The sequence below is a fragment of the Myxine glutinosa genome, chromosome 14 (genome assembly GCF_964187855.1).
Source record: "Myxine glutinosa chromosome 14, kmMyxGlut1.1, whole genome shotgun sequence".
NCBI lineage: Eukaryota > Metazoa > Chordata > Myxini > Myxiniformes > Myxinidae > Myxine > Myxine glutinosa.
In genome coordinates, this window is record NC_136274.1 from 10,545,870 (window position 1) to 10,690,048 (window position 144,179).

Below are 144,179 nucleotides of genomic sequence, written 5' to 3' on the forward strand. Positions count from 1 at the left end.
ATATATAACCTTCAGATCTTTTGGCTGCATACATTCCTTCCACTTGTTCATCTTCTCCTTCAGTCCGTCCATACTTTCTGCAATCAACACCAGATCATCTGCATAAAACAACTCCCACGGTAAACCCTCCTTTACGTTCCGAGCCAGCACCTCCATCACAGCTACAAATAGTAGTGGACTCTGTACCGACCCCTGATGCCCTCCCACCTTCACCTCAAACTCACCACTGTTCCTGTCCTTCGTCCTTACAGCTGTGCGCGCTCTTTTGTACATTGCCATCACTACTCTGATCAACCATTCCTCCACTCCTAACTTCCTCAATGCCCATGTCACTACTTCACGTGGAACCCTATCGAATGCTTTCTCCAGATCAACAAACCCAAGAAACAACTTCTTCCTCTTCTCCATGTACCTCTACTGCAACTGCCTCACACTAAAAAGCGCATCTGTCGTTCCTAATCCTGGCATAAATCCAAACTGCATTTCGTCAATCTTCACTTTCTTCCTTATCCTCCTCTCCAACACCCTTTCCAATACCTTCATTCCATGCTCCAATAACTTTATCGCTCGATACGAGCCACAGTCCAGAGGGTCACCTTTCCCCTTGTATAGAGGGACGAGGGTACTCAGTTCCCAATCCACTGGAATGCGGCCTTCTCTCACCACCAGATTACAGATCTCTGTCATACTCTTCACACCCCAATTTCCCGCTGCCTTCAACATATCTCCCACAACTCACGTCGGCCCTCCCACTTTTCTACTCTTCATTGCTTTTATCACTTCCTCAACTTCCTTCTCGGTTATCTTCTCTGCCGGTCCTAAAACTGGGTTACTCTTTATGTTGCCATCCCATTCATTCTCTGCATTCAACAGTATTTCCATATATCTCTTCCATCTTCCTTTAATTCCATCTGGGTCCACAACGATTTGTCCCACTTCATCCTTTAAGCAACTCACCCACATCACATCACACCTCTCTTTCGCTATCTGCTTTGCAATCCTGATACCGCTCTCTGACCCTCTTCCAAATCCAAGCGTTCCCCGAACATTTTCCTCCATGCCTCCTGCACCTTTGCTGCCTTCCATATATATATATATATATGTGTGTGTATATACTGTTCATGACAAAAGACATTCTCAAGACAAATTTGACGAGTCCAGACACAGCAAGGTGTGTCTCCCTCCCGAAAGGAAAACATTTCACGACTCCCTGCAAGCCAACTTTTCAATAAGCAGAATGCCCAAATGTCTTGTCGCGTTGCCAGTGCACTGTGAGAAGCAAATATTTTGTTGGAACCTTTTCTTTTAAAAGTAATAAAAATAAGATTAAACATGTCTGTTAGAATTGTGTGCGAGTCCAAATGGCCATTATAAAACACTCGAATTTGGGTGCATGGAGTTCAATTGGGTCATGGTAAATAATTCGATCCATCCCAAGCTGCTCTACTCTCATGTTTGGCTCTCCGTGTGATGTCTGGTTCATCTTAGAACCATTTCGATTGGCATTTCAGCAATATAAAATGTTAGGTGGGACAGAATCAAATTCAGAATAAAAGACAAATGTTTTGTTGAACATGCCCAATCCCCTCTCGTTCAGTTCAACGCTTCCTTTGCTCTAAAGGAGACGTTTCAGGAGCATCACATCACTATGAATGAGCACGTGATAAAATCATCGACTTTGTGAGACAATCGGCAATGTCCACCACCGCCCCATCACTTGTCTGCCTTTAAATCGACTGCGCCCAGCTTTGTGCCAAGGTGGTACCGTCACACCCCATATTGTTTTCAATGTTTATTTTGCAAGCAGTGTACAAGCAGATCTGATCAAAGGTTTCCATTTTGCAATGTCAAATCATTTATGCTATATGACCAATCTGAGTGTGCTTTGTGCATATAAGTGGTACTTTAAAATTTTTTAATAACTGGTTACTCTGAGTTATATATAGTTTGTTATATTGCGTTGTATAGTTTGAAGTCAGCTGTGAGCATCTCGTTCCTAAAGCATGTTGAACCGAAGGTGGACGGAAGTTATGTTTTCATGCCCATCTGTTTGTCTGCGAGCCAGATATCTCAAAATGGTGTGGACGGATTCGGACGAAACTTGGCGGACAGGTTGGGTGTGTGACAAGGAATAATTGATTACATTTTGGTGAAGATCCGGATCCGAGAACATTTTTAATATCCAAGTGATTCTTCACCATTGAGAGATGGTGCCAAACAGGATGCGTAGCACGATGTCTCAAAAGGTTAAGGACGAGTTATGACAAAACGAGGTGGATGAGTTGGTTCGGTGACGAGAACAAGCCGATTAGATTTGGGTTCAGGTCTGAATCCAGATGCGGCCTATCATTGGGATACAAAACAAACTGTTCAGCTTGGCCGGGGAGGAGGGGAGGGGGGCGTGCTCTACCGAGTGTCGTTCTAGTTCTTGAATGTGTTGCACCAAAGTTTTTTTGACAATTTTTTAATTGACCATTCAATAAACACGAAAAAGACTAATTTATGAGGAATGATCATCGTGCCAGTTTTCTAATTGAAAAGTTCACGGTAACACAACTTGCTACTTTGGAAACGCAACTTTCTACTTTGGAAGCAACTTGCTACTTTGGAAGCAACTTGCTACTTTGGAAACACAACTTGCTGCTTTCAAAACACAACTTGCTACTTTGGAAACACAACTTGCTGCTTTCAAAACACAACTTTCTACTTCGGAAACACAACTTGCTGCTTTCAAAATACAACTTGCTACTTTGGAAACACAACTTGCTACTTTGGAAGCAACTTGCTACTTTCAAAACACAACTTGCTGCTTTCAAAACACAACTTGCTACTTTGGAAACACAACTTGCTGCTTTCAAAACACAACTTTCTACTTCGGAAACACAACTTGCTGCTTTGGAAGCAACTTGCTACTTTCAAAACACAACTTGCTACTTTGGAAACACAACTTGCTGCTTTCAAAACACAACTTTCTCCTTTGGAAACACAACTTGCTGCTTTCAAAACACAACTTGCTACTTTGGAAACACAACTTGCTACTTTGGAAGCAACTTGCTGCTTTCAAAACACAACTTGCTACTTTGGAAACACAACTTGCTGCTTTCAAAACACAACTTTCTACTTCGGAAACACAACTTGCTGCTTTCAAAACACAACTTGCTGCTTTCAAAACACAACTTGCTACTTTCAAAACACAACTTGCTACTTTGGAAACACAACTTGCTACTTTCACAGGGGACACGCTTCCTCTGTTTCCAAAACAATCCGAGTGATCCTCAGTGGAACAATGAAGTCGGTGTTTGGATGGTGAAACACGATGATGTTATTGAAGCATAACTCTTTATCACAATGCTTCTATTTTTCTTTCTCAGCGCACAATGGCAGCAGGACTTTGGTCACAATGTCAAAGTGACATGATGCTCATGAAATGGCCTCCTAAAAGCCCCCTCCATCACCCAAAAATTGGTAAACTGTAATATATTGGGAGAGGAAATAAGAAAATGAATTTTGTGAAAATAATCTCTTGAGGGTTATGAAAATGTAGTAATTATGTGTGGGTATCAAGGAAAATTCTGCACAAATTCAACCAAACAGCTTCACAAAACATGGATGACAGTATGGCTTATCGTTTTGCTCCTTAAAGGTCCCCTTGTTCAGCTGCTTGGTGCAGAAGGCACAGGTGAAATGCTCAGGGTGGAACTTGTGACCCATCGCTGAGATGCAGCGGCCGGTGATCGGCTTTTGGCAGCCGGCACAGAGCGAGCCGCGGCGGGCGTGGTAATGCAGCTCGCAGTAGGGCTGCGCATCCAGCTCGAAGAAGCAACCGTTTATGAAAGGTGTGTAGCATTCCTGCAGATACAACACGTGATGTTAAACTCAATTACACCTTGAGCTTTAGTCTGAACACTGAAAAGCCTGCATTAGATGAATATTTGAGCTCAGCAAGCATTTGGTCAGGATTTCTGAGGAAAAACACAAAAAGGAAGGTTGGAGGGTGTATGTTGGTAGAGCAGTGGGATTTGATGATGGCATCAAATTGGAAGTAGTTGGAAAATAATCTGTGATTATTTAAAGGATCAATAATATCACTGAAAGAAGGGCACCTGCTAATTATCCACTAACAGAGGTACAAATCTACTGACATGAACAAAATGGATATGATGGACGACAGCGGAGTTTCAGGACAACAAATATGGCACAACGTATCACAATTATAATGGCCAGTCACTTCGTAACAACTAATTAACGATTTTGGTACAAAAGCAAAATAATAAAAAAACAAGTACAGATACATTCAAAGTACACCGCCTCCATGCCAGATAATTAAATATCCTCCAGCGCGGCATTGTCGGGGCACCTCTGCAGCTCATAGAGACTGTATTTGGAAGGAGAGGTGCACAATATTTGATTGATTAATAGCGTAATTAAAATCAATAATAGATCGTCATAAAATATTTTCTTAATCAATTGGCTAATAGCATATTTAAACCACTAGTGCTTCATCCGAAGATGTAACTTTTAGAAATTTAATTAAATAATGCATTAATGAAAAGATTAAATAATTAATTTATTAATCAATAAATAATTAATCGATTAATTGATTCATCAATGAATCAAAATACCCTTTATAGACAAATCACTTGGTCATTGTCATGTCCAAATATCAGCTTGCTAGTTCAAAAGGTGCCTGAGATATTGGCCAGACGAGAAAGAAAATAAATAAATGATTAATAATGAAAAGAAATAAATATTAATCTTAAAAAATTAAATAATTAATCAATTGGCTAGTAGAACACTTAAACCACCACCATTTCATCCGAATCTGTAACTAAAAAAAATAAAAAATTTTTTTAGTCATTAATCGAATAATTAAATAATTAATTGACTAATTGATTAATCAATAAATCAAAAATAGCCTTTACAGCCAAATCACTTGGTCATTGGCATGTCCAAATATCAGCTTCCTAACTCAAAAGGTGCCTGAGTTAATGCCCAGAAGGGAAAGGAAATGCATAAGTACTTAATTAATCGCTAATAATTAAATAACTAATCAATTAATTGATTAATCAAAAAACAAAAAATAGCGTTTTTGACAAAGTAATTGGTCACTATTGTGCCGAAATTTCAGCTTCCTAGCTCAAAGGATGGCTGAATATCGCCTGGACAAACAAACAAGAAAACAAACAAACAAACAAACAAACAACCAGAGTGAAAACTGAGTACTCCCTTTCAGCGTGCGACATTTCCGAGCCCCCTTCGGTGCCCGGCAATGACGATATGCAGCGCCTGGAGATGGCATAGGAAAGGAGCGGTGTACAACAAACAAACAAACAAACAACCAGAGTGAAAACTGAGTACTCCCTTTCAGCGTGCGTCATTTCCGAGCCACCTTCGGTGCCCGGTAATGACATTATGCAGCGCCTGGAGATGGCATAGGAAAGGAGCGGTGTACAACTAGTCAAATCAGCGTGGAGAAGAATCAACAATCCCAGCATCACTAGGCCTACACAGGACAAATAATTCCATTCCAGCTGTGCAGAAAAAGGAAGACTTCGCAGTGGCTGTATTGTGAAGCCAGGGAAATATTTCATTCTCTGTCAATTTCATTTGAAGGAGAGGGACCTCAACACCACTGAATCAGCTTGTTTGCACAGGCCAACTGGCAAGGACTGCAGCGCAATCTGCCCTCTCACACAAGGAATGTGCTGCTGAAACTGATATTAATTCTGCCTGGGAATACTTTAACACAAGCGTGCCCCCTCTCCTGCAATGATGTATTCCATCCCATCTGTGGCTATTATATCCATCCTCTGAGCCCAGGTGCAATGAATTACGTGGCAAGGAAGTTGTGTTAAATCAGCGGACGAAAGACGTTGACGAAAGACGAGTTGTGTTAAAGATGAACCCAAACGAGGACAACTTTCAGTCACTCCATAAGGCTCGCAACAGGCGTGTCTGTCTATCCTTAGACCAGCCGGAAAGCATAATCCTGCAAATCTAATTCAATCCTTGCTCTTCCACGAGCTAAATAAGTCACAGTCTTTCATGAGCCTCCTCTAGAGAGAGGAAAAAAAAAATCAAGGCAAAAAACTTCAACTAACCTCCCTTCCTCATTGTCCTGCTCGCACCTTGTCAAGTCCATATCTGGTATATGCTTCCCCTGCACCTCCTCCCTTACCTCAAACAGCAACACCCAGACTCCGCTCAATATAAGTTACAATGTCTCAATTCAGTGTTTGCATCAAAATATCATGTGTTAAAGTCATCCTCGTCTGTGCCCATCTTGCATTCTCGTACCTGCTGTCAATTGGGCTTCGTGTCTTTCTCACCCAAACAGGAAGAGAAAGTTTGGTCCAGCGCCAATTCTGCATTGACAATGGGTTCGGTGCTTTTGTTCTCAAATCCTGCTCCATTGTTCTTGCTTCTCTTCTCCTCTGTCTGCTCTGTTCAGCCTGTTTTTCTCCTTTGGCCACATCCCATTTACCAGGAAGTCAGCTAAATTAACTCCTATTCACTTGAAGAGAACAAAAGCAGATCCTATCAACAACAGGCCAGTATGATTACTTCATATTACTGTATTAGCAAAGTCATGGAATCCATCATTGTTGCAGACATCGCCTTTCCTCTTTTTAAACAACCTGATGAATGACCAACAGTATGGATTCTGTCCGAGTCAATAAACGATGGACATGCTGCTTATCTCTTAGCAATCAACGCAGGCCCTAAATCTCACGCAAGAGGTCAGGACATCATTGGGCATTCAACAATCAGACATCTACGAGACAAGATTGCTGCCTGTGGGCATACAAGGCAGTCTTCATACTCAGCATTTTAACTTCCTGTACTCACATCAAAAACATGTTGCTTTCAATGAAAATCTTTTCTCTCCTCTCACAGTGGAAGCTGGAATGCCCTAAGGTATAGCATCTTGACTCGGTCTCCTTACTCATATATGTAAATGACTTCTGGAAAATCCTGTCTTCATTTTTGCAGATCATTCACATTGTGCCATGCATTATCCCATCCTATGCATATCCTGTGCCATGCATTTGAGTACCAGTTCACTGGTAATTCCCTGTTTGTCGTTAAAGGCGGCAAAAAGGGTTGGCGTCAGGAAGGGCATCCGGCCGTAAAACATTGCTTCAAAAAGGGGACCAAAAAACAACAACAACCACGGTTCCCGAAAAAGGCCAACCCCCGCTTTGCGGGGAAAAATGGCCTCTAAAGGTGGTATTATTATTATCCCATCCTACAATCAGCATATCAGCAGGAATGGTAAGTTGCTGAGGTATGGATGGGAGATTGCATACTCATGTGTGTGTCATGATTGTGATGCTCATCAGAAGGTCTCATCATAAGGTGAATGTGCTTTCAGTGTTCATTCATCACCTTGCAGGGAACGTCTTGACCCTCCCCAAAACAAACAAAAAAAACTCATACACACACACACACACACACACACACAAACACACACACACACACACACACACACACACACACACACTCACACACACACACACACACAGGATTTGACTTCAGCAAAACACAGCTCTTGACCTCGGGGTAAGTGGCACAACTTCCCAGGGCACTCTGGGTACTGGCGACACCATGTTTGTGACGTTGCTTTTCTTTATACAGTCAGCGCGACAACTAAGGGGAAATTTCCCCACGTGATTTGATTTATCAGGTGAAAAGTGGAGGTATGTTCATGGATGCAGTATCCTTACCACTCTGAAGTCATCAATGTATTACATACTTTTTGGACAGGGTGGAGTGGAAAATCCAGTTATAACAGATTTTTGACGAAACGACCTGTCCATGTAAAGTATCTATTTCTCAAAAGCCTCAACACCATGTGAAAAAAATCAAACAGTATCATAATTAATGCATTTCAATATGATTAATTTATACCCTGGTGTTGGGCTAGCGGCTAGGGTGCTGGCTTAGGATCCTAGGATCCTGGGTTCGAATCCCGGTCGATCGCTGAATTAACGCCAGGGGGGTTGACTCAGCCTGTCATCCTTCCGAGGTCGGCTAATTGAGTACCAGTTCACTGGTAATTCCCTGTTTGTCGTAAAAAGGCGACAAAAAGGGTTGGCGGCAGGAAGGGCATCCGGCCGTAAAACATTGCTTCAAAAAGGGGACCAAAAAAACAACAACAACCACGGTTCCCGAAAAAGGCCAACCCCCGCTTTGCGGGGAAAAATGGCCTCTAAATGTGGTTATTTTTTATATATAACATGGTGCAGAGCATCTTCTCACGCTCATATTGATTTAAGACAAAAAATTGGGGTTTGGGTCATAATTTAATACCAAAGTAGAGCCAAGTCGATGGTGCCACATCCTAAATCCCCACGCTTCCCACCGAAAGCAAAGCTGAAAGATGGCAAAAAGTTCCACGAGGAATGACCCAATATCAAATTTTGAGTTTTTTTTCTTTCCATTTTGACCCCTGTGATCCCAAGTCCCCATACCTGAGGGTGATCATAACTACCAAGTTAGGTGAATTTCTGCCCAACCATTTAAGAGGAGATAACATGATGGACAGACATACAGACGGAGTAGATTTTTTTCAAAAAGCAACGGGATAATTAATTATGTACAAGTATTCCATTTCCAGCCTCCTAATTGCCATCAGCCATATTAATTAACATGTACAAGAGTGGTAGAAATTGTACAATACTTAATCATAGCATATATTATGCGACAGAGACCGGACACTAGAACGACAATGAAACCAACTTTAGAGGCCATTTTCCCCCGCAGAGCAGGGGTTGGCCTTTTTCGGGGACCTTGGTCCCCTTTTTGAAGCATTGTTTTATGGCCGGATGCCCTTCCTGCCGCCAACCCTGTTAGTCGCCTCTTGCGACACACAGGAAATTACCAGTGAACTGGTACTCAATTTGCCGACCTCGGAAGGATGACAGGCTGAGTCAACCCCCCTGGCGTTAATTCAGCGATCGACCAGGATTCAAACCCAGGATCCTCGGATCCCAAGCCAGCACCCTAACCGCTAAGCCAACACCAGGCTTACTAGAACGACAATGAGGTCATATATTGTTTTTGTCATGTACACTAGATCCATTGCATCATCCAGTATGTCCCGTAATACCCCGACACCTACAGTGCACCCTGTGGTGCTTATTGCGTATCAGTGTATTGGCATCATGTGTAACTTACGCGGCACACGAAGCACCCAGGATGCCAAACAGTGTTCAAAGCGGACAAGTAATTTTCCATGATGGGCTGACTGCATCCACTGCACTTTGGAGCGAACATCTCAAAAAAATCCTTTTCGCAGAAAGGTTTGCCATCTTTCTCATGGAAACCTGCAATGAAGTAAAAACGATTGTGCCACACAATTAGAGCTAAGGATGACGCAGAATCATTGTCTATAGTCAGGTTCACTATGTTAACAAATATAATTTCGTTCAAAATTTTGGTAGATTAGAAAAACGATACATTTTTGGAATATTCAGAGCATGAGGAATCCAAAAATTAATGTTTAAATTTGCGTAGACACCTTTGCGAAAATGACACTCAGGACAGTGATGAAGATAGTCAGGTTCACTATGTTAACAAATAAAATTTCTTTCAAAATTTTGGGATTAGGAAACCTGTACATTTTTGGAATCTTCAGAGCATGGAGAATCTGAAAATCAATGTTGGCATTTGCACAGACATCTGCATGGCAGCCATTTTGGATTTTGAAAATGGCCGCCATAAAATACATATTTTGCGCGATCTCGGCTTCTAGTCAACCTAGAGACTTAATTAAATATGCTAATCCTATGTTTTCTGGGTCAAGGAATCCAATAAAGGCCTCAAAATAGTGCTCAGGATTATAGAAAAGCAACAAACAAAGGTAATTGAAAACCATTGTCTTTATATTTGTGATATAACTGTATTACATAATACATGACATTGCAAGTCCTTTGAAGTTATAGGTTGTTATAGGAAGTTATAGGTAGTATCAGATTGAACTATAAGTCCTATACACAGGATCTACGAGGTCTATACCGTTCAGGAATATATGCTTTTACAGATCTTCATCACTGTCCTGAGTGTCATTTTCGCAAAGGTGTCTACGCAAATGTAAACATTTATTTTTGGATTCCTCATGCTCTGAATATTCCAAAAATGTATAGTTTTGCTAATCTACCAAAATTTTGAACGAAAAAACATAGTGAACCTGACTACTAGTTGGGAATACAAATCTTGAGATGCAAAATACAAAACTCCAATGGCTTTATCAACTGAGCTAGAGATCAGATAAAAAAGATCATTCAAGATACCACCGGATACCAACTTATCCATCTTCATCTGGAATTGTTTGAAATACAGTCAGACCCCGACATTTGCGGGTTCCTCATATTCGCGGTTGATAAAATGCGACGTGCTTCGACATTCGCGGCCCTGTGTCCCGTGTATTCACGGTTTTTCGAGGGCTCAAAAACATTCCCGCATGCCCACGAGCTTTCTTGGTACTTTGTTGATTATCCCTTTTCACTTATGGTTATTTCACTCAGATTAATATTGTTAGTATTTTCTGTTCAAGGAAAAAGCCTAGTTCACAGAGACGATCCCAAATTGAGAGGGTGGAACAAGATTATAGATGGGATACGTAGGGAGTGGGGTTGCTTGGTTTCATAAATAATTATTTTATAATTTATTTTTAACTTGGAACTGCGAGTGAATATTTAATTCAGTTTCGTTTTAAGTCGCATGATTCTTTTAGTCCACACGTGATTAATGTGTTAATCTCTCTCTTGTAATATGGTGTAAATCTTGTGTGGATCAGCGAGGCTGGTTCATGGAACGTAAGTAAAAATAAACTTTTATTTTGAATCTAAAATAAAATGAAATTCTAACACAGGGCTGTGATACCAGTACGTTTAAAATTATGCAATTTCAACTCAACATCTATCTTCGTAATATAACATCGATCTGGATCAAGACGCGCTTTGGTGACCACACGAGATGGAAGCATAAATGGTTAGTTTTCGATAAAATAACATGACACTCCCAGCAAAAGAGTGAGCTAACCTTTTGGAATTGTGTTTGTCAGCATTTCGTGAAAACTTCAATCAAATTTTAACATTTTCCCTTATGAAACAACATCTCCCACCATCCGTGAACATCACTTCTACAAGCATCTTCCATGTGTCACTACACATAAACCATTTCCCACCAGATGGGCACATAACAGTTCGATCAGCATCTTCCACACGTCACGCATAAAACAGCTGATGTGCGTGTAAACCATCCCCCACCATGCCATTCGACATTTGCCATTTTTCGCGGGCGTATTCGTGGTTCGCTTCGACAATCGCGGCACAGTGCTTCGTGTATTTGCAGTTTTTCACATGATATTTGATTTTCCCTTATGAATCACGAACTGCTGGGAACCTATCGCCCCTTTTTCCATTGAAACAACGCCACCACATTCGCGCATTAAACATTCACGGCATTCTCCGGGAACATCTCCCCCTGCAAATTTCGGGGTCGGACTGTATATTACTGCGATATATTATTTTGTGAAAAGGAGGTCCATATATATATGTATACACACACACACACACACACACACACACACACACACACACACACACACACACACACACACACACACACACACACACACACACACACTATACTAGCAAAGGTACCCGGAGTTGCTGGGCAATGCAGAGTCTTATAACGGAATGCTTTAGTTAAAAACGCACAAATTGTTCCGATCACCCAAGATCATAACAACTTAATTAAATGAGATATTCGATATCTGTTTTGTTGTCAGACAACCAGAACACACTCTCTAAACAACTATGTAGGTATACGGATCAAAATCACTTGTTTTAAATTTTTCGCAGGGTGTATATTTGGAGAAGTTAGCAAAGGTGGTAACCTTTTTTCTACAAAATCTTGTTTCACCCTTGAGAGTTTTGTCATTAGAGGAGCATTAAAATGTCCTTTAAATCAATGCATAGGTTGTGTTTGTACAATTTTCGATTTTTGAACAATTAGCGATTAACGCATTTCATCCGGCCGTAAAACATTGCTTCAAAAAGGGGACCAAAAAAACAACAACCACGGTCCTCGAAAAAGGCCAACCCCCGCTTTATGGGGAAACATGGACTCTAAAGGTGTTTTTTTTTTTTTTTAGCAATTAGCGCATTTGAGAGGTCACGTTTTTTTTTTGTATACTGAATCGAGGCTCGTGAAAGAGTTTTTTTTTTTTTTTGTATACTGAATCGAGGCTCGTGAAAGAGCTAACATTTACTTCACAAACAAATCAACCAGACAAACAAAATATATAACTAGAACGGGCACTCGGTAGAGCGCATACCTTCGCCGCAGCTACTGTTCTGTACTTGGCATGGGAGTGTAGGGAACAGAACAACAAAAATACGATTTTGACCTTTTCGTGACCTTGACCTTTGACCCGATTGCTCCCAAAATCTAATCAAATGTGTCCCGTATAATAACCAATCATCCCACCAAATTTCATGCAATTCGGTTGAATACTTTTTGAGTTATGCGAATAACATACACACACACACACAGACATACAAATAAATACACAGCGATCAAAACATAACCTTCCGCTTTTGCGAAGGTAAAAAGAGGGAGTGGAAAACAAGATGGGGAGAGAAGGGGAAGCACACAAACACAACATTTGAGAGCAGGGAGATGTGTGGAAGGGAGAGGGCTTGGGGGGAGGAAGCGTGGGAAGGGGGGGGGGGGGGAGGGGAAGTATAAAACACAAGGACACCAAGGACTTCCAGGACAGAAGTTGGTATTTCAAAAAAGTGGAATTGGGGTGAAATTAGCAGGGGTAGAAAAGATCAAGGTTTTGGATGGGGGAAGATAAGAGATGGTGGTGAACAGCTGTTTTAAAGACCTGGAGGGTGGAGTGGGATTGAAGAGAGTGAGGGAGTTTGTTCCAGAGGCGGGAGAAAAGAGGAATGAAGGAGTGAAGGTGAGCAGAGAGTCTTGATTTTGGCAGTTTGACCATAAGAGGGTTGCAGGCAGATCTTGTGCGACCTGTAGGAATATTTGCGGGACAGAGCCCAGAGAGAGCTGGGGGGGGCAAGGCCAGAGAGGAGTCGGTAGAAGACGGAAAGACCACCAACCTGCCTGCGGTGAGTGAGTGAGAGGCCCTTGGAGTTAGCTTCATCGCGGGAGATTCCAATGATTCTGAATGCTTTGGTTTCAACAGCGTGAAGACGAGCTAGGTGTGAGGCAGGAGCACCAGCCCAGAGGGGAGAGCAGTATTCCATTGAGCTGCGGATGAAAGCCTTGTATGTGGTGAGGAGCTCCTTTGCTGATCTTACCGATCATTGTAAAGTCCTAATTAACAGTTATTCTTCACATCTAATACCATATTTTACCATCGGACCTCACCATCTCACCAATTACATAAGTGTGCAGGGGGAAATCCCCAAAAAATTTGGGCTTTTTATAAAGCATTGTATATGTGGATCTACCCTTGCGAAGATGGCCACAGGTGGTGGGTGATGGCTTGTGTGTGTATAAGTTATGAATTGTGAGAAATTGACTGGTTGACTATGATGACTATGATGATTAAATGACTGCTCACTCGCCTTTGAGCCATCTCAGCCTGGGTATGAATCCCGACGCAGCTAAAAACTGTCCTCCCGGTGTTTCACAGGCAGGGTGATTCATCATGGTGTGTGCCGTCTGTTGGATGGGCATTACACTAGGCGTCCCATCTGATAACATTATTTGGTGAACGTTAAAGGTCCAATGGTGTCCTTGGCTAAGAGTAGCCAAGCTATCGCCGGCACTCTGGCTAAATTAAAAATTCCTGCCCTGACTACTGCAGGGGGAGGGATGGAAGACCACTCAGCATAACCCTTGCCAGGTAACTATTTTGCCAGAACCAACATTCTGTAACACGGAGTATGGTACATCAGATCAGAACATAATACAAATGTAAATAAACAGGTTTACCTTCCTCTCCAAAAGCGCGGCCACATTGTGCACAAAAGAAATGCTCAGGATGCCATGTCCGGTTCAGAGCGGTTACCACTTTCTGCAACACAGGATTCCACAGCAAGTTGAATTTGCAGCAGGATGATGCGATAGCGATTCATATTGAAGAGAAAGCATCATGCACTGTAAAGTTTGTCCATTTTTGCTACCCTGTTGTGCTCCAGCTCATGCGATCATCTAAATTCCAAATTCCTGATATAAACCTACAAGGGGCATTCATTGTATTAGCTCTACACGTTTCATGGCCGTATCACTAGAAATAAATAATTTATGACCCAACAGGAAAATTATAGGGCAGCCCTCGTATTTTCCTGGCATTTAATATCAACTTAATTACATTAGAAGGCCAAAGCTACTGCCCCTGAATTACAGGATCATGACCATAATAGATCTGCTATGAAAGGTGAGCTTTAAATAAGCTCAACTTCCAGAGCCCACTTGGCACCACAGTAAGCACGATGTCCTTTACAGTATGCACAACATACATCAATGACCGGGCCATTGCAGTAGGCACAACGTGGAGCAAATAGGTTGTGGTAGTCAGTCTGGCAGTATGGTTCTCCATCCTTCTCAAAGAAACTGCGGGAGCCAATTTCCTCCTGGCAGTGTGTGCAGACAAAATGCTCTGGGTGCCATGTTTTCCCCATGGCTGTAACCACCTGCAAAAGACATTTAACATCTCACATACAAATACCATACGGCAACATGTTGACAGCGCTGGTATATCTGACAGATACGTAGTGTGTTCAAAAAGTATCTGACCTTTATTTTTCGTGTGTAAAAAAAAAGAAGCTAGGGAGGCGTTGATTGGTGCACGTATGTAGGCGATCCTAATGCGCACGCGTGAATTTTTTCCCACCTGCAGAAGCTGTCATTCGACGGCAGACCGCCGAGTGAGGACATGTAAGTGAGCGCCGTCGGATTTTCGTTTTTGACAAAATGACGGAAAAACTTGACCAACGCTACTGCATCAAATTTTGTGTTTCATCAAACTTGCATCAAAACTGCAACTTGGTTTCTGGGTCGTACCCATAAACCCAGGACTCATCGCCAGTGATCACTGTGTTGAGGAAGCTGGGATCGCTGTTCAGTCTCCAGCATGTCCTGTGCGATCTCCAAACGTAGTTGCTTCTGCTTAATCGTTAGCAGCTTTGGTACGAACTTCGCTGAGATTCTCCTGAAGCCCAAATCCTCCTTCATAATGGAATGAACGGTGTTGAATCTTGCGGATCGTTTCCACTTGGGAATCGCCAAGCTTTACACAAAATTTGATGCAGTAGCGTTGTTCAAGTTTTTCCGTCATTTTGTCAAAAACGAAAATCCGACGGCGCTCACTTACATGTCCTCACTCATCGGCGGTCTGCCGTCGAATGACAGCTTCTGCAGGTGGGAAAAATTCACGCGTGCGCATTAGGATCGCCTACATACGTGCACCAATCAACGCCTCCCTAGCTTCTTTTTTTTTACGCACGAAAAATAAAGGTCGGATACTTTTTGAACACAGTAGTACTTCTTTACAATATGATGAATATGCATTTTTGTTAAAATCTATGCACTGAATCCTAACAACACAGGGTGATAACGATGACATCATTGATGAAGTGGTATTCCAGCTATAACTGGTTGAGTTGAAATCCTTATCTGAAAAATCGGAAACTTCATATATCAATGACCTGATGTGAATGAAGAATTAAATTTATGACATCGTTAGTCACATATTGCAGCCATATTGGATTAAAGGAAAATATTTGGACATTATTTTCTCTGAAACCGCTCAAAGAAGAAAATTGAAACTTGTTATATATCAACTTCCCACGGGGTATGTAGGGTGATAACAATGACATCATCTATGAAGTGGTATTCCAGCCATAATTAGTTGAATTGAAATCCTTTTCTGAAAAATCTGAACCTTCATATGTCTGATCTATGACCCGATGTGAGTGAAGAATTAAATTTATGACGTTCATAATCCATGCAACGAAACTATGCGACATAATAGCGTGTATGGATTATATTGTTACGGTTGATAAATAAAACAAACCCCCTCTAGTTAATTACACAACAACATGTAGCCTGCATGAGTCAGTTATTTCTTATTAAATGTAAAGATTAGCTCCCTTTCCATTGTGTAGTAATTAAAGGTGCATATATGCGTTGAGTTAGGCAGGAGTCCAACCCTTTGTGTTGTTGAAGAAGACGTTGGTTCATGGGTGGGCAAGAACGATCCACGTGGAACCTTCCAGAGGGAGGCATGGTTGAATGATAGCACGTGACCGGCAGCGGCCAGTGGTAGGCCGTGGAACCTTCCAGAGGGAGGCGTGGTTGAATGATAGCACGTGACCGACAGCAGCCGGTAGGGGTCTGTGGAACCTTCCAGAAGGGCATTCCCACCAGATAAAAGGCAGAGCTGGTCTTCCTTCATGCTGGTCTTCCTTTGTGCTGGTCTTCCTTCACTGGTGATCCTTCGTGCTGGTCTTCCTTTGTGCCGGTCTTCCTTCGTGCTGGTCTTCCTTCGTGCTGTCTACCGGATCGACCCAAACGCTATGCGCAGGAACTGCCTTCACCCGAATCAGCGTCCGCCAGTCCTCCCGGTACGAGTCCAACCGGTGTGATTTATCCCCCGTGTGCGAGTGTGCCAGGCGTCTTTGTCGGGAATAGTTAGGTAAGGATTTATGATAAGCCTGCTTCTCGTCCTTTTTCTGTGCTTTTTGTGAATAAAGACGTGTACATTTTATTTCCTCTCGCCCTGCTCGTGTGCGTCTTTTCCCCATTGACCCAGCATCTTTCGAACCGAATTCGGCTGCTCGATTAGGTCCATAGATAACATAGTGTAAAAACGCGTCACACACCACGTGATTCGCTTGGCGCGCCCGATTGAACTAGTTGTGGGATCGTGGGGGGTTCAATCCCCAGTCTACCCGGTCACGAAGGTATTCGGATCACGGTCGATAACCCTTCGGCCCGTGTTTTGGGGATTGGCGGTTGTAGTTGCTTCGCAACCTGCCGGGCACGAGCTTCGTCGTGGTCGACGGCCCGTGGACCCGGTGTCTGTGGGGAAACGGGGTCTTAACCCCCCACCCCCTTAGCACGTCGACAGACACGGGATCCACAGCAATATAATAGCAGTGGGTTAACATTCAGTTAACGACAGTATTTTTGTTCAGAATGAATGCGCGAGGCAAGACGCTCTACGAGTGTCGTTTTAGTTGAAACTATTGTGATTGAAACTTTTGCATGAAAACGCTACCTTTTCCTTGAGACAGGTTGAATGAGAGGTTTAAAAATAGGGGTGGGGGGGTGGGGGGTGGGTGGGATGGGAGGGCGGGGAGGTTATTGTTTCAAATGGGAATATTCAGCCGTTGGTGGAGCACTTCCAAGCACATTAAAGCATTTAAAAAAATCAAAACAAGGCAACAGTGGCCACCTACCAAGTGTTACCAAGGACCAAGGGAACATTGGTCTTGTGAGAGATTCTGCCATCGAAAGTCCTAAGAAATTGAGAACTGCAATCTCAGCCTCATTTGCGTGGATCATTCTCACTTCGGAACTCAAGCTCTACCCTACATCATATCTGTGAGGCATGAACTAACTCTGAATGGCATGGCAAGACAATTAACAATGTGTGATTGGTTCAGTGACCGAGTGGAAAGGTACCCAAATTCGATCAACTCCTTGTGGTTCAGTCAGTGATGGAGCACACTTCCATTTGAATGGGGCTATTAACAATCACAACATCTTTTGGGGGTGCTGAGCCTCCTGAGGAGGTTTCTGAGACGTGTCTCAAGGGCCCCGAGTCCACTTGCTTCTGTGCATTGAATGCTAGATGGAGTATGCTGGGACCGCATTGGTTCGACGACGCCAATGGTAAGATGATGGTGACAGTCAACTGTGACACACCACACACTGCAGGTGAAACCATCGACTTGCTCCACTATCTGTTTGGAAATCATGTCATCAGCCTGGGCACAGCGCATGAGTGGGTGCCCCACAGCCCGGATTTGAATCCATTGGATTTTTTTCTTTGGGGTGCTGCCAGAGGTCAAGTTTATGCCAACAAACATCGAACCCTGCTGTCCTGAAGCAGGAGGTGGAGGACTATGGTCAGGTTACCACTCCAGCCACTTGCAGACGAGTTGTGGAGAATTTTGGAGTCAGGTTCAAAGCCTTTTTGAACAGAGGTGGAGCACACATTGAAAATGTTAATTACAAGCAATATAATGAGTGATTTGAAAATGGCAGGTTCTACGTTGATTGTAATGAGGAAAATCACTTGATCGGGCCATATTTTTTTGATACAATTGTCAATCACACTGCTTATTTGAACATGCTTCAGACGTGGTTTGTTGCACAACTGCGTGAGAGAGGTTTTGAGGCAACAGCTATCCTGCAACAAGATGGTGCACCAGCACATTATGCTCTCGCAGTTAGAGAATATCTCGACGACAAATTCAGTGGACGATGGATTGGATGTGGATCTGAGACAGTAGTGTGGCCTCCTCAAAGTCCGGACTTAACAACATGTGACTACTCGCTTTGGGCCATTGTGAAAGAGGAAATTTCTAATCTCTGCCTAACAACAGTTTAAGACCTCAAAGCAGTTGTCAGGGTCTGCGTTTATGACCTCTAACCCTCAACATGGAAGAAGATGTCCAGAAGAACATGGAGAAAAATTCAAATTTGTGCAGAGAATGGAGGGGAGCATATAGATAAATTCTAACTAAATTGTAACTGCATGCATAGGGACTTTGTGGCCACTCTGTATTACGTGGGTTGTCAAGCCCCTCCCCTTTTCTCATTGACGCACTACCGATTGAACATCTGTTTTGTCGTGTATCGGTAGGGTTTGCTTGCCAGTAAGCTTGGTTTTATACCATCCCTTTCTTGTCTTTATTTGTGTGTTGTACTGGGTTAGGAGAAAACAATCGTTTCACCAGTAGTTACTAGTTTCACTTGTAGTCACTAGTGAAATGATTGATCTCCAAACCCAATAGCTAAGTGAACCGTAGGGGGGCGGAGGAGGAGGGGTAGGAAACAAAAGAGGAACAAGCTCATTGGTAGGTGTTGTTGGGTCACGTTGGTTGAGTTGGTTGAGGCTGGATCACGTTGGTCGAGTTGCATAGGTTTGCGGCTGTGCGTTGGCCGAGTCGGTTGGTGCGACTTTGCGGTGGCTTTCTGCAATAGTAGCATTCAAGGTTTGCTTCTCCTCTCTCGTTGCTGGGTTTAAAGAGCTTTGAATTTCTCTTTCTTTCTTTTTCTCTCTTTCTTTCTTTTTCTTTCTTTCTTTCTTTCTTTCTCTCTCTCTCTCTCTCTCACACACACACACACACACACACACACACACACACACACACACACACACACACACACACACACACACACACACACACACACACACACACACTCTCTCTCTCTCTCTCTCTCTCTCTCTCTCTCTCTCTCTCTCTCTCTCTCTCTCTCTCTCTCTCTCTCTCTCTCTCTCTCTCTCTCTCTCTCTCTCTCACATATGCCGCCTCTCCTCTTCTGATCTGTGCCATACTCTCCGCCACCTGGTCAGCAATCAGCCAGTTCCACATGCAGCAGGGGGTTTAGTAAGTGCTTGAGCTTTTCACAACAAATGTTCAACAAACCCTTATTATGAAAAGATCGAGAAGATTAATTCATAATTGGGATCAAATGCCAAGTGGCAAAATCAGAGTGAAATAGGCTTGAGTCCGTTTGCCGTGTGTCAAGCATAAGATGGCTGGGTTTTTTTTATTTTTGCTTCCCCGTTACTTTATTTATTTACCATTTGAGCTTTTGTCATCAAATTTTCAAGAAACCTTTATTATGAGAATATAGAGAATACTAGTAAATAAAATGTACCAATCTGTTTTTGTTAGCTGTTGTTTTCGCCAAGTTTAGTTTGAGTACAAAGCAGACATGGACCGACTTTGCATTTTGAGATGCTTTATAGTTACAATTGCTTTTGGACATTAACAGTGACCTGTTAGCAACGAAGTAAGAAAGCAATTCACGGACGATGGGCAGGAATGCTGTATCAGGGTGTTACTTTACTGGGCAATGATAATCATCATCACAGGACAAATATGACCACTATGACTCTGGCAGAGACAGTTTGGGAAATTCTAAATCATCCCCCATATTGTCAAGACTTGTAATTCTCATCTCATTGGACCATTCAAAGAACATCTGGGTGACTAAGTTTACGAGAAAATGTCAAGAGACGTGTTCCGAAATGGTTGTGTGTACTCATTGCAAATATGTCTATGGAGATGTCACACACTACTAAATGGAGTGTTTACTTCACCTGACCAGCGATGGGCTTGCGACAGGCCGAGCAAGTGCCTTTGGCAACGATTGCGACTCCTTGCCGGTTCAAGTCCGACTGCAGGCTGCCCAGCATGCTATCCAATTGACTGCTGCTCATTGGCGGAGCTTGTCTGGAGCCAGAGACATCCCCTGGTGGTGATGCGGGTTTCTGGGCCAAACCGGAAGGCTGCAAGAAGAAGTCTTTTGGTAAGAATGAATTGGTTGATGAAAAGTTTGAAAGTTATGCAAATGACTAATAACTTGGAACAATGTTATGAATGAGAGCACAAGTGGTAAAATAAAGCCCAGCACAAATAGCTAACAAAGCAAACAAGCTATCTTAAACGTTTGAGTTTAAAAAGTATTTCTTTCTCTCCAGGATTACATGAAATCTTGTATATACAGGTATATGCAGGAATTTCATTTTGCCCACCAATCACCTTTTAACATCCCTCTCCTCCCACCTTTTCAGGCTTTCACGTCACCAACCTCTGCCCATCCCAACCTCACCCTTTTCAGGCCTCCCACTCTACTTGCTCAGCTGATGCTCATGCTATCCTTCAGCCGTAAGATCTTGCTCGCATGCAGCATGAAGCCTTGCTTTGAGGTGCAAGCATGCATTGCAGTGCTTGGCCTCGCACCATATCACACCTCACCTCTCCCTCCCTCCCCCACACCAACTCAACCATATCCCCACTCAGTCCCCACTTTGCTTCCTTCCAACTCCTTCTTTACCATTCCCTCCCCCTCATACTCAGCTGCCTCCATTTCCTCTTCATCCTGCTCCCTTGCCGAACACTCCTCGATCTTATTGTACTCTGACCATGTCTATCTGGCACTTTAACATCCACGGTCATATAACCTATCACAATGTCCTCTCATACCAGGTTATTTCATCATCACCTGACATTGTGAGCCTTTGCAAAAGCTGTCAAGTGCTGCACCAGACTCCATAATTTCTCATCATGTATACTCTCTCCACCACCTTGTCTGGCCTGTTCCACCTGAGAGATGTTGCTGCTGTTTATAATACTCTTCCTTATAGTCATTGTATGTCACTTACACCTCGTTATATCCTGGAGTATATGTGGCTGCGTATTTTCCTCTGCAACAGCCTCTTGATACTGTGCACTTCACCGTCCCTCATGTAATGATGACACCATCTCCAAAATCCTCTCTGCCGACATGGACCCCTAGCTCTTCACAATGCATACTCAGTCCTCAGTGGCATTGTCCAATCTCAAGTCAGTTTATTGGGACTTAACCTGTTAAAGTTTTACCTTTATTACCTCTTGGCCTCTTTGGAAAACCCTCCATACCACTTTGTAGGTGACTCCTCTCTGCAGGAAAGTCTTTCACACAAATGATAGGCAGCCTGGAAACACATCCTTAACCGCTTATTTGGATAAAATATAAAGATGTTCAATATAATTCAATCAAGTGCCACAAACGTCTCTACCTAAAGGCCATATGGCTAAGTTTACTTCTGCATATCAAACTCTCACAGAGGTGCAGTTTTTGGAGCTCGTTGGACAAACAATTTGCCATACCCTTTCATTGACAGATCACATATCCAAGCCCTCCAGAGAGGCACCTTGCAGTCCTTGGATGAGCTACATCATTCCTTGGCTGCTCTCAGGTACTAACAGTGGACAAAGCCTTTATCTACAACCTTTGTCTTGCCACGGAGCATGAAGATCCTCTGTGGGCTACTGCTGCCAGATTTCACCTTGCATCCATGGAAATGGTGGAATCCAAGGCCCTGCGGCTGATTGAAGTGACACAACAAGAGGAAAGGCGTTCTCTTCTCCAAAGGCAAACAGGTTGGTGACCTCACATTTTTCTTAAGGCCTCACTTCTCATCTCATCCCACATGCCGTCTCAACGATTTGTCCCTCAGGAGCCCGACAAGACCTCACTCGCTCAGCTTATAACCCTTACCTACTTACCCTCCCCAAATGAAAGCTAACGTATTTACGAACACTTTTGTCCTGCCCTTCTCTTGACTCTAGAATCACCTCCCCGATTTTGGATCATCATGTTAATGTCTCCACTCTTCAAACATACCGGGTTTGTCAGATTTTCCTGTCTAGTAACATGTTCCTTATATACTTACCAACTCGGTTCTCTCGTCCAGTCCGTACGCACCAACTTGATTCACTGCCTGTGTTTGTTCCTTCCCTATTTCTCAATCCTCCCTTGTATACAAACTCCCTCTGCACAATCGCTGTATTAGCGTCACCACTCAGTGACGTTGAGTTCTTCCACGAGCTTCAATCTCCATGAAAAAAAAAAAATTATGAGGAGCATGCGGTGAAAATCCAGACTCCATACGAAAATCGATTTTGACAAATTGTCATCAGTGTTTCCCCAAAAAGGTCCCACTGAATATACAGCACTGGCTCGTTCTTCGGGCGGAATTGCCATCTAATGGTTTTGTTACCTGGCATACACCAATAACTTTCGGGCGGATGTCGAACGAGTGCAGCAACCAAAAAAGTGGGACAAAGCTTCACACCAGCCAAAGCCATTAGAGCGGCCGGCACACAATTCAATCCACATGGTGTAGACTTTTGGGTTTGTCAGGCTTGAATGGACTTTACAATATAATTCTGCTTGCAATTTGTCATTCTTTAAATGCTTGACGCAATGCTCCGATCCAAAGACAACAATCATTCTGAATTTCACAAGATTCCGTTAATCGCATTGCAGGTTTCTTTGTTGCAGGTGCTGTTTACTCCACTAAAATAGGTATTATTTCCCCCTTTACACACCAGGTACTGTAAAAAATGGTTATGTTACTCTATACATGGGATGCAGTAGTTTATGGGATGGATTACTTTACCTGCTCTGAACGACTAACATCAGATAAACTCCCACATCATGAACTCGTTGATTCCATCCTGTCTCGTTGGCTACACTTGCAGATGTAAAACCGCTTCCCAAATGTAAAGTAAGATCCATCCGACTCCAATCGTGTTCAAACCCCCAGCTCTCTCTGGGCTCTGTCCCCCAAATATTCCTACAGGTCGCACAAGATCTGCCAGCAACCCTCTCATGGTTAAACTGTCAAAATGAAGACTCTCTGCTCACCTTCACTCCTCCATTCCTCTTTTCTCCCTCCACTGGAACAAACTCTGTCACTCTCTTCAATCCCACTCATCCCTCCAAAACAGCTGTTCACCACCATCTATCTTCCCCCATCCAAAACCTTGATGTTTTCTACCCCGTTAATTCACCCCAGATCCACTTTTTTGAAATTCCAACTTCTTTCCTGGAAGTTCTAGCAGTGTCCATGTGTTTTTTTTTTTTTACCTCTCCCACCCGCCTCCCCCATTCCATGCCTCCTCTCCCCAAGCCTTCTCCCTCCCACAGATCTCCTGATGTCCCTGCTCTCCATCTTGTTCTCCCGCTCCCTTTATCATATGTTTTATGTTTTTCATGTCAGTTTGTCTTTTTGTGATCAATGTTAGCTCTTACACGAGCCTCGATCTTGTATACAAAAACAAACAAACCAAAAAAAACAACAACATATTTTGCAATATATGTAGCAGTGCCACTTCAGGGTCTTGTCTGATCTACTTTCCCAGCTTTTAGCTTATGCACAACATGAGGCAAAATCTCATTGTACACCTGGTTATGTTCGCTATGCTATTCTCAAACTCAAGTACAAGACAATCACCGATTTGGCAAGGATAATCCCTCAAAGAGAAACATTTTCTTAGCATCAGTACCATTTTGGATGTGGCTGGACATAATTCAGTATAACCATTCATCATGTTCCAATTGATCCATAAACAACTGTAAGGCCAGAGATGATGCTGCAAAAGCATGGTAGGGATTCTTCTTCATTGGTATGCAGCACACCCTGATGCCATGCCCTCTGCTGGCTAGGCTGGAAATTTGGAAATTGTTCATGGTGCCGGCAATAGCTCGCCTCCTCTTCATGAAGGACACCTTCATGAAGGACCTCAACGTCCACCGTGCATACCTACAGGCCATCCTGTCAACCCATGGTAGATATGATATGATAAAAGTGACCAATGAATGATTAATGGACAGCTCCTTCAGCACATCTGTACATGAAAGAAAAACATGATCATTAGTTGATTTCCCTGAAAAACCTGGATGTATACACAAGTTATATGCTGCGTTTCAGCAAAGTGTTGAAACATTACTTCTACCAACCATGGGGTGTTTTTGGGCCTATTCCAGTATTCCATACAGACAAACAATTTCATTCATATTGTGGGCCATGTATGTGTACATTACACTGAAAATGAAACAAGTTTCCCAAAAGGAACTTTCTAGCACCAAGACCTCTGGTCAGTGCTGACCTTTGACACCGCAGGGCCTCAGGGTAAATGGCCATTTATCACGTGATGGACTAGCAGAACATAAAATGGAGCACACTTTGACGGGAACAGAATTTTAGCAGAATTCCCATTGCGGAAGAATCAACTTGTTGGTTTTATGGACACACAGCTTGGAATGTAGTTTCCGGCTTTCTCGAACCCAGCGATCGCAGTGCTCAAGGTGAGTTTTCAGCTTGATAAATGGAATTTCTTTTCCTTTGAGTAAGAATTATGATACCTGCCATCAGCAGTGCAGGTCTCCAAGGTGCACTGCTTTTTCCAATGCTTACCGGTTTGATGCCCTAACTCTCTGGTTTGATTCCCGAACTCTCCTAAGTTCGTGGAACATCCTCGTCGCCAGGATGCCGTGTGCCAAATCCGGCATGACCGATTTGCCAAAGGCAATGTGCAAAGTTCACCCTCAGCACCTATCAATTATTAGTTCACCTGGAGGAACCTGTCGATCACCAGCGATCGTTACCACAGCTGTCTTTATCGCTGTGCCAATTTTCTCCACTGACCTTTGGATGTAGTAACTCTTTCTCCCAGTATATTTCTTCTTCTTCCAATAAAGTGCAGAGACCTCCAACAAATATTACCGCACTGAGGGTTTGCATGGATGCAAGCAGGACAGAAAAATCTGTCCTCTTGCTGGTAGCGTCCATTCCACATCGTGAGCAACAGACCACCAGGGACAGATGATCTCCTCAAGGTGTTGGTTCTTGTTGGTGGGATGGAAAGCGTTGATTGTCGCCTATCATTGCTGTGTGGGGTATAGGAACTAGGCGATCCGATGGGTTGCACACCAGGTTTTTGTGGATGCGATGCAGCATTGCGACTTTCGAGTCTCCCCTCTGTTGTTGATAAACCATGGCAGACACACTCCCATGCGAACAGCAATCTGGCTGCTCATCTTTACAACGACTCCATCTTGTCGATGTTCCGATGTGCTTGTGGACCCAAAGCACAGCTGGCACACTCCACAATGGGTCTTATAAATGCTTTGTAGCACAGATCATTTATGTGACGTCATTGGTGGTCCAAATGTTAAAGTTCTAACATTCAGGAGGGAGAGCGGACGGCAACGCTTCCCTAAAAATCAAGTCCATTACCCTGAGTAGTCACCTGACATTCATACCAGAAAATGCTTATTTTGCGGAATTATAAATAAAGAAAATGTGCAAATGTATATTTTATGGACAAATATTTCCTCCAAATTAATAAATGTAACACTAGGTTAAACTAAAAGGTAAAAAGTAACAAAATTTACCCCCCCCCAAGCCCTCTCCCTCCCACACATCTCCCGATGTCCCTGCTCTCAAATGTTATGTTTGAGTGCTTCCCCTTCTCTCCCCATCTTGTCTTCTGCTCCCTCTTTTTATATATTTTGTTTGTCTGGTTGATTTGTTTGTGAAATAAATGTTAGCTCTTTCACGAGCCTCGATTCAGTATACAACAAAAAAAAAAAAAAAAAAGGAATTCCAAAGACATGCTTGAAAAAAAAAAATACCAAGAATCTCATGTTTCAAGATACTTGCCTGGAAATACTCAAGGCATGAAATATAGGACAAGAAGAAGAAGAAGAAGAGGAAGGAGAAGAAGAGGAAGAAGAGGGTAATGAAAGCACAAATATTAAGCCTTTTCTTTTGCACACTGTAGGCCTGTGCTCTGAGCTCTGTTGGTGAGGGCACCCTACTACTGCAGGCCAACTGGGTTTACAAACATAGCACGATATACATTTATGCACACACGTCGAGGAATAGAGGTTATCAACCAAAATGTTTTCACCAATCAGTAAAGGTAAATGTTAGAGATAGATGGGCCTAACAAAGCCACAAGTGCAATGCAAGGGCTATGAGATTAGGTTAGCCCTATCAACAAAATAATCGACTTGGCAAGTCCTAATAATTGCACAGAAATCATACAAGACCCATACAAGCTAAGTTGATAGAATTCCAACAAAACATCAAGAATCCTCCACTAGCCTTGGCTTGCCTTTTGAACAGTCGAATACTGTGCAAGGGGTGACGGCTCGTGAGTCACTGTGACTTCCTGGGCTGGAGGCCTGACCTGCAAGGCATTCGAACATCTAATTATAATGCATAAAAGAAGGAAGCTAACAACAACAATTTTTTTTTTTTCAGAATAAGGATTTATTTCTTTTCCAAACCAAGCATTGGTGTTACTTCATGCAACGCACAGGAGTGTTCGTGCGCACATTGACGCATGAAAACCCCTTCGGAAGGAAACGCAAGTGTCACATTCAACCCCCTGCCAAGTGCAGCAAATAAAGGAATCATTCCGCAGTCGGCATTGATATGAGGTGTGGGAAAATGGCGGGGGATAAGTATGATAGAGCTAACTAGAAAGGATTCTTCAACTAAATATCCAAATTTCTCCAATTAAATATCAAACAAAAATATGCACTTTGTAGCACAACGAAACATCTCATTTCGAGAATCAGAGTAAACTGCAAAAAAACCCGAAAACATCTATATTATAAAAGGAGACGTGTCTGTCTGTCTGTCTGTCTGTCTGTTTGTCTGTTTGTTGTGTTATAACTTGAGAACGGATTTCAATAAATCCAACTCCGGTGGATTTGGGTAACTCCCGGGAATGTCCAATTTATTTTCATTTTGATCTTCCTCTTCGTGTGTTGTTGTATATTAGTCGCAATTCAGCATCTAAAAAGGCCGTGACGAATATTCCTTTAACACTCTCCCTATACACGTCCTCATTATATTTTCCCCAATTTCTTTCATTTAATGTGAGCCTTGTGTTGGCTTAGCGGTTAGGGTGCCGGCTTGGGATCCTAGGATCCTGGGTTCGAATCCCGGTCGATCGCTGAATTAACACCAGGGGGGTTGACTCAGCCTGTCATCCTTCCGAGGTCGGAAAATTGAGTACCAGCTTGCTGGGATGAATGATCACGGTGTGTACCCCGCATCCCCGCGCATCGTAAGAGGCGACCAAGGGTTGGCGTCAGAAAGGGCATCCGGCCATAAAAACATTGCCTCAAACAGGGCCCCATGAGGTCATGGGGCCTGCAAGGCTAACCCTCACTCTAGCGGGGAAAATGGCCTTAAAACGATCATTCATATATATATTTATAATCTCAAAGGCGATTGTGCGTACCTCCGAGGGATCCAGCCAGCTCGGACAGGCCAAAGGAAATCTGGATACTTTATTTTAACCTCAGTGGTGTCAAATACAATTTGCACAAAGTTTGTTGAATAAGCATTACAAATATTTTAGAGGCAAAATGCCATTTGTCTGCATATCTAGATTTGTAAGAAAAACATTTCTGAAAATACAAAAATATAATATCATTCACAAACGTGCAAGGCCTTGAACAGCATTTTACTGACAAAGTCATTTTGAAGCATCTGTAGTCTCTCAATGATGAATCCATAATAAGTGATGTGATTCATACGTTGTGCAATCTTTCCAAAAAAGGCTTCTTTAAAAAAAATTAACTCAGCATTTTAGAAGAATTGCAAAACAAACAAACAAAAAATTGCCTTGCATAATACATGGTCCCTTTTCGTCCCTTTTTTGTCACGAGATAAATGTGCATCAATTGCTAAAAGTGAGACATCTAGAAAACAATGATGGGGTAAAATGCTCACACCACCAGGATGGGGTAAAATGCCGACACCACCAGGATGGGGTAAAATGCTCACACGACCAGGAGATGGGGTAAAATGCTCACACCACCAGGATGGGGTAAAATTCTCACACCACCAGGATGGGGTAAAATGCTCACACCACCAGGATGGGGTAAAATGCCGACACCACCAGGATGGGGTAAAATGCTCACACCACCAGGATGGGGTAAAATTCTCACACCACCAGGGTGGGGTAAAATGCTCACACCACCAGGATGGGGTAAAATGCCGACACCACCAGGATGGGGTAAAATGCTCACACGACCAGGAGATGGGGTAAAATGCTCACACCACCAGCATGGGGTCAAATGCTCACACCACCAGGATGGGGTAAAATGCTCACACCACCAGGATGGGGTAAAATGCTCACACCACCAGCATGGGGTCAAATGCTCACACCACCAGCATGGGGTAAAATGCTCACACCACCAGCATGGGGTCAAATGTTCACACCACCAGCATGGGGTCAAATGCTCACACCACCAGGATGGGGTCAAATGCTCACACCACCAGCATGGGGTCAAATGCTCACACCACCAGGATGGGGTAAAATGCTCACACCACCAGGATGGGGTAAAATGCCGACACCACCAGGATGGGGTAAAATTCTCACACCACCAGGATGGGGTAAAATTCTCACACCACCAGGATGGGGTAAAATGCTCACACCACCAGGATGGGGTAAAATGCCGACACCACCAGGATGGGGTAAAATTCTCACACCACCAGGGTGGGGTAAAATGCTCACACCACCAGGATGGGGTAAAATGCTCACACCACCAGGATGGGGTAAAATGCCGACACCACCAGGATGGGGTAAAATGCTCACACCACCAGGATGGGGTAAAATTCTCACACCACCAGGATGGGGTAAAATGCTCACACCACCAGGATGGGGTAAAATGCCGACACCACCAGGATGGGGTAAAATGCTCACACCACCAGGATGGGGTAAAATTCTCACACCACCAGGGTGGGGTAAAATGCTCACACCACCAGGATGGGGTAAAATGCCGACACCACCAGGATGGGGTAAAATGCTCACACGACCAGGAGATGGGGTAAAATGCTCACACCACCAGCATGGGGTCAAATGCTCACACCACCAGGATGGGGTAAAATGCTCACACCACCAGGATGGGGTAAAATGCTCACACCACCAGCATGGGGTCAAATGCTCACACCACCAGCATGGGGTAAAATGCTCACACCACCAGCATGGGGTCAAATGTTCACACCACCAGCATGGGGTCAAATGCTCACACCACCAGGATGGGGTCAAATGCTCACACCACCAGCATGGGGTCAAATGCTCACACCACCAGCATGGGGTCAAATGCTCACACCACCAGCATGGGGTCAAATGCTCACACCACCAGGATGGGGTAAAATGCTCACACCACCAGGATGGGGTCAAATGCTCACACCACCAGCATGGGGTCAAATGCTCACACCACCAGCATGGGGTCAAATGCTCACACCACCAGCATGGGGTCAAATGCTCACACCACCAGCATGGGGTCAAATGCTCACACCACCAGGAGTTAAAAACACACTCGGAGGATGAACGGCCGAAGTCATGCACGTGAAGCTTTCAGCCATATAACCAAACATGCACAGAAATGAAGAGCTACGAGTATTTGGAGAAAGAAACCGAGCTTGTAATTAAGAGTGATGAATGGGAAGGTTTTACGTTTCTTAATCTTCAAACATTATATAGCATATAAAACAAAACAGTCAGTCTATTAAAAGTAACCCAATTCCCACAGCATTCAAAGACTCACATGGTTTGGGCAAGGGAAGGCAGAAGATGGAAAGGATTGACCAAGCCAGTACAGGTTCATAGTAAATGGATTGACCAAGCCAGTACAGGTTCATAGTAAATACACAACAAAAGTACACTTATTGCAAGCACGATAGCTCAAGATGGAGATTCATCACCAAGCAAGTGAGCCAACCGTAAAAAGCCTCCTCTCAGTAAGAGATACCAAGGAATTTGAAAGAGTCCAAAACAAATAAATAAGAAATCCATCACCATGAAAAGATGACATAAAGTCATTTAAGTTTCACAGCTTCACCACTCCTTTACTCGCTGTGTATTGAGTATCGGAAGTATTAATCACGTGAAGAACAGAAGAGGCGTAACCCATGCCAACTGAAGAGGAATCAACCCTTGCCAGTGAGCAAGGAAAGTTCTGATAATCCTTAAACTAAACCTAAATCACTGCCTATCTGGCCATGTTCCCTTTTTATGAACCAACTTATACAACAAAAACTGCACTCAAGATACCTTGGATTCAGCAAGAGAAGATTCTGAAACTTTTGTATATATATGCAAAAAAAAAAAAAAAAAAAAAAAAAAAAAAATTGTTGCGGTTTTAGAACCCACACTCTTGTAAATATCCCATTATTAAAAGGTTAATGGTTGCACCCCCTAGTTAGGCCACAAGCAACACGTAGGCCACCATAGGACTTCAGTTATCTCATTAGTATGTGTTTTAGATAAGGCCGTGTTTCCAATAGTTGAATCTGCGTTGTGTTGATCAAATAAGAGTAGGTCCCCAATTCTGTCCATTTTTGCCAACCTCCCTCTCCAAGCGACGCCATTACGCGCCCCTACAGTCGGTGCCTCATGGCTCTCCCAATTTGTTACGCCCCTTTGTTAGCAGCGTTCGCTGCCTTAGTGCTCGCCCCAGCCGCCATAAGCCACGAGGTTAGGCCCGAGGAAGGAGGCGGAGCGCCAAGAAGAAGGTGTGGCCACGTCATCCAGTCGTCAAAGGCGTGGCCGGTAAGCCCTCACCAGCCAACCAGGGCTGAGGTAACATCACCGACAGGCGTGGCTTTTTGGCTCGCGGAGTGATCGCGCGGAGAGATATAAAAAGCGAGCGCAAAGCCCTTTCACGGACTTTGAGGGGAGAGCGCTTGTTGTACGAGACTTGTTGGAGGCGCGCGCGCATTGTAAGAGGACTCTTTGGGAAATGCACAGGACTGAGAAGAAGACGGGCGCGCTTGATTAAGAGAACATTGGAGAGAGGGCGTTTGGCACAAGTGTGCATCTATTACGTACGCCATACGACACCAGCTTCCCCCCGCTATATAACTGTCCGGTCGCGTTCAACTATACGTGGAGCTGCCTGCCGGGTTTCGCCCGCTGGACCGGAGCCTGGACCCCATCGCCAGACCTTCCATATACCTTTTTCATCTACAATCAGCTACAATCCCCGTGTGAGTGTGTATGTTTGTCTGGGATATTAAGCATAAGACTGTTCTAAGACTGCCCTGTGTTCTGCTTCTTCTTCTTCCTATCTTGTACATCCCTTTCGTTTCCTCTTCTTCTTGTAAATTGTAATAAACCCATCTTTGTTCTTCCTATACTCTGGTTTCCTCTTGTCCGATCGCATCCGTCCTTTCTTCCATTGGGTAAACGTGGCACGATTGGAACCGCTTATAATCGGGTTTAGTCACTTTGTTAATAGCTTGGATCGCGGATTGCTATCCGCTCGGCATTTTCCATCATATCCGTGGTTCGAGCGGGAGTTATTCCCTCGTTTCCGGCCGGCGTTAGTACCTAGGTAGTAGTGAACCCCTAGGCCTAACAAACCCTACCTAACGCTGCGCCGGGAAGGATGTTATAACCCCCAGGACTCGGGTCGGCCAGATAACAAGACAAGGGGATTACCCCCAACCCCCTCCCTTGATAAGGGGAGCGCCGACGTCCGAGATCCGTAACAATATATATATATATCTATATATATATATATATATATATATATATATATATATATATATATATATATATATATATATATATACATACATATATACACATATATACACACTAAACTAGATGACCCAGAAGACCCAAAATACCCCAAAGACCCTTAAATAATAATTAATAATAATAATATATACCTTAAAGCCATATGTACAAGATCCGGAGGACCCAAAGATCCTTATAGACCCTGCACACCCAACATAACCGACGACCCAAAAGACACTTAAAGATCCCAAAGAACCAAAAGATAATTAAAGACCCTGAAGACCCAAAAACACTCTGACAAACCAAAACACTCTGAAGAACCAAAACACTGTAGACCCAAAACATCCTGTAGACCTTTATAGACCCCCAAGACCCACAAAACCCCAAAGGCCCTTAATGACCCTAAAGATCCAAAATACCCCAAAGACACAAAAGACCTTGAAGACCCTTAAATAACCCGAAGACCCAAAAGACCCCAAAAACCCAGAATACCCAAAAGACTCAACCACCCCCCCTCCTCGAAGACCCAAAATACACTTAAAGACCCTGACGATAATTAAAGACCACGAAGACCCAAAATATACAAAAGACCCCTAAGATCATGAGACCCTTACAACCCCAAATACCCTTAAGACAGTTTAGACCCATTACACCATAGCGTGGTGTTGGCTTAGCGGTTAGGGTGCAGGCTTGGGATCCTAGGATCCTGGGTTCGAACCCTGGTCATCGCTGAATGAATGCCAGAGGGGTTGACTCAGCCTGTCATCCTTCCGAGGTCGGAAAATTGAGTACCAGTTCACTGGTAATTCCCTGTGTGTCGCAAGGGGCGACGAACAGGGTTGGCAGCAGGAAGGACATCTGGCCTTAAAACATTGCTTCAAAAAGGGGACCACGGTGCCTGACAAAGGCCAACACCTGCTCTGCGGGGATTAATTAAATGTGGTCCATTTTTAGGGAAAATAGTGAGTTATTTGAAAAAAGTGCAAGGGTGCCAATATTTTTGGCCACGACTGTATATACATACATATATATATATATATATATATATATATATATATATATATATATATATATATATATATATATATATATATATATATATATATATATACATACATGTATATATATATATATATATATATATATATATATATATATATATATATATATACACATACATGTATATATATATATATATATATATATATATATATATATATATATATATATATATATATATATATATATATATATATATATATACATACATGTATATATATATATATATATATATAAATATATATATATATATATATATATATATATATATATATATATATATATATATATATATACATTATATATATATACTTGGTGCCATTATATACTTGGTGCCAACACCAAGACATTATCGCACTATCAACTTCCGTAAGCTAAACGCTCTTTCACCTACCTCATTCTCATCCACCCTCTCTGAAAAAATGTCCACTTCTCCCTTCATTGACCTCCACACCCCTTCCGACCTCACTGACTACTACAACCACACTCTCTCCTCCTGCCTTGACCAGCTTGCGCCTGTAAAAACCAAAACAGTTTCTTTCACCCATTCTGCTCCCTGGTTTACCCCTGAACTCCGCCTGATGAAAACTCGTGCTCGCCAACTTGAAAGACTCCGCAATAAAACAGGTCTCACAGTTCACTCCCAAGCCTACAAGGACCACCTACAACACTACAAAGATGCCCTCTCCCACGCCTGCTCCGCCTACTACTCTCAAATTATCCACTCTGGCTCCGGAAACCCAAAAGCACTCTTCTCGACAATAAACAAACTCCTCCGCCCCCTGGACACCACCACCCAGTCATTCACAGTAGACAACTGCATCTCCTTCCTTTCTTTCTTCCAACGCAAAATTGACAACATCTACAACAGCTTGACCACCGCCGCACCCGCTCCCACTCCAACCACCTGCCCCCCCTTATCCTGCCTTCCCCTGTCTCAATTCTCCCCGGTCTCCCCTACTGACCTCTCTGAACTCCTCATAGGAATGAAAACTGCCACCTGCACTCTTGACCCCATCCCCTCCAGCTTTGTCAAGGCCTCCCTCCCTGCTCTCTCTCCACTTATCATTGCAACAATAAACTCCTCCCTGTCTACAGGCATCGTCCCACCATCCCTCAAAATTGCTGCTGTTACCCCCATTCTAAAAAAACCTGGTCTAAACCCTGACACCCTAAACAACTTCAGACCCATCTCCAACCTACCCTTTCTGTCGAAAGTTTTGGAACGCGCTGTAGCCACTCAACTCAAACATCACCTCTCTGCCAATAACCTGTATGAAACATTCCAATCCGGATTCCGCTCCAACCACAGTACTGAAACTGCTCTCCTCAAAATCACCAACGACCTTCTCCTCTCCTATGACGCTGGCAACCTCAACATTCTCGTCCTCCTCGACCTCAGCGCTGCCTTTGACACCATCGATCACACCATCCTCCTCACCCGACTTGAATCCACCTTTAACGTTACCGGCACTGCCCTCTCTTGGATTAAATCATACCTCTCTGACAGACGCCAGTTCATCTCCATCAATAACTGCAAATCCCCCACTGCTCCCCTCCCCCAAGGTGTCCCCCAAGGTTCAGTTCTTGGCCCCCTCCTCTTCATCCTTTACCTGTCCCCCCTCGGTCACTTAATCCGCCGTCATGGTCTCCAATTCCACTGCTTCGCCGATGACATCCAGCTTTTCATCTCCACCAAGTCCGTCTCCACCGACACCCACTCTATCCTGACAAACTGCATCTCTGAAATAAAATCCTGGCTTCAAATAAACTTCCTCAAACTTAACTGTGATAAATCTGAAATAATCATCATTGGCCCAAAAACGCTCACAAAATCCACCCATAACTTTGCCCTCAACATCGACGGTATCCCAGTATCCACCTCCCCCCTCATCCGGAATCTTGGCGTCATCTTTGACCAAACCCTCTCCTTCGACAAATACACTAAACAGATCACAAAGACAGCCTTCTTTCACCTGAAAAACATCGCCCGTCTCCGCTCATCCCTCTCCTCCACGGCTGCAGAAACCCTCATCCACGCCTTCATCACCTCCCGTCTGGACTACTGCAATAGCCTCCTCTATGGTTCACCCTCAACAATCACCAATAAACTCCAATACATTCAGAACTCCGCTGCCCGTCTACTCACCCATTCCCGGACCCGTGACCACATCACCCCCGTCCTTTACAAGCTTCACTGGCTCCCCATCTCCCAGAGAATCCAGTACAAAATCCTCCTCTTGACCTACAAAGCCCTCCATAACCTGGCCCCATCCTACCTGGCTGACCTCCTCTCCAGACACACTCCCACCCGCAACCTCCGCTCTGCTGGTACCAACCTCCTGACCCCCCCCCCATCCAGACCAAATTCAGATCCTGGGGGGACAGGGCCTTCTCCATCGCTGCTCCCACCCTCTGGAACTCACTACCTCACACCATCAGAGACTCCTCCTCACTCACCACATTCAAAACATCACTCAAGACCCACCTGTTCAGCACTGCATTCAACATTCAACCCACAGCATTTAACCCCTGACTATTACTTCTCCTTCTCCCTCCTTTTGCTTTAAATATTTCCCTATTGATTCTTGTCTTTTTGCAATTGTTGTTTTCATGTTTTGTTATGCATTATGTTTTGCACTCTGTCAAAGCGCCTTTGGGCTTCATGAAAAGCGCTATACAAAATAAATGAATTATTATTATTATTATATACATATATATATATGTATATATATTACATATATATATATATATATATATATATATATATATATATATATATATATATTATATATGGCAGAGATAGCTGCGTGTTTGTCCGTTCGCGGATACGCTGATTGGCTAGGTGAGGCTAGGTGCACTGTGATTGGCTCCTGGCAAGCTTTTTGTGTAGACTTATTAAAAGCTGATATTTTAAAATATGATTCAATATTTTTTACGATCAGAACACATGGCCCACACATCTAGAGTGAAATTGGAGGAAAAAATGATTTTTCAACGTGAGGATGTGAGGTAAAATTGCTCCTTACAGAAGCGTTAATATTCACAATCACCATGAGTTCCCTATAAGTTTTCTCTTCAGTGTGAAAAAGACCAACAGCAACTATTAAAAGCATCAAATATCGAAAGGTTGCAGCACATTAGTGTCACAGGTGTTCTGAGGCATACAGTTTGTGTAGGCCCCAATCTTCAAGCCTTCCGGCCTATAGGATAATTCCTTTGTGGCCAAGTGGAAATGGAATAAATCCAAGATATATAAACAAGTTGTATTATATATGTACATAAGCAATAGCAATGGTTTGGCTTCATTACAAAACCCGAGTTGTTTACTCGAGGCATCGAGCAATCAAGCCAGCGTTCTGTGCCTGCTCACATAAAAAATAGAAAAAAATCGGAAGTGAATGAGGCGGTGCTTACTAACACTTCCCCCACGTGACTTTATAAATTATTTTTCACCAAAATTTGACAAACACGTCCTTGTCACATACCCAACCTCTACACCAAATTTCGTCCAAATCCGTCCAGAAATCTTTCAGATATCATGTTCACAAACAGACAGACAGACAGACAGAGAAACATAATGAAAACATAACCTACATCCACCTTTTGTGGTGGAGGTAACAAACAGAAATCAAAGAAATAAATATATGAAGTTAAAAGTTTTGTAAAGTAAAGAGAAAACAGATGGTGTGATTCAAAAGGCAATCACAGGCAAGCAGCCAGTTAGGGAGTAAAAAAAGCAAGGTAAGTGGGATAGCTGCCAGGTAGCAGGAGCAACAGCACGATGGAGGAAGCATGCAAGCTGCATGCCTGCAATGATGAAAGGAGAGGAACATCTGTCTGACAGCCTATGGAAGCTTTGCCAAGAGCCACAGGCCTCGTGAGCTGGCAGTGCGGTGGCTGGCATTTTGGCTCTTCGACTGGTGCGGCCACTTCAAGGCAACGAGTAGTTGCTTGCGTCGTGGAGGTGCGAAGCTTTTGCGTTCTCCGCACAGCCGAGGCCGATGTAGCTGGCGGGCGTTGACGTGGAACGGATGATTTTTGCAGATGCAGCGGTGAAAGGAGGGAGGGTGGAACGGAAGCTTTTTTCAGCAGCAGTGGAGAGAGCAGCAGTTTAGGTGGAGGGGGTGGTGGGGGTGGTAGTGGAAATGATTGAGGAGGAGGAACATAAAAATCTGTCGAAAGAGAAGAGTGAATGTGTGGCAATTCCTTTTCCGAAACAGGTGTAACAGTAGAGCGCAGTTCTTTTGTCTAAAAAGGAGGAAGGAAGAGAAAAAAAAATAAATAAAGAATGAATCTTAGAAGCATAGATAAAAGAAAAAAAAAAAAGTGTAAAAAGAAAAGGGAAGGGAAATAGATCTTTAACGGTCTTGAAGACCTTGCCTGTGTCTTGCGTACTGGTTCAGAGATCAAGACTACACCCTCAGTGAGCCAGTCATCTTGTACTTTGCAGATTGGCTTTTCCTTCGCAGGCCGGCTGATACCAAGGCGATTCTGCAGTTCTTTTATTACTTGGTCCTGTTTGGCAGTTTTGTTCATAATCACGGGGCCGAAGCGACGCCTCGCAGGGAACTCCCGGTACATGGGGTGAACATTGGGTGTCTCACTGGTTTTCTTGATAACAAATTTCATCTGTGCATGTTCAGCAAAATAAACAACCTTTTGGACATCAAGAGCAAGGAAAACAGCCAGGAGGTCTTTCTGGCATTTTGGAATTTTTTTTTTAACAAACTGTCTTACGTTGATGAAACGGAACAATTTCAATGACTTTAGCAAGCACGAAACAGTTTATATTAAAAAAAAAAATTGAATTGGAGCTCCATATCAAAGCATGAGCGCACATATATTGTGAATCTAATTTACTAAAAAATAGCTTTTAAAATTAACATTGATTCAAAGACTTTTTTTTTCTTTTTTCCGAGACTAAAAGGCAATAAATCCACACAATGTTGGTCAGTATTGATTGGCTAAAACATTCCACGTGTGTGCAATGTGGAGCCTGCCTGGCGCACTGCAGAACACTTGTCGATGCTCTCGGGCGTGAGAGCCGATGGAAAAGCAGAAACGTCCACCGGCGAATGCTCAGACGTGGAAGGACTGGCAGGGGGACTTGGCGGCGGAATTTTCAAAGTGTGGAGAACACGAGATGGCTTTGGAATGTCTGTGGTGGGTATCCGGTTTTTGTCCGAGTGTGATTCAACCTCGGCAGACATTACTCTCGGTCCAAGCATGCCTTTAGTCTTCATATGAGCAATTGGCATACCTTTCCAATCTTGCACTTTCGACTCGGAAGTTTCATTCCCCTCCGAATCTCGCACCAATGTCCTGTGGACTGGGCCGTTCGTTTCGGGTTTTCCTGAATGGGATACCTCTTGTGACTGTTTTGCATTCCTTGCCAGCTCGGTTTGATTCTGGAAACTTGAGGGAGAGTACTTAACCCCAGGGAAAACATCTGGTAAAATTCCTGATGCAAAATTGTCTGGAGTCACCGCACTCTTATTGTACTCCAAGATCAGTCCATTGGTTTCATGTGGGAAATTGGAGGCCAACGTATCGGCCAAATCCTGAGCAGCACATGTTGGAGATTCCATCATTTTACGCTTTTGAGGAACGACTAAAGCGTCTTCATGGAACTCTGCGTTCAATGTGTTTACTTCTGGAGGTCGTGGTTCATTGCGAGATAAGTTTACAGGTAGATTTTGAAAAAAATCTTCTCCAGGTTGTCGTAAGTCTTTCAAAGCTTCATTCTCAGCAATGAACAATTTTCCATTTTTGGCCGAATTCCCATCTTCCCTCATCAGACCAAGCATCTCACAACCGCCTGTTCTTGCAATATCTCCCGACCGATCGTAACCGTTCGTACGCAGTTCAATAATCAAATCACTCAAGCGCGAAGTAATTCCTGGAGAATCAATATCGGTTTTTTGCCCATAAAACGATGGACGCTCTTCTTCAATGTGCAGAGCTGGCTCAGGTGAAAAAGAATACGGGAAGGAAGAAACAGAGTCACGGCCGTTAGTTACTGGGTGTGGCATAAAAGAGTCTCCGTTTGCGAACACGGCTTGAGGGTCTCGGTGGAGTGCAATGTTAGATGAAGAGGGAAGACAAATGGGAGGAAATCCTGCCAAAGGTGTTGTGGTCAAGGTGAGAGCAGGAAAATTATCAGCATGAGGATATTCCAGCTGCAGTTTTAAGGGTTGGTCACTGATGGACTCAAAAGAAAGATCAGGAAAATGCTGAAGGATAAGAAAGAAGAAGAGTGAAAATACAAGTCAAGAACAACAAATCACCAATTCACAAGTAGATGTACCTACAATGTACTCTACCTTGTAACAAGTAATACAATATCCCTATAATGCACTCAATAACAAAATCCATTGAATGATGACTAGCAAAGACAAGGAATAAAGTAAAATACAAAAAGAAAAAAGAAAAGAAAAAAAAGTAAGTAGAACTTGCATTTGCATGAATCTTGAAATCTGAAAGAGAGGCCATCAGCTCATCCAGCTCACGTGTTGCTGAAGAGGCGGACACACGGATTGGCTGAGGACACTGCGGCCTGTAAGAATTCAGCGGGCAAGGACTCATTTCACAGCGAAAGATCATAAAGTAAGTAGCTTGTTTAAAAAAAAAAAGACAACCCGTCACGCAATGCCAAGTTTGGCATTCTTTATTTAATGGATCACGGATGAAGTAATTAAATCGTATTGAAAATGACTGGTATTGCAATGTGAAGATTACGCAAACACGGCATTCAAACCCACAATGACAAATAAAATGGGAGATTGACGCTTGTTGAAGCGTAAATTGCAGGGTAGAGGTTCTACAAATAAGCAGTGGGGTGTGGAGTGACACACGGTGGGTACACACGGCCAGGACAAACTTCAAGGATTTCTCTCTTACTCTCTCCCCCCATGTGTCATGCTCCCTCCCTCACACTATGTGTGGGTGTGAGTGTGTCATGCCTTCATCATCACATGGCCACCCTCTCCTTCCTGCCCTCTCCCTCACATCGTGTGTGTGTCATGCCTTCACCATCACGTGCTCACTTTCTCCCTTCTGCCCTCTCCCTCCATGTGTCATGCCCACTCCCTCACACTGTGTGTGTCATGCCTTCATCATCACGCCCACTCTCTTCCTCCTGCCCTTACCCTCACATCGTGCGTGTGTGTGTGTCATGCCCTCACCATCATGCGCCTCTCCCTCCATGTGTCATGCCCCCTCCCTCACACTACGTGTGTGTGTGTGTGTGTGTGTGTGTGTGTGTGTGTGTGTGTGTGTGTGTCATGCCTTCATAATCACATGCCCACCCTCTCCTTCCTGCCCTTACCCTCACATCATGTGTATGTGTGTGTGTGTGTGTGTGTGTGTATGTGTGTGTGTGTGTGTGTGTGTGTGTGTGTGTGTCATGCCTTCATCATCATGCCCACACTCTCCATCCCACCCTCTCTCACATCCTGTGTGTGTTATGCCCTCACCATCATGTGCCCACTCTCGCCCTCCTGTCCTCTCCCTCCATGTGTCATGCCCCCAACCTCACAGTATGGGTGTGTGTGTGGATGTCATGCCTTCATCATCACACGCACCTTCTCCATCATGCCCTTTCCCTCACATCGTGTATGTGCGTGTGTGTGTGTGTGTGCGGATGTCATGCCTTCATCATCACACCCACCCTCTCCATCATGCCCTTTCCCTCACATCATGTGTGTGTGTGTATGTATGTGTGTGTGTGTGTGTGTGTGTGTGTGTGTGTGTGTGTGTGTGTGTGTGTCATGCCCCTCTCCATCACCCCACAGTATGCTCTCAGAAAAATACAAAACTTACATTAATCAAAATCACAATACTAAAAAGCTGAATGATCTATATCACTTGAGTTGTTCAGGAAAATATAATAAATTAATAACACTTGTAACATTCCAGTGGACAAATCGATTTTGCCTTTGAAATAACTTTTGGCTGCAACTCAAAAATAATGCCCGATCTGCAGAAAGATGTGATGAAGTGAATTAGATATGGAAAGAACTACTTATAGTTTTAGCGACGACCAACAATACAAATCACCTTTGGGTGAAGGTCAGGTGTCAAAGATTGCTATAGTTTGACATGCATGTTTTATCCTCGAATTGGGGTTGAAATAGTCATAATTAAATAAAACCATGAAGTTAAAAAAAAAATTAAACAATAAAAACACACCCTGGTATGGCTGTGGGGTTGAGCTGCACATCACAAGAGCTATCTGGTTTAAACTGGTCATTTGTCGCACTGCTTCCAGATATGTGAGAACCAAGCATCTCCAGCTCCGTCACTCCACTCTGTGCCTGACTGGGGACTGACAACGAGAAGAGAATCAGTAATGGGTGCAGTGTGGTTAGGCCAATAATACAAACACAATGTTATTTAGTACAGTACATTTAGAAAGTATTCAGCCCCCTTCACTTTTTTCACATTTTGTTATGTTGCAGCCTTATGCTGAAATCGTTTAAATTCATTTTTCCCTCATCAATCTACACTCAATACCCCATAATGACAAAGAGAAAACAGGATTTTAGAAAGTTTTGCAAATTTATCAAAAAGAAAAAAACGGAAATATCACATTGACATAAGTATTCATACCCTTTGCTATGACATTTGAAATTTAGCTCAGGTGCCTCCCATTTCTCTTGATCATCTTTGAGATGTTTCTACACCTTGATTGGAGTCCACCTGTGGTAAATTCAATTGATTGGACATGATTTGGAAAGGCACACACCTGTCTATATAAGGTCTCACAGTGGACAATGCATATCAGAGCAAAAACCAAGCTATGAGGTCGAAGGAACTGCCTGCAGAGCTCAGAGACAGGATTGTGTCGAGGCACAGATCTGGGGAAGCCTACAAAAACATTTCTGCTGCATTGAAGGTTCCCAAGAGCACAGTGGCCTCCATAATTCTTAAATGGAAGTTTGGAACAACCAGGACTCTTCGTAGAGCTGGCCGCCCAGCCAAACTGAGCAATCGGGGGAGAAGGGCCTCAGTAAGAGAGGTGACCAATAACCCAATGGTCACTCCGGCTGAGCTCCAGAGATCCTGTGTGGAGATGGGAGAAACTTCCAGAAGGACAACCATCACTGCAACACTCCACCGATCTGGGCTTTATGGCAGAGTGGCCAGACGGAAGCCAAACAGTTCAATCTTGGTTTATTTAATCAGACCACATAATCTTGTTTCTCACGATCTGAGAGTCCTTTAGGTGCTTTTTTGCAAACTCCAAGTGGGCTTTCATGTGTCTTTCACTGAGGAGAGGCTTCGATCTGGCCACTCTGCCATGAAGCCCAGATCGGTGGAGTGTTGCAGTGATGGTTGTCCTTCTGGAAGTTTCTCCCATCTCCACACAGGATCTCTGGAGCTCAGCCAGAGTGACCATCGGGTTATTGGTCACCTCTCTTACCAAGGCCCTTCTCCCCCGATTGCTCAGTTTGTCCGGGCGGCCAGCTCTAGGAAGAGTCCTGGTTGTTCCAAACTTCCTCCATTTAAGAATTATGGAGGCCACTGTGCTCTTGGGAACCTTCAATGCAGCAGAGATTTTTTTTTGTGGGCTTCCCCAGATCTGTGCCTCGACACAATCCTGTCTCTGAGCTCTGCAGGCAGTTCCTTCGACCTCATGGCTTGGTTTTTGCTCTGATATGCATTGTCCGCTGTGAGACCTTATATAGACAGGTGTGTGCCTTTCCAAATCATGTCCAATCAATTGAATTTACCACAGGTGGACTCCAATCAAGGTGTAGAAACATCTCAAAGATGATCAAGAGAAATGGGAGGCACCTGAGCTAAATTTCAAGTGTCATAGCAAAGGGTCTGAATACTTATGTAAATGTGATATTTCAGTTTTTTCTTTTTAATAAATTTGCAAAACTTTCTAAAATCCTGTTTTCTCTTTGTCATTATGGGGTATTGAGTGTAGATTGATGAGGGAAAAAATGAATATAAACGATTTTAGCATAAGGCTGCAACATAACAAAATGTGAAAAAGTGAAGGGGTCTGAATACTTTCTGAATGCACTGTAACTTTGAGCTCAGAGAAAGAAATATAGAATGAAATTAGTACAGGACTATATTTAATCACCGCTGGGATGCCTCAGGTTAGGTTGGAGCCATCTGGAGCAGAAGTCGTAAGCCATGTAATATTTAACATCCACCAACTATTGCTTGCAGACGGGACACCTGGCTTAATGTCCATCCGAGGAACAGCGCACGCAACGCCCTTCTTGGGAAGCACCGACATGACAGTTTGTAGTCAGGTCCGGAATCAAATCCAGGCTAAATAAAATCAAACGTAAGGGCGCTACCTCTGCAATATCTTGTTGGATGCAACTTGGATGGATTGTTGTATTCAAGCCAAATTGGAATTATAAATCCTCCTTTTCATAATTCATGTCTCATCAAAAGTACATTAAACAAAAGTTCCATCCATCGAACATTATTCATCACAAGACTCTCCTGTACAACTCGTCTCGTTTTCCATCCACTGTGCCGTCCCTTTAAACATCACCAGTCCATTTCAGTCTTCCACCTTCTACGCTTGGAAAAATTCCCCAGCATGAGTTATTATCTATTTATGGTGATTTAAATTCTGAAAAAACCCGAGAGTAAAATAAAGTAAAAATAATTTAGCCTGCGCTTCATTTCTGCTTCCTTCCAAAAACATGACTGCTATCAATGACTCAGATGAACATGCAATTTACCACCTTACTGACCCGAAAATGTGAATGCTATTATTATCAATCTTAGTCTTGTCAACATTATTCTTATTCTTCATAGTTTACAATCGCCTTTTCCAAATGTTCTTCAACAATTCCTCTTTTAAGGTCTTCATTCACACCAGCACCATTTTCCCCTCTACACTGAGAGTGCACATCACAAATAGCTTGATGGTTACCTCCACCACTGAAGGTGTCCACCCCTGTTTGTCTGTCTGTGAGCAGGATATCTCAAAAAGTTATGGAGATTCGGACGAAACTTGGTGGATGAGTTGCTTCGGTGGCAAATACGAGCCGATTAGATTTTGGTTCAGGTCCGAGTCCAGATCCGGCCCATCAGTGGGATAAACCACCTTTAGAGGCCATTTTTCCCCGCAAAGCAGGGGTTGGCCTTTTTCGGGAACCGTGGTTGTTGTTGTTTTTTGGTCCCCTTTTTGAAGCAATGTTTTATGGCCGGATGCCCTTCCTGACGCCAACCCTTTTTGCCGCCTTTAACGACAAACAGGGAATTACCAGTGAACTGGTACTCAATTAGCCGACCTCGGAAGGATGACAGGCTGAGTCAACCCCCCTGGCGTTAATTCAGCGATCGACTGGGATTCGAACCCAGGATCCTAGGATCCTAAGCCGGCACCCTAGCCGCTAGCCCAACACCAGGCTCAGTTCATTTCCCATCAGTGGGATACAAAACATAAACTGTTCAGCCTGGCGAAGGTATGCTCTCCACCGAGTGCCATTCTCGTTTCACTTGATTTCTCTCGCCTGTTTTTGTCAAACAAACTCGAAAAGATTTTACTCCCTCATATCGATTACACTCATGGCAGCAAAATTAATGCTACACTTCGCCAAGCTACGCTTTGTCGAATGGGCTCTTTTGCTCTGACGAAGGGTTACCACCCGAAATGGCAGCTTCTCCTTGCCTCCCTCGGCGGTTACAGCACTCTTCAATCAAGGTTCTGCTGCTTCCATCTTCTGAATCACTCATTGGGTTACAAGTCAAAATACAAATGATGGTATCTCGATTTAGCAAAGCTAATTAAGACCTAAACCTAATGAGGTTCAGCCATGGTGTAATCCAAATGTCCTTTAAGGGATGTTTGAAGTGAAAGAAAACTTTTGCAACACATGCAATGATTGACAATTACATTATTTCACAAATCCCCATTCAAATACCCTTCCTTGCGGTCTCCAAGAAAAAAAAAAGAATCTTAAAATGAAGCAATTAATGAAAACTCCAAACACACTGTTTTAGCTCCCAGTATGGAATGGAAGGTAGAAGGGTGAGGGGTGGTGAGCACGTTTTGCAACTCAGGTGACATTGTGCTCTTTTTTCGCATTTCCTTTTTTATTGTTTAAACATCGATGTAATTATCGTGATGGAGATCGCACATAAATAACATGCAAGACAACAGACATCAGTAGACACCAGTGAACCTGCAGATGAATGAGCCATTGGTTCGGATGGGAATGCTATGCAGACATTTTTTGCATTCCGGAGAGAAAACGAGATGGAGGGAATGGCTAAAGGGAAGGCAACCGAAGGAGAATCTGCCAGCAAAATAATTTAAAAAGAGCATGCAAGAACGTGGAAAGAGGCAACAAGTTCACTTGCAATGTGTGGAATTCAGTTATCATCGAATATCAAAAGGCGTTCCAATGCCATCAGAACAGAAAGCCATGTCCGATAGGAAAGCTGCTGTTTACACACCCAAGTAGGCCAGGCTCGCTGCCCTTTTAGGGAAATGTGTGCTATGGGCAGCGCCGCTTGCATTCGTGTGGTGTCCTGACTCATTAAAAGGCGGTTCTGACTCCTTTTCACCATTTTAAACACAATTTGTAATGCACCTTAGACAGTTTGTGGATAGATTATAGTTTGTAGACAGAGAGGCCAACATTTCTGGCTTATCGTCCCAAAAACGTTCAGCTGTGCCAATGTCAAATTTGATAATTTAAGATTTTCAATACAACATTGAAGCCGATAAAAGACCAGGATGACAGAGGGTAAAAAGGCAACAAACTGACAGAGGGATCGAGAGACCACATTTGAACAAAACAAGTAAGGGGATATTTAACAAGAACAGACGAGAGAGATGATGAGGAGGAAAAACAGTGGCCCACGGATAAGAGGGTTGGGGTTTGATGCGGTTATTGGGAGTAGAGCATATTGTCAGTGAGGATGGGTGATGAAAATTAGATGGTAGTTCACCACCTGCTTGAAGCCCTGGAAGAAATAGTGTGATCGAATAACCTCAGAAAAGGTGGTTTCAGAAATGGGAGGAAAGAGGAACAAAAGAGTGGAGGTGTGCAGTAAGCCTGCATTATAGGAGTTTAACCCGGAAGTGCTTTCTGGAAAAATTATGGGTTCTCGAGGAGCTGGGAAGGATCATAGGGCAAAGAGAGTAGAGGGAACTATATCTGAGGAGAGGCGGTAAACAACAGAGAGGCCACCCATCTGTCTGTTTTGGCAAATAACGTTGAGAGCATTAAATTCCAGTTTCCAAGAGAGGCATGTGATCTTTGGGCACCAGCACATAGAGAAGACCAGGAATCCATTAAGCTATCGATAAAGGCCTTGTATGCGATGCGTAGTTCGGATTTAACAAGCAATGACTTGGAATGACGCAGGATGCCCAATCTGTCTGACTTTGGAGACCAGCTTTGGTATGTGGTTAATCCAGGAGAGGTTATGGCTGAGGATGAGGAGGAGGCGATAAGTTTAAGAGATGGAATCTCTTCAAATGGATGTCCATGTAAATTGATCTGTACCAAATACAGTCACGTGAAAAAGTAAGTACACCCCATGTAAAGTTTTGACTTTTTCAACATATTTCAACATACAGATATTTGATCTTCATTTCAACAATATTGATAGATAAAGGTGATATAATATAACAAATATCATGAAACATTTACATTTTGTAGTCCATTGTATAATTGAAATAAATATAAATGCAAATTTCGCATGTGGAAAAAGTAAGTACACCCCTACATTTATCACTACTTCAGAAAACCTAGAATTACAATCAGGTGCACCAGCTCAAGTGCAAATGATTAGCACATTGTCAGAGAGAATCTTGGAGGAACCTGTCTTATTTAAACCTCAGACATTTAGTTTGGTTTGCTCTTTGTTGTTGATGTGTGCGGCGTCACCATGCCTAGATCAAAAGAGCACTCTGAGGCCTTCAGAAGGAAGGTTATAGATGCCTACGAGTCTGAGAAGGGATTTAAAAAGATCTCCAAAAAATTTGAAATCAATCATTCGACTGTCCGGAAGATCATCTACAAGTGGAGAAGATTCCAAACAACTGCCAACTTGTTCAGGCCAGGCCGCACCAGCAAGTTCAGCCCGAGAGCAGACCGCAAGATGCTGAAAGAAGTCTCTAAGAACCCCAGAAAGTCATCACGGGACCTACAGGTAGCTCTTGCCACTGTTGATGTCGAAGTGCACGGGGCTACCATAAGAAAGAGGCTACACAAATTTGATCTACATGGGAGGTGTGCCATGAGGAAACCTTTGCTGTCCAAAAAGAACATCAGGGCAAGACTAAAGTTTGCCAATGCACACCGAGGCAAAGACCAGCACTTCTGGAACAATGTGCTCTGGACAGATGAGTCAAAGGTAGAGCTATTTGGCCACAGTACCAGAAGACATGTTTGGTGAAAACCAAAGACAGCATTTGACAACAAGAACCTGATACCAACTGTAAAGCATGATGGTGGAAATATTATGGTTTGGGGCAGCTTTTCTGTATCAGGACCTGGGCAGCTCACCAATATAGAATCCATTATGAATTCTTCATTGTACCAGAGGGTGCTTGAGGATAATGTGAGGCCATCTGTCGGGAAGTTGAAGCTCAACCGAAGGTGGACCTTGCAACATGACAATGACCCTAAACATACCAGTAAATCCACCAAGGAATGGCTGAAAAGAAAGAAATGGAGGGTTCTGGAATGGCCAAGTCAAAGCCTGGATCTAAATCCCATCGAGATGTTGTGGGGGGATTTGAAACGAGCTGTGCATGCAAGAAACCCCTCAAACATCGCACAGCTGAAAGAATTCTGCATGGAGGACTGGGCAAAAATTTCTTCCAGTCGATGTCAGAGACTGGTAGATAGTTATAAGAAACGCCTACTTGAGGTTGTTTCTGCCAAAGGGGGCAATACCACATATTAGAGCCAAGGGTGTACTTACTTTTTCCACATGCGAAGTTTGCATTTATGTTTATTTAAATTATACAATGGGCTACAAAATGTAAATGTTTCATGATATTTGTTATATTATATCACCTTTATCTATCAATATTGTTGAAATGAAGATCAAATAGCTGTATGTTGAAATATGTTGAAAAAGTCAAAACTTTACATGGGGTGTATTTACTTTTTCACATGACTGTATGTTTGTCGATCCTTCCAGGAGTGCAGCATTAGACCAAGATTTTCCAGGATTTCAATAAATGTTCCATTTGTCAGACCAACATTAAATCAATTCCAGACTATAGCCAAGTCGATGGCACGCCATTGCAAATCCACATGACTCCCACCAAAGCAAAGTTGAAAGATGCCAAAATGTTTTCCAGGAATGACCCAACATCAAATATTGAGTTCAAAAAAAATTCCCCTGTTTTGACCCCTGGGATCCCAAGTTCCCACTTCCTGAGCTATGAACCATTTTAAGGCCATTTTCAGTGCTAGAGCAGGGGTTAGCCTTGCGTGCCCCATGACAATCTTCTCCATTTTGCCCTATTTTCTACATCTCCCCTTGTTAACCCCCTTGCCCACATTTCTTCTTCTACCATCTTTAGGCAAGTCTTTCTCGGTCTTCCCCGTCCTCTACTTCCTTCTACATTCATTTCCATCACTCTTCTCACCCAGTCACTTTCATCCTTCCTCAACACATGACCAAACCATCTCAACCTGTTTCTCTTCACAGCATCCATCACAGGCTCTATTCCCATCATCTTTCGCAATTCATCATTTGTCTTCCTCTCTCTCAACGATATTCCACACATCCACCGAACCATTCGCATTTCCACCCTTTCTAGACTTCGTTGCTGCTCTACGTTCATTACCCATGTCTCGCTCCCATAAATCATAACACTTCTCACACATGCAGCATAACATACACCTTTCCCTTCAGCTTCAATGACACTCCCCTTCTCGTCAGCACGCCACTCAGTTCCCGAAAGTTCTTCCCAATATCAAAATCTCCCTCTAGCAACCATTGCTGAGTGTGATCCACCTTCTCCATTCAGCATGCCTCAGCATAGCTAACAAAATGTTTTCACACCTTCCAGCTTCACGCCATCTCCAAGATCCAACTCAAAATTTCCGCCATCTGCAGCTCCCTCTGTGCACACCTTACACTTGAATGTAGCTGCCACACTGGTTAATGACCCTCTCAGAACACTACATTTTTGATGAACTCACTCAGCGCAAATTGTACATTGAATGGAGTTCACTCCGATACCCTTCCTGCACACAGTATACGGCCACTTTCCAGTTCTTTCCACCTCACCACATGCTTTACCATTTGCCATCACCTTCGTCTTTCCGATATTCACCTTCAGACCTTTTGCCTCCATACATTCCTTCCACTTGTTCATCTTCTCCTTCAGTCCATCCATACTCTCCCCAATCAACACCAGATCATCTGCATACAACTCCCCCTTTATGTTCTGAGCCAGCACCTCCATCACAGCTACAAATAGTAGTGGACTTAGTACCGACCCCTGATGCACTCCCACCTTCACCTCAAACTCACCACTGTTCCGGTTCCCGTCCTTTGGCCTTACAGCTGTGCGTGCTCTCTCGTATATTGCCATCACTACTCTGATCAACCATTCCTCTACTCCTAACTTCCTCAATGGCCATGTCACTACTTTGCGTGAAACCCTATCGAATGCTTTCTCCAGATCAACAAACCCAAGAAACAACTGCTTCCTCTTCTCCATGTACTTCTCCTGCAACTGCCTTACAATAAAAAACGCGTCTGTCATTCCTCTTCCTGGCATAAACCAAACTGCATTTCGTCGATCTTCACTTTCTTTCTCATCCTCTTCTCCAACACCCTTTCCAATACCTTCATTCCATGCTCTCATAACTTTATCGCTCGATACGAGCAACAGTCCATAGGGCCACCTTTCCCCTTGTATAGAGGGACGAGGGTACTCAGTTCCCAATCCACTGGAATGTGGCCTGCTTTCACCACCAGATTGCAGATCTCTGTCATTCTCTTCACACCCAAACTTCCCGCTGCCTTCAACAAATCTCCCACAACTCCCGTCGGCCCTCCCGCTTTTCTACTCTTCATTGTTTTTATCACTTCCTCAACTTCCTTCTCGGTTATCTTCTCTGCCGGTCCTAAAACTGGGTTACTCTCTATGTTGCCATCCCATTCATTATCTGTATTCAACAGCATTTCCATATATTTCTTCCATCTTCCTTTAATTCCATCTGGGTCCACAACGATTTGTCCCACTTCATCCTTCAAGCAACTCACCCCCATCACATCACACCTCTCTTTCGCTATCTGCTTTGCAATCCTGAATACCGCTCTCTGACCCTCTTCTGAATCCAAGCGTTCTCCGAACATTTTCCTATATGCCTCCTGTGCCTTTGCTACCTCTTTCTTTGCAGCCTTCTTGGCTGCCATATAAGTTTCATGCCTCTGCCTTATAACCGTTTGGGATACCAAACGTAAACTGTGCAGCCTGTGGCTGCTGGTTGCATCATTGTTAGGAGCGTGGCTGTGCAGCTGATGCAGGGAGGATATCCCCCTTTCTAGTGAGCTGGTACTCATATTGCCGACCTCGGAAGGACAACCGGCTGAGTCAACCCACCTGGTGTTATTTAATGGCACAATCGACAGTGGCTTGAACTAAAGACCCGAACATTTTCAGCCAGCCACCTTAACCGTTAAGCTGTTTTTGTGCCACTAGTGAATTATGGCAGACAAAAAAAAACACCGTAGGGTGAACCAAAATTTTAGATCAAAGAAAAAAAAGAAAAAGTAAAAAACTATGGCTTTCTGGAACAACGTTTAATCAAATAAAAGTATTTTTGAGAAGAGAAAACTGAATTTTTTCAGTGAGGTTTTAATAAATACTTTTGAGAAGAAGCATCATGTTGGATTAAACGTTTGCTCTATCACGTTTAGTTGAGAACAGAAAGTGTGCTTGTTAAGTGACACTTTCATGTTACAATTGTGGTGTACTCTAAGGCATTTCCATGAACAGATTTTCCATGATTTTATATCAGTGCATTTCGTACATCCTGTAGTAAAGGTGGACTGACTGTACCTGCAGAGTTTCCGAGTGGGGGATTGAACTGTGCTGCATTCAGCTCCTGCAGAAGCCTGTCCAACTCAGTCAGGTTGTTATCCAGCTTCGAACTCATCCTGCACAGTGAGCTACACCTGCAAATACAGAAAATAAATGCCCATCAGCAAAAACGTTATTACACAAAAATAGTAGGTTCAGACTATCGCACATTACTTGATACATGATGTGAAATGACACATGATAACAAAAACAATTGGGATCCATTCATCAGGCCCAAACCAGACACCACACACGTGTGAGTGTGATATGTACTTCTTGTATGAAACACCGCTGGTTTCATGGGGGGGGGGGGGAGGAGTCTGTTTCAGTGTTACAATTTTTAGTCTGTTTGATTACAATTCGCCAAAGGTTACAACAGGATGTTGCCGAGGTTCATTATGGACAAGACTGTGCCTCCTTGAGACTGGACAATAATTGTGTGCAATCACACGAGAATGGTTGGAATGCTGAGTGAGGATACAGGAATGCACTTTCTTTCCTTTGTTAGGGAATCGAAAGCATCAATGAAGTGGAGAGTTAAAAGTTTCCATCCTATGTATGACCCCGTAGATACAAGACACACAAATGGCGTGCATACGTCCAAAAATGGAAACTATACTGACCACATCACATATTTTACTGCAAGATATTCCGTTCTACCGAATATTTCCTGTTGCAGGTTGTTTGGATGTATGTGTCCCCCAATTTTGTCACGCATTAGGGGCCTGACCTTGTCGTTAGCCACCCTGCAGCCTTCTCTCGCTAGACACCATACACCAACCAGTTTCATGCTCTAACAGTTTACACCTACATAAAACTAGCAACAGTTAGAGGTATGGCTATGGGAATTATTTAGCTTCTGGTGGTTCATCCAAACACAAAGAATAAAGGAATCTAGTCAGGTGCCTTTAGTGGTGTACTTTCATGTAAAGCAAAAGTCATCAAGTGTCTTCAGCATGGAGACAGGAAAAGGTAGCGGCATTCCCCCCAACTAGAGACATCGTTGTTGTGGTGTCTACTCATCAGAAATGAACATCCTTTCATTGGTAGACCAGACATATGTAAAGTGCATACAAGCACAGCTTTTGCCTCTAAAAGGAATGCCTGGTAACAAACATGAGCAATTGAAATCCTCGACATTTGAGTGTATGGTAATATATGTGGTCACATATGTTCTAGGTGTGCTCCCATGGCATTGATTGATAATCCAGTGCAACCCTCAAGGCTCAAAAAGAGCGCGTTCGGAAACCATACTAACAGCAAAATTACACGAGAACGGAAATCGGTAGAGTGCATACCTCCGCCAGGCTGAATAGTTTACGATTTGTATCCCACTGATAGGCCGAATCTGGATTCGGACATGCACCAAAAATCTAATCGGCTTGTTTTTGTCACCTAACTAACTCATCCACCAAGTTTAGTCATAACTTGTCCTTAACTTTTTAAAATATCATGATACATTTATATATATACATACACATAGTCGTGGCCAAAAATATTGGCACCCTTGCACTTTTTTCAAATAACTCACAATTTTCTCGAAAAATAAGTTGAAATTGACAAAGGTATTTGGTCTCCACAATTCTTTATTTCACTGTTAATATTACAGAACCTTTATTTTTGATTCAGAACTTAATATATCCTTTTAAATCAGAAAATAAAAGAAATGGCATTGACAATATTATTGACACCCGAGACTTAATTAGCCTTTGGACAAAATAACTGCAGTCACATGCTTCCTATAGCCATGAATGAGCTTCCTACACCTCTCTACTGGCAGTTTGACCCACTCTTCTTGTGCATACTGCTCCATTTCTGCCAGATTTGACCGGTGCCCTCTCCCAACTGCTGTTTTCAGATCTCCCCAAAGGTGTTCAATGGGAATTAGTTCTAAACTCATTTCTGGTCACTTCAGAACAGTCCAGTGTTTTGTCATGAACCATTCCTGGGTGCTTTTGTAGTGTGTTTGGGGTCATTGTCCTGCTGCAAGACCCATGACGTTCGACGGAGACGCAGCTCTCTGATACTGGGTTGAACATTGCACTCCAAAATGCCTTGGTAATCTCCTGATTTCATGATGCCATGCACACATTCAAGGCACCCAGTACCAGAGGCAGTACAGCAACCCAAAAACACCACTGAACCTCCTCCAGGTTTGACTGTTGGGAAGGTGTTCTTTTCTTTGAAGGCTTCATTTTGTTTTCTGTAAACATAGAGATTATGTGCTTTACCGAAAAACTGTAATTTGGTCTCATCTGTCGTCTGGACATTCTCCCAGAAAGATTTTGGCTTGTTCATGTGTGTTTTGGAAAACTCCAGTCAGGCTTTCTTATGTCTCACTCTCAGCAGTGGGGTCCTCCTAGGTCTCCTACCAAAGAACCCCCTTTCATTGAGTTGGCGACGGATGGTGCGAGTTGAAACTGCCGTACCGTGTATCTGAAGGTCAGCTTCAATCTGTTTGGCAGTTGATCGAGGTGCTTTCTCCACCATTCAAACAATCCATCACTGCAGTCTTCGATCAAGATTTCTCTTGCGGCCACGTCCAGGGAGGTTGGCTACAGTGCCATGGGCCTTAAACTTCCTGATAACATTATGTACGGTGGACACAGGAACATGGTCTCCGAGATGGACTTGTAGCCTTGAGATTGTCCATGCTGACCTACAATCTTGTGTCTGACCTTCTCAGACAATTCTCTAGTTTTCTTTCTTTTCTCCACAAACAGTGACACAAAACAGCAGAATGACTCTTTTTCTCGATTCAAACTGGTTGAATGAGTGATTTTTATATTGCAGGCACCTGCAACTCATCACATGTGAGTTCAATTCCAAAGTAAGGGAGAATCACCTGCTTGAAATCTAATTATTTCTTACAACTTCTAAAAGGTGCCAATAATATAGTCCGGGCCATTTTAGGATTCCTGTGTGGAATAAGCTAAGATTTGGTAATTTTTTCAGCTTTTTTTGTTTTGGTCCACTGCAAACCAAAGAAATACATATGTGGGTACCAAAATATTATTTAATTTCAACAATTTTCTGGAAGAAATGGTGCATTATTTGAGAAAAGTTCAAGGGCGGCAATATTTTTGGCCACGACTGTATATATACAGCGCATTCAGCAAGTATTCAGACCCCTTCACTTTTTGTACACCGCTCCTTTCCTATGCCATCTCCAGGCATTGCAAAACGTCATTGCCGGGCACCGAAGGGGGCTCGGCAGTGACGCACGCTGAAAGGGAGTACTCAATTTTCACTCTGGTTGTTTGTTTGTTTTCTTTCTTTCTTTCTTGTTTGTCCGGGTGATATCTCAGCCATCCTTTGAGCTAGGAAGCTGAAATTTCGGCACAACAGTGAGCAAGTCCTTTGTCAAAAACAGTATTTTTTGTTTTTTGATTAATCAATTAATTGAGGAGTTATTTAATTATTAGCGATTAATTAAGTACTTATTTAATTAATGAAATTTCCTTTCTCTTCTGACCATTAACTCAGGCACCTTTTGAGTTAGGAAGCTGATATTTGGACATGCCAATGACCAGGTGATTTGGCTGCAAAAGCTATTTTTGATTTATTAATTCATCAATTAATCGATTAATTATTTAATTATTCGATTAATGACCTATTTAATTAAATTTGTAAAAGATACATCTTCGGATGAAGCACTAGTGGTTTAGTTATGCTATTAGCCAATTGATCAAGAAAATATTTTGTGATAATCTTTTATTGATTTTAATTATACAATTAATCAATCAATTATTGTACACCTCTCCCTCCCAATGCAGTCTCCATGAGCTGCATTGCGGTATTGCCGGGCACCAGAGGCGCCCCGGCAATGCCGCGCTGTAGGATATTTAATTATTTGGCATGGGGGCGGTGTACTTTTAATGTATCTGTACTTGTTTCACATTTTGTTATGTTGCAGCCTTATTCTGAAATCGTTTAAATTCATTTTTTCCCTCATCAATTTACACACAATACCCCATAATGACAAAGAGAAAACAGGATTTTAGAAAGTTTTGCAAATTTATTTAAAAAAAAAAACGAAATATCACATTGACATAAGTATTCATACCCTTTGCTATGACACTTGAAATTTAGCTCAGGTGCCTCCCATTTCTCTTGATCATCTTTAAGATGTTTCCACACCTTGATTGGAGTCCACCTGTGGTAAATTCAATTGATTGGACATGATTTGGAAAGGCACACACCTGTCTATATAAGGTCTCACAGCTGACAATGCATATCAGAGCAAAAACCAAGCCATGAGGTTGAACGAACTGCCTGCAGAGCTCAGAGACAGGATTGTGTCGAGGCACAGATCTGAGGAAGCCTACAAAAAATTTCTGCTGCATTGAAGGTTCCCAAGAGCACAGTGGCCTCCATAATTCTTAAATGGAAGAAGTTTGGAACAACCAGGAATCTTCCTCGAGCTGGCCGCCTGGCCAAACTGAGCAATTTGGGGAGACGGGCCTTGGTAAGAGAGGTGACCAGGAACCCGATGGTCACTCTGGTTGGGCTCCAGAGATCCTGTGTGGAGATGGGAGAAACTTCCCGGACAACCATCACCGCAACACCCCACCGATCTGGGCTTTATGGCAGAGTGGCCTGATGGAAGCCTCTCTTCAGTGAAAGACACATGAAAGCCTGCTTCGAGTTTGCAAAAAAGCACCTAAAGGACTCTCAGACTGTGAGAAACAAGATTCTGTTGGATGGGCGGGGGGGGGGGGGGAGGGGGGGGGTGGGGGGGGGGGTGCTGTCAGAGAAACAAGCAACAAGAGGTGCTGAGGTCGAGAGAGAGAAGAGTGGAGAAGGAGACTGATGGGGGAGAGGTGTGGTTTGTCAAAGAGGACCAAGTGGTAAGAGGTGGAAAGAGGGGGAGGTGGAAAGCAAGTGGGCTGTCAGATGCTTGTGATTGGCAGGTGGTGGCAGACCTAAAGCCACAATGGGTATTCCCAAAGGAGATCTGTGTGACAAGGTTGCGGCCTGACATTGTCATTTGGTCAGATGCAACAAGACAGGTCATCTTAGGGGAATTGTCAGTACCTTGGGAAGAGAACATGGAGGAGGTGCATGAGAGGAAGAGAGGAAACTACAGTGAGCTGGAGGCAGAGTGCCGGGAGAAGGGTTGGCGAGTTTCATGTCAGCCATTTGAGGTGGGGTGTAGAGGGTATATTGGCAATTCCTTTTCTGCATTTCTTGCTCGGCTTGGAGTGTGTGGGACAGAAAGAAGGAGGATGTGTGACAAAGTGGCCCAGGTTGCCTTGAAAAGCTCATTTTTGATATGGAGGAAGTTTATGGAGGCACGTCGAACGGTGTAGGTTGGTTGTGGTTTTTTTTTTTTTTTTTGTAACTGTTATTTCTTATTTTGTGTATGTGAGTGAGTGAGTGGGTGAGGGTGTGTGTTTTTGCATGAATTAATTTTTGCATGAGTGTGTCTTTTTGTATGTTTAGTGGTGTATGTTGTAAGGGTAGGTGGTTGGTTGGTTGGTGTTGTGTGTGTGTGTGTATGTGTGTGTATGAATGATCTGGTGTGTTTTGTTGGTGAGTGGTGAAGGGTATAAAGGTGGGTGTTTGAGTGTTCCACCATGTTTGTTTGGTGCTGTGGATTCTGGATGCGGAGGTGTTGTTGTTGTTGTAGTCTGCGTTCGCACTGGCTGGGGGTGGGGGTATGTACGCATCCAGGTGTTGTTGCTGCATGTGGATGTGCCCCTGCTGGCCCACCTTAGCTGATCGTATCGAGATTGAAGGGCCGAAACGGGATGAGGCTGAGGACCTCGACTGAGGACCCGGTCAGTGCAGCACACTTGTGGACCAAGTGTGTTTTGAACTTATATATATATATATATATATATATATATATATATATATATATATATATATATATATATATATATTGTTGCGGATATGGGATTTGGCCTCCATCCATATCCGCTTGTAAATATTCCCCTATTTCCCCAATACTCCCCAACTATCCCCAATCCCCCATTCCCTAGTCCCATTGTCTGTAAACAACACTCTGTAGAACCGACCTTCCCCTTCTTCCCCCATTAAATGTCGTGCCCAGGTTCACCGCATCTCACGTAGACAACTATAGGACATCTTGCTAGTTATTCTTAGTCTATGTCAGTTAAGGACTCGTTTCCATTAATTCTGACTCTTCGTTGCACCAGAATGTGATTGTATGGCACCAGTAGTGAGTTTACGACCTCCCCATACCTCCTCCCATCTTCCTCATGAAACTACAACAACAACAACAACTACAACAACAGCGCGCGGGGAGTGTGCGTCCTCACTCCGGCTTGATTAGCCGCCATTGCCCATGTTCTCCGACGGGGTTACCACAAAGGGGCTGGCTGTCAGCTCCTCGTCAAGGGCGGAGCCCGGTAACCCCCCCGCACCCAATAAGAAGCGGCGGGCCGATTCCATCTGGGGCGGAGCTAACGAGCCGAGGGCGTGTCACTCCCCGCTGGATATACGCAGCCACTTACCGGAGGTGACGTCAGATGCGCCCCCAGCTTGGAAAGAGAAGTCGCCACCTCCGAGCGCTGAGAGACCTCCCTGCATCTTTTGGACCGCGCTTTATCCTGTCCCTGAGCCAAGGTGCACCTTGTGCTATCCATCGACTACCTGCCCTTCCTTGCCATCAATCCCTGTGTGAGTCAGTCTTGTCCTGTTTATCTGTGGTCTGTCGGGGCTACTATAAGACCGTGATTAAGTGCCCACCTTCCTATGCTGTACCTCTTGTCAGTGTAATCTAAACGTTCTGCATACAAATATTATAACCTCCTCCGGAGGTCTTGAGAACTGTACCCCTGGTGTCGTGTCATTTAATCCAGTCGTTGTGTCCTTTCCTTAATTGATTTAGCATAGCGCGATTTGGCCAACGTTCGAGTGGAATCGGGTAAACTGTGCAGACGCGATCATACCAAACCGCTCGGTAAACTAACATCCAAAACCGCGTCTGTAACATTTGGTGTCGAGGAGTTGGATTCGGACCTGGGACTAAATTTGTTAGGCCCAAATTTTGGAACACCAATTGTACCATTAGGGTAACATTTGGTGTCGGGAAGTGGGATTCGATCCGGAGCGCGTTTCACGCGCTCGAAATTATAACGGCGAAATTTGATTGTGTTTTACAAAAAAAATAAAAATCCGAATTTTGAAAGTCGCGCTATGGCAGACCAAGACGGCTGGGTTCCGTTAGAAGAGAGTGAGGCAGGGTCGATCCAGGACCAAAATGAGGGACAAGAGGAGAGCGAAGCAGTGAGGGTAGCAGACGCACAAAATGGCGCCTCGCACATGGCCACGGCGACCGCGCCCGCGACCGTGGTAGCGCCGCTGGTGGATTCGAACCTTTTCCTCCTGCAAATGAGGGCCCTTATGGAACAAATTGGAGGTTTGAAAAACAGTATGGGGGTAATGGGAAACCAAATGGGGGTAATGGGAAGCCAAATGGGGGTAATGGGGAACCGGATGGAGGCTCAGAGTGAGCAAATGGGGGTAATGAGGGACGAAGCGAGGGGTACCAGTGAGGGGTTAGACAATAATTTTAAGGGATTAGACAAGAAATTTGGGAAGTTAGACAATAATTTTGAGGAGTTAGACAAGAAATTTGGGAAGTTAGACAATAATTTGGAGGGGTTAGACAACGGGATAAAAGAGGTGAGAAATGGGTTAATGGGGGTAGAAAACAGAATGGCCGCTCAAGAGAATCAAATGGAAGGGATGCAAAAGGGGTTAGAGGGGTTAGAAAACAGGATGGAAGGCAAATTGAGGGACATGAGGGACCAAGCGGAAAGGGAAGTTAAACAAATGGGGCAGCAGATAGAGGGGGTCAGAATGGGGGTAGAAACCAAACTGGATGCTTACAGGGAGGAAATGGAGCAGATGAGGGTGGCATCTGGGCAGGAGATGCAAGTGATGGGAGAGGAGATTAGAAGAGGGGTGAGTGAGGAGGTCGGAGGAGTGCGCGAGGAGGTGAGGCACTGTAAGGAGCACATGGAGAAGGAGGTGAGAAAGGGGACTGTAAAGTTACAAGGGGGCATAGAGGACCTGACGCAGGAAGTAGAACAACTGACAGAGGGACAAAAAGAACTAACGGAGCAGGTTCAAAGGAACACTGCGGTACTAGGAGGGTTAAGAGCGACACAAAACGACATAAAAAACGACTTGATAGCGACAAAGAGGCAATGTCAGATGGTATGTGAGGGACTGACAACGAGGTTGGACGAGGTGACAGAGGTAATGGAGACGAAGGACCGGCAGGTGAGGACGCACATGGAAACGGTCAAGGTAGCCTTAGAGGACGAGCTTGAGGAGACGTACCGGGAAATAAAAGAGGTAAAGCAGAAATTAGAAGAAGTGGAAGAAGGGGTAAGCGAAATTAAGAAGCGACGGAGAGGGGATAAGAAAGAGATAAAAGAGGAGATAAAAGAATTGGTCCAAAGTCTGTGTTTGGATCGTGATGATGTGCTCATTAACCGGATGAGGGATTCGCAGGTGATGGAGGAGAAGCGAAGAGGAAGAGGACCCGGTGTAAGTGGTGACCAATATGGTCGTGCGTATGATGCGCCAGGTGATTTAAGAAGCTTGGGGGTCGAGATGGACCCGGGTGTTCGTGAGAGGCCGTTGGTGAAGTGTGCGACAGGTCTGGTGTGCGAAAAAGGAGGTGTGCGAGAAAGTCCGACTCTGGGGTGTGTGAGGAAAAAGTGCGTGCCAAGGAGTGAGGGTGCTGGCGAGAGTGAGTCGGTCGTAGCGCGTGTGCGAGGGAGCACATGGAAGCGCGGTGTGGTAAGTGTTACAGAGGGTAGCGCGTGTGCGAGGGAGCACATGGAAGCGCGGTGTGGTGAGTGTTACAGAGGGTGTGACGGGAGAGTGTGCGCGAGAAAGGTGTGTGACGGACAGGTGCATGGGGAAAGAGTGCGCTGTCGAGAGTAAGGGTGAGTGCGCTGTCAAGAGTGGAGGTGAGAGTAGTAAGAGTGACACGGAGCGTGAGTTGGTTGTGACAGGTGAGAAAGGAAGCACACCTGGAATGGTAGAGCGTGAGTGGGAATGCACGCTGGAATTGGTAGTGAGGCACGTGGTTGGGTGTGCGAGTGAGAGCACACCTGTGATTGTCACAGAGGAGGTGACCGAGGAAGGGGCGCGAAGAGGTGTGTTGGTGAGGTGTGCGAGCGGCGAATGTGTGCCAAGGTGTTCGGCTGTTCGGTGGTCAGGTGTGTGACCAAGGCTGTGAGTGGAATGAGAGTACCGAGGTGTGTAAGTAAAGGTACGAGGAGCATGGAGACGGCTGGATGTGTGAGCAAGGAACGGGCTGCGGGGTGTAAGCATGCAGGTGAAGCATCGACGTTAAACGGAGCAGCGGTTAGGTCGACTTTTAGCCGAATCGGGCCCTCGGTGCGTGCTGGGCCTCGCTTTGAACGGCCGCGTCCGTGCTCCACTAGGCGGAGCGGGCAGCTGGATAGGAAGGGTCGTCATGGCGACCACGTTTTGTTAAGACGTGCCGGCAGGTCGAGATCGGGACATTGGATGGCTCCACGCCGAGATGGTGCGTGGGATCTCGGCCCAGGTAAACCTCCTTCCCTGCACCGAATGCGGGACGTATCCAGCCGCTGGCACAGAACAACCCGCATTCATGGCTTGGCTTTACGAAGCCGGGCTTTGGACAGGAATTGGCGCACCGAGAGGCATTAGTGAGTAGACTGTGTGATGAGGTTAGTGTTTTGGCCCCAAAATTAGAGAAAAACAAAATTTGATGATTGGCAAAGGATTGGCAGTAATGATTGGCAGATGATGGGCAGTGATTGGCAAATTTTTGATTTGTTGAAATTTGATGTGCAAAATTGGTAGTGAGCGATGGGCCCGGTGGGTAAGGGTGGCATCCCTGCCACCCTTCCCATGGTGGGGCAAATGCGCACTAGTTTATGGGGTGATGGCAGTGAAAACTAGCCCGGGTGGGTTAGGTTATATTAATAGGGATCTAGCGAAGATGACATTAGGTAACGTTAAGTTTAGTTAGTGACTGATACCTGTAGTGGGGACGCAGGTAGTTTAGTGTGGATGATAATGACGAGGGAGCGCAATAGTTTAAAGGGACGACTGGGAAGCGCGAGTTTCAGAGGGGAGTAGTTAGATGAGATGATGCTGTGTGAGAACTGGACAGGTGTGTGGAGCAGTGAGTGTTGTGGATCAGCGCGAATGCGCTTGGGGAGAGAAGGGTGCAGGCGGCACCAAGAGTGAGAGCACAGGTGTGCAAGTACAGGTGTGTGGAGAGAGTTGGAGTAAGTGGTATGGAGTGGTGTGCATGGTGCGAAGGTGTGGATGGGGGAAGAGTGGACCCCTTTCACGAGTACCCGGGGCGGGTAGTGTAAGTGTTAGGTAGAGGGTATAGGTAAATTGTGGTTGGATATTGGCATTTGTGGTGCGGTTGCAGAATGGTATTGCGGATGGGTGCATTAGTGTTGTGGAAATGGCTGGGCGTGTAGCCTGTTAGTGTGTGTAGTTGGTTGGGCACTCCACCACTGTGAGGATGTCGGCCAGGTGAGGCCGCAGGTGGGCTCTGGGAGCCGTTAGTGTCAGTGGGGCCCGAGGATCCGGAGGACGGACCCGGGTAGCCCAGTGCCAGAGAGGGCACCGAGTGGGGAGAGCGCCAGAGGGCCTTCCCCAGGTAGTTAGGTTAGGGTAAGGAGCAGGTAAGCTCGGAGGCAACTGCAGTGGTGGAGGTGTGCAGGTGGGTAGACCTGCTGGGAGAACTACACGTCGCAGCCCAGAAATTGTGCGAGGGCACCGGGAGATGAATCGGGGGAGTGAGACCCCGAATTGAAAAGCACCACAGTTTGGTCAATGGGAATTGGTTTTTAGAACCAATATTGTGTAAGTTGGCCAATGGATTGGCAGGGAAAGACCCCGGGTAATGTAAAGTTGTAAAAGTCATTTAGGAAATAGTTAGGATTGATGAACCTGTCGCACCATACGCAGCCACTTACCTGTGGTGATGATGATGACTCCACACCTGTGTTTTCTTTGTTCTGTGTGCAGGAAATGAGAATTGCTGTGTGGATTGGTGAGACGCATCACGACGTGGATGAGACATTGGGGTGATTCCATCTTTCCCTCCTTAGGAGGGACTGATGATGAATTGGTGATGGCAAATTTTGATGTTGAGTTGGAGATGGCAAATTGTGATGAGAGTTGGAAATGGCAAATTTGATTGGTTAGGAGGGAGAGAAGACGAATTTGGTTTATGGGAGGAACGGGGAAGACAGTAGGGACGTTTGTTGATTTGTAAAGTAGATGTTTATGGGTAGTGTTGTGTTTTGTGGATACAGTAAGGGGTAAGGGAGGGGCAATGTAGGTTACCTGGTGGGGGGGGGGGGGGGGGCGTACGGTAGGAACGTACCTGTCTCACCTGGTTCCCATGTGCCCCCAGTGTGCATCATCCTGTATTGCGTGTACTTTTGCGCCCTTACCACCTTACTCACTTGTCTTCTTCTTTTGTCTCCCACCTCCGAGGATCTGGCTTTGGGGCAGAGAGAGAGGAGAGAGAGGTGCTGGCTCCGCAGTTGTGGGCCTGCACTTTCGCTGCTTGCTGCCGGGATCGATACACCATATGGACCGCAATGTTTGTGGCCGCCCACCATGGACCGCAGTCTTTTGCGGGCAAGCACCACCCGTTGAGGGACCTATGGGTCAACGTGGCACCTATGCCATACAGGTGAACCACTAATAGTTGGCCCCCTGACGGCCACAATTTAGAAATGGACGCGGTTGGCGCCTTTCTTTATTTTTGAAAGAAGCAAGAAGGCCAAGTGCACCACATGAAGGCAAGACCAGCGGCAGAACATCGGCCGGCTGCGACACCACCGGTGATTTATGAACGCTTTATTGGTGCACCGGATGGTGCTGACTGTGTTATGGGGTGGTGCTTTTGGTGCTTGGATGGGGTGCTCTGCACATTATTAAAGGCCGTAAGGCCACAGAGCACTCGTGGGTTGGTGTATCGATGCTGGCATGCGTGCTCTCTCTATGCATAACATCTGCATGTGTTCCTCCAAAAACAGGTCCTGGATCGTAGTGTAAATATCAGCATAGTCTTGTGTAAATAATGCTCCCTACCGGCTGTATGTTTAGTTTGAGAATTCTTTCCGCGATTCGGTTATCCTGTGGGTGTGTTTCTGTGAGGAGAAGGGTGCAACGTCGCAGGGGGACATATTTACTCATTTGTGAATATCTGTAAAACTGTCGCACTCAGGGTAGAGTTAATAGTAGAGGGAACTACATCTGAGTGCCACACTAAAGTAGGTAAAAATTTATCGGGTCGGGACGCCCCGAGGTAGAGAAGGGTGCAATGTTGCGGATATGGGATTTGGCCTCCATCCATATCCGCTTGTAAATATTCCCCTATTTCCCCAATACTCCCCAACTATCCCCAATCCCCCATTCCCTAGTCCCATTGTCTGTAAACAACACTCTGTAGAACCGACCTTCCCCTTCTTCCCCCATTAAATGTCGTGCCCAGGTTCACCGCATCTCACGTAGACAACTATAGGACATCTTGCTAGTTATTCTTAGTCTATGTCAGTTAAGGACTCGTTTCCATTAATTCTGACTCTTCGTTGCACCAGAATGTGATTGTATGGCACCAGTAGTGAGTTTAGGACCTCCCCATACCTCCTCCCATCTTCCTCATGAAACTACAACAACAACAACAACTACAACAACAGCGCGCGGGGAGTGTGCGTCCTCACTCCGGCTTGGTTAGCCGCCATTGCCCATGTTCTCCGACGGGGTTACCACGAAGGGGCTGGCTGTCAGCTCCTCGTCAAGGGCGCAGCCCGGTAACCCCCCCGCACCCAATAAGAAGCGGCGGGCCGATTCCATCTGGGGCGGAGCTAACGAGCCGAGGGCGTGTCACTCCCCGCTGGATATACGCAGCCACTTACCGGAGGTGACGTCAGATGCGTCCCCAGCTTGGAAAGAGAATTCGCCACCTCCGAGCGCTGAGAGACCTCCCTGCATCTTTTGGACCGCGCTTTATCCTGTCCCTGAGCCAAGGTGCACCTTGTGCTATCCATCGACTACCTGCCCTTCCTTGCCATCAATCCCTGTGTGAGTCAGTCTTGTCCTGTTTATCTGTGGTGTGTCGGGGCTACTATAAGACCGTGATTAAGTGCCCACCTTCCTATGCTGTACCTCTTGTCAGTGTAATCTAAACGTTCTGCATACAAATATTATAACCTCCTCCGGAGGTCTTGAGAACTGTACCCCTGGTGTCGTGTCATTTAACCCAGCCGTTGTGTCCTTTCCTTAATTGATTTAGCATAGCGCGATTTGGCCAACGTTCGAGTGGAATCGGGTAAACTGTGCAGACGCGGTCATACCAAACCGCTCGGTAAACTAACATCCAAAACCGCGTCTGTAACAATATATATATATATATATATATATATATATATATATATATATATATATATATATATATATATATATATATATATATATATATCGCTTTTCACCCGATCTCTCAATGGTGAAGAATCATTTCAAAAATAAATAATTCCCGTATCTGAATCCATATTCACATCTTCACCAAAATCGAATCGATTCGTCCTTATCACACACCCAATCGGTCCACCAAGTTTCGTCCAAATCCGTCCATAACTTTTTGGAGATATCGTGCTATGTATCGGTTTTAGCCCTATCACTCAATGGTGAAGAATAAATTAGAAATTAAATAATTATAGTATCCGAATCCATATTCAGATCTTCACCAAAATTGAATCATTTCTTCCGTGTCACACACCCAACCTCTCCACCAAGTTTCGTCGCAGTCCATCCATAACCTTTGGAGATATCCTGCTATATATCGTTTTTGGCCCTATCTCCCAATTGTGAAGAATCACTTAAAAAATTCTAGTAACTGGATCCGAATCAGGATCTTCACCAAAATCTAACCATTTAGTCCTTGTCACACACACAACCTCTTCGCCAAATTTCGTCCAAATCCATCCACAACCTTTTGAGATATCTTGTTCACAGACAGACAAACAAACAAACTAGAAATCGGTCAGAGACCGAGGACTTGCCGGAATTAAAAATATGGAGGCCGAACCATGTGACTGATGACGTCATCATTATTTGTTTTCTAAACTAATTTATTCCTAGGTTATGCTCAAGAAATTTCATCTTGATCGGATGAAGTTTTGTACTTGTCGAATTATGACGTCATAATGGAGGAACCTATGACATCATCATTAACATATTTTATTCCCCATGGAGAGTTCTTTACAATGAGCCATGTCTCATTTGTTTTCTGTTCAGCACTTTCAGAGATATAGAGGTGCAAAATTTTTGGGTTTTTTCCAAGATGGCGGCCGAATCTTTTCCGGCAAGTAACAAACAGACAGACAGACAGGAGTGAAAACATAACCTCTATGCACCTTCGGTGGCCGAGGTTATAAACAGACAGACACGGGACGAGCCGTTAGAAATAAAATATCATAAAGTTGATTTTCTGTTCATACTTTTCCAACATTGCACAAGTCTGACAGCTGTGTCTTGTCGAAAAGCTTTTATATTCAAAAGGGATGCCCATCCATTCATGCGATGCTCATCCTTCACCTACCACTCATTCTTTCCCACGTCCCTTCTTTGTCCAGGTCTCCCTCTATTTTGTCCCTCATCCCTGCTGCTGCTGTTTTCTCCAATCTCTTTCTACTGTTCCTTTTGCTCTGTTGTGTCCTGATCCTTTCTATATTGTAGCTCCTCCATGAGCCTTGACATTGTATAACATAAATCATGTAATGACGTCACACTACATTACAGCAGACATACACCTTTGGTTGACTATCTACTCTACAGTTTAAGACTTTAAGGTATGAAATGTAAAACCGCAGAAGGCCTACTACTCGTAAATATGCCTACCTATTAGTGAGGTGCTCTATAGATGGTGGAAGCAGAATTGCCACAAATGTGAAGGTACTTATATGTCATACCATGAAATACTGAATATTTTTGCAATTCCAGCTCTGAGAATAATGTGAAGGTGTACCATATGACAGATCATGCCACTAGTGAATGATGGGAGACAAAACAAAAAGAAAATGGATGGTGCACCAACACTTTGGAAGAGCAAAATAAATAAATAAAACATGTCAAGACCATGCGGTATCGAAAACACGGGATGTCAAGGACACACAAACAAATAAACCCAAAAAACGAGCAACATCTGCGAGGTCCATATTAAATGACTTATTTGCAGAACATGACAAATTATCCTTTCCCGTGTCGTTGTTTTGTGTTTAGCGTAAAAGTTAAATGCAAAAGGCCTTTCCTGGTGGCCTGACAGAGGTGAGAACTGGAGATGCAGTTTGAACTCCTTTTAGGGATAGGCATTCGAGGAAGCCAAAAACACACGGTCGGTTTTAGCTCCAGCACTTTAGAAAAACATGAACAGATTTAAGGCTATTTACAAAATGTGTTTGGGAAGTACACATATTTGTCCATTCCACTGATGAACATATTGCTGGGAAAAAAAACTGTTTAAACAGACAACATGAGACAATGCCTTCATGCTTCCTGTTTAAACAAGTCCATATAACTGTACCAAGACATTCCAATGGGACAAAATTTAAGAGCAACCATACTTGATTATTGTGCACATTACCACAACACTCCCCCCCTCAAAAAAAAAAAAAATTGCATGGTCTTCGTCATGAAAGAACCGATTCCTGTAAGAATTAACACCATTAGCAGATATCAACCTCTTGCAGCTGCTTTAATTCGCAAGGACATGCTGTGTGACACGGTACAGTAACATTGTGTTCTGCAATTTAGATGTGATAAAGGACATCGTGAGGATTTGGCTTCAACAAGCACAACATGCAACCCCAATAGACACATAACGCATACCAATGACGTGCTTTGGTCATGCCGTCTCACCAAAAACCTTCAATGATAAAGTCCTTCAAAAGTGGGTGTAAAATGTATTTTCAAACGAGTTTTATTTACCACTGCCACCGGAGGTGGACGGAGGTTGTGTTTACACTCTTGTTACTTGCCGGAATAGATTCTGGCAAGTATGTTAGTTGGTTGGTTTGTCTGTCTGTCTGTTTGTTTGTGCGCAGTACTACGTCTACACCGTTGCACATAGCATCGCCATACTTTACACACATATTTGCCTTTCCCTGGAATAGACTGTGCCCAATTTTTAACTCTCTAGGCCCAAGGTCAAGCTCAAGGTCACCAAAAACGATGGTCACCCAATCATTTGCGCCTCCCAATTGAAGCCCCGCCCTTTGGGCGGGTACCGTTGCTAGTAATATATAATGGCGATACAACAATTTTTACCGCTTTGCTTTGAAGAACGGGAATGAAGGGGGGAGGAGCGTGTTAATATGTCTGGTTGAAGGTTTTGGGTGGTGAGGGGGCTTGAAGCCAGATTTTAATCTTACCGCCACCATGTTAGTGCTTGCCGTCACTGGGAAGCGAAGCGAAAGATGACTCAGAGCTGTCACATTCACAATCGCTATGTCGTATGTACTCCCGATACGTGTTTCCTTCATTGGAAAAACTACCAAGTTAACAGTGAAAAGTATTTTGAGCCGATAGGTGTTATGGCCTTGGCAAGATCGATGGAGACAGCGATCTGTTAGCTTATACACCGCCCAAATAGCTATGTGGAATTCTCTCATGTAGAGATTAAACCCACATCATTTGAACTTTGGCAGAGGTCATTATTTACTTTTAATGATCCAAAATGGCCGATAAAAAAGTACATTCCGGCAAGTCCTCGGTCCCTGACCGATTTTTCATTTGTCTGTTTGTCTGTCTGTGAGCACGTTATCTCAAAAAGTTATGAACGGATTCAGCCGAAACTTAGTGGACAGGTTGGGTGTGTGACAAGGACGAGCTGATTAGATTTCAGTGAAGATCCGCATCTGGATATGATAATTTTTTAATTCTTTAAGTGGTTCGATCTTCACCATTGAGAGATAGGGCCAAAAACGATATATAGTATAGCATGGTATCTCAAAAGGTTATGGACGGCTTATGATAAAACTAGATGAGATGAGTTGCGTAGGTGACAATAACAAGCCGATTAGATTTTGGTTCAGACCCGGATGCAGATCGGGCCTATCAATGAGATACAAAATGTAAACTTTTCAGCCTGGCGGATGTATATGATCTACCGAGTGCCGTTCCATTTTATAGTGCAATTATTCCTCAGCAATCACCCTTCAATATAAAGATGGAACATATATGCAAAGACGTTCATACAAGAGTGCTGGCTAGCTGAGTCATCTGGTGGGTGTCACCTGCCCATTGAGCATCCAACTTCTAAAATTTCTTCTTCTTCTTTAACGCCCTCAATTGTTCCTAAATTATTGTGGGGTTCCCCAGGGGGAAGCTTGGCCCAAGCCTTTCACGAATTGGCTGACCAGGTGACATAGTGGGATCTTTAACGTCCAAAATGAATGCCGGCAGAGTGGACATAGGCACAGCACTTATAAAATACATGGAGTGTAAATGAACGTTACGACTCCCCAGACAGGATAATATGGGTTATTCAACACTAAAGGGAGACCAGTGATGTATCACATTACAGGTCAGGAAAACATGCACAAGTTCAATCAACAGGCATTTCTATTTTTCCTTAATGAATCCTTGTTCAGTGTTTGCCAACTAAAAAAGGGGCTGATACTCTAGGTCTAACACCTTTTGGGTGGTATGAGGAATAGATATCTGTAACATGAAAGCTCAATCATGACCAGTTTTTGAAATATTGTGTATACAAGCCAAGTTACTGAGATGGTTGCCATGGCAACATAATTCAGCCAATCACAGCCATGATATAATCAGGTTGACATAATGCCATGAGGAATCGATATCTAATATGAAAGCCAAATGTTCAATGGTTTTTAAAATATCGTGTTCAAAAAAGCACATGGACGGATGATCAGTTCGTCGGTCAAAACTCATTTTAATGTCCCCCGTCTCTGACCTTGTTTGGAGGGGCAGGGGACAAAAAGTAGGAAACTTTTGTTTCATTTTCCTATCCAATACAAATGCTTCTAACGAACAGGTGAGAAAATTAATGCTTGAAAATGAAAGCACGTCAAGCAAAACAAACCTTGGGTAAGCCTTATTCTAGGTGATTGAAAACTCCACATACTCTACCTCAATTACCAGAAATGGACTGAAAAATGAGAATTCGAGTCGCAGAGAATATTGTGTCGACTTAAGTTCGTTGCACCCACATAGCATCTTTCAATTTTGTGTTGGGATAATAATGGGATGGATCTACTTACTAACATTAGTACTTATGTTTAACAATCTCAGTATCACTCCACAAATGGAATAAAACTTTTTCAGCTTGACACGAAAAGGATGGACAAAAATGAATGGACGTATACATTCTGGTACATCGAATGCACATCAACATATCTTCTACTTAACATGAAACTAAATAATCCGCTGTGAGCTCTTTAAATTATAGATAGTCGTTGCCAAAAATATTGGCACCCTTGCACTTTCTTCAAATAACTCAATGTTCTCGAAAAATAAGTTGAAATTGACAAAAGTATTTGGTCTTCACAATTCTTTATTTCACTGTTAATATTACAGAACCCTTGTTTTTGATTCAGAACTTAATATATCCTTTTAAATCAGAAAATAAAAATAAATGGCATGCACAAAATTGATTGACAAGCCAGACTTAATATTTGGTATCACAGACTTTGGACAAAATAACTGCAGTCACGCACTTCCTATTGGCATGAATGAGCTTCCCACACCTCTCTACTGGCAGTTTGGCCCGCTCTTTTTGTGGAAACTGCTCCAGTTCTCCCAGATTTGAAGAGTGCCTTCTCCCAACTGCTGTTTTCAGATCTCCCCAGAGGTGTTCAATGGGATTTAGATCTGGACTCATTGTTGGCCACTTCAGAAGAGTCCAGCATTTTGTCTTGAACCATTCCTGGGTGCTTTTTGAGGTGTGTTTGGGGTCATTGTCCTGCTGCAAGACTAATGACCTTCGACGGAGACCCAGATTTCTTACACTGGGTTGAACATTGCGCTCCAAAATGCCTTGGTAATCTCCTGATTTCATGATGCCATGCACACATTCATGGCACCCAGTGCCAGAGGCAGCACAGCAACCCCAAAACATCACTGAACCTCCTCCACGTTTGACTGTAAGGAAGGTGTTCCTTTCTTTGAAGGCTTCATTTTGTTTTCTGTAAACATAGAGATGATGTGCTTTACCAAAAAGCTCTAATTTGGTCTGATCTGTCCATAGCACATTCTCCCAGAAGGATTTTGGCTTGTTCAGGGGTGTTTTGGCAAACTCCAATCGGGATTTCTTAAGTCTCTCTCTCAGCAGTGGGGTCCTCCATAGAACCCCCTTTCATTGAGTTGGCGACGGATGGTGCGAGTTGAAACTTTTGTATCTTGTGTCTGAAGATCAGCTTGAATCTGTTCGGCAGTTGATCGAGGTGCTTTCTCCACCATTCAAACAATCCTTCGCTGCAATCTTCGATCAAGTTTTCTCTTGCGGTCATGTCCAGGAAGGTTTTTTTTATTTTTTATTTTTTCATTTTTTTTTTTGTATACTGAATCGAGGCTCGTGAAAGAGCTAACATTTACTTCACAAACAAATCAACCAGACAAACAAAATATATAAAAAGAGGGAGCGGAAAACAAGATGGGGAGAGAAGGGGAAGCACACAAACACAACATTTGAGAGCAGGGAGATGTGTGGAAGGGAGATGGCTTGGGGGGAGGAGGCGTGGGAAGGGGGGAGGGGGAGGAGGGAGAAGTATAAAACACAAGGACACCAAGGACTTCCAGGACAGAAGTTGGTATTTCAAAAAAGTGGAATTGGGGTGAAATTAGCGGGGGTAGAAAAGATCAAGGTTTTGGATGGGGGAAGATAAGAGATGGTGGTGAACAGCTGTTTTAAAGACCTGGAGGGTGGAGTGGGATTGGAGAGAGTGAGGGAGTTTGTTCCAGAGGCTGGAGATGGAATTGTAGCCTTGAGACTGTCCATGCTTGGCTACAATCTTGTGTCTGACCTCCTCAGACAATTCTGTAGTTTTCTTTCTTTTCTCCATGCTCATTGTGGTACACACATGACACAAAACAGCAGAATGACTTCTTTTGTCTATTCAAACTGGTTGAATGAGTGATTTTTATATTGAGAGGCACCTGCAACTGCTTGAAATCTAATTATTTCTAACAACTTCTAAAAGGTGCCAATGATATTGTCCAGGCCATTTTAGGATTTCTGTGTGGAATAAGCTAAGATTTAGTAATTCTTTCAGATTTTTTTTGTTTTGTTCCACTGCAAACCAAAGAAATACATATGTGGATACCAAAATATTTTTTAATTTCAACAATTTTCTAGAAGAAATGGTGAATTATTTTTTAAAAGTGCAAGGGTGCCAATATTTTTGGCCACGACTGTATATCATTCTCAGTGAAACCTTGGCGTAGTCCTGGTGCATTAAGAAGCTTAGATTTGTTGTTATGAGGCAAGGTAAACCTTCCATGCATGGGTCAACCTGATGCAATGAAACAGCTGCGAAGTTTCACTCAAAAAAAGACCAGAGGGCCATGCCACATATTTGGTCCCTCTTTAGTGCATGCGGAATGAACAATGCAGAGGCGAGCCGAAACTAAATCCATTACCATTCACACGTGTCTATGTCTGAGCATGTTGGAGTTCACGTACAAAGAGCGACCTTTACACCAAGAAGAGTTCACGAGACCAAAGTTAATGTTAATGACCTTTGTGAGTTCGAGTCTCCAGTGGGTGGCTAGAAAATGTACAACTGGGCATTTATGAAACGAGAATGGCGTCTTTGAAGCCAAGAGAGGGCCGACGCAAAACGGGTGTATGCAAGCACAATGAAACAATTAAATGTACAAGATGTAATGACAGAGAGCTGTAGTACCCTACATGTAACCATTGCCAAATTAACACGACTCCAACAAGCAGGTAAAATGCTCATATTAGCTGAAAAGACAAACCAACATGGATGCAAATCCTCATCGAGGTCACGGCCTGCAACCGCACCTCAAAAATTGGATAGGTACATTTTACATTGAAATAAACGAGTGATGCCAACTCCCACCATGAGCGAAAAAGGTCATGTCAGTGGTTCCCTCCGGCAGCAGTCAGTGGTTCAACTTCTTACACTATTCCGTATGGAGGCGAAAATCGCAAGTCGTCTGTCTCCCCATTCGTTCCAAGGGGGTGGAGGTGATGGCGGTTATTTTTTCCCATGACCTGACGTTGGGTATTCCGAGCACGTATGCAAAATTTGGTGGAGATTGGCCCAGCCTTTTTTGATTCCATAATGATCAGATGTACATACATACATACATACATACATACAAACATACATACAGTGCCTATAGAAAGTCGACAGCCCCTTTCAAAATTTTCACCTTTTGTTGCCTTATAACCTGGAATTAAATGCATTAAATCAGACTTTTTCCATCTTTATTTACACATCTTAACCCACAACTTCCAAGTGAAAAACAAATTCTACAAATTTCAGCAAATTAATTAAAAATACAAAACTATAGTATTGTTATGAATTTGGAAGAGCAATATGTAGAGCAGAGTAGATCTGAGTAGGTAAAATGCTCCGGGATGTCGCGATAGCTAGAACCCACTATGTACCTTTAAGTTAGTATGTGTAGGCATATGCCGGGATAATTGCGTATATATTTCCTGTACGGGGACAGGAAGTGCTAAGTAGTTAGGGCGATAAGGGTAACTTTGTGTGTTTTCCCACCCCTGTGGTCAATCCAATGTCCCTTTTGGCATCGCACCTAGACAGTAGGAATTCATGCCCCTAGCGCACCTACATTAATTAATTCCCTTCCCTTTCACATCAATGGAACAACACCGACCGAAACGCACCCTGCTGAGACACGATGAGAAGGGGGTGGATCTTTTGACGTCATGGGGAAGGGTGGACGAATGGACGTCACGAGAGGGCGGGACGGTGCGTGAGGGAAGTGACGACACGAAGGAGAAGAAGAGGAGTTCGGAGTTGGACACGAGGCAGAGGAGACGCCATTTGGGGGAGCTGAGAGGATTCCGTCGTGATAGAGTGCACTGGACATTTTTCCCCTCTCGTTCTTTCCTGCCTTCGTTCCCTCCATCTTCCCTGCGATTGGATCGCGTGCTTGCGTGGGCGGCTGTCGTGCCGAGGTTCGCCCCGTTGGTGGCCGTATTCGTGGCCTCTTGCGCACCATCGCCAACCACTCACGATCTCCAAGGCGCCGGGCAGAGACGACAGCCCCAGAAACCGTGGTCCTTCGGACGCGGCGAGCGTTTGAGAGTTGCGGGGCGAGAGGACGGGTCGGCGAGCGAGTCGCGTCGGGGAGACCACTCCCGCCCACGTGTCAGGGCCTAGCCATCCGAGGCCTGCACGATCTCCACGCTCCCGAGCGAGCAAAGCTAAGAGCGCACCACACACACACACACCCTCTTTGTTCATTTCGTCGTCTGCCCTGTGGTTTGTTTAATAACTCTGTTGAGCGGGAGTACTCCATATAGGGGGTTTAGAGCATCATATTTCTTTGTTCTCGGAACCGTTAATAAATCCTTATATTATTTTCTGAATATATCTGAACGCAGTTTCCTGTTGGATTTTAATAGATAAGGCGGCGGAGCTTTGCTGTGTCCCGTCCCGCCATTCCGCACGTTTAACTTTAGTTTAAGTGTTTGATTTGGAATCCGCTATTGAGTTCTCGCCTCGGGAGTTAAAGCCTCGTCATCGGCCATCCGCAACTGTGGTGTTAATCGCGGTTGCACGACAAGTGGTGCCAGGAGTGGGATTCGAACCCGTCGGACAAATTTTTTTTTGTCCGCGGCGAGACATCGACACGGTCGGGCGTACATTGCGCCCGACGTTCAAACGCAAAATCTTTATCGGCGAGGCGGACAAATTTGTATAGTCAATTGGACATACGGAGCACTATATCGCGTCTTCGTCAAATTTAAATTGTGTTACAGGAATTATTAAAATAAATACGCGCGCGGAAAACAATCTTCCGGAAGGCGGATGTCGGAGATTGATGAGATGGAGGTACGCAGCGAGGCGTCCGTCAGCGTCGGGAGTGAGCCGGAAATAGGGGAATTAGATGTAGAGGTGAGCCTTGGAACCTCCCTCGTCCCGATCACCAACTTATGCCCCTCCCCTACCGGGGAGCCGGGAACAAGTGGGACGGCCCCCAGAGACGACCAGGCTTTAATGAAATTTTTAAAGGAATTAATGGATGCTCAGAGTAATAAAATTGATGGGCTGGAAAATAAAATGGAGTCCCAGGGGAATGAATGGAGGGAAGGAGTGACCAAATTAATGGATTAAAAGGGGAAATGAATGCTCAGAACGAGCAATTGGAGAACAAAATTAATGCCCAAACAAAAAACATGGAGGGGCAAATGGATAGATTAAAGGAGGGATTGAAATAACAGATCGAAGGGATGGAAGCTAAATTGGGAATGGGAGAGAGTACGGCCCATGCAGATGTGCATGTTGCTCACGAGCAGGGAATTGCACCGGGAATGGCAATTGTGGCAAGTGTACAGGTGAGCGGGGAATGTCCACAGGTAGATGGAGAGACTGCAGGTGTACAGGTAGATGGGGAATGCCTGCAGGTAAACGTGGAGTGTCCACAAGTGAGCGGGGAGTGCCCACAGGTGAATGGGGAAGGAAATTTGGGATGTGAGAGTTGTAATGGGGAGTTTCCCACATTCTGGCCTGGTTGTTTATCGGGACCGTGTGGATGTCACAACACCCCAACCGGGGGATGAATTTGGAATTGTGCAGCACCAGGGTGGTGGTGCGGAGCAAGAGGGGGTAGAGTTTTTGGGGGTCCGTGCAATGGAGCCGGACCGGGTATTTATTGGGGATATTGATCAAAGCCTGGCGGGGCCAGGAATGATTTGTGGAAATGATGAGGATGAGGATGATTTGATCCAGCGGCTGGAGACCTGTGACAGTCCCATGGAGGTAGAGCTTGTCCAGGCCCAAAGGAGTCTGGGGGAAGAGGTGAGTTGGTCCAAGGAGGTGGTTGGAATGACCGAGGGGACGCTCACCGTACACTGCTATTTGGAAACAGAGGCTCCAAAATTGGACAACCATTTGGGGGAGTGTGTTGGCTCTGGGCTGGATTTGGATCTTGGAGGATCGGGAGATAGAGCTTCTGGAGATTTGGTCCCTGTAGGGAATTTGGATCAACTGCAGGGAGGGGCAGAACAACCGGTGGTAGAGGTTGTTCCCTGCAGCTGCGGTTTGGCAGTGGGAATAAAAATTTGTAAAAGAAAATTTAAAATAAAATTACAATGGGAACTTGATTTGGAGCAGCCATGGTTGGGATTGGTCCCCGGGCTGCGGGATCTGGACATGGAGAGGTCATGGGTGATGGCCTTGGGCAAAAGTTGCCCCTTTCAAAATTTGGGTATGCCAGCCAGCTGGGGGGCTGTGATGGCGAGATTTGGACGTGGGGTCCAGCCTTGGGTGTCGAGGTACGACCTGGGCCCCACGGGGGGTCTGGTGGAGTGTGGCGTCCCTTGTCCGTCGGGGCGCCGTCCGAGCTGATGGCTCGGGCCGGCAGGGTCACCGGACCCTGGTGGGGGTTAAGACCTCCAGAGGGGTCCGAGGTGGTTTCTCAAGCCTGGGTTGGCATTTATTGAGGACCACTAGGGGGAGGTGTTGTGGGTCACGCTTTGGTGGTGGCACCGCAGATGGCCAGCTTGGGCCTGATGTAGTGACCACCCGGGCATGCGGCCTGACACCCTCTCCCTGAGACTTTGGGACAACCGGCATGTGATGACCTGCCATGCCGTGTTGGTCGATGGACGCGGGTCAAACCGAATGGACAGGGATGGAGATAGCCTGCCGGACAACCAAAGGGGGCATCTGTGGAACGTGATGGTGTGAGTGACCTTCCACAGATGCTCCGTTATGATTTATGGACTCTCGGGTTGGGAAGAGAGCCATGGGGATGTGAATCGGGAGATGTGTAACGAGCCGAGCATATGGGCCATGCTCGGCTGGCATGTGTATGGCAAAGCATCTTTCTTTGGTGAGGTTAGTAAAATGTGACAAATGTTTGGCATGGGTAATCTGTGGGTTAGATGCAAATTTAAGGGTGGATTTTGAAATGTCATGGTGGACACTGTACAGTGACGCCATTATTGATCCAGGTGTGCAGACCAAAGTGTTGGAGGCTGTGATGAAATTAATAGGGTAGCAAGACACAGCTTTCAACTGGTTGCGGGGGCAACTGTGCTGATATTTGGGATGCGGGGTTATGGGGATGTAGTTGTATGGTCTTTGGGTCAACGTGGTGCTGTGCGTGTCCGAGGTGTGTGGACCATGTCTTCTGGGTGGGTCTCCTGGTGGAGCATGGCTGTTGACTGGACCTTGGTGTGGTCAAGTGTGGGTGAGCACTGGGGGGGGGGGGGGGGGGGGGGGAGGCTGCAGTTCTGTAGTCGGACCGGGGGATGATGGGGAGGTGCAGGGGACGTGGCTGTAGGGATGCCACGCACTGCGACCGTGCTCCCCAGGGCCGAGGTTGTGTGCGGTAGTGTGTGTTGTGGCAGCAAGTGCTCACCACATTGGCCAGCTGGGGCTGGTGCAGCTGTGTTCCTCGCAGGGGGGCCGAAGGATGGATGGTGGGTCGCACCCTTATGGACACTCGTGGGCCATGTTGGCGTTTTGACTGCTCACCTTTTCCCGGTGACCCTTGCACGGTAGAGGTGCAGAGCTGTCGTGGCCACAGGTGGTTGTGTAGTGATGTTCACCGTTGGATGCGGATCCACATACGTGCCAGTGTCGTGGGGACAAAAGAGAAATTTGGGAGTATTTGGTAGGCCCAATGTGAAATTTTGAAATTAGGTGTGGTGGATGACACTCTTGAACCCGACCAACCTGCAACTACCTGCACTTGAGGTGAGTGTTTTGAGTAGTACTGTCCCAGGCTTCAGGACTTGCTTTGGAAATTGGGGACATGTAATTTGGAGTTGGGAGGCGGGTGAGAGTGATGACATGGCCGGTGAGGGGATGGAATGGGAGCCACACAGTGTCTTGTGGGTGGCGTATGTTTTTGTGTTGTGGTTCTGTGTTTTGATGTGGTCGTGAGGTTGGAAAAATATGAGCGAGTGGTGATTATTGAGTTTTGAAATGCGTTTTGAAAATGGAAATGTGTAATGATTCAATGATTTGAACTGTGAATGGGATTTCACATGTAGCAGGCCATGGCAAACTTTGAAACACCTTTTGTACTTCCATCATCTATGGAATTGTGCTGAGTTGTGTGGAGAATTGAATGCAGCGGGGGAGGAAGTGTGTTTTGGGGTCTTGTGGGTGGGGAAGGTGTGTGTGTCCGCAGGTACAGAGCAAGCTCTGAGGAGCGATGCCTGCAGGCCCCCCTCTGCGGCAATTACCCCTGGCAGCCGGTGGTAACTGGAAATTGGAGCTCGTCGGTGGAGGGTCTGGTTGGGCGCCGCGGGGTGAGGAAGTCCCCCGGTCACCCGTGTTGCTGCGCGGAAGCAGGAGGCAAAGGAGCCTGGTGTGTGCGGAGACCCTCACCGGCGAGGTAACGGCGGAAAGGGGCTGTTGGGCTGTCACGGGGCCAAGAGGTAAAGGGGGGGGGGGGGGGGGCAATGAACTTGTAAGTCGGTTGACTTGTTTTTGGGACTGCGGGCACCACAGCCTGATGCGCCCCCACCATCTTTTTATGCGGTACCTCACCGCTGCCTAGTTGAGGAATGCACACACACGCGAATGACATCAATGCCATGGTCCTGCAGGGGGGTGTATTGAAATAAGTGCTTTGTTGACTTTTGAAATGCCTTGATGATTTTTGGAATGAGGATGAACGGTTAAGGGGTCTGTGTTGCATGAATGTGGGCGAAATCCACCGAGCCATGTCACTCACCTGCAACATCTGGACAGGGCCCGTGGAAATTTAGGGGGTGCATTGGGATGGCCCCACAGGTAAGGTTGTGTCTTGTGGCATCCACCGGGGGACGTGGTCTGTAGACCGGGGTATGTACAAAGGTTAGAGTTTTGAGTTTTTGGAAAGATGGTTAAGTTTGTGGATAAGGTAGGAGTTTTGGTGTGTTGTTTGTTTCCTCCCTCCACAGGAACACTGAAGAAAATGTACATACTTGCATGATGGTTAAGGGGTTTAGCATGTTAAGGAAGTGTAGGTAGGTAGTCCGACTCACTTCCCACAGCCCTTCCTGATTTATTTCATAGGTTAATTAAGTGTGTGACAGTAAGTGTTAAGGCTGGAATGGTAGCGCCTGCGGTGAACCTTGCAGGAGCTACGGTTCCAGGGGGGAGGGGGGGGGGGCTGTGTTATGAATTTGGTAGAGCAATATGTAGAGCAGAGTAGATCTGAGTAGGTAAAATGCTCCGGGATGTTGCGATAGCTAGAACCCACTATGTACCTTTAAGTTAGTATGTGTAGGCGTATGCCGGGATAATTGCGTATATATTTCCTGTACGGGGACAGGAAGTGCTAAGTAGTTAGGGCGATAAGGGTAACTTTGTGTGTTTTCCCACCCCTGTGGTCAATCCAATGTCCCTTTTGGCATCGCACCTAGACAGTAGGATTTCATGCCCCTAGCGCACCTACATTAATTAATTCCCTTCCCTTTCACATCAATGGAACAACACCGACCAAAACGCACCCTGCTGAGACACGATGAGAAGGGGGTGGATCTTTTGACGTCATGGGGAAGGGCGGACGAATGGACGTCACGAGAGGGCGGGACGGTGCGTGAGGGAAGTGACGACACGAAGGAGAAGAAGAGGAGTTCGGAGTTGGACACGAGGCAGAGGAGACGCCATTTGGGGGAGCTGAGAGGATTCCGTCGTATAGAGTGCACTGGACATTTTTCCCCTCTCGTTCTTTCCTGCCTTCGTTCCCTCCATCTTCCCTGCGATTGGATCGCGTGCTTGCGTGGGCGGCTGTCGTGCCGAGGTTCGCCCCGTTGGTGGCCGTATTCGTGGCCTCTTGCGCACAATCGCCAACCACTGACGATCTCCAAAGTGCCGGGCAGGGACGACAGCCCCAGGAACCGTGGTCCTTCGGACGGGGCGAGCGTTTGAGAATTGCGGGGCGAGAGGACGGGTCGGCGAGCGAGTTGCGTCGGGGAGACCACTCCCGCCCACGTGTCAGGGCCTAGCCATCCGAGGCCTGCACGATCTCCACGCCACGCTCCCGAGCGAGCAAAGCTAAGAACGCACCACACACACACACCCTCTTTGTTCATTTCGTCGTCTGCCCTGTGGTTTGTTTAATAACTCTGTTGAGTGGGAGTACTCCATATAGGGGGTTTAGAGCATCATATTTCTTTGTTCTCGGAACCATTAATAAATCCTTATATTATTTTCTGAATATATCTGAACGCAGTTTCCTGTTGGATTTTAATAGATAAGGTGGCGGAGCTTTGCTGTGTCCGCCATTCCGCGCGTTTAACTTTAGTTTAAGTGTTTGATTTGGAATCCGCTATCGAGTTCTCGCCTCGGGAGTTAAAGCCTCGTCATCGGCCATCCGCAACTGTGGTGTTAATCGCGGTTGTGCGATAGTATCTTGATTGGATAAGTGTCCAACCCCCCCCCCCTCCCCTTATAATACCAATTGTAAATTTGCTCAGGTATAACCAATCACCATCAAAATCACACACCAAGTTAAGCGGCCTCCACCTGTGTTAAATTGCAGTGATTCTGATTATTTCAGAATAAAATCAGTTGTTCCTGCAGGTTTCCTCTGCCGGGTAGTGTATTTTATAGCAAAGACTCAACCATGAGCACCAAGGAGCTTTCAAAATACCCCCGGGATGAAGTTCTGGAAAGGTATAGATCAGGGGATGGGTATAAAAATATTTCAAATGCCTTGAATATCTCTTGGAGCACAGTCAAGAGAATCATTAAGAGGGGAAGGCGTATGGTACCACGAAGAACCTGCCTAGATCAGGCCGTCCCTCCAAACTGGATAATCAAGTAAGGAGGCGACTGATCCGAGAGGCCACCAATAGGCCAATGGAAACTTTGAAAGAGCTACAGGCTTTTATGGCAAAGACTGGTCACTGTGTGCAGGTGACAACAATATCCTAAGCACTCCACAAGTTTGGCCTGTACAGATGGTGGCAAGAAGGAAGCCATTACTCAAAAAAGCCCACATTGAATCCCATATAAGGTATACAAAAGCCACTCCGGAGATTTTGAAGCCGTGTGGCAAAACGTTTTGTGGTCTGATGAAACAAAATGGAACTTTTTGGCCGAAATGCAAAACGTTACGTTTGGCGCAAACCCAACACAGCACATCATCAAAAGAACAATATCCCTACTCTGAAGCAAGGTGGTGGCAGCATTATGCTATGGGGATTTGTCTCATCAGCGGGGACTGGGGCACTTGTCAGGATTGAAAGAAAAATGGATGGAGCAAAATACAGAAAAATCCTAGATAAAACCTGCTGCAAGAAAGCTGAAATTTGGACGGAAGTTCACCTTTCAGCATGACAACGACCCGAAGCACACAGCCAAAGCTACACTGGAGTGGCTAAGGAACAAAAAGATAAATGTCCTTGAGTGGCCCAGTTAGAGCCCCGACCTAAATCCAATCAAAAACCTGTGGCATCACTTGAGGATTGGTGTCCATAAACGCTCCGCACGCAACTTGACTGAGCTTCAACAGTTTTGTACAGGAGAATGGGCAAATCAATCAAGGTGTGCAAAGTTGGTAGAGACCTATCCCATCACAGTATTAATTGTTGTCAAAGGTGCTTCCACCAAGTATTAACTCAGGGGTGTGGACACTGATCCAACCAAGATATTCTAGTTTTGTATTTTTAATTAATTTTCTGAAATTTGTAGAATGTGTTTTTCACTTGGACGTTGTGGGTTGCGATGTGTAAATAAAGGTGGAAAAAGTCTGATTAATGCAATTTAATTCCAGGTTATAAGGTAACACAAGGTGAAAATTTTGAAAAGGGGGTGTGGACTTTCTATAGGGACTGTACAAAAATTGAATTACCTTATTTTAGTGTGATAAGTAAATAAATAGATCGGTAAAGTGTATACAGTATATAAATAAATGTATGATTCTGCCAACGGTCATGTGAGAAATTCCCACCAACTGTGCAAGTCGGTGTGTCTGTTTTTTCGGAGAAGCCTGCAGAGCTTTCCTTACATCTCTATCTTGTTGTGTGTTCTCACCAGAGATGTCAATAAGTCACTTGAGCCAAGTCTCAAATCAAGTATCAAATCTTTGAGGGCAAGTCTCAAGTCACCGTAGTATTACTTCAACTTGTGTAAGATCCCATATTTACTTATAAACTGCTTGGAGTGCAAGCTATCAAGGAATTAAGACAGAGTGGACATTGTTTTTGCTTTGTTTCCAGCAAAAATTAATTCATCTTCAATTTACTTCACACATCAAGTTTAAGTACTTGAACATATATCCACGAGACTAGTCAGCTTAGGTTTAAATGGTTTACACGTGAAACCAAAGCATTAAATGTGGAACGGGAAAGGAGATTTTAATAATTTACTTGTATATTTATTATGTACATTAAAATGAAAAGGTTAACTTATTTACTTCAATTGTTGTCTACCGCCCCTACGACAATGCCGGAGACGAGGGACATTAAAATGGGCTCCGACCGACCGATCATCTGCCCATGTACTTTTGTGTGCGTGATATTTCAAAAACCGTTGATCATTTATGTCTCTCATTATGCATGTCTCTCTGATCTGAATCCGGTCCATGATGAGGTCAAGGTGCCTCAATGTGCAATGCAAGGTGCAATGCAGATATCTATTCCTCATGACATCATCTCAACCTGTATAGATGACGGCTGTGATTGGCTAAATCTTGTTGGAAGATCATCATTGATCATCATCAGATCATCAGAAGAAGAGCATCCATTGGGGGCCGAAAAAAATAATTGTTTGACATGGTTGAAACTTCTATGGAAAAAAATAAATAAATAATAATTTACACCTGGTTCTTTAAGTGACCTGAATATTTAACCCTTTGAGTACGGGATTTTTTTTATGTAAAAATACCCCCGGTACGGGATTAATTTGGCATTACGGGAATGCAACCACATACTGACGATCTATTTATAGGTATAGTCGATGACGTGTAGTAACGTCATCTGTACACAAAACTTTTTTGCGGGTTGCGGCACTGGACGTCATCCGTATTCAAAGGGTTAAAGAAAAGTCACAGTTGTAAAATTACGACAGCTGTTTGAAAAGTTGCACATCATTTTGCACCACCCTGTATATATGTATGTATTTATACAGTGCATTCACAAAGTATTCAGACCCCTTCACTTTTTTCACATTTTGTTATGTTGCAGCATAAGGTTATGCCTAGCCTTATGCTGAAATGGTTAAAATTCATTTTTTCCCTCATCGATCTACACTCAATACCCCATAATGACAAAGAGAAAACAGGCTTTTAGAAAGTTTTGCAAATTTATTAAAAAGAAAAAACTGAAATATCACATTATATATATATCTATATTATAATAGGCGAAGGTGATTCTGTCCGTCTGTCCGGGGGTGTGGCTTACTCTGTTTAGAGAGTACCTCCACCTTAGGTTTTATTAACTCGCATAGCACTGGGAGAGGCTTCATAAACAAATATCCACCATTTTATTAACTCGCATAGCTTTGAGGCCTGTTTAGTTAGGCCCGTGCTGTCTTTCTCTCTCACACAGGTTTATTTCAATTCTAATTCGATATATCATTTCATTTTTAACATTTTAAACTAACATTTAACTAACATGATATATCATTTTTTTTTTTTTCTTCATTTTTAACAGTCGCTAACATAGTGTTAGACTCGGTTGAAAAAAAACGGGAAGAGATTCCCATGAAAGTTTCCGTTTTCGAACGAAATGATTTCTCAAAGGCCTGTAAAATAAAGCCCATTCATTGAGTTTATCTCGAATTCACCATCTGATTTAATTTTTATCGATGGTTTTAGACTCGGTGTCAGAAATAATTGAGAACATTCACGCACACACGGGAAATTGCCGAGATATATTTATAAAAATCGTGCCATGATGATACACGAAAATACACCGCCTAAAATAACAGTCGGGGAAAATGTCAACATATATTAAAAATTCGCTTTTTCTTTTCCGTTAAGATATATTACTTTTACGTTTTATGAGAGTCGGCACAAAAACGACATACATATCTTCGTTCTTTCTTATTTCATTCAATATTATTATCCGGAAGTAAAATATGTTTCAGGAAATTACCGAGAGATATTTCTTCGTTTTTTTTTATTAGTTATGTGCGCATACACTTTAAATAGGTTTATTTGAAATCTTTAATTTTCACAATGTAATTTACTTGCCATTTGTCATTTGATTACGAGACACTTCCTCTTGAGGATCCTGACAATTCATGCGTTGCGTGGAAACTTCCATTTCCAAAATGAATGCGACGGTCGATGAAGAACGCAGACTTGAACAGGATGTAGCAAGAAAACGAATGAGATTGACGAACGAGTCCGTCGACGAACGTCAATGCAAACTTGAACAGGATGCAGCAAGAAAACGAATGAGACGGGAGAACGAGTCCGTCGAGGAACGTGAACACAGACTCGCACAGGATGCTGCTGCAACAACGATGAGGTGTGAGAACGAGACCGTCGATGAATGTGAACACAGACTCGCACAGGATGCTGCTGCAACAACGATGAGGTGTGAGAACGAGACCGTCGAGGAACGTGAACACAGACTTGCACAGGATGCTGCTGCAACAACGATGAGGTGTGAGAACGAGACCGTCGATGAACGTCAACACAGACTCGCACAGGATGCTGCTGCAACAACGATGAGGTGTGAGAACGAGACCGTCGAGGAACGTGAACACAGACTCGCACAGGATGCTGCTGCAACAACGATGAGGTGTGAGAACGAGACCGTCGAGGAACGTGAACACAGACTCGCACAGGATGCTGCTGCAACAACGATGAGGTGTGAGAACGAGACCGTCGATGAACGTCAACACAGATGTGCACGGCATGCTGAGCAACAAAGACGTTGGAGGGCTCAGCAAACATATGCAACCGCAGCCATAATGAATCCGGCCGAAGTATCCGATAATATTGTTCAAGAGCATAATTGCGGTCCAATGACGTCACCATGTGTGTACTGTTCTGCACACCATTTCACAAATTAATCAACAGGACAAGGGGATGGATTTACACTGTGTTGTTCCAAGGGAAAAGTTAAATTGCCTCCACTATTTGCCGTACCTGCTCGACTGCAACAACTTTATCAGGGTGACGATGGAAAATGTCGCAACTTCCGAGACAATATCCGGAATTACAATTCGGCATTAGCTTTTGCATCAATGGGTGCTCAGATCTCATCTCCTCCAGGAAATGGACCGTACTGTTTCAAAATCCACGGTCAAATTTACCATCGCTGTGGTCCATTACATCCATCACATGTACAAGCACAATTTGCACAATTATTTATTTTGGATACAGCTCAAGCTACAAAGGAACGTATGAATCGACCTGAGAATCACAGATGCTTGCAAGAATTGATGGCAGAACTGCACAACATACTATCTGACGTTAATCCTTATGTCACATGTTACAAGACTATGTTCGAGCGTGAACAGGAAGAAATCAGGAAAGCTGTCCTTGAAGATCGCCTCCCTTCGACCTTGGAAATGCATTTTCGTCGACTGTGTGCAGACGACCAAAGACGTTACAACATACCAACTGCTGATGAAATTGCTGCTGTCTTCGTTAGTGGACAAGATGGTGAACCACCTGCAAACAGGGATTTCCAGGTTCATTTGCATGACCAGGGCTTACACAATCTCTCTCCACTTTCCTCTCACATTGATTCCATGACATATCCCATTCTCTTTCCACATGGCGAGCCTGGATGGATGATAAACATGCCTCACCAGCGACAAACTACGGTTCGAAACAAGGTAACTCATCGTGAATTCTTTATATATATATATATATGTGTGTGTATGTGTGTGTGTATACATATATGTGTGTGTATACATATGTGTGTGTGTGTGTGTCTGTCTGTCTGTGTGTGTGTGTGTGTGTGTGTGTGTGTGTGTGTGTGTGTGAATAAGAGAGACCGAATTGTGAGGTACAGCAATGAAAAAACCGTGTGTGTGTGTGTGTGTGTGTGTGTGTGTGTGTGTGTGTGTGTGTGTGTGTGTGTGTGCGTGCGTGCGCGTGCGCGAATTTCATTGAATTTCACCGAGTTTCAGGAAATCACCAAGAGATATTTCTTCGTTTTTATTTTATTAGTTACCAGCAGAAGTACCCAGCGTTGCCGGGCGGGGGAGGGGGGAAGGGCACGTACACTTTAAACATGTATATACATGTGGGATATGTGGGACATGTGTGTACGTGTGTGTACGTGTGTGTGTGTGTGTGTGTGTGTGTGTGTGTATGTGTGTGTGTGTGTGTGTGTGTGTATGTGTGTGTATACATATATGTGTGTGTATACATATGTGTGTGTGTGTCTGTCTGTCTGTCTGTGTGTTGTGTGTGTGTGTGTGTGTCTGTGTGTGTCTGTGTGTGTCTGTGAATAAGAGAGACCGAATTGTGAGGTACAGCAATGAAAAAACCGTGTGTGTGTGTGTGTGTGTGTGTGTGTGTGTGTGTGTGTGTGTGTGTGTGTGTGTGTGTGTGTGTGTGCGTGCGTGCGTGCGCGTGCGCGAATTTCATTGAATTTCACCGAGTTTCAGGAAATCACCATAGTCTAGTAGGAAGACTAGGTCCCCCTGCACCCCCCGGAGATATACTTCTAATCAGTGTTTCTAGATTGGAAAAAATGTGTAGAAAATGACTAGCTATGGCCCCAAGCTGAAATAATGTCCCACATACCATTTTTATGCAAATTACTGCTGCCATTATCAAAAAAAGACTAGGTCCCCCTGCACCCCCCGGAGATATACTTCTAATCAGTGTTTCTAGATTGGAAAAAATGTGTAGAAAATGACTAGCTATGGCCCCAAGCTGACAAAATGTCCCACATACCATTTTTATGCAAATTACTGCTGCCATTATCAAAAAAAGACTAGGTCCCCCTGCACCCCCCGGAGATATACTTCTAATCAGTGTTTCTAGATTGGAAAAAATGTGTAGAAAATGACTAGCTATGGCCCCAAGCTGAAAAAATGTCCCACATACCATTTTTATGCAAATTACTGCTGCCATTATCAAAAAAAGACTAGGTCCCCCTGCACCCCCCGGAGATATACTGAAACTGGCAGTGACTGGTGATTGAAATGCGGTGCCTTTTTGTGTTTCAGGTCGAGGTACGTGAACTCCCCACGATCTACAGCAACCAGGAAGAGACTGATACCAGGGTGGTTCTGTACCTCCATCATGCTGCTACCATCGGATACAAGAACGCTGTAGTCAGAACACCGGACACAGACATCCTCCTGATCCTGCTCCACCATGCCCACAACATCAAGCTGACGGTGTACCTGGATACAGGGTCAGGGAAGCATCGCCAACTTGTCAACGTCTCTGAGCTGGCAGAATCCCTGGGAGAGGACTACTGTGCCACTCTCCTGGGGTACTATGTGTTCAGCGGAGAAGACTGCACCAGTGCCTTCAAAGGGAAGGGAAAAGTCGGGCCCTTGAAAAAGCTGGAGAAGAATCCCAGGTTTCACAGGGCATTCGGTGAATTTCACAGGGTATTTAGAAAAATAAAACTTTGTGTTAACGTCTGTGTAGACGGACCTTAATATGAGTCTATTATTTCGTAAAACTGTGATTATTTTGTAAATAAAGCACTAATTAGCATACTAGTATACCATAGACACATGTAATCATGTTATGAATAGTTCTATCATGATCTATGCCCTTCAAAACATGGGTCTAGACACCTTCATTTTTCAATTATCTGCAATATTGGCTGAGATATGTCAAAAATCGTTTTTTTGATAATGGCAGCAGTAATTTGCATAAAAATGGTATGTGGGACATTGTTTCAGCTTGGGGCCATAGCTAGTCATTTTCTACACATTTTTTCCAATCTAGAAACACTGATTAGAAGTATATCTCCGGGGGGGTGCAGGGGGACCTAGTCTTTTTTTGATAATGGCAGCAGTAATTTGCATAAAAATGGTATGTGGGACATTTTTTCAGCTTGGGGCCATAGCTAGTCATTTTCTACACATTGTTTCCAATCTAGAAACACTGATTAGAAGTATATCTCCGGGGGGTGCAGGGGGACCTAGTCTTCCTACTAGACTACCAAGAGATATTTCTTCGTTTTTATTTTATTAGTTACCAGCAGAAGTACCCAGCGTTGCCGGGCGGGGGAGGGGGGAAGGGCACGTACACTTTAAACATGTATATACATGTGGGATATGTGGGACATGTGTGTGTGTGTGTGTGTGTGTGTGTGTGTATATATGTGTGTGGGTGTACATGTGTGTGTACGTGTGTGTGTGGATATGTGTGTATGTGTGTGTATGCGTGTGTGTCTGTTAATAAGAGAGAGACAGAATTGTGAGGAACAGAAATGAAAAAACGAGATGTGTTTGTGTGTATATGTTGTATGTGTGTGGGTGTACATGTGTATGTGTGTGTGTGTATGTGTGTGTGTCTGTGTGTATTGTGAAACTGAATGTGCAGGTGCAGCATCTAACTAAATATGTCCAAATGTCACACACGTCCATGCCCATGGGATTCCCACGGGTGACCCCACTAGTATATATATATTAAGTAATGACGTGCAGTTGGGATTAAAATCAAATGAATCCATTTCTAGTTCTCCAACCTTTAATGAGCAAATAAACAACTGCTCGACGTTTCGATCAGCAACACGGATAAACGTGCATCCACTGACCTTTCTCAAGGGTAAAGCAAAACAACTCTGTACCCTCCCTTATATAAGGGAAAAAGGGGTGGGGACAACGAACCACCAATCAATGCCATTCTGGAACAACTCATGCCATTCACATTTAAAGCATACATCAAAACCGTTGCACCACTGAAACCACACCTTGGGATGTTACATCAAAACGGTCGTTTTGTGATTTAACGGTTGTTTTGATCTCACAACCAGCGGGTTCAAATATTACGGCCTGCCAGTCTCACTCTGACCTTTTCAAACCTACATTTGTATTCCATCTGCAGGTAAGGCTACTTGACTGGCTGTGGTTTCTGAAGCCGCTGGTTGTGAGTCACAACAACCTGTATTATACACTCGATCGTACATTTCATTCATCAATGTTTCTTTGTTATCGTTGGCCTGTTGCTTTGGACTTAGCAACATGACGTAAAGTGTTTTTGGAGCCATTTTCTAGAAATTATTAAATTTACATATTTTAAGCTCTGGCCTGTCTCCAAATTATTGCTTTTTAACATTTTAAAACTCTAAGGCACATCAAGTCTCATTTTCATGATATCAAATGGACCAGTTATGGTCATGAGTACAAGTGTACAAATCAAAATTTGGTGCACAAGGAATACAAGACTATTCTGTGCAAGAGAGGGGATGAAACGATTCCATTGAATTCAATTCATTGAGTTATAACTTGCAACTTACAATCTATTTCTTAAATAATCATGACAAAGGTGTCATTCTTTTAATATCCAAAGGCAAGTAAGAAAAGACAGAAAAATTACATTTGGCTTAAGTTGCTGAAATTTCACACCATTTGGTGCTTTAATACAGGGCCAGCGTTCTTGTAAAGGCAGCAACAGCCACAAAGTGCAGCTCTGTGTGACCCCAACACACGTGGTTTTTGCTTTAACTGGACGGCGTCACGCAGTTAGACAGGAATGACCAACAAACAAACACTCCTGTGTCATTTGTCCACCAACTGAGAAAGCCCATTGAACTCAAACTGCTGCATGCATTGTTTTTGAAACATAAAATGAAGGCATTCAAAGTACAAATTCCACCAAATACTGTATGTACAACATTTGTCCAACAAGAGCACCCTCAAGGAACCTCAGATAGTTTGTGAAGACCTTATTTACAAGGAAAACATCAGTGCTGGCTGGCCCTTAAATTTGCTGATGAAAGTTATTTTATTTCTGTTTCTGTTACAACATGAAGTTATATTTTCTGTCGGAAGCAAACCTCAAAATAAACCACGTCGAGGCACGTCCATGCCAAATCCTGAAATAACAGTGCAGGATGACAAGTAAAAATTACAACACCTTCCAAAATAGCCAACAGGATCAGCGAGTGAGTCGCATCCAAACAGCTGTCCTCTGATCGGCTGGATGGAAGGCCAAGTAGGCATGGACTGAGGGAGGAGGGGAATTAGGAGGTCACTATTTACACAATGTACTGCATTCATCAACTGTTCTCTCTCAAGCTAAGGGATCTCTGCAGACAAGGACGTCTGATAGTCACATTCACTAAAAAAGTGACATTCCATTTCATCCATTATTTTTACCTTTTGCACGCGGAGCAAAAAACGGGGTTGAGCAATTGGTTCACTTTGTCTGTCTGTCCATCCATCTGCCTGTCTACAAACATCAGTTTTTGATCGAGGAACAACTTAATTTTGATTGAATGTTATATCTTGAACACGAATCGGAACATTAATCGGAAAACGAACCTGTAGTTTATCAGCACTTTGGCTCTGAATTCGTCCTTATCGCGCATGTGCAGAGCGGAATGAAATATTGTTTTTTACTCTACCTGTCTCGCAGTCAAGCAAAGTTGAAAATCATTCCAAGCAGGAAACTTGTCTTCGGACCGTCACAAAGGACATTAACACCAGGCACTGGAGAACTAATGTAACGTGTCAAACAAAGTGGTGTAAAAGATGCTGCATCAACGGTGGTAAACTTCCGAATATTTTTTCCTTTCTCCATCCTTTAAAATCTTTATTTTATTTCAATTTATTTATATATATATGAATATTGTAGAACACAAATCGACCTTTTGATACTTTCAAAACCTTTCCATTTAGCATTACTTGGACAAAATATTACAGCATTTTAAGTCATAGCGACCAATCAAATTGGCCGCTCGCAGATCCTGCAGGTCCTTGTTTCTCAAGACATGCGGGGTAAGATGTTCTATGAACTCTCTAGTATTTTATTTTACCAGATCGAGGAACAACCTTAAACCAGATGATAGGTGGAAAACAAAGACAGCCCATCAAACAAACTGCAATGTGGGACCAACAAACATTGTGCTTCGGACTCATTGTGGAAAATGCCAATGACATTCAGAGCTTTATGGTCCACAGAATCCAGAAGTGACATAAATTATGCTGGAGCACCAGCCTAAATGGTGTAACAGCTGCTACTACACTAACGCCTGGGACACTTTAGTAAGTAACAGAGGTCATGCCGGCCAAACGGCAATGACGCTCCAAACCGGATCAAGAGCCCTTCCTCACATATACCGGGTTCAATTGGAACACTGGGAGGCTGATTGGGCAGCACAGCAGGCACCTAGCCTCACTGGGATCCTATTCCAAGATGGAACCTGAGCTGAAGTTATTCACCACGAGAATTAGTGAATAACAAAAAAGAGACCCAGTGAATTTAACATGTGCATTTAAATAAGGAGGGGAGAGAAAAAAAGGACAAATAATTGTAATGTCAGCTAATTAGTGCAGGAACAGTTTCCACAATCAGGCACTGCAGCTTAGATTGAAGCCATGATTCCCACAAGTGATCGATTTACATATGCTCAATGCAATGCAAGCTTATCCCAGTTCCGAATCAATCCGGGACCTGGCAAACGCTTTGCAAAATAACGGAGCCACATCAGGCAGAGTTTATGCTTCCAAGTGACAGCCATAAGTGACAGGGTGTGATATTTTTACAGGATTGTAAGACATTTCTCAAAACCAGCTCAGATAGTCAATTCCAGGTCGGGAATAAAGTGACGCAACTGTTGTCTGCCCGTCAGTGCGATGGGGTACTATATGACGAATGTGGAGTCATCTTCACAAAGGAGGAAAGGGTTATCCAGACTATCAGAGATGCCATTTATGTAGATGATGATTCAGGACTGGGATTAAGACACTACCCTGGATCACCACAACCTCCACTGGGAGAAGAGAGGAGAAGGTTACAGTGGAGGAAGTCAGAAAGTCATGTACAAGGGTGGCCTTGTGTGCCACAGGTGGGCCAAGTAGAGCAGGATGCCAGACTGTGTTGAATACCCAAGATACACTACATAATCAAAAGTATGCAGACACCCCTTCTAATGAGTGGATTCGGCTGTTTCAGCCACACCCATTGTTGACAGGTATATATAATCAAGCACACAGCCATGCAATCTCGATGGACAAACATTGGCAGTAGAATGGGCTGTACTGAAGAGCTCAATGACTTTCAACGTGGCACCATCATCGGATGCCACCTTTCCAACAAGTCAGTTCATCAAATTTCTGCCCTGCTAGAGCTGCCCCGGTCAACTGTAAGTGCTGTTATTGTGAAGTGGAAATGTCTCGGAGCAACAACAGCTCAGCTGCGAAGTGGTAGGCCACACAAGCTCACAGAACGGGATCGCCGAGTGCTGAAGCGTGTAGCGCGTAAAAATCGTCTGTCCTCGGTTGCAACACTCACTAACGAGTTCCAAAATGCCTCTGCAAGCAACATCAGCACAACAACGGTTTGTCAGGAGCTTCAGGAAATGGGTTTCCATGGCTGAGCAGCCGCACACAACTCCAAGACCACCATGCGCAATGCCAAGCGTCGGCTGGAGTGGTGTAAAGATTGTTGCCATTGGACTCTGGAGCAGTGGAAACGCGTTCTCTGGAGTGATGAATCACGCTTCACCATCTGGCAGTCCGACGGACGAATCTGGGTTTGGCGGATGCCAGGAGAACGCTACCTGCCCGAATGCATAGTGCCAACTGTAAAGTTTGGTGGAGGAGGAATAATGGTCTGGGGCTGTTTTCCATGGTTCGGGCTAGGCCCCTTAGTTCCAGTGAAGGGAAATCTTAACGCTACAGCATACAATGACATTCTAGATGATTGTGTGCTTCCAACTTTGTGGCAACAGTTTGGGGAAGGCCTTTTCCTGTTTCAGCATGACAATGCCCCCATGCACAAAGCGAGGTCCATACAGAAATGGTTTGTCGAGATCGGTGTGGATGAACTTGACTGGCCTGCACAGAGCCCTGACCTCAACCACATCGAACACCTTCATGATGAATTGGAACTCCGACTGCGAGCCAGGCCTAATCGCCCAACATCAGTGCCCGACCTCACTAATGCTCGTGGCTGAATGGAAGCAAATCCCCACAGAAATGTTCCAACATCTAGTGGAAAACATTCCCAGAAGAGTGGAGGCTGTTATAGCAGCAATGGGGGGGACCAACTCCATATTAATGGCCATGATTTTGGAATGAGATGTTCGATGTTCGGGTGTCCACATACTTCTGGTCATGTAGTGTATGTTGAAGTGGATGATTTTGAACTCTCGTTGGAGATTTAGTAGCTCATTCATTGTTAAGAGAAGCTGTTGTATGTCGCTAGCTGAATCATGAGGACATACTCCAAACTGATGGTTAGAGATCAGGCCTTGATGAAAAAAATTGATGCTAACAGCAAAAATGTATTCCATGACTTTACTGGTAGTGGAGAGGATCTATTATTGACCCTTTGTGTGAATGGTAGTGACTTCCAGGCAGTTGGGAGGTGACAGACTGAAGAGAATACCTGAGAGTAAAGCAAGAGCAGTAGAGCTGGATTTGAGAACATGGATGGGCTCTGAGGCATTCTGGGCTCATCGACAAAGCAGAGTCAATGCTCGAAATAACTTTCTCTACCTTCTCTGGCGTGAAAGACACAGAGTCAAGAAAGTAGTGGGTACGAGGCGGGTGTTGTTGTTTTGTATGCAGCCTGTGGTTGCGACATTTTCTGGAAGCGTGGCTGTGCTGCCCCGTTACCAGTAAGCTGGTACACATTTTGCCGACCTTCGGAAGGATGACAGGCTGAGTCAACGCACCTGGTATTATTTCAACTGCACGACAGGGGCTCAAACTCAAGACCCTCAAATCTTAAGCCAGCCACCTTAACTGTTAAATTAACACCAGGCTTGCTACGAGGCAGTAAGGTGGGCACAGAGCCTGAGATATGGAGGCAAACACTGAGGTGAGACATTCTGCCTCATCTCCAGCACAGTCTGAGGTGAGGTTGTCTGAGGTGAGTGAAGGGATTGAGGGCCAGAGCATACAACAAAGATGCCACGAGGAGTTTGAGAAAGGAACTAGGTGTTGCGATAAATATGAGGCATTGTGTTTACAGTATTATTCAAAAGCAAGTATGAATACTGTCACGTTATAGTTTGATTACTAGCAAGTGGCCCGTGCCCGGACGGGATTCTAAACAGGTTAGGGATTATTATGGCATGCCTTGTAGGTGTTGTTCAAGCAGAGTACCACACTGCAAGGACATCAATGATCCCTTGTTGTTATTTACTTCTCTTTACAAGACTGAGAATCACGAAAGAGTGAGGTGACGGTGGGTAAAAAGGCAAAGAACGGATAGTGGTGGCAGTGAGGAAACGGTTCAACAGAATAAGCGATGGAAAAAAAACAAACAGGAAATGGGGAGAGAGAGAGAGAGAGGAGGGGCGGATATACAGTAACCTGCAAGCAAGAGGGTCAAATAAGTTTATGTCAGGTAAATGAAGTTAGGGATGGGACATGACACATATATCTACTATAAATAGACGAGGTGTGTGTGAAGCATGTTTTTGTGGAGTTATCTTGGAGCTTTCTGTTGTGGAGCATGATAGACAAAAATGATGGCCATGATCTTTTGAGTTGATTAAGCTAATTAACTACAAAGAATCTGGAAGAATTCCCATGCTTCTGAACGCACGCCATGTTGAGGTGCATAGAGCAGCTTAATAGGTCCTTCCACGGCATGGCATTTCAATTACAAAATAAAAAATTACAATGATAACATTGTAACAAAGAATATATTAATTAATACTAATAATATTAACAACAATAATAATAGCAGCACCATTTGGCCATAATAATAATGAAAGTATAATAACCTTCAAAGCACACCTGGGATTGGTGAAAGGCAAGCGAATGCTCAAGCAGTATGGCAGGCAGGTATGCTACAAGACCGTAAAGACCCATTGAAGTTTAGTCCAATGGACAACGGGCCCACTAGTAGGTGGAAAAGATTGCATGTAGGGATGGTTAATGAGATAGTACGACACCGTTAACTTTCATTAAAAAAAAGAACAACCAATCATGCAATGGTACCCTTGTCAAATCCTACAGTATCGCTCTAATCCAAGGGATCACCGCATTAACAGCAAACTATCACCCGGTGTGTACCCCAGTTTAGAATAGGTACACCGCATCCCTGCGTGTCGACTAAAAGGGTTGGCGTCAGCAAGGGCATCCGGCCATAAAAACATTGCCTCAAAAAGAGAACCATGACAATTACAACTACATATGGGCAGGGTACAGCCCGAAGTACCCCGTGGGGGACCCCACTCCCTCTCGTCAAAACTCAAGGTGGGGAACCCGATCGAAGCAAGGGTGGAAATCACTCCATTTATGACGACGAAACGTCTGATGCCCGACGTGGAGATCGGTTTCTGAGGTTTGGGACATGGAATGTAGGGACAATAACAGGGAGATGAGGAGAAGTGGAGGAAGTATTGGTCAGAAGAAGAGTGGACATATGTTGTGTGCAGGAGACGAGATGGAAGGGAAGTGGTGTGAGAATGGTGAAGGGTAGGCAGGGACAGAAATACAAGTTTGTGTGGCAAGGGTGCCCGGAAGGCGTGAATGGTGTTGGTGTCCTGTTTTCTGAGGAGTTTGTAGACAGTGTGGTGAGTGTGACAAGAGCGAGTGAAAGGTTGATGATGGTGAAAATGATGATTGGAAAGCTCTTGGTGAACGTCATCTCGGGATATGCTCCGCAGGTTGGTCGGAGCGATGAAGAGAAGGACAAGTTCTGGTGTGCAATAGAGAAGCTGATGGAAAACGTGAAAGATGAGGAAGTTGTTGTGGTAGGACGAGATCTAAATGGACATGTGGGAAGGAGTATGGATGGTTTTGAGGGAGATCATGGGGGTTACGGATATGGTGTGAGAAATAGATTTGGTGAAAGGATTTTGGAGTTTGCTGATGGAGTTGATTTGTTGATTTGTAATACTCAGTTCCAGAAAGAGGATAATAAGCTTGTTACATACACGTCAGGTGGGTCGACGACAACCGTCGACTACCTGATGGTGCGTAGGCGAGATAGGGGGCACCTCCGGGACACAAAGGTGATCCTGGGGGAGGAGGCTGTTTCACAGCACCACTTGGTTGTCTGCAACATAAGGGTGAAAGGTGCGAGGAGAGCTCGGCGGGTGAAGTACCAACCAAGAATGAAGGTGTGGAGGTTGAAAGAGGTGACAGTGAGGGAGGCATTAAAAGAGAGGTTGAGTATGGTAGAGGATGATGTGGTTGAGCTTGAAAGTGGTTGGATGTCAATGAAAGATAGTCTGTTGGGAGCCGTTGGTGAGGTATGTGGATGGACAAAAGGACCACCGAGGCACTCGGAAACATGGTGGTGGGATGATGAAGTTGGAAAGAAGATTGACGAGAAGAGGAAGAAGTTCAAGGAGTGGCAGAAGGCGAAGGGTATGGGGGCAGGACAGGCAGAGCATGAAAGTTATAACGCAGCCAAGAAGGCTGCAAAGGAAGAGGTAGCAAAGGTGCAAGAGGCATGCAGGAAAATGTTTGGAGAACGCTTGGATTTGGAAGAGGGTCAGAGAGCGGTATTCAGGATTGCAAAGCAGATAGCGAAAGAGAGGTGTGATGTGATGGGGGTGAGTTGCTTGAAGGATGAAGTGGGACAAATCGTTGTGGACCCAGATGGAATTAAAGGAAGATGAAAGAGATATATGGAAATGCTGTTGAATGCAGAGAATGAATGGGATGGCAACATAGAGAGTAACCCAGTTTTAGGACCGGCAGAGAAGATAACCGAGAAGGAAGTTGAGGAAGCGATAAAAGCAATGAAGAGTAGAAAAGCGGGAGGACCGACGGGAGTTGTGGGAGATATGCTGAAGGCAGCGGTAAATTGGGGTGTGAAGAGAATGACAGAGATCTGCAATCTGGTGGTGAAAGAAGGCCGCATTCCAGTGGATTGGGAACTGAGTACCCTCGTCCCTCTATACAAGGGGAAAGGTGACCCTCTGGACTGTGGCTCGTATCGAGCGATAAAGTTATTGGAGCATGGAATGAAGGTATTGGAAAGGGTGTTGGAGAGGAGGATAAGGAAGAAAGTGAAGATCGACGAAATGCAGTTTGGATTTATGCCAGGAAGAGGAACGACAGATGCGCTTTCTATTGTGAGGCAGTTGCAGGAGAAGTACATGGAGAAGAGGAAGAAGTTGTTTCTTGGGTTTGTTGATCTGGAGAAAGCATTCGATAGGGTTCCACGCGAAGTAGTGACATGGGCATTGAGGAAGTTAGGAGTGGAGGAATGGTTGATCAGAGTAGTGATGGCAATGTACAAAAGAGCACGCACAGCTGTAAGGACGAAGGACGGGAACAGTGGTGAATTTGAGGTGAAGGTGGGAGTGCATCAGGGGTCGGTACTAAGTCCACTACTATTTGTAGCTGTGATGGTGGTGCTGGCTCAGAACATAAAGTAGGGTTTACCGTAGGAGTTGTTGTGTGCAGATGATCTTGTGTTGATTGCAGAAAGTATGGATGGACTGAAGGAGAAGATGAACAAGCATTCTGAGTATTGCGCTGCAATACATGTCCCCTACCGACAGTCTGTCGTCTGGAAAACTGTTGGGGAAATTACCAAAGTTCAAAGTGCCATAACTTTGTCAAAAATGATCGAAACGTCGTGAAGTTCGAACCTGACCTGTACCTTATCAAAAGGAAACCATGTGCCAATGAAATCATGAGCAATAAGCGTTTCGAAAAAAAGTCCGGAAAACTGGTCTTTGCGTCACGGACTGATGGACTGACGGACTGACGGACTGACGGACTGACAGACTGACGGACGGAGGGATGGCGTGCAAACCTATAGTCCCCTCCGGTGTACACCGGTAGGGGACTAACAAGTGGAAAGAATGTATGGAGACAAAAGGTCTGAAGGTGAATATCGGAAAAACGAAGGTGATGGCAAGTGGTAAAGCATGTGGTGAGGTGGAAAGAACTGGGAAGTGGCCGTGTGCTGTGTGCAGGAAGGGTGTCGGGGTGAATTCCATTTGTGAGGCAGTTGGTGTGTACTCCATTTATACACACAATGTACAATGTGCGCTGAGTGGATTCATAAAAAATGTAGTGGTTTGAGAGGGTCATTAACCAGTGTGGCAGCTACATTCAAGTGTAAGGTGTGCACAGAGGGAGCTGCACATGGAGGAAATGTTGAGTTGGATCTTAGAGACAGCGTGAAGCTGGAAGGTGTGAAAACATTTTGTTGCCTAGGAGACATGCTGAATGGAGAAGGTGGATCAGACTCGGCAACGGTTGCTAGAGTGAGATGTGCATGGAAGAAGTTTCGGGAACTAAGTGGCGTGCTGACGAGGAGGGGAGTGTTGTTGAAGCTGAAGGGAAAGGTGTATGCTGCATGTGTGAGAAGTGTTATGATTTATGGGAGCGAGACATGGGTAATGAACGTAGAGCAGCAACGAAGGCTGGGAAGAGTGGAAATGCGAATGGTTCGGTGGATGTGTGGAGTATCGTTGAGAGAGAGGAATGATGAATTGCGAAAGATGATGGGAATAGAGCCTGTGATGGATGCTGTGAAGAGAAACAGTTTGAGATGGTTTGGTCATGTGTTGAGGAAGGATGAAAGTGACTGGTTGAGAAGAGTGATGGAAATGAATGTAGAAGGAAGTAGAGGACGGGGAAGACCGAGAAAGACTTGGTAAAGATGGTGGAAGAAGAAATGCGGGCAAGGGGGTTAACAAGGGGAGATGCAGAAAATAGGGCAAAATGGAGAAGATTGTCATGGGGACCGCAAGGCTAACCCCCGCTCTTGCAGGGAAAATGGCCTTAAAATACCTGTTGTTGTTTGTTGTATCACCCTGATAACGATTCATACAGCAGACCAAATTCATCAGCTCATCCTGATCATGCGAGAGATGGAATTAAACTAAATTTTCCCAATAACTTTAAACAAAACATATTCTATACTCGACTCCACGATTTTATAAACCTACGGTGAACAACTTAAATTTGCTTCTTCTGCCAAGCGAATTCCATATGTGATGAACCACTCCCCTACCACCATTACCGCTCTCAATGTGAGCATGTAGATCTCATTCTGAGGCGCATCTTCGTTGGATACTTCTCCATCGTCTTCCAGAGACTCCACCCATCAGATTTCCCATACTTTCATAAGTTTTAAAACTTCACTCGGCTTCGTCATGTGCAACCAATTCAATAACGTATGCTCGATTGATTTTGTCACTCTTGTGCGTTCCATGAACAAAATCTGTGAAATTAATTTAATTGCGACTTTTCACTTCTCAAACAGGATTACATCACACAGTATGAACAGTCATCGAGAATTTCCGGCCACAGTTGTGTAAACGCTGCCTTCCTGTCGTAATTCTAGCAAAGCCTGCTGCCACCGCTGGCACTTCCCTTGTACAAAAAAGGACAAAATGATGGTTACTTCTCCATTGTCACCAAACAATGTCATACACAGCTCCAATTGTACTACCAAGTTGTAAACGTGTCAAGTGAGCTCAACTGTGTGGAATCGATTGCTTTTTCATGTTTTCTAATGATGTTTCTTTTTGCATCATGATAAATTGTGCACAACTATGAAAACTTGATCACCAGTCAGCTTCGCTATGTTAACAAATATAATTTTGTTCAAAATTTTTGGAGATTAGCAAAACTATACATTTTTGGAATATTCAGAGCGTGAGGAATCCAAAAATTAATGTTGGCATTTACACAGACACCTTTGCGAAAATGACACCCAGGGCAATGATGAAGATAGTCAGGTTCACTATGTTAACAAATATAATTTCGTTCAAAAATTTGGGAGATTAGAAAACCTGTACATTTTTGGAATCATCAGAGCATGGAGAATCCCAAAATAAATGTTGGCATTTGCACAGACACCTGTATGGCCGCCATTTTTGATTTTCAAAATGGCCGCCATAAAATACATATTTTGCGCTATCTCGGCTTCTAGTCAACCTAGAAACGTGATTAAATATGCTAATCCTATGTTTTCTGGGTCAATGGATCCAATAAAGGCCTCAAAATAGTGCTCAGGATTATAGAAAAGCAACAAACAAAGGTAATTGAAAACCATTGTCTTTATATTTGTGATATAAATGTATTACATAATACATGATATTGCAAGTCCTTTGAAGTTATAGGTATGGGTTTATAAAGCAAGAAAGCAGCCTTGTTAGTATCAGATTGAACTATAAGTCCTATACACAGGATCTACGAGGTCTATACCGTTCAGGAATATGCTTTTACAGATCTTCATCACTGTCCTGAGTGTCATTTTCGCAAAGGTGTCTACGCAAATGTAAACATTAATTTTTGGATTCCTCATGCTCTGAATATTCCAAAAATGTATAGTTTTGCTAATCTCCAAAAATTTTGAACGAAAAAAACATAGTGAACCTGACTACACGTGCTATGATCAAACTTTAAAGATTCACAAGCAAACAGCTGAGACAGGAAAAGCCCACTGAAAATGGCAGTCGATTGCAAACCGTCCAAATATGTTTCCTTCATCTCTTACCTGAACACATTTTTGGTAAAACGAAGTGACTATTTAAGTCTACATTTGGGAAAGCAACGCTAGCCAAAAACACTGCACAAGATATGGCAATTAAATTGTTCCTACCGTCGTTAATATTTGAAAAACCGTTGCCGGCCAGAAAGTACATCAGCTATTCATCGTCCGCAATGATCAAGTTCAAAAGCCCACGACGTTCTCGTTGTTATCTGCTTGTACCATACATTTCCTTACTTGTTCAGAGAGCCACGTTGGCTGAGCAAGGCACAAAAGCTCGCAAGCACTGTAAGGAAGGGCAGGGTAAACGAGGTGGAGGAAAAGGAAGTGGTGGGGAGGGGCGGGGGAGGTGGAGAGTGGGGAAGAAATGTACAGAAATGTACAATACACAAAACTGTCCATTTGGCTGAATATTCTATACTGTTCACCGAGACATTTAGCAATTGTGTACTTTGTAAATGCGGACAGATCAGTAAATTTGGCCTGCAGATACATGGGCGCAGCAAGACTTGTTCTGAATCACAGACCAACTATCAATAACGTGAAGAAACGTCAGAATTCTGAGCAGTGCAGGAGGGCCTGAAAGGCAAATGTCACAGCACTTCCAAGTTCTACGTGCCAGACTTGGGGTCATCTATGATCCCAATTGTAATAAATTGTCGTACATTACACTCGATGACGGATTAAGGGGATGGCAGATGGGAAGGTTGCCCAAGGTCCAAGCCCAAATGGGGGCCAATGCAGGGGTGCATTAACTTATTGGTGGGTTAGTTCATCAATTTAACTGCGTGGCCACAACGAGTACAATTCATCCCAGAGGAGCTTCCCGATGCGTCAAACCTCACACGAACAAACAAAGTCAGCAGAGCTGAGAACATTTCCTAACATTGAAATAGCTCTTTGGATATATCTGTCGATGATGGTATCAAATCGCAGTGCTGAGGGTGAGTGGTCCTTCTCAAAGATGGGGTCAGGAACCGAACGGGACAAGATCAACTTAATAGTCTTTCAATCATGAGCATCTAGACTCTAGAGCGAAGGACTGAGAGGACCTGACTTCTCGAAAATCATTGACAGGTTTAGCCAAATTAAATACAGAAAAAGACCGATGTGATCGAGGTGTAGTGGTTTCTGTGCAGAACCTGCCTGCACCTTGCAATGCAAATGACAACCAACAAAGAGCAATCGGAGATTGCAGACCCTCACGAGGACGTGTCTTTAGTGGTTTTTAAGGCTTTTGTGTTAAAATAAATAGTGTGGCCGAACCACGTGACCGATGACGTCATCATCATTATTATTTTCCCGCCAATTTATCCCCAGATGACGCTCAACAAATGTAATCTTGATCGGATGAAGTTTTGTACTTGTTGAATTATGACATCATAATGGAGGCACATATGACATCATCATTAACATATGTTATTCCCCATGGAGAGTTCTTTACAATGAGCCATGTCTCAATTTTTACCTCCTTATCAAACGTGGATGGAGGTTATGTTTTCACCCCTGTCTGTCTGTCTGTCTGTGAACAAGATATCTCAAAAGGTTGTGGACAGATTCGGACGAAATTTGGCAGAGAGGTCGTGTATGTGACAATGGCGAAATGATTACATTTTGGTGAACATCCGGGTTCGGATCCAGCTCGTAGATTTCTTTAAGTGATTCTTCACCATTGGGAGATAGGGCCAAAAACGATACATAGCAGGATATCTCAAAAGGTTGTGGACAGATTCGGACGAAATTTGGCAGAGAGGTAGTGTATGTGACAATGGCGAAATTATTAGATTTTGGTGAACATCCGGGTTCGGATCCAGCTCGTAGATTTCTTTAAGTGATTCTTCACCATTGGGAGATAGGGCCAAAAACGATACATAGCAGGATATCTCAAAAGGTTGTGGACAGATTCGGACGAAATTTGGCAGAGAGGTAGTGTATGTGACAATGGCGAAATGATTAGATTTTGGTAAACATCCGGGTTCGGATCCAGCTCGTAGATTTGTTTATGTGATTCTTCATCATTGGGGGATCGGGCCAAAAACGATACATAGCAGGATATCTCAAAACGTTGTGGATAAATTTGGATGAAATTTGGTGGAGAGGTTGTGTGTGTGACGAGGAAGAATCGATTCAATTTTGGTGAAGATCTGAACATCGATTCGGATATGACAATTATTTAATTTTTTTAATGATCCTTCACCATTGAGTGATAGGACTAAAAGCAATATATACCAGGATATCTCAAAAGGTTGTGGATGGATTTTGACGTAATGTGGCAGAGAGGTAGTGTTTGTGACAAGGAAGAATTGATTAAATTTTGGTGAAGATCCGGATCCGGATCCAGCTAGTAGAATTTCTTAAGTGATTCTTCACCATTGGTAGATAGGGCCAAAAACGATACATAGCAGGATATCTTAAAAAGTTGTGGACTGATGATTTTGATTAAATGTGATTCTGTATTGTGATTCTCTGCTCTACTCTGGGATACAAAACATAAACTGTTCACCTGGCGGAGGTATGCTCTCTACTGAGTGCCGTTCCAGTTTTCTATGCAGCACTTTCGGAGATATAGGTGCAAAGTGTTTTCGGTTTTTCCAGGATGGCGCCCATACCACGTGACCTATGACGTCATAACTATCATTAAAACTTCTACAGGAGGGGGCCCAGCTATGGCTAAAATTTCCTGTCAAACTGACCAACGGTTGCAGTGAAAATCATATTTATTCTGTGCGGACAAACAGACATACAAACAGACAAGCAAACAGGCAGACAGACAGACAGACAGACAGACAAACGCACTCAAATGCAATACCCTCTCTTCTGGCGAGGGTAATTATGGTCTTGCCAGTAAATTGCACCACCTTGTTCTAAATTGTTGTCACTGTCGCTTTCATTTCAAAATTAAACATTTTTTTCAGTAAAGCATTGTTGTTTATCATGCAGAGTTTCGTTTTTTTGGAGAACATAATAAAATATTAAATGAACATCATCATAGTACCAATTAGAGAGATCATAGAACACCTCACCCCACACGATCTCGAGAAAATGGACGAGGGAAGGCTCTCTTAAACGCTTGCTTTGCGTTTCCGAGCATGATCTATATTTCCTATGTGCCGCAATTTTTTCTGAATCCCGATATTCCCCAACGCTGAGAGTGCAAGCGGAAAATTTGATTGGTTAAGATGGTGTAAAATGGCATAATATTTTGTCCAAGCACAAGTAAACTGAAGGTTTTAAAAAGTGCCAAGAAGGCGATTTATGTTCTCCAATGTTCAAATATATATTTCAATGGAAATAAAATAAAAGTTTTAAGGTTACAGAAAAGACATTTTGTCGGAAGTTTACCGCCATTGATGCAGCATCTTTTACACCGCCTTATTTAACACTTCAGATTAGTTATTCGTGCCTGTTTATGTCTTTCATGACGTCCCTAGAAACAGTGTTTCCTGTTTGGAATGATTTACAATTTTGTTTGAATGCCAGACAGGCAGTTACCTCTCTGCGTGCATGGGCAATCGAGACAGGATTCCATACAATTTGCCAAATTCAGAGCCAAAGTACTGGTATACTGCATGTTCGTGTTCTGATTTATGTTCCGATTCGTGTTCTACAGTGATCAAAATATAACATTCAATTGAAATTAAGTGGTTCCTCCATCATAAATTGACATCTAAAGTCAGACAGACAGACAGACAGACTGCAGTGAGCTTAACCCTGCTTTTCACTTTGTGCATGTGGTGGGTTAACAAGAATATATGCTGAAATCTAGACCTGACATGACCTGACTTTGACCTGATGCATACTTAGCATAATTAGTCCAAGCCATTTAGCATTTGACGGGGAAAAAACTGCAACACTACCGATCTCATTAGTATTGATTACCCTCAAGGTACCTTTATAACATACTAAAAGTATAAAGGTCTAAAAATATGGGGTGACTCTCAAATTATGCAATCAAGTTTTCTCCATTTAGCCCCATGTTAAAAGACGTACATATGCCGCATGCTATGATTATTGTCGCTCTCTGAACTTCTATTGCTTATTTTATACACTGGACCTAATCACTAGCACGATATAATAAATAAAGGATATCATACTGTACAATATTGTATATATATAAGTGAAGTTTTTACTGTTTTAGTGTCTTATTTAACCACACCCCGTTTTACAAAGACTGCTCACTCCACAGCAAGCGACGGTACATCATTATTTGTTTGTGAACCATATATATCTTAGTTTTTAATCCCATCAATGACATGTATTTAGTATGTTTAGGTCTATTGGCAATAACATACAGTAATAGTATATTCAACTTTTCTATATTTGCAGGTAATCCAACCCTGAAGAATGGCGGCCAATTCGTGTTTTTTTTTTTTTTTTTTTTTTTTTTTTTTTGTATACAAGATCGAGGCTCGTGAAAGAGCTAACATTAATCACACAAAAAGACAAACCGACACACAAAACACAAAAAACAAGGGGAGCGGCAGACAAGATGGGGAGAGAGGGGGAAGGACACAAAAGAGAGGGGGAAGAGGGGGAAGGACACAAACACAACATTTGAGAGCAGGGACATCAGGAGGACTTGGGGGGGAGGTGGGAGAGGATTCAAACATATGAACACTGCAAGGACTCTGGGGTGAATTACCGGGGGTAGAAAAGATCAAGGTTTTCGATGGGGGACGATAAGAGATGGTGGTGAACAGCTGTTTTAAAGACCTGGAGGGAGGAGTGGGATTGAAGGGAGTGGGGGAGTTTGTTCCAGAGGCGGGAGAAAAGGGGAATGAAAGAGTGAAGGTGAGCAGAGAGCCTAGACTTTGGCAGTTTAACCATAAGAGGGTTGCAGGCAGATCTTGTGCGACCTGAAGGAATATTGGGGGGACAGAGCACAGAGAGAGCTGGGGGAGCAAGGCCGGAGAGGAGTCGGTAGAAGACAGAAAGACCACCAACCTGCCTGCGGTGAGTGAGTGAAAGGCCCTCGGCGTTGACTACATCGCAGGAGATTCCAATGATTCTGAAAGCTTTGGCCTCAACAGCGTGAAGCCGAGCAAGGTGTGAGGCAGGAGCACCAGCCCAGAGGGGGGAACAGTATTCCATTGAGCTGCGGATGAAAGCCTTGTATGTGGTGAGGAGCTCAGGTGTGCCAAGGAAGGACTTCGCACGACGGAGGATGCCCAGTCGGCGACTGGCTTTGGAGGCCAGCTTGGAAATGTGGTTTTCCCAATCCACCAACAACAATCCCAATGTGTTCTGCAATGAATCCACCAACAACGATAATCCAGTAGTGACACTTCGTGAAAAGGGAAGTCGGACTATTAATGTTGTTAGTGACCAGCGCAGTGACCCAATACAGACTGTTCCAGGTCAACCTTGATGTACTGTGGAAGACGTCACTGCTGTTCAAGATACCAAGACCTGCATGGTCCGGGATGATGCAACTCTTACATCGTGGTGTCCAGCATTCAAAATCGTCTGTCCTGTTTCTCCCAATGATTGATTTGAGCTCGAGCGACACTACATGCATCTACTCCACTCTCAACTACATTGCGCAACATGCTAAACAACATAATGTACCTACCATCACCTTTGATCAGCCACTATGGTGGAAGGCATTGTCGATCATTCTCTCGGAGCCAGATGGAAGCCCCATGCGACGTATTGTGGTAAGGCTAGGTGCCTTTCATATGGAAATGAGCTTCCTTGGCAGCATAGGGCACCTCATGGGTGGTTCTGGGTTGAAGGAGCTGCTAGAACTCATATACGCACCAAATGCAGTGGATCACATCCTAACAGGAAAAGCAATTTCCAGGGCTGTACGGGCACACATCCTCCTGGATGCTGTCCTGAATGCACTCCTCCTGTCTGATCCTCTTGGAGGAACACAATACAGAACTGCAGAAGACTTGCCAGTTCGGGATGAAGATGCAATGAGTGGCTTGGCCGATGATGATGTGATTCATCCAGATGTGAGTAAAGCAAGGACCCTGTATGATGCGTTGATGAAAGGCACACGATCTTCCAACGATGTAGCAAGTGATCCAATCCTTGACAAGATCAGCAAAGTCTTTCAAACACAGACAGAATCATTGACCAAAGACCGAACAGCGAAACTGTGGTTACAGTATATGGATATGGTGAAGATCTTAAGAAAATTCATCAAAGCTGAGCGTATGGGAAACTGGTCCCTGCACCTCGAAGCTGTATCTGATATGTTACCATATGTAGCAGCCTCAGGTCATTCACTCTATGCTAAGTCTGCCAGGATTTACCTGCAAATAATGCACAGCTTAGAACAGGACTATCCAGATGTGCACCGTAAGTTTACTCAGGGCTTCCATGTCGCCCGAAGAAGTAGTAGAGCTTGGGCTGGAATTTCCTCAGACCTGATGATTGAGCAAGTACTCATGAGAAGTATGAAGACCAGCGGGGGGTTAACAAGAGGAAGAGGAATGACAGAGCAACAACGGTTAACGTGGCTTTTGTCCATACCGGCTTGTTCGGAGACGAACAGATCGATGCAAGAGCTCACTGGAGTGAAGTACAGCACAGGTGAACAGAACAAAGAGATGGGCAAAACCAGGCAGCATCGCGACATGCAAGATACAAGTACACTACAGGTCGCTCTAGTTGACAGAAATCCTTTCAAGTGTCATCCATCCCTCAGGAACATAATGACTGGTGTCAACGCTGGCAGTAAGGTTGATGTCGACAATGCCAAGCTCATTGGAGACAAGATCATGCACTCCATGACAAATCAGTCAGTTGTCCACTACACGTTCAAGTGCAAAGACCAAGCCACCACATTTCTGAAGGCCAGATCATCTGTGCGAGTTGGTAAAGACCAGGTACAGATAGACCCAGAACTGCTATTCCAGCGTCTCATCATCATCTCAAAATCTGCTGAAGATAAGGAAGAGATGTTTCGCTTTGAGTTATGCCCTCATCCACCTGCGCTGTTTGATGAAAAGCTGATGCTACGTGAAGCCCAGAAGTCCGTACTCGGAGATGCTATCTGGTCTACAGTATATGGTCTACAGTATATTTCGCAATCAGCGAAATCCAGTATGTCTTCGATGGTGGAAGTCTGCTGCACCGTATACCATGGCCACGTGGTTCACCAACATATCGAGAGATCTGCATGCTCCACTGTGACTATGTTACAAGAAAGTACGGAAAGGCCATCGTAATATTTGATGGATATCTTGGTCAATCAACCAAGCACATGACCCACCAGAGGCGAGCAGCAGGTAGAGGTGGACCAGAAGTGACTTTCACTGATGACATGAAGTTGACCATGAAGAAAGACATCTTCCTGGGAAACCTCAACAACAAACAGAAGTTCATCAACATGTTGAGCAGATACCTCCGGCTTTCTGGATGCCAGACCCATCATTCCCAGGAAGATGCTGACCTGCTAATCGTCCAGACCGCAGTCAGTTCGGCGAACTTATAGGAGAAGACACAGATCTGATCGTCCTACTCTGCTTCTACGCAAACCTAGAAGCACACGACTTGTTTATGTATAGTCAGGCAAAATCCACTACAAAACCAAACCACACTGGAATGTGAAGTCCATGAAACGTCAGCTAGGTGCAGCTGTGTGTGAAAGCATCCTATTCATACACGCAGTATTGGGATGTGACACGACGTCTCGACTGTACGGCCTTGGCAAAGGAGCGTCACTGAAGAAATTCATGATGAGCACACTCTTCCAAACTCAATCCCAACAGTTCTTGGCTGAGGATGCATCACCAGATGTGGTCGAGGCTGCAGGAGAGATAGCACTCGTGTGTCTCTACAAGGGTAAACCTGATGAAAGTTTGGATTCCCTCAGGTACAAGCGGTTTTGTGAACAGGTCGCAGTCAAGACTTCGAAGATACTCCCACAGACCTTACCACCCACATCTGCTGCAGCGAGATATCACAGCAGACGGGTGTATCTGCAAATACAGCAGTGGAAAGGAAACAACAGCCTACAACCAGTGGATTGGGGCTGGAGAATGAGCGACGGCAATCTTGTTCCTGTTATGACCGACCTCCCTCCAGCACCTCAGGATTTGTTGAATGTTATCCGGTGCAACTGTTCGACCGATTGTGGTTCCGCACGGTGTACATGCCGCAAGAACAACTTGGAGTGTTCTCCTGCTTGTGGTCAGTGCCGTGGATCTGGCTGCACCAACTCCGTCCTGGACAGTTTCAGCGACGACGATGACGAGGAAAATGATGATTAGGTAGTGGACTGTTGTTATAGACTGTTACATGCAGCTGAATTAGTTAATTGTGGACATTTTTTTTACTTTTAAGCGAATCCTTGACTTCCGACAGTATTTTATGAGTCAGTATTATTAGTTTCTCTATATGTGATTTTATTATGAGTCTGTGATTTTAATCAACAAAATGTGCCATAATTCTGAAACAGTCATGACAAGTGATTCATGTATTTGCATATCAGTGATCAGTATTTAGCTATTGGGAATTTTGTTTACATGCTTATTTTTTTGTTCCGTACGGGCCGTACTGGGGCTGTAACATGCTGTAATTCCTGATATTAAAAGTATAATTATATACCATGTGCTCGGAATGTATCGCAAAATGTGAACAAATCGTACCGCAAAAGGATGAAAAGGGGGGTCCATGTACCAGTGATTTTGACAGACACCCCATATTTTTAGAGCTTTAGACTTTTGATATGTTATCTGGTATATATTACTGCATACAATTTCGCACTGATATGTAGTGTTGCAGTTTTTTCCTATCTGGCCCCATATTTGGGCTAAATGGCTTGGACTAAATGCACTGTGACGTCACTCACTGATGTGTATTAATGCAGGATGGGAAGGGGAGAAGGAGGACCCATGGTTGGGTCACCACCCAAAACCCGAGGCACGTGTAATCCATCCCCAATTACATTTTGGGAACGTACATTTCATCAGCCGGTATAATCGTAAGAGCAAAATTAATTGGGTCATGTCACATCTGCAAAAGCCATGTAATTGTTTCTAATGAAAGAAATACCTTGTGCATGTTGATCTCATCTTGTCTAATAATCCACTAATACTTACAAATAGGACAGCCAGATTGGTACAGTTTACATTACAATAAAATATATATCAAAACAAAATAAAAATGAAATAAAGCAAAACCAAACAAAGAAAAACTATAACGAGCAATCGAAGGTTGCATACTCTCACCCACACTTGTTTCATGTGGTTCCATTGTACATACTTTACAGACATACTCACATTCTAATTGTACATACTTTATAGACGTACTCCATTTAGGAACTTCGTTTTACCGTCGCGTTTTCTTGTTATCGGCATCTGTTTTAATAAATCCTTTTGTTATTTTTCTTGTACATTTCTAAACCCAGTGTTTGTTCGAGTTATTTTCTGTAGGTTGAGGACTGCCCGGCAGGATCGCTCAGGTAAGCGCTTTAGCTTCCTCCCCTTTCTTCCCCCGCATAGATAAAGTGAAGTCCGCAATTGAACTGAACGCTTCGGAGTAAAAGCTCGCTATTGGCCATTCGTGATCCCTGTGGTGTTCACCTGAGGGAATCACACGACAATAATCACATTCTAATTGTACATACTTTATAGACGTACTCACATTCTAATTGTGCATACTTTATAGACGTACTCACATTCTAATTGTGCATACTTTATAGACGTACTCACATTCTAATTGTACATACTTTATAGACGTACTCACATTCTAATTGCACATACTTTAATTACTTTATAGACGTACAGTTCACATTCCAATTGCACATACTTAAATTACTTTATAGATGTACTCACATTCTAATTGTACATACTTTATAGACATACTCACATTCTAATTGCACATACTTTATAGACGTACTCACATTCCAATTGCACTAGACGTACTCACATTCTAATTGTGCATACTTTATAGACGTACTCACATTCTAATTGCACATACTTTATAGACGTACTCACATTCTAATTGTACGTACTTTATAGACGTACTCACATTCTAATTGTGCATACTTTATAGACGTACTCACATTCTAATTGCACATACTTTATAGACGTACTCACATTCTAATTGCACATACTTTATAGACATACTCACATTCTAATTGCACATACTTTATAGATGTACTCAAATTCTAATTGCACATACTTTATAGACGTACTCACATTCCAATTGCACATACTTTAATTACTTTATAGACGTACTCACATTCTAATTGCACATACTTTATAGACGTACTCACATTCTAATTGCGCATACTTTAGAGACGTACTCACATTCTAATTGTACGTACTTTATAGACGTACTCACATTCTAATTGCACATACTTTATAGACATACTCACATTCTAATTGCACATACTTTATAGACGTACTCAAATTCTAATTGCACATACTTTATAGACGTACTCACATTCCAATTGCACATACTTTAATTACTTTATAGACGTACTCACATTCTAATTGCACATACTTTATAGACGTACTCATTCTAATTGCACATACTTTATAGACGTACTCACATTATAATTGCACATACTTTAGAGACATACTCACATTCTAATTGTACGTACTTTATAGACGTACTAACATTCTAATTGCGCATACTTTATAGACGTAATCACATTCTAATTGCACATACTTTATAGACGTACTAACATTCTAATTGCACATACTTTAGAGACAAACTCGGTTGAAAAAAAAGAGATGGTGTTTTTGGTCACCGTTAGCATATTGTGTGGACAAACAAACAAACAAACAAACAGAACAAGATACAATACCCTCTCCTTTGGTAAGGGTAGTAAATAATCTCCATGGCCCCTCACATACAATGCAATTTACCAGGTCACATTCCAAAGTTTAACAAGAATGACCGCACTGTGGTCACAAACATCGACCTACACAAAATATAGTTTTTCGCCTCCTCTGTCCACTCTATAACGTCACCCTTGCTGTTAAAGGTATACAATTAATCTCCAAGGGTCTTCCCTATTTGGTTCAATATCAATTACAAGTCTGACAGACAGCTGGGTCTGGTTTCAGGAACCTGGTGCACCCACTCCGGGCAGGAGCGGTGGGAAGGGTTACGTTATTATTCTTTGTGGGGTGTATAGATTACAGTAGATCTACAGCTCTAACCTCAAAAATGCCAGAGGTGTATTCAGTGAGCAAATTTCCACCCTCCTGCTCTCTGTAGTAATAAACCTTTTGTTGATAAAACCTGGACGTGGTGATTCGAGGTACGGGACAACGGAAAGGGTTTAGAAATCCCACAAAGGGCCGATTGGGAAACTCAGAAATGGCTCATTTCCAAAAAAATACATAATGGATTTTTTTTTTAAGGAAGCACATATGGGCTTGATTAAACCTTCCTAATAATCTAACACTTGACCAAAACAAAGCCAACGGCAATCTGACGGAACAAAGCCAGTGTATTATAATCAGCAGAGGCCAATATAGGCCGAATGTACTCGGCCCCAGAAACAACAGGGCGGCCATATCATTTCGTCTTGGCACTATAGTGGGTGGAGTCAAGCGGCAGATGTGGGTGTGGTTCGGCAGCTGTCCGACCAATGGGTGCACATTTCCAAAAAAAAAACGACCTTCAACAAGAACTGCACCAGGAACCCCAACAATAACCCCACACACTAACCGCACCAAGAACCCCAACAAGAACCGCACCAAGAACCCCAACAAGAACCGCACCAAGAACCCCCAACAATAACCGCACCAAGAACCCAATAAGAACCGCACCAAGAACCCCAACAATAACCGTGGTGCTTTAACGGTGAGCCCGTACACGTGGTGCTTTAACGGTGAGCCCCTACACGTGGTGCTTTAATGGTGAGCTCCTTCCTGAGGTGATGCTTTGACAGTGAGCCCCTTCCCAAGGTGGTGCTTTGACAGTGAGCCCATTCCCGAGGTGGTGCTTTGACAGTGAGCCCCTTTCCGAGGTGGTGCTTTGACAGTGAGCCCCTTCCTGAGGTGGTGCTTTGACCGTGCGCCCCCACATGTGGTGCTTTAACGGTGAGCCCATACACGTGGTGCTTTAACGGTGAGCCCATACCCGTGGTGCTTTAACGGTGAGCCCTTACATGTGGTGCTTTAACGGTGAGCCCATACATGTGGTGCTTTAACGGTGAGCCCATACATGTGGTGCTTTAATGGTGAGCCCCTTCCCGAGTAGGTGCTTTGACAGTGAGGCCCTTCCTGAAGTGGTGCTTTAACGTTGAACCCATACACGTGGTGCTTTAACGGTGAGCCCATACACGTGGTGCTTTAACGGTGAGCCCCTACACGTGGTGCTTTAATGGTTACCCCCTACATGTGGTGCTTTAATGGTGAGCCCCTTCCTGAGGTGATGCTTTAACAGTGAGCCCGTTCCCGAGGTGGTGCTTTAACAGTGAGCCCGTTCCCAAGGTGGTGCTTTGACAGTGAGCCCCTTCCCGAGGTGGTGCTTTGACGGTGAGCCCCTTCCCGAGGTGGTGCTTTGACGGTGCGCCCCTACATGTGGTGCTTTAACGGTGAGCCCATACACGTGGTGCTTTAACGGTGAGCCCATACACGTGGTGCTTTAACGGTGAGCCCCTACACGTGGTGCTTTAACGGTTACCCCCTACATGTGGTGCTTTAATGGTGAGCCCCTTCCTGAGGTGATGCTTTAACAGTGAGCCCGTTCCCGAGGTGGTGCTTTAACAGTGAGCCCGTTCCCGAGGTGGTGCTTTGACAGTGAGCCCCTTTCCGAGGTGGTGCTTTGACAGTGAGCCCCTTTCCGAGGTGGTGCTTTGACAGTGAGCCCCTTCCCGAGGTGGTGCTTTGACCGTGCGCACCCACACGTGGTGCTTTAACAGTGAGCCCCTTCCTGAGGTGGTGCTTTGACAGTGAGCCCCTTCCCGAGGTGGTGCTTTGACAGTGAGCCCCTTCCCGAGGTGGTGCTTTGACCGTGCGCACCCACACGTGGTGTTTTAACGGTGAGCCCCTTCCCGAGGTGGTGCTTTGACAGTGAGCCCCTTCCCGAGGTGGTGCTTTGACAGTGAGCCCCTTCCCGAGGTGGTGCTTTGACAGTGAGCCCCTTCCCGAGGTGGTGCTTTAACGGTGAGCCCATACACGTGGTGCTTTAACGGTGAGCCCCTTCCTGAGGTGATTCTTTGACAGTGAGCCCCTTCCCAAGGTGGTGCTTTGACAGTGAGCCCCTTCCCGAGGTGGTGCTTTGACAGTGAGCCCATTTCCGAGGTGGTGCTTTGACAGTGAGCCCCCTCCCGAGGTGGTGCTTTGACAGTGAGCCCCCTCCCGAGGTGGTGCTTTGACCGTGCGCCCCCACATGTGGTGCTTTAAGGGTGAGCCCATACATGTGGTGCTTTAACGGTGAGCCCCTTCCTGAGGTGATGCTTTGACAGTGAGCCCCTTCTCAAGGTGGTGCTTTGACAGTGAGCCCCTTCCCGAGGTGGTGCTTTGACAGTGAGCCCCTTCCTGAGGTGGTGCTTTGAGTTAGCCCCTTTCCGAGGTGGTGCTTTAACGTTGAGCCCATACACGTGGTGCTTTAACGGTGAGCCCCTTCCTGAGGTGGTGCTTTAACGTTGAGCCCCTACACGTGGTGCTTTAACGGCGAGCCCCTTTCTGCGATGAGTTAGCCATGCAACACCCCAAGAGCACCTCAACATATCATGCAGTGATACAAATACAATCACAATGTAAACGCTTCTCGCGATTATTACATTAGCCAGGTTCGTTTTAACAGAACTCGTACCTTTTGATAAAAATCCTTTGATTGTGCCGCGTGTTCTTTCTTCTTTAATGAGTCGTGAAGTACGAGTCGGACTCACCCCGTCCCGCGCTTTCCCACGATCGTCTTGTTTAACCTACTGGACGCGCAGGGTGCGCTTCACTCAGACTCATTCCCGGATCCGATCACAGGAAAGTGGAAACCGATCCTCCAGCACCGTTACACCGCCCAACGTGAGGAGTGATTGGATAAAACGGACCATTCTCACCGTTACACCGCCCAACGTGAGGGGGGATTGGATAAAACGGACCCCTTCTCACTGTTACACCGCTCTAAGTGAGGAGGGATTGGATAAAAGGGACACTTCCTCACCGTTACACCGCCCAACGTGGGGAGGGATTGGATAAAAGGGACACTTCCTCACCCTTACACCGCCCAACGTGTGGAGGGATTGGATAAAACGGATACCTCCTCACCGTTACACCGCCCTACATGACGAGGGTTGGATAAAACGGCTTCTCCTCACCATTACACCACCCAACGTGAGGAGGGATTGGATAAAAGGGACACTTCCTCACCCTTACACCGCCCAACGTGAGGAGGGATTGGATAAAACGGACACTTCCTCACCGTTACACTGCCTAACGTGAGGAGGGATTGGATAAAACGGACCAATTCCTCACCGTTACACCACCCAACGTGAGGAGGGATTGGATAAAAGGGACACTTCCTCACCGTTACACCGCCCTACGTGAGGAGGGATTGAATAAAACAGGCCCTTCCTCACCGTTACACCGCTCTACGTGAGGAATTGGATAAAACGGACCCTTCCTCACCATTACACCGCTCTACGTGAGGAGGGATTGGATAAAACGGACCCTTCCTCACCGTTACACCACCCAACGTGAGGAGGGATTGAATAAAACGGACCATTCCTCACCGTTACACCACCCAACGTGAGGAGGGATTCAATAAAACAGACCCTTCCTCACCGTTACACCGCTCTACGTGAGGAGGGATTGGATAAAACGGACCATTCCTCACCGTTACACCACCCAACGTGAGGAGGGATTCAATAAAACAGACCCTTCCTCACCGTTACACCGCCCTACGTGAGGAGGGATTGAATAAAACAGACCCTTCCTCACCGTTACACCGCTCTACGTGAGGAATTGGATAAAACGGACCCTTCCTCACCATTACACCGCTCTACGTGAGGAGGGATTGGATAAAATGGACCATTCCTCACCGTTACACCACCCAACGTGAGGAGGGATTCAATAAAACAGACCCTTCCTCACCGTTACACCGCTCTACGTGAGGAATTGGATAAAACGGACCCTTCCTCACCATTACACCGCTCTACGTGAGGAGGGATTGGATAAAACGGACCCTTCCTCACCGTTACACCGCTCTACGTGAGGAGGGATTGAATAAAACGGACCTGTCATGTATGAAGCTGTAAATTATTCACCATTGTATCCCTACACCGTGAACGCATTGTATGTGTATCCCTACGCCCTAGCTCGGATGGCGCTGCAGTTCATCGGGCCTGTATCGGCAGAGTCAATAAACGTGTGCTGCAATCGATCGTAGTTTGTCGAGATACCTTACCTGACGACGAGGATAAACATCTCGACCATGACTTCTTTCGGCCATATCGATGAATTCGACCCTCATGAGGGAGATTTTGACACGTATTCTGAGCGGTTGTCTCCGCATATTATTGTTGCAAATCCACTTTCCACACTTGTGTTAGTGTTGCAAACCACTTTCCGCACTCGTGCTGGTGTTGTAAACCATTATTCGCATTTGTGTTAGTGTTGCAAAAACCAATTTCCACACTTCTGCTGCCGTTGAAAACCACTTTCCGCACTTGTGCTAGTGTTGAAAACCACTTTTCGCATTTGGTTTAGTATTGCAAAACCACTTTCCACGCCCGTGCTGGTGTTGAAAACCACTTATCGCACTTGTGTTAGTGTTGCAAGACCACTCCCACACTTGTGTTAGTGTTGCAAAACCACTTTTCGCACTTGTGTTAGTGTTCCAAAAACACTTTTCAAACTTATGTTAGTGTTGAAAAACCACTTTTCGCACTTGTGTTGGTGTTGCAAAACCACTTTTCGCACTTGCACCAGTGTTGAAAACCACAATTCGCATTTGTCTTAGTGTTGCAAAACCACTTTTCATACTTGTGTTAGTGTTGCAAAACCACTTTTCGCACTTGCGCTGGTGTTGAAAACCACAATTCGCAATTGGTTTAGTGTTGCAAAACCACTTATCGCAATTGTGCTCGTGTTGAAAACCACCTTCCATACTTGTGTTCGTGTTGCAAATCCACTTTCCGTGCTCGTGCTGGTGTTGGAAACCACTTATTGCACTTGTGTTGGAATTGAAAACCACTTTCCGCACTTGAGCTAGTGTTGCAGAACCACTTTCCGCATTTGGTTTAGTATTGCAAAACCACTTTTCGCACTTGTGCCAGCATTGAAAACCACTTTACGCACAAGTGTTGGTGTTGATAACTACTTTCCGCACTCATGCTGGTGTTGCAAAACCACTTTTCGCACTTGTGTTATTGTTGCAAAAACCACTTTCCGCGCTCGTGCTGGTGTTGAAAACCACAACTTGCAAATTTTCTTATTGTTGCAAAACCAATTTCCACACTTGTGCTGGCATTGAAAACCACTTTCCGCACTTGAACTAGTGTTGCAGAACCACTTTTCGCTGTGAAATGATTGTGGGTTTTGTGGTAAAAGCACCAAAATTGGCATATATGATGTTAAGGACCTACTAATTGATTTTAGATATAGTACCAAGCAGAATTTTTCCGAGAAGCCCATAAAGTGGAAAAATCCAAAATGGCCGCCGGCCGATTCGAAATATCTGTTAATTGTCATATCTTTATGAATAGTCAACACAGAAACCTGAATGAAGTGTCTTTTTGTATGTTTCTGTACATGACGAATCCAATGGAACCATTATTTGCTTTGAAAAATGCATATAAATCAATATAATGGTCAATTTCAGGTTGAAATTCAAGATCGCCACCATTCGATTTGTCGATATCTAGCAAATGTCATATTATACACAGTAATTCATATCACACCATGGATGAAGTATGTTGTAGATTTATTCACATATGTCAGACAAAATGGCACCACTAATTAAGAAAAGCTGAATTCATCTATCTATAATTCCAGTAATCTCTGTGTGTTTGTTTGTACGTTTGTACGTTTGTACGTTTGTACGTTTGTACGTTTGTTTGTCTGTGACCGCTGTTTCTCGACAACCACGGGTCCGATATACTTTAAACTTGCCAGGTATATTGCTGGGGACCCGAGGATGTGCCTTTTCAAGGTTTCATATTAATCGGACAATTACTTACCGAGCTATGTCCAAAAAACGATTCAACCAATCAGAGAGCAGCGAGCTATCGCGTGTGCCGAACGTGGCGGACACACTCTGCCTCGGATGGCACATTTGAGAGCGTATTCATTTATTTCACGTTTGCAAACTATGTTGGCGCTATATTGGCGTTAAACTATGTTTTAAAACTAATAAAAACCCCGGGGGGATTGTCACTGTACTCGCAAGCCGTTCGCCGTTCGCTTTGGCGTTGCGAATGGACCAAAACATTTCATGAACCAAACCATTTCATGTAAAGCGTTCGCCGTTCGCTTTGGCGTTGCGAATGGACCAAAACATTTCATGGACCAAACCATTTCATGTAAATAGAGGGGGGGGATATAATTTTAGATATAGATATAGTACGAGCATGCCCTAGTAGTGACCAATGGCAATGCCAAGTTCTATGATATCGACCAGATACATAAACAGTCGACTTTACTTTATCATTTATACTACGAGTTGCAAATTCTAAATCATATTAAGATGGAGGAAAAAATACCACACAAACTAAGTGACATATTATATAGATCTACACATTTGTATCCAATGCATATATATACTCTATGCATTATACATTAAATAACACTTTCCATACCATACATCATTACATTGTTGCCGATTACTTTGAACAACACCATGAATTTTTCACTTTTCAAGTTTCTGCTGGTTCATTTATAGAATATTTACCCAGCGTCGAGCCTTAAACATATTCACACTTCTGTGTTGATTATGACATGTTGGACATTGGGTTTAGATATTAAGTAGTACTTAATAAGTACACTCTGGCTGAAACATTTCCCTCAGTGCGAAAATGTGTATGGTTTTTCTCGAGTGTGGATGTTTATGTTACATTGAAACAACTATTAGTTGCTCTCATTGTGGTCACAATTACCACTGCAACGACAGAGTGATGTACATTTAAGAGCAGCTCTAACACACTTGCATAGTCCCCTACAACCTTTCTGGCACCCACACCTGAGCAACTCGGAACAAGATGCCACTGCCTCTGGTAATACCGTCCATAATGGTTGCCATCCCTGTGTGGCACTCTTCTGCCAACCACATGTCTCTGGTGATGGAAGTACTGTACAACGGACAAGTGCCTGTCCCCACACATGTCCACCTTGGTATACTGCCCGTTTTGTGTGCTGTAACAGTGCTCCTCTGGTGGGTGGTATGGTGTCGATGGACCTCGCTTTTGTAGTGAAGATGTGTTTCCTAGCTGAATCAACGTTAGATTCTGTGCATGTGCGGTCGTACAACAGGACGACATACTTCTCGAGCACAGACATGCAATCATTGAGTGACGTCGCGTCCGTTAGCAAGGTAGAGAATACTGGTGTCACTTCAGTGAAGGACTTCCATGTGTCGAACGCAGTTTTTTTCCCCCGACCAGCGAATGACGACACCATATCACAATAAATACACAGCGATCAAAACATAACCTTCCGCTTTTGCGAAGGTAACCAGTGAAGGCGTGAAACATAGGAAGTGCACGTGCCTTCTCACTACCAAGCTCAGTGGCGATATCGTGGGCAGGAATGTACCTCAGGTGCTTTCCAGTGCCAAAAGCAACCCAAATTTCAGTGTTTTCAAGGCGTGCCACAGTAGACACTGCCAGGACGAGCACGTCTGTATCCACAGTACGCAACATGATTCGGCGATACCCTCTCCTTGCTGCATCAACTGTATGAAGGAGCATCCGTGTGTCTGCCTCCTCATGCGTACATGGTGCTAGAGATGAGATGTCCTGGTGAACTCTCGTGCAGAGCACATTCTGACCGCATGTTGTATACACATCCTTTTCCGCAGAAAGATGTTCTACAACCTAAATTGGCAAAGAAAAGAAGCTAGATTAAATTTCATGTCATTGATATTGTGTAGTTTACAATCGATTCTACATGTATATGGTTTTTTAAAAAGCCAGTGAAATACTGAAAGCTTACCTGGTGTGCCAAGAAGTCGAATAGTTCTGTCTTGTTGTCTGCCAATCTCAAGAACTCTTGCCAATTTCCTGGGATCATGTTGGATGGTGCAACACGCCGCCGAACATCTTTTCCTCGATTCTCTCTCGCAGTGGTCTTCAGACTCTCTTCCAGGTACACACCCCAAATTATGTCAATTCTCATCACGTTATGCAGCTGTGCTTTGACATAAGGCAGAAATACCTGTGTAGCATATTCTTGGAACGTTTTGATGCCAATGGGCCTGAGCATGTTGATGATTGCAGCACCATCCAATATGATGAGATCAACTAATGGAGCATCCCCACATGATGTGCAGCACCTTTCCAGACATTCAACAAGATCAGACTTCGACCCAAACCTTAGTTTTCCCAGCTGCGACAATGACGGAGGGTAGGCATGATTCTCATGCTGGAAGAAATTGTCCAAGTCTCCGTCACGGGTTTGACAGGCAATGTACAGTCTGGAAAACAATGCACAGTCACTCTTGAGTGATGTCACGATCTGTTTCGCTTTGGACGGAACTCGATATGGTGGTCGGCTGAACAAAGGCATCTGATTTTTACATATGGGATCAGATACTGGTGTAATTCGCTCCATCACTCGCTCAGTCATGTACTTGTCATACTGTTCCTGGCCTGTTTTCTCTATCGCATGCACAGTTTGGACAACAGCTGGATCAGCAACATCTCGGCTGTCAAGTACCAGGAGGTCATCACTCTCTTCCATGAATGGATTTCCCATGTCTTCTATTACTCGAACAAGAGCAGCAGTCTCCTTAGCAAATGCGACTTGTGCCGAAGCAGTATGCTCGTGGTTAGGTCGATATTCTCCTTTACACCATCTTCTGTCTTCCTGCTGCTGGCATTGTATAATTTGACAAGGCAATTTGAGTGGTACTTCGCTTCCTGGGCCACAAGGTCACGAGGACCGATTTTCGCAATCAACCTTTGATCCTGTATTTTTAGTGCACATTGCCTAACCATATGTGTTAGTTTTGGTGTCATCGCTTCATGCAGAGGCGCCATCTCCGTTCCAGATTCATCACAGAAGAAGCATTTTGAATCTTCTGGAGAATCTCTGTGTTCAGCCTGCCTTAACATGTATGGTATTTCTCCAGGGGTATTGGTACATGCAGTTGGAAGTGAAGCTAGTTCAATTCTGGTGAGACGACTGGCACAGCACTTCAAGCGGCATGATGCATGCCATTGGGCATGATTGCGTGCCAGTGTGTGTCCAATACCGTCTCCTTCATCAAGCCTACTTATGTCGATAGGTAATGGCTGGCTGTCCAAATTGAGAAAACTGTTCAAGTTATCACCGAGAGTATGATATCCAGCACCGACGTCGGGACGTTTTGATTTGGCTGGACAGTTCAATGGTTTGTCTGAACGTTCCTGGCATAAAGCACAAAGACTCCAGTCAATAGGTTCATTTGTGGCCGCAGGTGATATTAATGTCTCTCTTTGAACAAGCTTGCACTTCTTGCGTGTCGACATGATTTCAGTCACTTCTGTTCAGTCACCTACAACGAAAAAAACATTAATATTATAACGACAATAACCTATTTCGTTTTCCCACACCTAATTACTACAAGATCCTGCAAGGCACGATGGACAATCTAAGCCAAACGATGATGCAATGAGGTGAGGGTATCATTGTATTCCTCCTGTTTGGAAAGACATATTCATACGATATACATATTTTGGGGAAGATATGACACTCGGTATGGGTGCCGCATGACACAAATCACAACCATGTTATTGTTTTTTTTATTGATGGTGCGACTGTGGCTGAAATATGTATACTGTCTAATATATAAAATACACTTCATCCATGGTGTGATATGAATTACTGTGTATAATATGACATTTGCTAGATATCGACAAATCGAATGGTGGCGATCTTGAATTTCAACCTGAAATTGACCATTATATTGATTTATATGCATTTTTCAAAGCAAATAATGGTTCCATTGGATTCGTCATGTACAGAAACATACAAAAAGACACTTCATTCAGGTTTCTACGTTGACTATTCATAAAGATATGACAATTAACAGATATTTCGAATCGGCCGGCGGCCATTTCGGATTTTTCCACTTTATGGGCTTCTCGGAAAAAATCCTGCTTGGTACTATATCTAAAATCAATTAGTAGGTCCTTAGCATCATATATGCCAATTTTGGTGCTTTTACCACAAAACCCACAATCCTGATGGATATTTACACAAATGTGCCCCACTGTTTAACACAAGTTAAACACTAACACAAGTGCAAAAAGTGGTTTTGCAACACCAACACAAGTGAGACAAATGGTTTTGCAACACTAACACAAGTGCAAAAAGTGGTTTTCAATGCCAGCACAAGTGATAAAAGTGGTTCTGCAACACAAGCTCTAGCCTGGAAAGTGGTTTTCAATGCCAGCACAAGTGCGAAAAGTGGTTTTGCAACAGCAACACAAGTGAGACAAATGGTTTTGCAACACTAACACAAGTGCAAAAAGTGGTTTTCAATGCCAGCACAAGTGACAAAAGTGGTTCTGCAACACAAGCTCTAGTCTGGAAAGTGGTTTTCAATGCCAGCACAAGTGCGAAAAGTGGTTTGGCAACAGCAATACAATTGCGGAAAGTGGTTTTCAATGCCAGCACAAGTGCGGAAAGTAGTTCTGCAACACTAGCTCAAGTGTGGAAAGTGGTTTTAAACACCAGCACAAGTGCGATAAGAGGTTTTGCAACCCTAACCCAATTGCGATTTGTTGTTTTCAACACTAGCGCAAGTGTGAAAAGTGGTATTGCAACACTAACACAAGAGTGAAAAGTGGATTTGCAACACCAACACAAGTGTGATTAGTCGTTTTGCAACACTAACACAAGTCCGGTAAGTTGTTTTGAATGCCAGTACGAGTGCGGAAAGTGCTTTTTGCAACAACAACACAAGTGCGAAAGTGGTTTTGCACCACTAACACAAGTGCAAAAAGTGGTTTTCAATGCCAGCACAAGTGACAAAAGTGGTTCTGCAACACAAGCTCTCGTCTGGAAAGTGGTTTTCAATGCCAGCACAAGTGCGAAAAGTGGTTTTGCAACAGCAACACAAGTGAGACAAAAGGTTTTGCAACACTAACACAAGCGCAAAAAGTGGTCTTAAGCACTAACAGGAGCGTGAAAAGTGGTTTTCAACACTAGCAGATGTGCAAAACGTGGTTTTCAACGCCAGCACAAGTGCAGAAAGTGGTTTTGCAATACCAGCACTTGTGTGAAAAGTGGTTTTCAATGCCCGCACAAGTGTGGAAAGTGGTTTTGCGACACAAACACAAGTGCGAAAAGTGGTTTTTCAACACTAACACAAGTGCGAAAAGTGTTTTTTCCACAATAATACAAGTGCAAAAGTGGTTTCCTGCACCAACACAAGTGCGAAAAGTGGTTTTTCAACACTAACACAAGTGCGAAAAGTGGGTTTTCAACACTAACACAAGTGCGAAAAGTGTTTTTTCCACACTAATACAAGTGCAAAAGTGGTTTCCTGCACCAACACAAGTGAGAAAAGTGGTTTTTCAACACTAACACAAGTGCGAAAAGTGGTTTTTCAACACTATCACAAGTGCAAAAAGTGTTTTTTCCACACTAATACAAGTGCAAAAGTGGTTTCCGGCACCAACACAAGAGCGAAAAGTGGTTTTTCAACACTAACACAAGTGCGAAAAGTGTTTTTTCCACACTAATACAAGTGCAAAAGTGGTTTCCTGCACCAACACAAGTGCGAAAAGTGGTTTTTCAACACTAACACAAGTGCGAAAAGTGGTTTTTCAACACTAACACAAGTGCGAAAAGTGGTTTTTCAACACTAACACAAGTGCGAAAAGTGTTTTTTCCACACTAATACAAGTGCAAAAGTGGTTTCCTGCACCAACACAAGTGCGAAAAGTGGATTTTCAACACTAACACAATTGCGAAAAGTGGTTTTTCAACACTAACACAAGTGCGAAAAGTGTTTTTTCCACACTAATACAAGTGCAAAAGTGGTTACCTGCACCAACACAAGTGCGAAAAGTGGTTTTTCAACACTAACACAAGTGCGAAAGTGGTTTTTCAACACTAACACAAGTGCGAAAAGTGGTTTTTCCACACTAATACAAGTGCAAAAGTGGTTTCCTGCACCAACACAAGTGCGAAGAGTGGTTTTTCAACACTAACACAAGTGTGAAAAGTGGGTTTTCAACACTATCACAAGTACAAAAAGTGTTTTTTCCACACTAATACAAGTGCAAAAGTGGTTTCCTGCACCAACACAAGTGTGAAAAGTGGTTTTTCAACACTAACACAAGTGCGAAAAGTGGTTTTTCAACACTATCACAGGTGCAAAAAGTGTTTTTTCCACACTAATACAAGTGCAAAAGTGGTTTCCTGCACCAACACAAGTGCGAAAAGTGGTTTTTCAACACTAACACAAGTGCGAAAAGTGGTTTTTCAACACTAACACAAGTGCGAAAAGTGGTTTTTCAACACTAACACAAGTGCGAAAGTGGTTTCCTGCACTAACACAAGTGCGAAAAGTGGTTTTTCAACATTAACATAAGTGCGAAAAGTGGTTTTTCCACACTAATACAAGTGCAAAAGTGGTTTCCTGCACCAACACAAGTGCGAAAAGTGGTTTTTCAACACTAACACAAGTGCAAAAAGTGGTTTTTCAACACTAACACAAGTGCGAAAAGTGGTTTTTCAACACTATCACAAGTGCAAAAAGTGTTTTTTCCACACTAATACAAGTGCAAAAATGGTTTCCTGCACCAACACATGTGCGAAAAGTGGTTTTTCAACACTAACACAAGTGCGAAAAGTGGTTTTTCAACACTATCACAAGTGCAAAAAGTGTTTTTTCCACACTAATACAAGTGCAAAAGTGGTTTCCTGCACCAACACATGTTCGAAAAGTGGTTTTTCAACACTAACACAAGTGCGAAAAGTGTTTTTTCAACACTAACACAAGTGCGAAAAGTGGTTTTTCCACACTAATACAAGTGCAAAAGTGGTTTCCTGCACCAACACAAGTGCGAAAAGTGGTTTTTAAACACTAACACAGGTGCGAAAAGTGGTTTTTCAACACTAACACAAGTGCGAAAAGTGGTTTTTCAACACTAACACAAGAGCGAAAAGTGTTTTTTCCACACTAATACAAGTGCAAAAGTGGTTTCCTGCACCAACACAAGTGCGAAAAGTGGTTTTTCAACACTAACACAAGTGCGAAAAGTGATTTTTCAACACTAACACAAGTGCGAAAAGTGGTTTTTCAACACTAACACAAGTGCGAAAAGTGATTTTTCCACACTAATACAAGTGCAAAAGTGGTTTCCTGCACCAACACAAGTGCGAAAAGTGGCTTTTCAACACTAACAAAAGTGCGAAAAGTGGTTTTTCAACACTATCACAAGTGCAAAAAGTCTTTATTCCACACTAACACAAGTGCGAAAAGTGGTTTTTCAACACTAACACAAGTGCGAAAAGTGGTTTTTCAACACTAACACAAGTGCGAAAAGTGGTTTTTCCACACTAATACAAGTGCAAAAGTGGTTTCCTGCACCAACACAAGTGCGAAAAGTGGTTTTTCAACACTAACACAAGTGCAAAAAGTGGTTTTTCAACACTAACACAAGTGCGAAAAGTGGTTTTTCAACACTATCACAAGTGCAAAAAGTGTTTTTTCCACACTAATACAAGTGCAAAAGTGGTTTCCTGCACCAACACAAGTGCGAAAAGTGGTTTTTCAACACTAACACAAGTGCGAAAAGTGGTTTTTCAACAATAACACAAGTGCAAAAGTGGTTTTTCCACACTAATACAAGTGCAAAAGTGGTTTCCTGCACCAACACAAGTGCGAAAAGTGGTTTTTCAACACACACAAGTGCGAAAAGTGGTTTTTCAACACTATCACAAGTGCAAAAAGTGTTTTTTCCACACTAATACAAGTGCAAAAGTGGTTTCCTGCACCAACACAAGTGTGAAAAGTGGTTTTTCAACACTAACACAAGGGCGAAAAGTGGTTTTTCAACACTAACACAAGTGCGAACAAGTGGTTTTTCAACACTATCACAAGTGCAAAAAGTGTTTTTCCACACTAATACAAGTGCAAAAGTGGTTTCCTGCACCAACACAAGTGCGAAAAGTGGTTTTTCAACACTAACACAAGTGCGAAAAGTGGTTTTTCAACACTAACACAAGTGCGAAAAGTGGTTTTTCCACACTAATACAAGTGCAAAAGTGGTTTCCTGCACCAACGCAAGTGCGAAAAGTGGTTTTTCAACACTAACAGAAGTGCGAAAAGTGGTTTTTCAACACTAACACAAGTGCGTAAAGTGGTTTTTCCACACTAATACAAGTGCAAAAGTGGTTTCCTGCACCAACACAAGTGCGAAAAGTGGTTTTTCAACACTATCACAAGTGCAAAAAGTGTTTTTTCTGCACTAATACAAGTGCAAAAAGTGTTTTTTCCACACGAATACAAGTGCGAAAAGTGGTTTTCCAACACTAACACAAGTGCGAAAAGTGGTTTTTCAACACTAACACAAGTGCGAAAAGTGGGTTTTCCACACTAATACAACTGCAAAAGTGGTTTCCTGCACCAACACAAGTGCGAAAAGTGGTTTTTCAACACTAACACAAGCGCGAAAAGTGGTTTTTCCACACTAATACAAGTGCAAAAGTGGTTTCCTGCACCAACACAAGTGCGAAAAGTGGTTTTTCAACACTAACACAAGTGCGAAAAGTGGTTTTTCAACACTATCACAAGTGCAAAAAGTGTTTTTTCCACACTAATACAAGTGCGAAAAGTGGTTTTTCAACACTAACACAAGTGCGAAAAGTGGTTTTTCCACACTAATACAAGTGCAAAAGTGGTTTCCTGCACCAACACAAGTGCGAAAAGTGGTTTTTCAACACTAACACAAGTGCGAAAAGTGGTTTTTCCACACTAATACAAGTGCAAAAGTTTTTTCCTGCACCAACACAAGTGCGAAAAGTGGTTTTTCAACACTAACACAAGTGCGAAAAGTGGGTTTTCAACACGAACACAAGTGCGAAAAGTGTTTTTTCCACACTAATACAAGTGCAAAAGTGGTTTCCTGCACCAACACAAGTGCGAAAAGTGGTTTTTCAACACTAACACAAGTGCGAGAAATGGTTTTTCAACACTATCACAAGTGCAAAAAGTGTTTTTTCCACACTAATACAAGTGAAAAAGTGGTTTCCTGCACCAACACAAGTGCGAAAAGTCATTTTTCAACACTAACATAAGTGCGAAAAGTGGTTTTCAACACTAACACAAGTGCAAAAAGTGGTTTTTCAACACTAACACAAGTGCGAAAAGTGGTTTTTCCACACTAATACAAGTGCAAAAGTGGTTTCCTGCACCAAGACAAGTGCGAAAAGTGGTTTTTCAACACTAACACAAGTGCGAAAAGTGGTTTTTCAACACTATCACAAGTGCAAAAAGTGTTTTTCCACACTAATACAAGTGCAAAAGTGGTTTCCTGCACCAACACAAGTGCGAAAAGTGTTTTTTCCACACTAATACAAGTGCGAAAAGTGTTTTTTCAACACTAACACAAGTGCAAAAAGTGGTTTTTCCACACTAATACAAGTGCAAAAGTGGTTTCCTGCACCAACACAAGTGCGAAAAGTGGTTTTTCAACACTAACACAAGTGCGAAAAGTGGTTTTTCAACACTATCACAAGTGCAAAAAGTGTTTTTTCCACACTAATACAAGTGCAAAAGTGGTTTCCGGCACCAACACAAGTGCGAAAAGTGGTTTTTCAACACTAACACAAGTGTGAAAAGTGGTTTTTCAACACTAACACAAGTGCGAAAAGTGTTTTTTCCACACTAATACAAGTGCAAAAGTGGTTTCCTGCACAAACACAAGTGCGAAAAGTGGTTTTTCAACACTAACACAAGTGCGAAAAGTGGTTTTTCAACACTAATACAAGTGCAAAAGTGGTTTCCTGCACAAACACAAGTGCGAAAAGTGGTTTTTCAACACTAACACAAGTGCGAAAAGTGGTTTTTCCACACTAATATAAGTGCAAAAGTGGTTTCCTGCACAAACACAAGTGCGAAAAGTGGTTTTTCAACACTAACACAAGTGCGAAAAGTGGTTTTTCCACACTAATACAAGTGCAAAAGTGGTTTCCTGCACCAACACAAGTGCGAAAAGTGGTTTTTCAACACTAAACAATTGCGAAAAGTGGTTTTTCAACACTAACACAAGTGCGAAAAGTATGTTTTCCACACTAATACAAGTGCAAAAGTGGTTTCCTGCACCAACACAAGTGCGAAAAGTGGTTTTTCAACACTAACACAAGTGCGAAAAGTGGTTTTTCAACACTAACACAAGTGCGAAAAGTGGTTTTTCCACACTAATACAAGTGCAAAAGTGGTTTCCCGCACCAACACAAGTGCGAAAAGTGATTTTTCAACACTAACACAAGTGCGAAAAGTGGTTTTTCAACACTAACACAAGTGCGAAAAGTGTTTTTTCCACACTAATACAAGTGCAAAAGTGGTTTCCTGCACCAACACAAGTGCGAAAAGTGGTTTTTCAACACTAACACAAGTGCAAAAAGTGGTTTTTCAACACTAACACAAGTGCGAAAAGTGGTTTTTCAACACTATCACAAGTGCAAAAAGTGGTTTTTCAACACTAACACAAGTGCGAAAAGTGGTTTTTCAACAATAACACAAGTGCAAAAGTGGTTTCCTGCACCAACACAAGTGCGAAAAGTGGTTTTTCAACACTAACACAAGTGCAAAAAGTGGTTTTTCAACACTAACACAAGTGCGAAAAGTGGTTTTTCAACACTATCACATGTGCAAAAAGTGTTTTTTCCACACTAATACAAGTGCAAAAGTGGTTTCCTGCACCAACACAAGTGCGAAAAGTGGTTTTTCAACACTAACACAAGTGCAAAAAGTGGTTTTTCAACACTATCACAAGTGCAAAAAGTGTTTTTTCCACACTAATACAAGTGCAAAAGTGGTTTCCTGCACCAACACAAGTGCGAAAAGTGGTTTTTCAACACTAACACAAGTGCGAAAAGTGGTTTTTCAACAATAACACAAGTGCAAAAGTGGTTTTTCCACACTAATACAAGTGCAAAAGTGGTTTCCTGCACCATCACAAGTGCGAAAAGTGGTTTTTCAACACACACAAGTGCGAAAAGTGGTTTTTCAACACTATCACAAGTGCAAAAAGTGTTTTTTCCACACTAATACAAGTGCAAAAGTGGTTTCCTGCACCAACACAAGTGTGAAAAGTGGTTTTTCAACACTAACACAAGGGCGAAAAGTGGTTTTTCAACACTAACACAAGTGCGAACAAGTGGTTTTTCAACACTATCACAAGTGCAAAAAGTGTTTTTCCACACTAATACAAGTGCAAAAGTGGTTTCCTGCACCAACACAAGTGCGCAAAGTGGTTTTTCAACACTAACACAAGTGCGAAAAGTGGTTTTTCAACACTAACACAAGTGCGAAAAGTGGTTTTTCCACACTAATACAAGTGCAAAAGTGGTTTCCTGCACCAACGCAAGTGCGAAAAGTGGTTTTTCAACACTAACACAAGTGCGAAAAGTGGTTTTTCAACACTAACACAAGTGCGAAAAGTGGGTTTTCCACACTAATACAACTGCAAAAGTGGTTTCCTGCACCAACACAAGTGCGAAAAGTGGTTTTTCAACACCAACACAAGCGCGAAAAGTGGTTTTTCCACACTAATACAAGTGCAAAAGTGGTTTCCTGCACCAACACAAGTGCGAAAAGTGGTTTTTCAACACGAACACAAGTGCGAAAAGTGGTTTTTCAACACTATCACAAGTGCAAAAAGTGTTTTTTCCACACTAATACAAGTGCGAAAAGTGGTTTTTCAACACTAACACAAGTGCGAAAAGTGGTTTTTCCACACTAATACAAGTGCAAAAGTGGTTTCCTGCACCAACACAAGTGCGAAAAGTGGTTTTTCAACACTAACACAAGTGCGAAAAGTGGTTTTTCCACACTAATACAAGTGCAAAAGTGGTTTCCTGCACCAACACAAGTGCGAAAAGTGGTTTTTCAACACTAACACAAGTGCGAAAAGTGGGTTTTCAACACGAACACAAGTGCGAAAAGTGTTTTTTCCACACTAATACAAGTGCAAAAGTGGTTTCCTGCACCAACACAAGTGCGAAAAGTGGTTTTTCAACACTAACACAAGTGCGAGAAGTGGTTTTTCAACACTATCACAAGTGCAAAAAGTGTTTTTTCCACACTAATACAAGTGAAAAAGTGGTTTCCTGCACCAACACAAGTGCGAAAAGTCGTTTTTCAACACTAACATAAGTGCGAAAAGTGGTTTTCAACACTAACACAAGTGCAAAAAGTGGTTTTTCAACACTAACACAAGTGCGAAAAGTGGTTTTTCCACACTAATACAAGTGCAAAAGTGGTTTCCTGCACCAACACAAGTGCGAAAAGTGGTTTTTCAACACTAACACAAGTGCGAAAAGTGGTTTTTCCACACTAATCCAAGTGCAAAAGTGGTTTCCTGCACCAACACAAGTGCGAAAATTGGTTTTTCAACACTAACACAAGTGCGAAAAGTGGTTTTTCAATACTAACACAAGTGCGAAAAGTGGTTTTTCAACACTATCACAAGTGCAAAAAGTGTTTTTTCCACACTAATACAAGTGCAAAAGTAGTTTCCTGCACCAACACAAGTGCGAAAAGTGGTTTTTCAACACTAACACAAGTGCGAAAAGTGGTTTTTCAACAATAACACGAGTGTTAAAAGTGGTTTTTCCACACTAATACAAGTGCAAAAGTGGTTTCCTGCACCAAAACAAGTGCGAAAAGTGGTTTTTCAACACTAACACAAGTGCAAAAAGTGGTTTTTCAACACTCTCACAAGTGCAAAAAGTGTTTTTTCGACATTAATACAAGTGCAAAAGTGGTTTCCTGCACCAACACAAGTGCGAAAAGTGGTTTTTCAACACTAACACAAGTGCGAAAAGTGGTTTTTCAACACTATCACAAGTGCAAAAAGTGTTTTTTCCACACTAATACAAGTGCAAAAGTGGTTTCCGGCACCAACACAAGTGCGAAAAGTGGTTTTTCAACACTAACACAAGTGTGAAAAGTGGTTTTTCAACACTAACACAAGTGCGAAAAGTGTTTTTTCCACACTAATACAAGTGCAAAAGTGGTTTCCTGCACAAACACAAGTGCGAAAAGTGGTTTTTCAACACTAACACAAGTGCGAAAAGTGGTTTTTCAACACTAATACAAGTGCAAAAGTGGTTTCCTGCACAAACACAAGTGCGAAAAGTGGTTTTTCAACACTAACACAAGTGCGAAAAGTGGTTTTTCCACACTAATATAAGTGCAAAAGTGGTTTCCTGCACAAACACAAGTGCGAAAAGTGGTTTTTCAACACTAACACAAGTGCGAAAAGTGGTTTTTCCACACTAATACAAGTGCAAAAGTGGTTTCCTGCACCAACACAAGTGCGAAAAGTGGTTTTTCAACACTAAACAATTGCGAAAAGTGGTTTTTCAACACTAACACAAGTGCGAAAAGTGTTTTTTCCACACTAATACAAGTGCAAAAGTGGTTTCCTGCACCAACACAAGTGCGAAAAGTGGTTTTTCAACACTAACAGAAGTGCGAAAAGTGGTTTTTCAACACTAACACAAGTGCGAAAAGTGGTTTTTCCACACTAATACAAGTGCAAAAGTGGTTTCCTGCACCAACACAAGTGCGAAAAGTGGTTTTTCAACACTAACACAAGTGCGAAAAGTGGTTTTTCAACACTATCACAAGTGCAAAAAGTGTTTTTTCCACACTAATACAAGTGCAAAAGTGGTTTCCTGCACCAACACAAGTGGGAAAAGTGGTTTTTCAACACTAACACAAGTGTGAAAAGTGGTTTTTCAACACTAACAGAAGTGCGAAAAGTGGTTTTTCAACACTAACACAAGTGCCAAAGTGGTTTCCTGCACTAACACAAGTGCGAAAAGTGGTTTTTCAACATTAACACAAGTGCGAAAAGTGGTTTTTCAACACTAACACAAGTGCGAAAAGTGGTTTTTCCACACTAATACAAGTACAAAAGTGGTTTCCTGCACCAACACAGGTGCGAAAAGTGGTTTTTCAACACTAACACAAGTGCAAAAAGTGGTTTTTCAACACTAACACAAGTGCGAAAAGTGGTTTTTCAACACTAACACAAGTGCGAAAAGTGTTTTTTCCACAATAATACAAGTGCAAAAGTGGTTTCCTGCACCAACACAAGTGCGAAAAGTGGTTTTTCAACACTAACACGAGTGCGAAAAGTGGGTTTTCAACACTAACACAAGTGCGAAAAGTGTTTTTTCCACACTAACACAAGTGCAAAAGTGGTTTCCTGCACCAACACAAGTGCGAAAAGTGGTTTTTCAACACTAACACAAGTGCGAAAAGTGGTTTTTCAACACTATCACAAGTGCAAAAAGTGTTTTTTCCACACTAATACAAGTGCAAAAGTGGTTTCCTGCACCAACACAAGTGAGAAAAGTGGTTTTTCAACACTAACACAAGTGCGAAAAGTGGTTTTTCAACACTAACACAAGTGCGAAAAGTGGTTTTTCCACACTAACACAAGTGCAAAAGTGGTTTCCTGCACCAACACAAGTGCGAAAAGTGGTTTTTCAACACTATCACAAGTGCGAAAAGTGTTTTTTCAACACTAACACAAGTGCGAAAAGTGGTTTTTCAACACTAACACAAGTGCGAAAAGTGGTTTTTCAACATTAACACAAGTGCGAAAAGTGGTTTTTCCACACTAATACAAGTGCAAAAGTGGTTTCCTGCACCAACACAAGTGCGAAAAGTGGTTTTTCAACACTAACACAAGTGCAAAAAGAGGTTTTTCAACACTAACACAAGTGCGAAAAGTGGTTTTTCAACACTATCACAAGTGCAAAAAGTGTTTTTTCCACACTAATACAAGTGCAAAAATGCTTTCCTGCACCAACACATGTGCGAAAAGTGGTTTTTCAACAATAACACAAGTGCGAAAAGTGGCTCTTCAACAATAACACAAATGCGAAAAGTGGTTTTTCAACACTAACACAAGTGTGAAAAGTGGTTTTTCAACACTAACACAAGTGCGAAAAGTGGTTTTTCAACACTAACACAAGCGCGAAAAGTGGTTTTTTCCACACTAATACAAGTGCAAAAGTGGTTTCCTGCACCAACACAAGTGCGAAAAGTGGTTTTTCAACACTAACACAAGTGCGAAAAGTGGTTTTTCAACAATAACACAAGTGCGAAAAGTGGTTTTTCCACACTAATACAAGTGCAAAAGTGGTTTCCTGCACCAACACAAGTGCAAAAAGTGGTTTTTCAACACACACAAGTGCGAAAAGTGGTTTTTCAACACTATCACAAGTGCAAAAAGTGTTTTTTCCACACTAATACAAGTGCAAAAGTGGTTTCCTGCACCAACACAAGTGTGAAAAGTGGTTTTTCAACACTAACACAAGGGCGAAAAGTGGTTTTTCAACACTAACACAAGTGCGAAAAGTGGTTTTTCAACACTATCACAAGTGCAAAAAGTGTTTTTCCACACTAATACAAGTGCAAAAGTGGTTTCCTGCACCAACACAAGTGCGAAAAGTGGTTTTTCAACACTAACACAAGTGCGAAAAGTGGCTTTTCAACACTAACACATGTGCGAAAAGTGGTTTTTCCACACTAATACAAGTGCAAAAGTGGTTTCCTGCACCAACACAAGTGCGAAAAGTGGTTTTTCAACACTAACACAAGTGCGAAAAGTGGTTTTTCAACACTAACACAAGTGCGAAAAGTGGTTTTTCCACACTAACACAAGTGCAAAAGTGGTTTCCTGCACCAACACAAGTGCGAAAAGTGGTTTTTCAACACTAACACAAGTGCGAAAAGTGGTTTTTCAACACTATCACAAGTGCAAAAAGTGTTTTTCCACACTAATCCAAGTGCAAAAGTGGTTTCCTGCACCAACACATGTGCGAAAAGTGGTTTTTCAACACTAACACAAGTGCGAAAAGTGGTTTTTCAATACTAACACAAGTGCGAAAAGTGGTTTTTCAACACTATCACAAGTGCAAAAAGTGTTTTTTCCACACTAATACAAGTGCAAAAGTGGTTTCCTGCACCAACACAAGTGCGAAAAGTGGTTTTTCAACACTAACACAAGTGCGAAAAGTGGTTTTTCAACAATAACACAAGTGCGAACAAGTGGTTTTTCAACACTATCACAAGTGCAAAAAGTGTTTTTCCACACTAATACAAGTGCAAAAGTGGTTTCCTGCACCAACACAAGTGCGAAAAGTGGTTTTTCAACACTAACACAAGTGCGAAAAGTGGTTTTTCCACACTAATACAAGTGCAAAAGTGGTTTCCTGCACCAACACAAGTGCGAAAAGTGGTTTTTCAACACTAACACAAGTGCGAAAAGTGGTTTTTCAACACTAACACAAGTGCGAAAAGTGGTTTTTCAACACTATCACAAGTGCAAAAAGTGTTTTTCCACACTAATACAAGTGCAAAAGTGGTTTCCTGCACCAACACAAGTGCGAAAAGTGGTTTTTCAACACTAACACAAGTGCGAAAAGTGGCTTTTCAACACTAACACATGTGCGAAAAGTGGTTTTTCCACACTAATACAAGTGCAAAAGTGGTTTCCTGCACCAACACAAGTGCGAAAAGTGGTTTTTCAACACTAACACAAGTGCGAAAAGTGGTTTTTCAACACTAACACAAGTGCGAAAAGTGGTTTTTCCACACTAACACAAGTGCAAAAGTGGTTTCCTGCACCAACACAAGTGCGAAAAGTGGTTTTTCAACACTAACACAAGTGCGAAAAGTGGTTTTTCAACACTATCACAAGTGCAAAAAGTGTTTTTCCACACTAATCCAAGTGCAAAAGTGGTTTCCTGCACCAACACATGTGCGAAAAGTGGTTTTTCAACACTAACACAAGTGCGAAAAGTGGTTTTTCAATACTAACACAAGTGCGAAAAGTGGTTTTTCAACACTATCACAAGTGCAAAAAGTGTTTTTTCCACACTAATACAAGTGCAAAAGTGGTTTCCTGCACCAACACAAGTGCGAAAAGTGGTTTTTCAACACTAACACAAGTGCGAAAAGTGGTTTTTCAACAATAACACGAGTGTTAAAAGTGGTTTTTCCACACTAATACAAGTGCAAAAGTGGTTTCCTGCACCAAAACAAGTGCGAAAAGTGGTTTTTCAACACTAACACAAGTGCAAAAAGTGGTTTTTCAACACTATCACAAGTGCAAAAAGTGTTTTTTCGACATTAATACAAGTGCAAAAGTGGTTTCCTGCACCAACACAAGTGCGAAAAGTGGTTTTTCAACACTAACACAAGTGCGAAAAGTGTTTTTTCCACATTAATACAAGTTCAAATGTGGTTTCCTGCACCAACACAGGTGCGAAAAGTGGTTTTTCAACACTAACACAAGTGCAAAAAGTGGTTTTTCAACACTAACACAAGTGCGAAAAGTGGTTTTTCAACACTAACACAAGTGCGAAAAGTGTTTTTTCCACAATAATACAAGTGCAAAAGTGGTTTCCTGCACCAACACAAGTGCGAAAAGTGGTTTTTCAACACTAACACAAGTGCGAAAAGTGGGTTTTCAACAATAACACAAGTGCGAAAAGTGTTTTTTCCACACTAACACAAGTGCAAAAGTGGTTTCCTGCACCAACACAAGTGCGAAAAGTGGTTTTTCAACACTAACACAAGTGCGAAAAGTGGTTTTTCAACACTATCACAAGTGCAAAAAGTGTTTTTTCCACACTAATACAAGTGCAAAAGTGGTTTCCTGCACCAACACAAGTGAGAAAAGTGGTTTTTCAACACTAACACAAGTGAGAAAAGTGGTTTTTCAACACTAACACAAGTGCGAAAAGTGGTTTTTCAACACTAACACAAGTGCGAAAAGTGGTTTTCCACACTAATACAAGTGCAAAAGTGGTTTCCTGCACCAACACAAGTGCGAAAAGTGGTTTTTCAACACTAACACAAGTGCGAAAAGTGGTTTTTCCACACTAATACAAGTGCAAAAGTGGTTTCCTGCACCAACACAAGTGCGAAAAGTGGTTTTTCAACACTAACACAAGTGCGAAAAGTGGTTTTTCAACACTATCACAAGTGCAAAAAGTGTTTTTCCAGACTAATACAAGTGCAAAAGTGATTTCCTGCACCAACACAAGTGCGAAAAGTGGTTTTTCAACACTAACACAAGTGCGAAAAGTGGTTTTTCAACAATAACACAAGTGCGAAAAGTGGTTTTTCCACACTAATACAAGTGCAAAAGTGGTTTCCTGCACGAACACAAGTGCGAAAAGTGGTTTTTCAACACACACAAGTGCGAAAAGTGGTTTTTCAACACTATCACAAGTGCAAAAAGTGTTTTTTCCACACTAATACAAGTGCAAAAGTGGTTTCCTGCACCAACACAAGTGTGAAAAGTGGTTTTTCAACACTAACACAAGGGCGAAAAGTGGTTTTTCAACACTAACACAAGTGCGAAAAGTGGTTTTTCAACACTATCACAAGTGCAAAAAGTGTTTTTCCACACTAATACAAGTGCAAAAGTGGTTTCCTGCACCAACACAAGTGCGAAAAGTGGTTTTTCAACACTAACACAAGTGCGAAAAGTGGTTTTTCAACACTAACACAAGTGCGAAAAGTGGTTTATCCACACTAATACAAGTGCAAAAGTGGTTTCCTGCACCAACACAAGTGCGAAAAGTGGTTTTTCAACACTAACACAAGTGCGAAAAGTGGTTTTTCAACACTAACACAAGTGCGAAAAGTGGTTTTTCCACACTAACACAAGTGCAAAAGTGGTTTCCTGCACCAACACAAGTGCGAAAAGTGGCTTTTCAACACTAACACAAGTGCGAAAAGTGGTTTTTCAACACTATCACAAGTGCAAAAAGTGTTTTTTCCACACTAATCCAAGTGCAAAAGTGGTTTCCTGCACCAACACAAGTGCGAAAAGTGGTTTTTCAACACTAACACAAGTGCGAAAAGTGGTTTTTCAACACTAACACAAGTGCAAAAAGTGGTTTTTCAATACTAACACAAGTGCGAAAAGTGGTTTTTCAACACTATCACAAGTGCAAAAAGTGTTTTTTCCACACTAATACAAGTGCAAAAGTGGTTTCCTGCACCAACACAAGTGCGAAAAGTGGTTTTTCAACACTAACACAAGTGCGAAAAGTGGTTTTTCAATAATAACACGAGTGTTAAAAGTGGTTTTTCCACACTAATACAAGTGCAAAAGTGGTTTCCTGCACCAACACAAGTGCGAAAAGTGGTTTTTCAACACTAACACAAGTGCGAAAAGTGGTTTTTCAACACTAACACAAGTGCAAAAAGTGGTTTTTAAACACTATCACAAGTGCAAAAAGTGTTTTTTCGACACTAATACAAGTGCAAAAGTGGTTTCCTGCACCAACACAAGTGCGAAAAGTGGTTTTTCAACACTAACACAAGTGCAAAAAGTGGTTTTTCAACACTATCACAAGTGCGAAAAGTGTTTTTTCAACACTAACACAAGTGCGAAAAGTGGTTTTTCAACACTAACACAAGTGCGAAAAGTGGTTTTTCAACACTATCACAAGTGCAAAAAGTGTTTTTTCCACACTAATACAAGTGCAAAAGTGGTTTCCTGCACCAACACAAGTGCGAAAAGTGGTTTTTCCACACTAATACAAGTGCAAAAGTCGTTTCCTGCACCAACACAAGTGCGAAAAGTGGTTTCCTGCATCAACACAAGTATGAAAAGTGGTTTTTCAACACTAACACAAGTGCGAAAAGTGGTTTTTCAATACTAACACAAGTGCGAAAAGTGGTTTTTCAACACTATCACAAGTGCAAAAAGTGTTTTTTCCACACTAATACAAGTGCAAAAGTGGTTTCCTGCACCAACACAAGTGCGAAAAGTGGTTTTTCAACACTAACACAAGTGCGAAAAGTGGTTTTTCAACAATAACACGAGTGTTAAAAGTGGTTTTTCCACACTAATACAAGTGCAAAAGTGGTTTCCTGCACCAAAACAAGTGCGAAAAGTGGTTTTTCAACACTAACACAAGTGCAAAAAGTGGTTTTTCAACACTATCACAAGTGCAAAAAGTGTTTTTTCGACATTAATACAAGTGCAAAAGTGGTTTCCTGCACCAACACAAGTGCGAAAAGTGGTTTTTCAACACTAACACAAGTGCGAAAAGTGGTTTTTCAACACTATCACAAGTGCAAAAAGTGTTTTTCCACACTAATACAAGTGCAAAAGTGGTTTCCTGCACCAACACAAGTGCGAAAAGTGGTTTTTCAACACTAACACAAGTGCGAAAAGTGGCTTTTCAACACTAACACATGTGCGAAAAGTGGTTTTTCCACACTAATACAAGTGCAAAAGTGGTTTCCTGCACCAACACAAGTGCGAAAAGTGGTTTTTCAACACTAACACAAGTGCGAAAAGTGGTTTTTCAACACTAACACAAGTGCGAAAAGTGGTTTTTCCACACTAACACAAGTGCAAAAGTGGTTTCCTGCACCAACACAAGTGCGAAAAGTGGTTTTTCAACACTAACACAAGTGCGAAAAGTGGTTTTTCAACACTATCACAAGTGCAAAAAGTGTTTTTCCACACTAATCCAAGTGCAAAAGTGGTTTCCTGCACCAACACATGTGCGAAAAGTGGTTTTTCAACACTAACACAAGTGCGAAAAGTGGTTTTTCAATACTAACACAAGTGCGAAAAGTGGTTTTTCAACACTATCACAAGTGCAAAAAGTGTTTTTTCCACACTAATACAAGTGCAAAAGTGGTTTCCTGCACCAACACAAGTGCGAAAAGTGGTTTTTCAACACTAACACAAGTGCGAAAAGTGGTTTTTCAACAATAACACGAGTGTTAAAAGTGGTTTTTCCACACTAATACAAGTGCAAAAGTGGTTTCCTGCACCAAAACAAGTGCGAAAAGTGGTTTTTCAACACTAACACAAGTGCAAAAAGTGGTTTTTCAACACTATCACAAGTGCAAAAAGTGTTTTTTCGACATTAATACAAGTGCAAAAGTGGTTTCCTGCACCAACACAAGTGCGAAAAGTGGTTTTTCAACACTAACACAAGTGCGAAAAGTGTTTTTTCCACATTAATACAAGTTCAAATGTGGTTTCCTGCACCAACACAGGTGCGAAAAGTGGTTTTTCAACACTAACACAAGTGCAAAAAGTGGTTTTTCAACACTAACACAAGTGCGAAAAGTGGTTTTTCAACACTAACACAAGTGCGAAAAGTGTTTTTTCCACAATAATACAAGTGCAAAAGTGGTTTCCTGCACCAACACAAGTGCGAAAAGTGGTTTTTCAACACTAACACAAGTGCGAAAAGTGGGTTTTCAACAATAACACAAGTGCGAAAAGTGTTTTTTCCACACTAACACAAGTGCAAAAGTGGTTTCCTGCACCAACACAAGTGCGAAAAGTGGTTTTTCAACACTAACACAAGTGCGAAAAGTGGTTTTTCAACACTATCACAAGTGCAAAAAGTGTTTTTTCCACACTAATACAAGTGCAAAAGTGGTTTCCTGCACCAACACAAGTGAGAAAAGTGGTTTTTCAACACTAACACAAGTGAGAAAAGTGGTTTTTCAACACTAACACAAGTGCGAAAAGTGGTTTTTCAACACTAACACAAGTGCGAAAAGTGGTTTTCCACACTAATACAAGTGCAAAAGTGGTTTCCTGCACCAACACAAGTGCGAAAAGTGGTTTTTCAACACTAACACAAGTGCGAAAAGTGGTTTTTCCACACTAATACAAGTGCAAAAGTGGTTTCCTGCACCAACACAAGTGCGAAAAGTGGTTTTTCAACACTAACACAAGTGCGAAAAGTGGTTTTTCAACACTATCACAAGTGCAAAAAGTGTTTTTCCAGACTAATACAAGTGCAAAAGTGATTTCCTGCACCAACACAAGTGCGAAAAGTGGTTTTTCAACACTAACACAAGTGCGAAAAGTGGTTTTTCAACAATAACACAAGTGCGAAAAGTGGTTTTTCCACACTAATACAAGTGCAAAAGTGGTTTCCTGCACGAACACAAGTGCGAAAAGTGGTTTTTCAACACACACAAGTGCGAAAAGTGGTTTTTCAACACTATCACAAGTGCAAAAAGTGTTTTTTCCACACTAATACAAGTGCAAAAGTGGTTTCCTGCACCAACACAAGTGTGAAAAGTGGTTTTTCAACACTAACACAAGGGCGAAAAGTGGTTTTTCAACACTAACACAAGTGCGAAAAGTGGTTTTTCAACACTATCACAAGTGCAAAAAGTGTTTTTCCACACTAATACAAGTGCAAAAGTGGTTTCCTGCACCAACACAAGTGCGAAAAGTGGTTTTTCAACACTAACACAAGTGCGAAAAGTGGTTTTTCAACACTAACACAAGTGCGAAAAGTGGTTTTTCCACACTAATACAAGTGCAAAAGTGGTTTCCTGCACCAACACAAGTGCGAAAAGTGGTTTTTCAACACTAACACAAGTGCGAAAAGTGGTTTTTCAACACTAACACAAGTGCGAAAAGTGGTTTTTCCACACTAACACAAGTGCAAAAGTGGTTTCCTGCACCAACACAAGTGCGAAAAGTGGCTTTTCAACACTAACACAAGTGCGAAAAGTGGTTTTTCAACACTATCACAAGTGCAAAAAGTGTTTTTTCCACACTAATCCAAGTGCAAAAGTGGTTTCCTGCACCAACACAAGTGCGAAAAGTGGTTTTTCAACACTAACACAAGTGCGAAAAGTGGTTTTTCAACACTAACACAAGTGCAAAAAGTGGTTTTTCAATACTAACACAAGTGCGAAAAGTGGTTTTTCAACACTATCACAAGTGCAAAAAGTGTTTTTTCCACACTAATACAAGTGCAAAAGTGGTTTCCTGCACCAACACAAGTGCGAAAAGTGGTTTTTCAACACTAACACAAGTGCGAAAAGTGGTTTTTCAATAATAACACGAGTGTTAAAAGTGGTTTTTCCACACTAATACAAGTGCAAAAGTGGTTTCCTGCACCAACACAAGTGCGAAAAGTGGTTTTTCAACACTAACACAAGTGCGAAAAGTGGTTTTTCAACACTAACACAAGTGCAAAAAGTGGTTTTTAAACACTATCACAAGTGCAAAAAGTGTTTTTTCGACACTAATACAAGTGCAAAAGTGGTTTCCTGCACCAACACAAGTGCGAAAAGTGGTTTTTCAACACTAACACAAGTGCAAAAAGTGGTTTTTCAACACTATCACAAGTGCGAAAAGTGTTTTTTCAACACTAACACAAGTGCGAAAAGTGGTTTTTCAACACTAACACAAGTGCGAAAAGTGGTTTTTCAACACTATCACAAGTGCAAAAAGTGTTTTTTCCACACTAATACAAGTGCAAAAGTGGTTTCCTGCACCAACACAAGTGCGAAAAGTGGTTTTTCCACACTAATACAAGTGCAAAAGTCGTTTCCTGCACCAACACAAGTGCGAAAAGTGGTTTCCTGCATCAACACAAGTATGAAAAGTGGTTTTTCAACACTAACACAAGTGCGAAAAGTGGTTTTTCAATACTAACACAAGTGCGAAAAGTGGTTTTTCAACACTATCACAAGTGCAAAAAGTGTTTTTTCCACACTAATACAAGTGCAAAAGTGGTTTCCTGCACCAACACAAGTGCGAAAAGTGGTTTTTCAACACTAACACAAGTGCGAAAAGTGGTTTTTCAACAATAACACGAGTGTTAAAAGTGGTTTTTCCACACTAATACAAGTGCAAAAGTGGTTTCCTGCACCAAAACAAGTGCGAAAAGTGGTTTTTCAACACTAACACAAGTGCAAAAAGTGGTTTTTCAACACTATCACAAGTGCAAAAAGTGTTTTTTCGACATTAATACAAGTGCAAAAGTGGTTTCCTGCACCAACACAAGTGCGAAAAGTGGTTTTTCAACACTAACACAAGTGCGAAAAGTGTTTTTTCCACATTAATACAAGTTCAAATGTGGTTTCCTGCACCAACACAGGTGCGAAAAGTGGTTTTTCAACACTAACACAAGTGCAAAAAGTGGTTTTTCAACACTAACACAAGTGCGAAAAGTGGTTTTTCAACACTAACACAAGTGCGAAAAGTGTTTTTTCCACAATAATACAAGTGCAAAAGTGGTTTCCTGCACCAACACAAGTGCGAAAAGTGGTTTTTCAACACTAACACAAGTGCGAAAAGTGGGTTTTCAACAATAACACAAGTGCGAAAAGTGTTTTTTCCACACTAACACAAGTGCAAAAGTGGTTTCCTGCACCAACACAAGTGCGAAAAGTGGTTTTTCAACACTAACACAAGTGCGAAAAGTGGTTTTTCAACACTATCACAAGTGCAAAGAGTGTTTTTTCCACACTAATACAAGTGCAAAAGTGGTTTCCTGCACCAACACAAGTGAGAAAAGTGGTTTTTCAACACTAACACAAGTGAGAAAAGTGGTTTTTCAACACTAACACAAGTGCGAAAAGTGGTTTTTCAACACTAACACAAGTGCGAAAAGTGGTTTTTCCACACTAATACAAGTGCAAAAGTGGTTTCCTGCACCAACACAAGTGCGAAAAGTGGTTTTTCAACACTAACACAAGTGCGAAAAGTGGTTTTTCCACACTAATACAAGTGCAAAAGTGGTTTCCTGCACCAACACAAGTGCGAAAAGTGGTTTTTCAACACTAACACAAGTGCGAAAAGTGGTTTTTCAACACTATCACAAGTGCAAAAAGTGTTTTTCCAGACTAATACAAGTGCAAAAGTGATTTCCTGCACCAACACAAGTGCGAAAAGTGGTTTTTCAACACTAACACAAGTGCGAAAAGTGGTTTTTCAACAATAACACAAGTGCGAAAAGTGGTTTTTCCACACTAATACAAGTGCAAAAGTGGTTTCCTGCACGAACACAAGTGCGAAAAGTGGTTTTTCAACACACACAAGTGCGAAAATTGGTTTTTCAACACTATCACAAGTGCAAAAAGTGTTTTTTCCACACTAATACAAGTGCAAAAGTGGTTTCCTGCACCAACACAAGTGTGAAAAGTGGTTTTTCAACACTAACACAAGGGCGAAAAGTGGTTTTTCAACACTAACACAAGTGCGAAAAGTGGTTTTTCAACACTATCACAAGTGCAAAAAGTGTTTTTCCACACTAATACAAGTGCAAAAGTGGTTTCCTGCACCAACACAAGTGCGAAAAGTGGTTTTTCAACACTAACACAAGTGCGAAAAGTGGTTTTTCAACACTAACACAAGTGCGAAAAGTGGTTTTTCCACACTAATACAAGTGCAAAAGTGGTTTCCTGCACCAACACAAGTGCGAAAAGTGGTTTTTCAACACTAACACAAGTGCGAAAAGTGGTTTTTCAACACTAACACAAGTGCGAAAAGTGGTTTTTCCACACTAACACAAGTGCAAAAGTGGTTTCCTGCACCAACACAAGTGCGAAAAGTGGCTTTTCAACACTAACACAAGTGCGAAAAGTGGTTTTTCAACACTATCACAAGTGCAAAAAGTGTTTTTTCCACACTAATCCAAGTGCAAAAGTGGTTTCCTGCACCAACACAAGTGCGAAAAGTGGTTTTTCAACACTAACACAAGTGCAAAAAGTGGTTTTTCAATACTAACACAAGTGCGAAAAGTGGTTTTTCAACACTATCACAAGTGCAAAAAGTGTTTTTTCCACACTAATACAAGTGCAAAAGTGGTTTCCTGCACCAACACAAGTGCGAAAAGTGGTTTTTCAACACTAACACAAGTGCGAAAAGTGGTTTTTCAACAATAACACGAGTGTTAAAAGTGGTTTTTCCACACTAATACAAGTGCAAAAGTGGTTTCCTGCACCAAAACAAGTGCGAAAAGTGGTTTTTCAACACTAACACAAGTGCAAAAAGTGGTTTTTAAACACTATCACAAGTGCAAAAAGTGTTTTTTCGACACTAATACAAGTGCAAAAGTGGTTTCCTGCACCAACACAAGTGCGAAAAGTGGTTTTTCAACACTAACACAAGTGCAAAAAGTGGTTTTTCAACACTATCACAAGTGCGAAAAGTGTTTTTTCAACACTAACACAAGTGCGAAAAGTGGTTTTTCAACACTAACACAAGTGCGAAAAGTGGTTTTTCAACACTATCACAAGTGCAAAAAGTGTTTTTTCCACACTAATACAAGTGCAAAAGTGGTTTTCCAACACTAACACAAGTGCGAAAAGTGGTTTTTCAACACTAACACAAGTGCGAAAAGTAGGTTTTCCACATTAATACAACTGCAAAAGTGGTTTCCTGCACCAACACAAGTGCGAAAAGTGGTTTTTCAACACTAACACAAGCACGAAAAGTGGTTTTTCCACACTAATACAAGTGCAAAAGTGGTTTCCTGCACCAACACAAGTGCGAAAAGTGGTTTTTCTACACTAACACAAGTGCGAAAAGTGGTTTTTCAACACTATCACAAGTGCAAAAAGTGTTTTTTCCACACTAATACAAGTGCGAAAAGTGGTTTTTCAACACTAACACAAGTGCGAAAAGTGGTTTTTCCACACTAATACAAGTGCAAAAGTGGTTTCCTGCACCAACACAAGTGCGAAAAGTGGTTTTTCAACACTAACACAAGTGCGAAAAGTGGTTTTTCCACACTAATACAAGTGCAAAAGTGGTTTCCTGCACCAACACAAGTGCGAAAAGTGGTTTTTCAACACTAACACAAGTGCGAAAAGTGGGTTTTCAACACGAACACAAGTGCGAAAAGTGTTTTTTCCACACTAATACAAGTGCAAAAGTGGTGTCCTGCACCAACACAAGTGCGAAAAGTGGTTTTTCAACACTAACACAAGTGCGAGAAGTGGTTTTTCAACACTATCACAAGTGCAAAAAGTGTTTTTCCACACTAATACAAGTGCAAAAGTGGTTTCCTGCACCAACACAAGTGCGAAAAGTCGTTTTTCAACACTAACATAAGTGCAAAAAGTGGTTTTCAACACTAACA

General features: G+C 43.4%; 1 protein-coding gene across 1 annotated transcript; it reads right to left on the reverse strand.

Annotated features, from left to right (window-relative positions):
- Positions 1-1,777: 1,777 nt before the first annotated feature.
- LOC137439427 (paxillin-like) lies at positions 1,778-100,250 on the reverse strand. Its single transcript, XM_078768219.1, has 10 exons — positions 100,204-100,250; positions 51,202-51,317; positions 41,361-41,496; positions 39,627-39,726; positions 26,676-26,750; positions 20,324-20,512; positions 14,502-14,675; positions 13,975-14,056; positions 9,181-9,329; positions 1,778-3,849 (listed from the first exon to the last, which is right to left on the reverse strand). Exons 2-10 carry the CDS (start codon positions 51,296-51,298, stop codon positions 3,583-3,585), a joined length of 1,269 nt encoding a protein of 422 aa, XP_078624345.1. The 5' UTR covers positions 51,299-51,317; positions 100,204-100,250; the 3' UTR covers positions 1,778-3,582.
- Between the last annotated feature and the right edge of the window lie 43,929 nt (positions 100,251-144,179).

Excerpts from the sequence above, each read along its gene's own strand:
- LOC137439427 (XM_078768219.1), bottom strand. The coding sequence starts at position 51,298 with ATGAGTTCGAAGCTGGATAACAACCTGACTGAGTTGGACAGGCTTCTG. Across the intron at positions 14,057-14,501 it reads GCAATGGCCCGGTCATTGAT|AAAGTGGTAACCGCTCTGAA; the intron begins GTATGTTGTGCA and ends CCTGTGTTGCAG. Across the intron at positions 9,330-13,974 it reads CCGCGCTTTTGGAGAGGAAG|GTTTCCATGAGAAAGATGGC; the intron begins GTAAACCTGTTT and ends ACTTCATTGCAG.